This window comes from Chenopodium quinoa, unplaced genomic scaffold (assembly GCF_001683475.1).
Source record: "Chenopodium quinoa cultivar QQ74 unplaced genomic scaffold, ASM168347v1, whole genome shotgun sequence".
NCBI lineage: Eukaryota > Viridiplantae > Streptophyta > Magnoliopsida > Caryophyllales > Amaranthaceae > Chenopodium > Chenopodium quinoa.
This window is the reverse complement of record NW_018744560.1, coordinates 1,254,882-1,399,060: the sequence shown is the minus strand read 5'-3', so window position 1 is coordinate 1,399,060 and position 144,179 is coordinate 1,254,882. Positions and strand designations below refer to the sequence as shown.

At 37.1% G+C, this 144,179-nt stretch overlaps 7 protein-coding genes and 2 pseudogenes across 7 annotated transcripts; 2 read left to right on the top strand and 7 right to left on the bottom strand.

Moving 5' to 3' along the window:
* The first annotated feature begins 29,975 nt into the window (after positions 1 to 29,975).
* LOC110699060 (dehydrin ERD14-like) lies at positions 29,976 to 31,629 on the top strand. The gene is made up of 2 exons (XM_021876554.1): positions 29,976 to 30,432; positions 30,859 to 31,629. The coding sequence occupies exons 1-2, from the start codon at positions 30,208 to 30,210 to the stop codon at positions 31,306 to 31,308; spliced, it is 675 nt and encodes a 224-aa protein (XP_021732246.1). The 5' UTR covers positions 29,976 to 30,207; the 3' UTR covers positions 31,309 to 31,629.
* A 2,791-nt stretch (positions 31,630 to 34,420) lies between these two features.
* On the bottom strand, positions 34,421 to 48,793 carry LOC110699059 (glycerol-3-phosphate dehydrogenase SDP6, mitochondrial-like). The gene is made up of 6 exons (XM_021876553.1): positions 48,154 to 48,793; positions 44,165 to 44,638; positions 42,636 to 42,967; positions 38,357 to 38,517; positions 36,171 to 36,426; positions 34,421 to 35,912 (listed from the first exon to the last, which is right to left on the bottom strand). The coding sequence occupies exons 1-6, from the start codon at positions 48,509 to 48,511 to the stop codon at positions 35,613 to 35,615; spliced, it is 1,881 nt and encodes a 626-aa protein (XP_021732245.1). The 5' UTR covers positions 48,512 to 48,793; the 3' UTR covers positions 34,421 to 35,612.
* A 12,845-nt stretch (positions 48,794 to 61,638) lies between these two features.
* LOC110699058 (alcohol dehydrogenase-like 7) lies at positions 61,639 to 67,272 on the bottom strand. Its single transcript, XM_021876552.1, has 10 exons — positions 67,080 to 67,272; positions 66,766 to 66,902; positions 66,549 to 66,595; positions 63,729 to 64,054; positions 63,272 to 63,354; positions 63,112 to 63,187; positions 62,909 to 62,973; positions 62,640 to 62,735; positions 62,082 to 62,246; positions 61,639 to 61,963 (listed from the first exon to the last, which is right to left on the bottom strand). The coding sequence occupies exons 1-10, from the start codon at positions 67,237 to 67,239 to the stop codon at positions 61,838 to 61,840; spliced, it is 1,281 nt and encodes a 426-aa protein (XP_021732244.1). The 5' UTR covers positions 67,240 to 67,272; the 3' UTR covers positions 61,639 to 61,837.
* Positions 67,273 to 70,921: 3,649 nt separating this feature from the next.
* On the top strand, positions 70,922 to 72,080 carry LOC110699090 (annotated as a pseudogene).
* Positions 72,081 to 73,953: 1,873 nt separating this feature from the next.
* LOC110699089 lies at positions 73,954 to 75,128 on the bottom strand (annotated as a pseudogene).
* Positions 75,129 to 77,317: 2,189 nt separating this feature from the next.
* On the bottom strand, positions 77,318 to 77,761 carry LOC110699088. Its single transcript, XM_021876583.1, has one exon. It carries the CDS (start codon positions 77,759 to 77,761, stop codon positions 77,318 to 77,320), a length of 444 nt encoding a protein of 147 aa, XP_021732275.1.
* A 709-nt stretch (positions 77,762 to 78,470) lies between these two features.
* Positions 78,471 to 82,465, bottom strand: LOC110699087 (alcohol dehydrogenase-like 7; the record flags this gene model as incomplete). Its single annotated transcript, XM_021876582.1, has 9 exons — positions 78,471 to 78,723; positions 78,976 to 79,140; positions 79,365 to 79,460; positions 79,584 to 79,651; positions 79,759 to 79,834; positions 79,967 to 80,049; positions 80,224 to 80,549; positions 80,802 to 80,848; positions 82,319 to 82,465. Coding segments are annotated over 9 exons (1,122 nt in total), but the record flags the coding sequence as incomplete, so codon positions are not given.
* A 19,867-nt stretch (positions 82,466 to 102,332) lies between these two features.
* LOC110699072 lies at positions 102,333 to 103,521 on the bottom strand. Its single transcript, XM_021876565.1, has 2 exons — positions 103,315 to 103,521; positions 102,333 to 102,951 (listed from the first exon to the last, which is right to left on the bottom strand). The coding sequence occupies exons 1-2, from the start codon at positions 103,382 to 103,384 to the stop codon at positions 102,599 to 102,601; spliced, it is 423 nt and encodes a 140-aa protein (XP_021732257.1). The 5' UTR covers positions 103,385 to 103,521; the 3' UTR covers positions 102,333 to 102,598.
* Positions 103,522 to 119,134: 15,613 nt separating this feature from the next.
* LOC110699057 (alcohol dehydrogenase-like 7) lies at positions 119,135 to 124,751 on the bottom strand. Its single transcript, XM_021876551.1, has 10 exons — positions 124,637 to 124,751; positions 124,133 to 124,269; positions 123,970 to 124,016; positions 123,091 to 123,416; positions 122,860 to 122,942; positions 122,637 to 122,712; positions 122,461 to 122,528; positions 122,242 to 122,337; positions 121,842 to 122,009; positions 119,135 to 119,368 (listed from the first exon to the last, which is right to left on the bottom strand). The coding sequence occupies exons 1-10, from the start codon at positions 124,692 to 124,694 to the stop codon at positions 119,255 to 119,257; spliced, it is 1,173 nt and encodes a 390-aa protein (XP_021732243.1). The 5' UTR covers positions 124,695 to 124,751; the 3' UTR covers positions 119,135 to 119,254.
* Between the last annotated feature and the right edge of the window lie 19,428 nt (positions 124,752 to 144,179).

Below are 144,179 nucleotides of genomic sequence, written 5' to 3'. Positions count from 1 at the left end.
TAAGTCCTTAAAGTCGCCGATTACACTACAACAATTCTCGAATCAAGTCTCCTACATAAAGGGACAATAATACTATATTAATTCTCCTTGTATACACAATAAATAGCAAGTTAAATTTACTTTAGAATACTTAAAATAAATATGAAAATTATTTTAAAACTCCTAATTATACTACTATAATAAAATTCCAGCATTTTAAACTAATCAAAAACCCTTTAAAACTTCATCAAAATACACCTTTATACTTAAATTATCCATAGAAACATTAAATTATCTCTTACCCTTTAAACTCAAGGATAAAATTTAAAGCATAAAAACAAACATCGTTAAAAAAAATCAAAAAATGCCCAAAAATCATATTTAGAGGCTGAATTTGGCCACGAGAGGGTGGTATTCACTACCATAGGTAGTGAGTGTTTCTTAAAATGTTGTTTACACATGGGAAACACTACTTTTTTTTATCAAAATCAGATGAGTTCAGAACCTGATCGGGATTAAAACAGGATTAATATTAACGAACGGAAATCTAAAAATTAAAACACGAATTTACGTGTTCAAAATAATCTGGAATTAAGTAAAACTAATCATTAGTTATAATCACCAAAAATTCAAAACATCATTACTATAAAATCCCTAAATCAATTGTTCATAAAAACCCTAAAATCATGATTTTCAATAATTAAAAAACCCTAGGTTATAAAAATTTACAAAATCTGACTATTAGGGGCAACAAAGACAATATCAGACGGTTAGATGTAAATTCCGTTCACCAAGAACGGCCCTCCAAATATTCATTTCCTGAGATTGTCATCACTGAAAAAGATCTAGGAGGGGTAAGAGGGCCGCATGACGACCCTATCGTTATTGAATGTAAAGTGGCCAACCAGAGAGTTGGCCGAATCCTCATAGATACCGGAAGCTCCTCAGATCTCATCAGTAGCAAATGTCTGTCGAAACTAAAATACCAGACTGATTGCATACATCCGGCATCCCACCCTTTAGTAGGGTTTGGAGGAGGAGTCGTCCACCCACTGGGACGAGTGGATTTACCCATCCGCCTGGGCGAAAAAGGGGAAGGACGACACATGGTAGTCCGGTTCCTGGTAGTAGAAGAACTCTCGGCCTACAACATGATTCTGGGACGACCAACCCTGAATAATTCCAAGGCTGTTATAATCCCATCTCTTATGTTGCTCAAGTTTGAGAGGGATAATGGAACAGTCGGGTCCCTAAGGGGAGATCAGAGGATGGCCCGAGAGTGCTATCTCTCAGATGTCAAGCCCACTGTTATGGCCACTATGTCGAGCGGTGGAAAAATAGACCTTGACAATGTCAAGGAGAGTGCGCATGTTCAAGAAGCAGGCGGCAAGAAGAGAAAGGCATCCCAGACAGGGGCCGCAAGAAAAGACAGAAAATAACAATCATTGGCAGAGGAGCGGTCGGATGAATTCCGCCCTCAGCCAGCTGGTGAGCATACGGACCTGATCTTAGATGACTCGCGTCCTGACAGAACAATCAAGGTTGGGACGACTGCTCTAAGGGACCTAGGTGACGACTTTCACAAACTATTGAAAGAATACAAGGACATCTTTGCATTCGAAGTCCATGAAATGCCAGGCATTAGTCCTGATCTGGCGGTACATAAACTGGCCGTGGATCCGAAAAAGAAGCCGGTACGGCAGAAGAAGCGGAACCATGGAGAAGAAAGAAGTCAGGCAGCAGCCGCCGAAGTTAAAAAATTACTTGATGCAGGGTTCATTCGGCAATGTTACTTCCCAGACTGGGTTGCAAATGTGGTGCTTGTTAAAAAGCCGAATGGCATCTGGCGACTGTGTGTAGACTACACAGACTTAAACAACGCGTGCCCCAAAGACAGTTACCCTCTGCCTAAAATTGATAACCTGGTCGACTCAACAGCCGGCCATGCTTTGATGAGCTTTATGGACGCCTACTCTGGTTTCCATCAAATTCCTTTATGGAAGAAAGATCAGGAGAAGACGGCCTTCGTCACTGATCAGGGGTTATACTGTTACACGGTCATGCCGTTTGGTCTTAAGAATGCCCCGGCCACTTTCCAGCGAATGATAAACACTGTGTTCTTTGATCAGATTGGGAGAAATGTCGAGGCATATATTGATGATATGATTGTCAAGTCTAAACTCCAGAAAGATCATCTGTCGGACCTCCGAGAAACTTTCGCCACACTCAGGCGGCACCATGTCATGCTCAATCCCAGGAAATGTTTCTTTGGAGTTGAGTCTGGGAAATTTCTCGGATTCCTTATCAAACAGAGAGGAATAAAGGCGAACCCTGAGAAGGTGCAGGCGGTCATCGACATGCAGTCGCCTCGTACCATCCGAGAGGTTCAGAAGTTAACAGGTTGTCTGGCGGCCTTGGGAAGATTTCTAAGCCGATCAGGCGACAAATGCCTATATTTTTTCCAGGCAATTAAGAAAAAGGCAAGGTTTGAATGGGGTCCGGATGCTGAGGCGGCCTTCCAGAAATTGAAAGTTCACTTGCATTCCTTGCCGAGGCTGGTCAGCCCTTTGCCCAAAGAAGTACTCTACATGTACCTGGCCGTCTCTGATAATGCGTTAAGCGCTGTTCTCCTTGCTGAAAGAGACGGTTGTCAGCTCCTGGTCTACTTTGTCAGTCACGTACTGAAAAATGTCGAGTTGAGGTATCCCTTAGTGGAGAAATTTGGTCTTGCACTCTTCATGGCTGTTAAAAAATTGAAGCCCTACTTTTTGGCACATGCAGTCGTCGTGTATACAGACCAACCTATCAAGCGGCCACTGACCATCATGGAGTCGTCAGGCCGAATGATCAAATGGGCCATAGAAATACAGAGCCTCGAAGTTACCTTCGAGCCTAGAAAAGCAGTGAAGGGGAAAGCCTTTGCTGACTTTATTGTTGAGATGACTCGTCCTCCTGACTCTCAAGTTCCAGACCAAGTCTGGAAGGTATATGTCGATGGAAGCTCTACTTCAAATGGTTGTGGAGCAGGCGTCATATGTCAGTCGCCAGAGGGCGACAGGTACGAGTATGCTCTACGCTTCAGTTTTCAGGCCTCAAACAATGAGGCAGAATATGAAGCTTTACTAGCCGGAATCCGCATGTGCAAGGCGGCAGGGGCAAGAAAAATAGACGCCTGTTCCGATTCACAATTGATAGTGAGTCAGTACAATGGCGAATACGAAGCAACCCATCCGGCCATGATCAAAGTATTTACAGGCGGTCCGACAAGCAGTCAGCTCCCTTGAGGATTTCCATCTGACCCAAGTGCCGAGATCAGAAAACAACCAGGCGGATGCACTTTCAAAATTAGCATCATCCGCCTCCTGTGATACTCCTCGAACTGTTTTTTGGGAAGTAATGGAGAGGAGAAGCATTGAGGAAGACCCTATTGGAATCTTAGACAGAAGCTCAACCTGGATGGATCCAATCAGGGCATATCTGACAAATGGTACCCTGCCGGATGATCATCAACAGGCGGCAGCATTGAAAAAACGAGCAACCAGTTTTGAAATAATAAAGGGAGAACTTCACAAAAGGGGGTACCTTCAACCCTTCTTAAAGTGTGTTACTCCAGAAAAGGGGCGAGAGATACTAGATGATCTTCACTCTGGTTACTGTGCTTCCCATATAGGCGGTAGGACGCTTGCTCAACGGGCAAGGCGGCAGGGCTACTTTTGGCCTACTTTAGAAGCAGATGCGATGGAGATGGTGAAAAAATGTGACAAGTGCCAAAGGTTTGGCAAACTAATTCACCGTCCGGCTACTGACCTCACTACCATTCATAGCCCACTACCGTTTGCTAAGTGGGGCATGGATATTCTGGGTCCATATACGCCTGCTACATGCGGAAGGAGGTACATACTTGTTGCCGTCGACTACTTCACTAAATGGGTAGAGGCGGAGGCTGTAAAGGGAATCAAGACGAAGGATGTAATTTCATTCATTTGGAAAAATGTCATCACTCGGTTCGGGGTTCCCATGTCTATGGTTTTTGATAATGGTCCCCAATTTGAGACGCCTGTTCTCAAAAGCTGGTTGGGTGACCAAGGAATTGCACACTACTTTGCATCTGTCGGCCGTCCACAAGCAAACGGCCAGGTAGAAGCCTTTAATAAAATCATCTCAGACGGTCTCAAGAAAAAGATTGAACGAGCAGGCGGCCTATGGGCGGATGAATTACCACATGTTCTCTGGGCCATTAGGACGACTGAAAAAGGGGCGACTGGAGAAACTCCATTCCTCCTAACTTATGGTGCGGAAGCTGTTCTTCCAATAGAACACTACGAGCCGACTCTTCGAGTAATGTTATATGACGAAGAGGCAAACTGGGAAGCCATGCGTCTGGCATTAGACTCACTTCCTGAAAGGAGGGGCAATACTGTCTTGCGCCATGAAATTTACCGCCTGAGAATGACTAGATCATACAACAAAAAAGTACACAGGCGTCCACTCAAAGTGGGGGACTTTGTACTTAGAAAAATGGAAGCAGTTGGAAGGGCTAATGAGTCTGGCAAACTAACTCCCAACTGGGAAGGACCCTACCAAATCTGTGAAGAGGTCAGGGACGGTACCTACCGTCTGGAAACACCAGACGGCCAACCGTTGCCTCGAACTTGGAATGTAGATAATCTTAAGAAATATTTCTTTTGAATGATATAAATAGTCAAGGGCTACTTAATAAAAGTTTGCATACTTAATATTCAATTTTGTACTAAGAGGGGCACGCCTACTAACAAACAGTCGGCTAATCAACATACTCAGTTTTCATTTTTACTTAAGAGGGGCATGCCTACTGACAAACAGTCGGCTACTCTCCATGTTTAATTTTTATTCTTACTTAAGAGGGGCACGTTGCTTGTTTCACTCAACCGGCTACACTCCCATAATACAGTTCACCAAGAACTATCAAAGGCTCATAGCTAAAATGATCAGACCAGGCGCCAAGCCAACTGATCAAAATATAAAAATTCAATTCGACCTGTCCCAACGTTATAGCAGGTGTCCGACGGCATCCATCCGGATGAAATTCGTCGCAGAGAGCAGCTCCCTTTTTGGGTGGAACATTGTTCTATAAAATCATTACACGGCACCTATACGACTGTCTAACCAAGACAACCACGTGGTCGTTTCCCGGACAAGGATATCTCTCACTTAACTGACTAATCACGTCAAGCAAGTGTTCGCAGTAACCATCCGGGTCAACCGACCGACTGAACTACTTGGGATAAGAACAGTTGGTATTTTATGAGTTAAAAGCCAACAAACATTGGCGAATAAAAGGGAACAACCGGTACCCACCGCTTGATACCTCTACTACTCAGTTACTTGGCGACTAGGTAACAATCATGTTTACTTGGTCACTCCTTAAAAATTTAGTATGAAACTAAAAAGGTGTTCATACAGCACCTGTTCACACTAGATTAAATATGGCGGGGAACAGTCGGCCTAGACGGCCTAAAGTCTCTAGCCTAAAAACATGACAAGTAGGAAACCACTTTCCTACTTGGTTAATTTTACAAATGACAGGACCGCCTGCCTAAAGGGGATCCAGTCTTTAAAATGGTTCGAATACCGATTGGATAAATGGCCGACTGATCGTCTAGCCTGGTTCGAATAGTCGTCCAGGGGCATAGGCGGCGTGACTAACTATCCGTACCTGTCTGCAACTATCGGCCATGTAAAACAATCGGTATAGTGTACACTTGGATATCAGAATATTCAATACTTAAACAAATTTGAAGCAAAACAAAAATATTCATTAAAAGGAAGCCGGTCATTAAAGACCGGCAAAATATTCAGAGCCCCGGCCCCCTGGCCGGGTAAATACAAACAACCGGCACGCACGCCAGGGAAAGAAGACATAAAGCTTATGAAGGGGGCAGATCTTCAATATTAGCAGCTGCCGCCTGGTCAGCACTCTTTTTGCTGGACTCGGCTTCAGCTGCATCCTTCTTCGATGCATTACCCCCAAGCGGCACAAGCGCCACTACCGGCTGCTCCTCCTCCTTCAACGCCTCTTCCTCAGCAGCCGCCAGGATCTCTTGATTATATCTATTAGAACACTGGCGGTACGTTTTTTCCCAGGAGGCAAAGTCGACATTGGGGAAGAGGCGGCCCCAAGTCATGCGCTGGATTTGAGCAGAGTCTTCCATCATCTCCCGGACCAGCTCTTTCTTTTCTTGCTCAGCCTTTTCCGAGAGCTCCTGAGTAAGACTCTTCTCCTGGGTCACCAGGCGTTCCTTTACGCTCGCCAAGGATTTCTCCAAGGTTTCGTATGAGGACATCTTTTGGCGAAGAGGTCTCAGCTCGGTCTTGAGGTTGTTGATGGTCGCCTCCAGCTCGCTATTCCTCTTCTGGGCCGCCTCTAACTGAGCCCGGATAGCGGCGGTAGCCTGCGCCTGATAATAAAGAATATCAATTGTCAGAACTTCATTTTGGGCAATTTGAAACATTGCCTTATCACAGTCAGAGGCGGCCATAGCTTTTGCAGCCTTTACCTCTTTGTTCTTCCGGTGAAGCGGCTTGCGAAGGCCGTTCACTCGGAGCAGGGCCTAAGTAAAAAGGGGAACAGGCGTCAGTTTCCAAACAAAAAAGAAAACAGGCGTCCTGGAATTCAAATACTCAAAAATATGCTAACAGCCGACACCCCTGACCGCCTCCCTTTCAGCTGGAGGTACGGCCTTGATCATAGACTTGGCTACTTCGACCAAGTCAGGCTCCTGAGGGCCGGCTGCATCAAGCATAAACAAACGGATTAGACCTAGTAAAGGAGGGAGCAAGTCTAAAATTTACAAGGACAATTTCATACTTCTAGGTGGCCCAGCTGGAGTTTTAGAAGAAGTGGCCGGCTGTTTCTCAGCCGCCGCATGTTTCCTGGCAGAACCAGGAGAGCTCACAACAGTCGTCCTCCGGGCCTTGGGGTCTGGCTGTTGGGAAGAAGAAGCTCTTGGAGCGCCCGTCTAAAAAAAGAAGAAAAGAGTCAGTATATGCATAAACACAACTCCAAAAGGAGGGTGAAAGGTTCAAAGCCCACCAAGGGTGCCCCTTTTTAGGGGAGTCGGTTGAAGACTGTTGCATGATGGAGGCCCGCAACATGGCCGCCGCAGTCTTGGAGGCGGTAATTTTGCTCATGACGTCCTCTGCAAAAACAAATAGCAAAGTTAATAAAAGTCATAACAAGAAATGCACGGAACAACAGAGTATTCGACAGGCCGGCTACCTCTTGAGCATCGACTGCTGAGGCCACAGGCGGCCAAAAAGTACTCGTCGTAGAGCCATTTGAAGCTCAGGACGCAGTGCAGGGGTACTTGCTCTCGTACCCCTGAAGTAGAGTTCACCTTCGACTCTACTTTGAAGAGTCCTTTATCTAGGATCTCTTTCTTAGCCTTGGGGGGAACAGGCGGCATGCTGCGGCCGCCTGCAAGAAGGGGCGGATTCCTGTTCCACCTGTTGAAGCGCTTGTTCAGCTCTGTGTCTGAACTCTCAATGATAAGGAAGGTGCTCCGCCAGTCCTTCCATTTGTTTGCTTTACCTCTCGTCATGAGGTAGCCCCTGTGGCTCGTCAATTGATACCAGCCGGAACCGCCTGCCTTAGGGGTCCGGCTGAGGTAGTTCATGTGGGCGAAAGCCTCGAAGTTCGGCTCCACCCCGTGCAGTTCGCACCCGGCCACATAGCCGAGTACGTTGACCCAGGAGTTCGGGGCTAACTGCCATAACCCCAACTCATACCCATCCAAGATCCGCTGAACAACCGGATGTAGTGGGAAGCGCAGCCCAGCCTTGATGGCCGCCTCGTAGCAGCAAAAGCAGGCGCCATCATAACTGGTACCAGCCGGCCAGACGACTGTGTCTTCTGGAATCCGGCACGAACACTAAAAAGTCGGGGCCCATTGTGTGGTTTGCGATAAAGCTCCCCACTTTCTCTTGCATGGCCGTGATCCGGCCCCGAGGTACCGTGCAGTAGTAGGGGGTATTTTGCTCTCGGTGAGAGGCGGATGGCTCCGCCCAATCGTCCCCCTTCTCAACTGCGTGAGAAAGCCTCGCCTCTTGTAGGCGACTGTTTTTCTCTTCTGTGTCCAGAGAAGCATGGCCAGAAGAGCTAGACTCGGATTCGTCCTCTGACGAGTCCGAAGAGGACGACTCCTCCCCTCTCCCGGAGGGGCCCGCCTCCTCTCCTTTCAAAGGAGCAGGAGAGAATGTAGAATTGTCAACTGTAAAATAGGAAGGGGTCACTTTGACTCCTCCCTCAGAACTGCCGGCTTTCAAGCCGCTTTGTTTCACTTCCACATCTGGCGCCTGGTCAGATGTTTCACTAATCGGCATCCTGTGGGAGGAGCCGTCTGAGTTTGAGATCCTGGCAGTCTTTTTTGTTCTGGCCATCATGCTCTGCATAGACACAGATACAGTCGGACTTTGTATAAAGGGCAAAGATGGGTCCAGAAAAGGGCAGGCGGCACTCCTAGTCCTAGATTCAGCCGTCCCCGGTGACCGGCTGATCACTAACCTAGGTCGTGTCGTGTGTTTCCGTGGTGCCATTTAAAAAAAGAATAAAGTAAAGAGAAAATTAAGAGTAAGAGAACCGACGGTTACCTGAACGAGTGACGATTGATGAAGTTCTGAAAATCCTTTGCAGTCGGCTTGTCAGAGCAGGTGGTAGGCAGAAAGGGTCCAAAATGTCAGAGCAAGTTCAGGGGTCCGAATGTTCTCTCACAAAGTTTTCAAGTGTGAAAATGACCGAAGTCAACACTCCTTTATATAGGCGAAGTGAGAAGGCGAAGGGTCACTTCCAGAATTCAAAATTTTGGCGGGAGAATCTCTCGGCCTCTCGCCGAGTGACACCTGTAGCAGGTCGTCGCCTGTTACAGGGCGACACCTGTCACAGGTAACACGTGACCAGTCACGTGCCACCTGTGAGGGGCAAATGATTAGGGGATTTTGCTCCCACCAATCGGAATGCGCCACGTGGGCCAATCAGGTCCTGCCAAGTGTCCCCCAGTTGGACCTCTCAGGGCTTGCCACGTGGCACACGCTTATTCGTCCACCCTGGACTTATTATGTCATGACACGTGGCATACTCCATGCCTAATGGAGAAGCCGGTCACCTAGGCCCAACTTCCGAGGGAAGCCCAATCAGCCCAAGGTTAACCTAAACCTAGATTGGCACGTTTCCCGAGGTTATAAATACCTCCCTTAATCCTCATTAAGGGAGATTACGCAGATTATACACATTAAACACTCTCACCTAGAGAGACCCAATCACTTTAATTTCCGCATTAATTACTCCTTAATCAAGTACTAACTTGACCGTCGGAGGCGGATCTCCAATCATCCGGAGCATCCGTTTGTTTTGCAGGTACAGGCGTCCGGTTCCAGTCTCGGAATTGTAACTCTCCCGCAGGACATCAGAAAACCCCGAAACAATTATAATTACACAAATTAATAAAACAAAGGAGAAAGAAAATAAGACTAACTTTTTGTGTGGGAAATTTTTGGGGATTCATGGGGTATTTATAGAGTAGAGAGTGTAGGGTTAAATTTGGGCTTATAAAAATGTGGGTTAAGTTATGGGTTTTGGAATGGGTTATTCCAATAAGAGTATGTAGGAATAATTTACATTGCCCAATAATTAATAAACGTTTGACCCAAAATATATTTTACTTTTATAAAACCTTATATTTAAAATACTTTAATCCTTTAAAATAGTTAATTAAAATACTTGAGCCCTTAACAATACATTTTATTAATACTTAAATACTTTATAAAAATACATAAAAATACGGGGTATTACAGTGAGCATGGGACGGGTACCCGAACCGCTAGTACTAATGGTTCGGGTACTCGATAACCAAAATTCCTAAAAGTGATATCCATAACCCAAACCGATAAGTTCAGGTACCCGAACTTCGGGTACCCGGATTTTCGGATCGGTTATCGGGTACCCAATAAGATTTCCAATAATGATAATTAAACTTAATTATGTTTGTTTTTATGATATAATTTACCACTAATTAACAAAAATATCATATGATTTTGACCAGATTATTAATAATATTACTAATCATTGATATTATAAAGTAATTATAAAGTAAAGTAAGAGTTTAGATTTAAAAAAAATAGTTTTAAGTAGGGAAAAATGCTTATCGGAACGGATCGGGTAACCGTTAATTTTAAAATGATACCCAATAACCATACCCAATAACAAATTATCGGAACGGGTACCCGAACTGTTATGGTTATCGGATCGAGTACCCTAATTTTTGGAACGGTTACGGATCGGTTTTTCGGGTAATTTTGCCCAGTTCTAGGAATTAGAGATGCTATTGTGTTGCTGAAGTGAGTTCAGGGGTTTGCTAACACTCAGGATATTGGTGCTCGTGCAGCTGCTCACATCTTCAACAGGATCGAGCTCGCTATAGCTAGAGGGGTGGGGGTCAGATTGCATCTCATCTCCCCACCAATTTCTTGTAAATTGATTGACTTTGTAGGTTTTTGTTATTTTTATAATAATAATAATAATAATAATTATTATTATTATTATTATTATTATTATTATTATTATTATTATAAATAATTATGAAATATACAATTAAATTTTGTACCGATTGTAAGCACATAGATTAATTCCCTTGAAACTTCAATTTTACCCATATAATTTTTTATACATATGAAATCAATTTATTTTATCACTAGTTTTGTGCCCCGTGTGATGCTCGGATTGTTTATTGAATTTTAGGATAAATTTATAATCTATATGTCAAAATTTAAAATATATCATTGATACAAAATTAGTTAGGAGTTGATGTATTTTCTGACGATTTGCTATCTAGTAAGCATGTAACGACTAATAATAATGTTGGTGAAAACATTCGCTTTAATAAATTAAAAAATAATTAAAAAAAATTAGCAAAAAATAAACTAAATAAAATAAATGTTCAAAGCACGTCGGATTAATCAGAACCCAAAACTTTATGCAAGGGATGAACATTTCTTGACTCATAACCTGAAGTGACCCAATCCGAGATGTTTCATGACCCAACCCTAATTGACAGTTATTCATTCTATTAGATTGTGAAATATATAATTTTAACCGATTAGTATATATTATAAATGGATGTTTTACGCTTTGAACTACTTCCTTCATTCCAAAAAAATATTATGGTATAAAAAATAAATTTATATGATTATTTTTTAGAATTATAATCTAATAATTTTTTTGGATAAAATTATAATTCAATTTGTACATCTGAAATATTGATATTTTATCGATAATAAAACTCTAAACTAACAATTTCATCCTAAAATTCTTTCAAATAAAATTCTAAACAAACTTTTTTATCTTATAAAATCTATTTAAATTTATCCAACGTGGCGCGACACTTGGCGAAAAGTTAGAACGCCAAGTGTCGCAATGTCGTGAGCTGGCTAATAGTTTAGCTTTATATATTAGTTATATGATCACCTTAATTTTTCTGATTATTCATCTTACTTCCCAAATTTAATTTCAAAATATGGATTCTTCCATATACATATTTTCCACAATTATTTTTAATGGGATTAAAAGATTTAATACTTATACATTTTCTATATATTTATACTCTTTCAATTGTTCCTTACATCTCAATTTTTCATTTCACTGTTTTGTATTTGGTTATGTTATTTTATCACATCTAACAACAATATGTGAGTGATGTCTCCATCAATTATAGTTTAAAATCACAAGTAAGTTCTTCAATTTTTTTTTTTAATTTGCTTGTCAATTTTCTATTTTACTATTGTTATGATATTGATGATTATTTCGATTTTTATTCGAATTATGATAAACTTTATTATAAGAATGTTCTGATTTCTTCAGTGCAATTATATGTTTTTTAATTATTTGAACTAAATAAGTATTACTAAATTATACTAATGTCTAATCTCTCTCATTAAAAATTACTTGGACGATATTGTAGGTATTGCTCATTCTACATTATTGAATTGAGTATTGTAATTAAAAATTCATGGCTGATTTTTTAATTTTTGATGGTTTTTGGCTTTAACTAGCGGGATAATGTGATGTAATTCTTTAATTTTTATGTTAGAGAATATTGATGTAGAAACTATTATTATGTACTCATAAAAAATAATTTGCGTTAAACAAAGTGTTGTACTCCCAATAATTTTTTTCATTTTGCACACCCAAATATTTTGGCTAATACATTAATAAATTCATACATTAATCAATTAGAGCCTCATTTTTTTTCGCCCCTAGGCCACTAAAATCTCATAAACGGGCCTGTTTATAGATTTGGTTAGAAGTAATCTATTTCGAAAAGCAATAGCTTTAGCCTTAAAAGGACTATAATAATCTAATTTATTAATAGAATTAGCAATAAGCACCAATACAATGGTCTTGAATAACAACAAAAGAGTAAAAATTTTCTACTTAAAAATACGAGTATTTCTAGTTTTCTAAGTACTCCATAATTGAGAAATAGTTTGTGACAATGTATAAAGCTTAAAAGGCTTTTGCAAGGATCCTTAACAATACAATGATTTCTAAGTTTATCTTTCTTTTTTTTTGAAATAAAATTGATTCATAAATAAGTCATACGACATCTACAAAAAGATTTAGATCTAACAAGTACATAATAATTGAATCAAATAAAAACATTCTGTAAGCAAAGCTATGATCGTTGTTACAAATCGTACATTCTTCATATCCTCTTTCATATCGTTGTTATTTACAGCCTTCTTCGGCGAGGGGATCTATCGATCTGTTGTAGCCGTGCAGAAAATGTCCGTCCGATTCGTTCGATTGTTGTCGAAATATTAATCTCTTTTTCAATCTCACACAAAATTTTACCCATGAAACAACTCTATAGCAATCCATGAAATAAAAATGCAAATCCTCCCTCAAAAGAGAGAAGAAAAACTTGGTCTTTCGAAGGAGCCAAATCATCCTAAAGAGGAAGAAAAACCCTGTCTTTCGAGGGAGAAATATTCCTCTTAGAAGAGGAAGAATTATTATAAACCTAAACCAAGAGAAAAGGCACAAAAGAAACAACGATTGGGGCTTTCCACCGGTAAATCCGATATAAGCCCCTTCAAAATTCAACAATGGAGGCTAGGGTTTTAGAGAGAGAAAGTTTATCTTTAGTTCTTTACCTTTAATATATATAAAAAAAATAATAATAAAATAAAACACTATATATTTTTTTTTTTGACAAAAAAAATAAAGCACCTTAAAAGAGCTTTTGCAATAATCCTTGTTGATCCACTATTTTTTGGCCCACTGCATGTGTTGCTTGGCCCAACTCTTTTGTAAGCTTTGTTTTGGTATTGGGCCACTGCCAAGTGCAGTAAAATTAAAAAAACAGGCAAATTATGAAGTATGGAACATCCAATTTTGAGTTTTTGACCTAACAACAGTTTTAATCAAAATGTATTACAGTACAAAAAAACAAAATCAGTTTTACTACAGTAATAATCAATCATTGCACTTAACAAAATTTATTGTCCAATTTGTTAATCAATATAATTTAGTCGGTTAAGTACTTGTATTAAGGAAAAAAAAACCTAAAAAATTAAATAAAAAGCCAATCGGCTATAGTTTTGTTAAAAACTAGGGTGGTTGACGTATGTATATATCTGAGAAAGTATTTTAGTTTGGTCATACGTTACAATTATAATTATCAGTAAAAATATATGAAAAATTATGTTTATGGTATAAATTGTTAGAATATATGAAAATATATTCTCTGACTTTGTATAAATTAGTTATAGCAAGTGTATATATCCTAGCTTAATCATAGCCTAGATTATAGCTTAACAGTAGCCTAGATTATAGCTAACAGTAGCCGAGTTTATCTCGCATATTTGATGTATTTATACTCACAGCTAATCAAGGCAAATGATCAACGATGATCTTTTCATGGTATCAAGAGGGTTACGATCCTAGTTATCTCTTCTCGACTCATCTCTTTCTTCTTCCTCAAAATTATCTTTCAATCTTCCGCTGCAACATCCCATGGCTGACAATACCAAATATCACCCCACTTTGACTATCACAAACGTGAAGTCGCTTATCCCGATCACTTCGGATGCCAATCATGGCATGTACCACTCTTGGGCCGCTCTCTTTAAAGTGCTATGTAGGGTTCATGACCTTACATCTCACATTCTTCCTCCTGCGAAGCCGACCGAACTTGCTGCCTATTGTAGGGAATATTACAAGCATTACCCCTAGCTTGAACCCCACTGTGACCATACACTTCCAAAGGGAAAGAAGCTAGAGCAAAAGAGTCGCCAACAAGTTTTAGGAACTTGTAAACCGGTCACAGGGTGAAGGTTACACCCCTTAACGATCCAAGAGATCGTCAACTCCAATAGGTCTGGAACCATGACTGATAGTTCGGGGATGAAAGTACAAATCCAACCTAAAAGAGATTGAACCTGCCCTAATAATAGGCCTCTACTTTATTCTGATCATATTCATGTGCGCTTTCTGACTAACATGCAATCAATAGGATTACCCTAAACCTGTTTATCTATGTTGGTTGAATTTAATGCACAAATAAATCTATTATTCACTACTACAAAACTTAAAAAAGAGACCCTTAATTAAAGAGCCGTTACTTTAGCTAATAGGTTTGTTTCATGAAAGAGACCCTTTATTACATATGACGGGTCTCTTACCCTTTTTCAATTAAAAAAAAAAGATAAGAGACCCGTCATTAAACTAACGGATCCCTTACATTTTTTTCACGGGTTCACCTTTTTTCAATTAAAAAAATGAGATAGCTAAGAGACCAGTCATTAAACTAACGGATCCCTTACATTTTTTTCACGGGCTCCCTCACACCTCTATATCTTCTAGTATGTTCTTCTTATACAATGCACATTTATTTTTCCAATACTACTCTTTTCATATTCCTTTTCTAATCTACTCTGCAGGAATTTCATTCTATTTCCTCACAACTTTCTCCATCTAAAATTGTTGCGATCAAATGCTAGAAATTCCCTTATCTAATCTTGTATATGAAAGAAAACAATGCTATGATGACGCCACAACGATGGTGCTACTGCAGTATTATACTTTTTATTGTTGGTATGTTACATTTTAATTTTATTTTGTTAAATTTATTTTGATTTATAAGGTAATTTGAACTGTTAATCTTGAAATTGTTAAAAGTTTTATAAATTTGTTTTTGGACTTGCATGCGTCTTGATTGGGTATATTGTAAGGATTTCTTACAAATATTTGACCACTATAATGAACAACTAGATAATCAACCGGTTTGGCAGATCGAACCAACTTGATTGGGTATTTGTAAGTTTGATTGGGTATTTTGTATGGGATTCTTAAAATTATTTTTTCCTATCTTGTTTTTCTGGGTTGCTTTGAGATTGTGGGTTTGGTTTAGTGGGGGTGGATGATTGATTATTGTGGTCGGGATCTAGTAATATATTTTTTGAGGGGTTAAATTGGTGTGCTAAATTAATTTTGTTTAAATTATTTTTAATTTGAACATTGTATTGATGAACTTTCTATGTACATCACGGGGTTCAAGCAAGGGAGGTGAGTTTTTCTCTAAAAAATTTCCCGATTTTCTTCATTCAATCTTACTCAGTTGATACATTTCCTTTTCTTTAAAAACTTGTTTTTCTAGTGAATTATAATTATGTACTTTGTATAAACCCCTTTTTTTTATAGTGTAGTTGTAATATAAATCTTTTGTTTTTATAATACCAAATTTGAAATTAAGGATTCGTTTGGCATCGCTGTGGTTTTCTGTTTTTTATTTTTTAAGAGTATATTATATATGTCACATAATGAATCAAAAATTATTTAAATTTATTAAAATCATGATAATTTTGAAAACTGACAACAGAAAAGTGGAAACACCTTTTTCTTGTTTCATGTTTTTGGTTTTTAGTTTTCAAAAATCAGGAAACTAAAAACCAAAACTGATGTCAAACAAGCCCTTAAAATCTTTTGTTTTTATAATACCAGATCTGATTCAAGAACATTTCAAATGAAGGAGAGCAAATATGGAGTACTCAAGCCATTCTATTGATTGTAATTATATTTGTAAATATACGATAAGTTTATACATTTGTTTGTTAGAATTTCAAAGAATTGATTTTGTTCATATATAATTTCAATTATGTTAGTACTTGTATTTTATTAATCTCAAAGTTACCATTTTCCGCCATTGAAATGAAGATTATAAATTCAAATTTCAAACTTTAAATAAGACCCAAAAGAATATTAAATTTGATATTTTTTTTTTAAAAAAATAAAATAAAGAGACCCGTTGTAAAACATAAGAGGTCTATTAGATATGACTAAACATACCTAATATTTCTAATAACAGGTCTCTTACCCTTAATAAATTTTAACTTTATACCTCACATAACATACCTCTTATATTTAACAACGGATCTCTTCGCCTTCTAAAACAGACCCCTCTCATGAGGGGGTTTGTTTAGCAAACAAACCCTTGAGATAGAGATCCGTTCAGAGGCGGTCTCTTAAACATATTTGAACGGGTCTCTTCGCCAATTTTTGTAGTAGTGATTGGCGATCATTTGAATTATAATCATGTTAACCCTAAACAAGATTATTAATTATCTTATTAAGCGTGATTACAAGTACCAATTTCCTTTAAACATGCATAAAAGGTGTGATCAAGCAATAACAATAAATATCAAACAACATAATAATCATCATCAAAATAATTATGATCATAATTAAAATAACAATTATAATAATTAAAATAATCATGTTAAAGCATAATAATAGTAAGATCCTAGGCATGATACTAACAAGATTAATAACAAATTATAGCATGTCACTAAACAATAAAAATCAAAGCTTTAACCATAACATGATACTAACATGAATATTATGAAGAGTAGGAAGCATCGCAGGAATATTTGATATTATAACCTTTTTCCTAAACATGATACTAGGAATCATTGTTGTCATTCAAAACATCAAGCATCCTAACAAGATACTAGGAATCATAATAATAACCTAAACATGATTTCTATATCATAATACCAAAGCAAACAATTAAAGAACTTACTTGGATATTTCGTACCTCTTTCTAATAACAAAATACACACGTTAGTAACTTCAAGGAAAATAATAAAATAAACAATTAAATTAAATAATTGAAAGAGAGATTTGGGACCAAACCCTCGGAAATTAAAACCTTTCACGTCTAGTGCGAAGGCAACTTCGAATTTGGCTAGGTGTGTCTAGTGCTAATGTATGAGGAATTGTGTTTGTAAAAGGGTAGTTTAGAAAGAGAGAGAGAATCAACAAATTCTTAATGAGAGTTGATGAGAATTGGTGATTGAAAAAGAGGAGATATGACCTCTATTTATAGAGAAAAAAGAGGGTCGAAGAATAAGAAGAGAATCCGAATTCGAATCGAAATAGAACTCGATGGACAACAGTTTTTGCAGATTTTGTTTTTATCATATCTTTTGATTTAGAAATCCAAATAAGGAATATAATATGTCATTGGAAAGCTCTTGAAGTCTAATTTCCAACCCAATTAGAATCATATTAAAATCTGTTGTAGATAAAAAGATATGGCCGAAATAGTGGGACGGTGTCAGTTTTGGATAGAGTTTTGTATCTCATTCATATTTTTTTCGTTATAACTCGGATTTAATATTATAATATATCATTGGAAAGATAATTTCAAGATCTATCCAACCATATAAAATTTGGATAAATATTATGAGGCACAAAATTAATATCTGACTTTCTTTGAACATCTTTAAATTCGAATAGAATTAAGATTTAAGAAAAAGGAAAGTTTTTACAAAAAGGAAAGTTTTTATTTAACTCAAATTCTTTAATCTTATCTTTTCAAAAAGGATTATTAAGATCTTTTAGAAACTTATGGAAGCTTCTAATTAATCCTAAGTAGTTTAGGAATAGGATTAGACCTTTGGACCCTCCACATGATCATTGGGTCGTAGGTAAAAACCGGTTTTGGCCTAATTTAGTATTTTGGCCATAACTTCATCATTATTCATCGGAATTGGGCTTATAATATATCGTTGGAAAGGTCTTTTCAAGTCCCATCCAACTACACCATTATTGGACCCTTATCATGGACCAAACTAAATTGAAATGCACGTTTTTCAAAAATAAGGTAAGAAAAGAAATATTTTCAAAAACATGAAGAAGAGATATTTTAATAAAAACATCCTCATAACTAGAATTTTCACACTTTCGCTTTGTTCGATAATCAAATGACATGAAAGGTATTCATCACTGGGTTTGGTTTTGGGGAGACACATTTGGGTGTCTACACCTATGAAGCCTCTAAAAAGGCATACTTGGCCTTTTGGAAACGGCTTGATGTCGCTGTCCTTAATTGGATATATGGTTCTATTGCTCCCGATCTTCTCACTACCATCCTACTCAAGGATGACACCGCTCATGGTGCTTGGACTCGCCTCGAGTCTATGTTCCAAGACAATAAAGCATCCCGGGCTTCTCATCTCGAACAAGAACTTGCTGACCTTGATTTCGAGAATTTCACCTCTATTGATGGCTATTGTAATCACATCAAGTCCCTTGCTGATCGTCTCGCGGATGTTGATGCTCCGATTCCCGATACCCGTCTTATTTTAAAAATGGCAGTCGGTCTTCCCAAGGCCTATGCTGGCACGGTGGATTTTGTACAAAATCAAGAACCCTTGCCATCATTTGAGAGCTGTCGATCCCATCTGAAATTAGCTGAGCGAACAATTAAAAACGACTTGCTAAAGAAGGGGGGTCCACCAGCCGATCTCCGACAGCCCTCGTCTCAACCTCCAGCCAGCAAAACTCTGACTCGGCTGGGAATTCTTTCTCGGTCGAACAAGAAGGGCAACAATCCAAAGAAGCCTGCCTCAAAATCTTCTGGTAAGCCTCGAAATGCAGGCCCAACCCAGCACCCTTCAGGCCCAGCTCCTCACCAACCTTGGCAGTACCCACAAGGCCAATTCCCGTGGCCTGCTCCATGGCCTCTGTACTGGGCCAACCCCCCTGCCCATATCCGGCCCAGTCATGGGCTCCTAGGCCAGCGGCTTCTTCAACAGGTTCTAGGCCGGGTGGGCCTGGTATTTTGGGCCATGCTCCACAAGCCTATTCTGCTACGAACAATAGTCAGAATCCAACTCCAAAGCATATCGAACTGCGATGCAAATGCTTGCTAATCTCAACCGTCCGGATAATAATTATTACATGGACACTGGTGCTACATCTCATATGACGGCCGACCAAGGTATTCTCTCTTCCTATGTAAATTCGAGCATTAAAAATCAAAACATTGTTGTTGGTAGTATTCCAATTATTGGTCATGGTAGTACTATTTTACCCTCCCCTTACCCTCCATTTATCCTAAACCATGTCTTGCATGCTCCCAAAATAATAAAAAATTTAATTTCCTTCCAAAAATTCACAAAAGATAATATGGTTTTGTAGACACCCATTTGTGTCTCCCCAAAACCAAACCCGGTGATGAGTACCTTTCACGTCGAATCATAATCGAATGAAGCGAAAGTGTGGAAAGTCTAGTGTTGCGGATAGTTTTAATTTCTTGTCTCTTCTCTCTGTTATTGAAAACTTATTTTAAGAAAACAGCCAATCCAGTTTGGTTGGTCCATGATATGGGTCCAATAGTAGTGTAGTTGGATGGGGCTTGACAAGAGCTTTCCAACGATATATTATAAGTCCAATTCCGATAATATTGAGGAAGTTATGGCCAATTTACTAAACTGGGCCCGGTTTGACCTTTATATGCGGCCCAATGATATAGGGAGGGCCTAATATGATTTATCATTCCTAATGCAATTAGGAATGGTTTTAGTCTTCTAGATTCTTCTAGAAGGTTCTTTTCATTCCTAATTCAATTAGCATTGATAAATTGACTTTTGTTGACTTTTCAGAGTTTTAATTAAAATCAAATAGCATTTTCGAGGAAATATACGGTTTTATCCTCCTGTACGGCAAAACTTATCTGATTTTCGAAAACGCGTAAAAAAACTGGTCTGGCGCCTGACTCCAGGCATTGGCGCCTGGAACTAGGCTTGGCGCCTGGCGCTAGCCATTGGCACCTGGTGCTAGCCATTGGCGCCTGGCGCCAATTAGCTGGTGCTGGCGTCAGCTCTGTTTTGCGTGCGCCAATCTCGTTTTGCGTGCGCCAAATGCTCTGTTTCGATTTTCTATCTTTTTGGCTGATTTTCTCTATAAATAACGTATTAAAAACTCCGTATTCATTCACCTACAATCAGTTTTCATTCGCAATCATTAATTCTCTAATTCTCTCTTAATCATTCACCAACTCTCATCAAGATTTTCTTGATTATTCTCTCTCTCTCTCTCTTTTTCTAAACTAGCCTTTTCTCAAATACAAAATTCTGCATTCACAAGAATTAGATACACCTAGCCATATTCGAAGTTGCCTTCGCCCTAGACGTGAAAGGTTTAATTTCTGAGGGTTTGGTCCCAAATCTCTCTTTCAATTATTTAATTTAATTGTTTTGATTATTATTTTCCTTGAAGTTACTAATGTGTGTATTTTGTTATTAGAAAGAGGTACGAGGCATCAAAGTAAATACTTTAATTGATTTATTGATATTATGATGTAGAAATCATGTATATATTGTTATTATGATATTCCTAGTATCATGTCTAGGGTAGCTTTAATATCAAATATGCTTAATATGATTGTTACGATGCTTCCTACGTTCTTCCTAATATTTATGATTATTAGTATCATGTTAGGGCTAAAGATTTGATTTTTATTGCTTAGTGACATGCTAGGGTTTGTTATTAATCTTGTTAGTATCATGCCTAGGATCTTGCTATTTTATTATGCTTTAATATTAACATGAACATGATTATGATTATAATTATTATGATTTATGATGATTATGATTATTATTATTATTATTTTGATGATGATTATTTTATTTATGATTATTATTGATTATTTATTATGTTGCTTGATATTTATTTTTATTGCTTGATTACACCTTTATTGCATGTTTAAAGGGGATTTGGAACTTGTAATCATGCTTAATAAGATAATTAATAATCTTGTTAGGGTAAATTGTGATTATAATTTCAAGTGATCGCCAATAATAGTTTATTTGTGCATTCAACCAACATAAATAAACAGGTTTAGAGTTAATCCTATTGATTGCATGTTAATTAAAAAGCGCACATGAATACGATCAGAATAAAGTAGAGGCCTATTATTAGGGCAGGTTCAATCTCTTTTAGGTTGGATTTGTACCTTCATCCCCGAACCCTTATTTGGTTCTAGACCTTATGGAGTTGACGATCTCTTGGATCGTTAAGGGGTGTAACCTTCACCTCGTGAATGGTTTACAAGTTCCTAAAACTTGTTGGCGACTCTTTTGCTCTATCTTCTTCCCTTTTGGACGCCACCGTACTTTAGTGTATATCACAGTGGGGTTCAAGCTAGGGGTTTAATGCTTGAAATATTCCCTACAAGTTTCAATTAGTTTTGACCCTTATGGATTTTCTGTGAATGATTTACAGACGGGGGCCCACCTAATGAGATGTGACAGTACCGGTGACCTATATCCTATTTTCCCATCCAGTCAAGCCAACTCTTCAGTCCAGCATTCAAATTTTACTGCTCTCTCTTCCGATCTTTGGCATAATCGTAAAGGACACCCTGGAGATGTTGTTCTTAAATCTTTAAGTAGTAAAAAATTCATTGAATGTAATAAGGCTTGCAATTCTTTTTGTTCTTCGTGTCCATTAGGGAAACACATTAAATTACCTTTCTATGATTCTATGTCGCACACTTCTTTACCTTTTGATATTATTCATAGTGATTTATGGACTTCCTATTACTAGTTCTTCTGGTCATTGTTATTATCTCTTATTTCTTAATGATTACAACAAATTTCTATGGACCTATCCTATTGCAACGAAATCCCAAGTCAAACATCTTTTTCAATCTTTTCATAAGATAGTCCAAACTCAATTTGAATGTAACATTAAGACCTTTCAATGTGATAATGGCACTGAGTATGTTAATGGCACTCTTAAAGAATTTTTTGACAACCATGGCATGCTTTATCGTCTCTCTTGTCCTCACACTTCCCCTCAAAATGGTAAAGCTGAACGACATATTAAAACTATCAATAATATCATACGGACCATTCTTGCTCATGCATCCTTGCCCCTCTCTTTTTGGCATCATGCTTTAGCTATGGCTACTTATCTCCTAAACATTCTCCCAACTAAATTCTTAGGCTATAATTCTCCAACTCAAGTTTTATACCAACGTGATCCAATATATTCGGCATTACGAGTCTTTGGTTGCTTATGTTTCCCTCTCTTTCCTTCCACTACTATTAACAAATTGCAAGAACGGTCCACACCATGTGTCTATCTTGGCCCCGCGCCTAATCATAGAGGTTCGAAGTGCTATAATTTATCAAATGGACAAATCATCATTTGTAGGCATGTGAAAATTATTGAAAACGAGTTTACGTTTTCAAAAGTTCACACACCGAAAATTGATGATTATGATTTTTTGGACTCAACTCCATCAAATCACATTCACCATTTGCGCACCACTCAACTTCATCCCACTATTTCTCCAGCCCACGCATTTAGCTTCTTCTGCTGGGCTCCGCACTCCTCTCACCCATTCTGGGCCTCCTCCTCCGCCCAGCCCAATTCCCTAACCTACTGTCACAAATTTGCAGGCGAGCTCCCCTCACACCGAAGCCTAACACACCCCCCATTTACTCCCTCCACTATTTGACATCCCAATTCTCACCTCCTCACGAGGAGAGGATCCTCTTTCCCCCATGTCTCCCAGTTCCACCGAGTCTGCCACCCCCTCCGGCTCGGGCCCACCAACCCCACCCATATCCACCTCTCATCCAATGACAACACGAGCTAAGGACGGTATTACCAAACCCAATCCCAAGTACTTTTCCAATTTAAACACGATGACTACCACTATCATATCCCCAATACCAAAGGACCCTATTAGTGCTATTCGTGACATTAATTGGAAAAATGCAATGTTAGATGAATATAATGCTCTTATTGATAATCATACATGGGATTTGGTTCCTCGGCCCCCTAATGTGAATGTCATTCGTTCTATGTGGATATTTCGTCATAAACGAAATTCTGATGGTTCTTTTGAAAGGTATAAGGCCCGTCTTGTAGGTGATGGTAAGACTCAGCAACAGGGAATTGATTGTGATGAGACTTTCAGTCCGATTTTAAAACCGGCCACTATCCGTATTGTTCTTACTATTGATATTTCTCACTCTTGGCCGATCCATCAATTGGATGTCAAGAATGCCTTTCTGCATGGTCATCTCAATGAGACAGTTTATATGCATCAGCCCATGGGTTTTCGTGACAAGAGTCGCTCGGATTATGTGTGTCTTTTGCGGAAATCTCTCTATGGTCTAAAATAGGCCCCTAGAGCCTGGTATCAGCGGTTTGCGATTTTGTCACCTCTATTGGATTTGCTAACAGTACATCTGATAACTCTCTGTTTATCTACAGGCAGGGATCTGATACTGCTTATATTCTGTTATATGTTGATGACATCATTCTTATGGCTTCTTCTGATCGTCTACGAACACATTTTATGGATCTTGTGGGATCCAAATTTTCTATGAAGGACTTGGGTCCTTTAAGCTTCTTTCTTGGCATTGCTGTAACTCGTAATGAGAATGGTATGTTCTTATCTCAGAAGCAGTATGCTAATTCTATTATTGACAGGGCTGGCATGTCAAATTGTACTTCTTGTCCTACACCTGTTGACACGAAATCTAAACTTAGTGCTACTCATGTGCTCCATATGGGGATCCCACTAAGTACAGGAGTCTTGCAGGTGCTCTTCAGTATCTGAATTTTACATTTCTTATGCAGTTCAGCAGGTGTGTCTTCACATGCATGATCCGCGCAATGCGCACATGGGAGCACTGAAGCATATTTTACGCTATTTACAGGGCACTTTATCTTACGGTTTGCATTTGTATAAGACTCCTATTAGCAAACTTGTAGCTTATACTGATGCAGATTGGGGGGGATGCCCCGACACCAGGCGATCTACTTCAGGTTATTGTGTGTTTTTTGGGTGACAATTTGATCTCCTGGTCTTCTAAACGGCAACCTACATTATCAAAGTCAAGTGCAGAGGCCGAATATCGCGGGGTTGCCAATGTGGTATCTGATTCTTGCTGGATCAGAATTTTGTTGCTTGAGCTTTATTTCCCTATCAGAAAAGTAATTATTGTTTATTACGACAATGTCAGTGCTATTTACCTCTCCGAAAATCCGGTGCAACATCAACGCACAAAACATATTGAGATGGACATTCATTTTGTTCGTGAAAAGGTAGCTAAGGGTGAGGTACGAGTTCTTCATGTTCCTTCTCGTTATCAGATTGCAGATATTTTTACGAAGGGTCTTCCACGAGTCTTGTTCGATGACTTTCGTGCCAGTCTTAGCATCCGTGATGCTCCCGCTACGACTGCGGGGGAGTGTTAGCATATATGAAAATATATTATTTGACTTTGTATAAATTAGTTATAGCAAGTGTATATATCCTAGCTTAATAATAGCCTAGATTATAGCTTAGCAGTAGCCTAGATTATAGCTAACAGTAGCCGAGTTTATCTCGCATATTTGATGTATTTATACTCACAGCTAATCAAGGCAAATGATCAACGATGATCTTTATCTCATCTTTCATAAATGTCCACATATTATTCTTAAGAATTAAAATAAAGAGACAATTAACATTAATGAGGACAAATAAATATAAATATTTTATAGGATATAATTGTCCAAACTCTATTATATACTAAGGGTCTGTTCTCATTTACTGAACTCAGCTGAACTGAACTCAACTGAACTGAACTTATTAATTAGTGATTTTTAACTTCGGATTAGTGATATTTGATTATTTATTGATTATTTATTATTATACATATGTGCATATACAAATATACATATTGAAATATTTAAGAAAAATATAATAATATTATTATTATTATTTATTGATTATTAATATTATTATTTATTGATTATTATTATTATTATTATTATTTATTGATTATTATTATTATTATTATAATTTTAATAATAATAATAATAATTATTATTATTATTATTATTATTATTATTATTATTATCGTCGTTGTAATAAGAGCTTAAAAGAATGAAATTTGGCTTTATATCATTAGCAATATCATTACACATGAGCTGAACTGAACTTAACTGATCTGAATTGAGCTGAACTGAACTAAACTGAACTGAGTTGAACTGAGCTGAACTGAACTGAACTAAATTTCAACGTATGAGAACATGCCCTAAGAGTTATCTCAAGATTTTTAAAAGATATGGAAAAAATTTCAATTCAATGTAGGAATTTGCAATTCCCTCCTTAACACTTTTTACTGTCAACCAAATAGCTCATCCATTTTCAAATTTCCATGATATTCCACTTCCCCCATTTTCTTTGTGTAACCAAACAACCCTTTATTATTAGAAGGGTTATATATATATATATATATATATATATATATATATATATATATATATATATATATATATATATATATATATATAACCTCCGTTAAATTTTATTTGCAATTTTTAGGGTATTATTTGTGAGATATAAAATATTCCAAAATTACGCGTAATATTTAACGGAGATAACATTATTTTATTTTATTTATTTATGAGCTTGTAGAAAATAATCCATACAAATGTTCAAAGCCATCCTAACTTCCCATCCGGCAACAAAGATGAGTTGCTTGCATTATATTTGTAACTTTATTTACTATGTATTAAAAAAAGGCATTGTCCTTAAGTCTATTGATCTATATCTTGATGACATAAAATACTCATCAAGGGAGTGAGAATGGGATGACTTAAGACTTCACTAATTCAATTTATACAAGTAGATAAAACATAAAACATACCCCGTACCAAGCTAAGTTTGGTCTAGTGATAAGATTGTCATTTTTCAACCTTGAGGTTGGGGGTTTAATTTTCACTAGAGACACTTTGAGGGTGGAATCTCTTATCATTCTCCCTTACTCTCAAAACGTTAGACTAGTAAATAACAGACCAAAAAAACCACGAGAGTTGAGGTACGATATATTGCAAATTAACAACCAATCGAAAGTAAGATGAAGAGAAAGTTGATTAAGATTAGGAAAACCATAGTTATTGTTTAAGGAGATTAAAGAATATGGACCAGCCTAAAACCAAACCGACCATTTGTCATGTTAATTATTACTTTCTTTTTATTTGTCTTTAATTAGGAAAGTAAAGAATTGGGATGAATGTACTTTTTAGTCCAACGTTGACTTTAATACCAAAATAATCCATCAAATTATCCGCTATAAGGATTTTAATTAAGAAAAAAAAAGGCAATTACAGTAAAGTTTATTAACACAATTGTCTCTTGAAAAAAATTCTTATATACATGAATGTACCCGGTTGTAAAATATAAAATATAATTAAAAAAAAAAGATAAAAATTGCATATAAGAAGTTAAAAATAAAAAGAAAAGACAATAAATAAACATTTATTACACCGATTTAGTTGTAAATTGTCGGTAAATTCCCAACTTATAAAAAAGAAAGTATATTAAATGTTTATATGTAGGCCTAAGGGTTGCATATATTAGTGTACTAGGTGAAACCCGTGCACGTGCGATGCACGGTTTGTTTGAATTTTTTAAAATAATATTTTTTTTGTATATATTTAGATAAAATTCCTGATATCAAAAGATGATATTTTATATTTAATTAATTTAAACTGGGAAAATTCATTCGCCAATTTTGCTTACGTGTCATTTAATTTTTTTGATAATAAAAGAAATTAATTATCTCGTATTTAATTGGCTACCACTAAAATTTATTATCTTTATATATATATATATATAGGGGGAGGCTTTCGTGAGAAATTTTCTTATGTGATAATTTTTCTTATGTGAGAACACTCTTTATGTTCTAAATTTTTACTCGTATGTTCTAAATTTTAAATCTGATGTTCTAAACTTTTCCTTAGGTGTTCTAAATTAAATCAAATGTTCAAATTTAGTACTCACATGTTCTAAACCATATATTAGTTAAGTTTAATATCATAAATTTTAAATAACTTGTTCCAAAATTTTAACTTATATGTTCTAAATTTTAAAATGTATGTTATAAGATTTTTAATTATATTGTTCCAAATTTTAAAGTGTATGTTCTATTTTTTTATTCGTATGTTTTAAATTTTTTACTCATACTTTCTATATTCTATATCAGTTTGTTCTAAATTTTTATTCACATGTTCATAATCTTAAACAGATGTTCTAAATTTTACTCATATGTTTAAAATTTCATAAAGTAGATTCTATAAATTTTTAATCACTTGTTCTAATTCTTAAATCAAATGTTCTAAACATATTACTCAGATGTTCTAAAATTTAATTTCAGACACATGTTCTAAATTTTTACTCGTATGTTCTAAATTTTTACTCACATGTTCTAAATTTAAAATCAGTACTCATATAACTTATAAGTATGAATTCTCACATATGAATCTATTCTCACCGGATCCCTCCCCTATATATATATATATATATATATATATATATTAGATTACCCATACTTAAAAATACTGTTTTTTTTTCTAACATTTAAAGGATAATTATTATTTGTTTAATCATCAAATAGGAAAAAATAAACTTAATATAAATAATTAAATATGAATTTGGCAATTTATTTAAAAAAAATTACGAATATATTGCTTAAACAAAATTGTTACTGTAATTAATTAGTTTGAAAAAAATTGTTGAAAAAGAATTGGATGATAAGTTTAAGGGGGCGGGAAACAGCACAGCCGTACCTTATCAATTCTCAAATCTCGAAAACTCTAACGTATTAGTGATGATTTAACACGTGTCAAATATTGATTGGTTGAGGCCCCACCTACACCGACCTTCCCGATTCCGGGTTATATCGTGTAGTAAAATATCTTATTCAGGCCGACATATTAATTGGGTCCCACCAAAATCATACCATCAGACGGAGAACACGTTGCAAAGTTCCTATTGGTTGCCTTACGCCATGCTTTGACACCGTGTAAGAAGGTCTCCTCCAGTTGTAAAAAAAAAAAAAAAAAAAAAAAAAAAAAAAAAAAGTAAGAAGGTCTCCTTTACCACTTAGACCACTCTCAATGGTGAGCAAAAAAAATGTCCACCCACTATCTCTCTACCCACTTTCTCTCTCAACAAATCTGTTTTGCCCATGGGCAAAATTTTTTCACAATTTTCTGTCCCAATGGTGAGCAAAAAAAATGCTTGCCCACTACTCTCTCTCTCTTACTTTTTCAATACCCCACCATTACTTTCTCTCTCCTACACAACACTTCTTTATTTATTAATTTCATTTATATTTTAACAATATTACTCCAAATAAATAAAAACTAGTCTAAATTTGTGTAACTTATTTTTTTTTATTTGTGTCGTTTTTATCGTCAAAATAAAGAATATGGAGGATTTATGGTATTTCTGAAATTATACCAAAATATACCAAAATGCATGTCTATTTATGGAGAATTAAATTTTATGACCGTTGGTGATTTTAATTTTTTTTTTTAATAAATATTTATTTCAGAATTTGCATTACAAAAAATATAACCATTGCAAATTGTGGGGCCCACCAGAGCACTATTCATCCTTTATTTTGCTCATCTCATGGGCAAAATAACAAATGCTCATGGGCATTTTCACTTTTGCTCATCATTGCAAGACTACTTCTACCAAAATGCCCACAAAAATACCCATGATCATTTTATTTTGCCCACCATTGTAAGTGCTCTTAGCAGCGCCTGACTTTACATTATTTATTACTACATCCGTTAACTATTATTTGCAACAAAGGAGTATTATATGTGAGATATAAAATATTCATTTGTTGTAAATAATAGTTAACGGAGGTAGTATTATTATTTTTTTTAATTTAAAAACACTGTAAAATACTGAGGAAGAAAAAAAAACACAACTCGAAAATGTAAATTAGGACGAAGTAGATAAAGTAAAATTAGCTTTGGGAATGAAAAATCTTGATCTTGAGAATTAGTGTCTCCACCCCTCCCCAAATTTGAGTTATTTTTAACGCAATAACAAAAGAGTATTTGGATTATATTGAAATGATCTTGTTAACGAACGTTTTCGGGATGTTTAATAAGCATTTAAAATATTTCTCAAAGTGGTAATGCATGCTAAAATTACGTATCAATCGATGTAATTAATGCTCATTTAACGTAATTTTTTAACTTTTAGTCATCTTATCCAACGTCATAGGACGTTTGTTAACTTTTGCCTTATTAAAATAATTAGGTCTTGTTCTCATCAGATTATTTTCAGTTCAATTCAGCTTTAATAAGTTGAGTTGAGTTCAGTTCAGTTCAGGTCTTTCCTTCTCTCATAAAATATTTAGTTCAGTGTAGTTCAATTCAGTTTTGTTCAGCTCTAATAAGTTCAGTTCAGTGAATGAGAACATGTCCGGCCTTAATAAGAAATGGAAATAATACTTGATTAAAAAAAATCTTGAAAGATTAAAGGGTTTCTACTTGTCTACTTGATCATTTGCAAGCGCATGAAAGTATGGGGACTACTATTTCATGACAGTGAAATATAACACGACAGTACGTAAACATTTTAAAACCCAAGATTAGTGCCGGATCAGCTCAACACGTCGGTTACAAGATTCAGATGTACTCTTTACTTTTTTGTACTACATTATTAATTAATTCTATTATTAATATAATAATTAATCATAAATTAAATAAATAAATAAACAAGCAAACAAACCATAAAGTAAAAAAGAAATAAACTTCGTTGTGTTGAAACCGCGTTGTACGCAAAAAATTAAACGTTATAAAAACCGGTAACACCCCCTTCACACTAAAAAGCAAACCCAAATAAACCACGAGAAGTATCACTTCATTTCTACACTAATACTATCCCTTCCTACTATTTATACCCCCTTCATTCTATCACTTCATATCATATTATTTTATAAACCAAAGTTTTTATATCATATAAACTATATATATATAAGCGTTACATATATTTATTTGGTGCGATCAATTAATCGAGCTAGCTAGCAAATATGGCTGATGAGAGGAATTATGAGGCACCCGTAGAGACCACTGACCGTGGCATGTTTGATTTCATGAAGAAGAAGGAAGGTGAAGGTCACAAGCCGTCCGAGGCCGATACCGTGGCTGTCACCTCCGGTATGGAGAAGGTGCACGTCTCCGAACCCGTTGAGGAGAAGAAACATGGTGGACTTGTTGAAAAGTTCCATCGCTCTGATAGCTCTAGCTCTAGCTCCGTAAGTCCTTTTTAACTATTTTTTTACGGTTTTGATATATACAATCCTTAATAGGTCACGTTAAATTTTTACCTTATTGTACAAATTCTATTTATTGGTTAGCTTTTTGTACATGATGGTTGCTATTTTTTTTTAAGGATTTTAAACTTTTGATATGTGCACCATAATTAAATTATCTTTAAAATTTAAAAATTAAGGGTGTGTTATTTTTATCTTTAAAAAGACCAGTTTTAAAATCATCATGTCTGATTAGGTTCAACAGATTATAATAAGATCAGTTCCTAGTTAAGAAAACATACAAATGATGCTTGTATAATTGTATTATTAGATTAGAACTTTACGACAATTTCATTCAATGAGTGGATCAGTGTTATTAATGTTTTCAGCTTTAGTCTAATAATAAAATTTGATTTGCTTAATTTGCAGTCCGATGAAGAAGGAGATGATGAAGAGAAGAAGAAGAGAAAGAAGGAAAAGAAAGAGAAGAAACAAAGTTTGAAGGAGAAGATGCAGGAAAAGCTAGGAGGACACAAAGAAGAACATGATCACGAAACACACGTGCCAATTGAGAAGGTCCACGTGCAAGATCATGTATACTCTGAGCCATCTTACCCTGCACCTGAACATCACCACCAAGAGGAGGAAAAGAAGGGTGGTTTCCTTGACAAAATCAAGGATAAGCTACCCGGTCAACATAAGGATAAGGCCGAGGAGCACGAGGTCGTTGCTCCGGTCGCAGCGGCCGAGCCGAGTGTCGAGGGTGATAAGGATAAGAAGGGGTTCTTGGACAAGATCAAGGACAAAATCCCTGGCTTCCACTCCAAGAATGGTGCTGAGGAGAAGAAGGATCATGAGGAGAAAAAGGAGGGTTACTAAAGTAATTATGATTATAACTATGCTTAATTTTTAATAAAATTAGGTACTTAGTTTTTGTTTTGATGTTTAAACAAAAAAAAAAGATAAAAAGAAAAAGATAAAAAGTGGATGGTTTGTTGGTATTTTTTTAAGAATGTTTTGTAATGTTGTGAGTATTGTGGGTTTTGAGGTTAAGCGTTTTTCATTTTGATGTATGTGTAAGTACAATTATGTGCTTATGTATATATGGAAGTATCTGTTTGTTTTGGTTTACATGTGTTGTAAAGAAATCCATGATGCAATATTTACCATACATGAATGTTAATGATGTCAATTGTCAAAGGTCCATATAAATGTTTTTAGCATTTGTTGTTTAGTCACCTCTTAAATACTAATTTATGATGGAAAATGATTGTACATATTCCTTTTTGAAAAGAATATTGAAACTTTCAAACAATGTTAAGAAGAAGAAGTTTATCCCTATCACACTTTTCATATTATGTGTTATATCTTACTATTCATATTATGCATGAAGTTACGAGAATTACATTGAGATAAAATTTTAATTTCAAAGCTTAAATTGATTTAGAAGATTGAATTTATTTTTCCTACTTTTAACATTGTTAGCCCTTGTTGATTGATTTGATTGGGCCCATCATTATGCACCCAACTCAATTGTCTAGGCTCAAAGAAGTCTCTTGAAGAAATGTTTCTTTGAACTCATTATATTTTATATCGCTTTCATTTCTAAGTCATAATATGCGCTTCATGATTACGACTCATGGTATTCTCACGTATCAGCCAAATATATTGAGCCAGATTTCATATTGCTATAATGTTTTCGTTAATACTACCGACATCTCCTTTTATGAGTTTAAACGTTAATACTACGGGCTTGTTCTCATTGATTGAACCAAACTGAAATGAACTGAAATGAATATTTTATAAGAGAAGGAAATTAGGAACTGGACTAAACTGAACTGAATATTTTATAAGAGAAGGAAATTAGGAACTGAACTGAACTGAAAATAAACATATGAGAACAGGTTCATACCTCTGTTACATATTATTTGCAACGGTTAGACATTTTTCCTAACTACTTTATGTCAAATCGTTACAAATAATATGAAACGGAGGTAGTATTTATGCAATAATTGGATCAGATTGGTAAATAATAAAATACTCATAGCGACAATTTGATGAAAAAAATAAATCTGGCGACAATATGGTAAAAAAGCTAATTTCATGCGGTATTTTGATAAAAAAATTAATCTCAAGCGACATTTAGGCCAAAATGTCAAATTTATCCAACAAAGTCTTCAAATTTCATTAATTGAATTTGTTATTGTGTTTTTAAAATTAAAATTAATATGTCGTTTTCTTTTATTTTGCTTGTAAATCCCAATGTTAAATTTATTTTCAACACATTTTTTTACAAGAATTCTTAACAAGGGTTAGGAAATTTAAGTGAAAAATAATATTTACGCAACAAATTTTCTTCAAATTGTTAATTCTAAAAAACGGCTTTGGGAAATTAGGTAAGAAACCACGAAAAACGAACTAAATTAAGCATTTGAGGGTAGTTTGTCGGAAACTTTTGTATATTTTAGGTTTATTGTCGCCTGACATGATTTTTTTTTTTTTTTTTTTTTTTATCAAATTGTCACTTGAGGCTTGCTTTTTTTACTAAATTGTCGTCGGAGTTATTTTTTTTACCAAATTGTCGCCAAGGGTCTTTTTTATTTACTAATCTGGTCAATTATTGTTTTGTACGACTTAACTTCAAATCATCCAATTCAAATTAGATTTGGACATTAATATGTCTTTAGTATCAGATAAGTTACTCATCTTGTCTTTTGAAATGATCTTTCTTATCCTTGTGAAGTATACAAATTCAATTTATTGCATAATATGATCGTCCTATTATATCCCTCTCAACGTAAGTGTTTGGGTTCAATTTACTTTAATTGGGCTGGTCCACAAATGATTCAATTACAAAGCCCAAAGTAAGGTTCAACTCTCCTAAGGCAGTCTAAGTCAGTCAAAGGCCTAGTTAACATGGTAAAACTCATTTGACCTCAAGGCCTACTTATTAATCAAGCAAGGTTAAAGTTCTTTACTCTCATCTCTCTACATTCATTCACATTAAGCCAAAAGCAATTAATAATCTTGCAAAGTTTTCTCTCTCTAGAAACACTGTACTAACTTCGGCATAGGAGGGCCTTTCCTCGACACAACCCTCGAGGTCAGTTTATATTTGTTTGCCGTGTAGTCATTACTTGGTCCGAGTCCAGTCTTTTTCACCCCACAGAAAAGGTCTATCCAAAAGACCCATTGTTTATGCCCGAACAGCATAACAAATCCTCTTACAATACATTAGGAAATCGATGGATTATACAGAGTAATCACCATAAATTGTTAATTACAAAAAAAAAGGCAACTACTTGTCACTCTTTCCTATCAATTAAATGTCGTTTTAGAAAATTAATTATAAGTAACCACGTATTATCTATTACATGACCAATCTTGTTTTATCCATTTTGTGGAGAATTCATGTTATGATATACACATGGTGACTTTAATTTGGATCAATATCAATATAACAAAGACAATTATTCAATGATGATTACTTACTAACTCCCTTGTTATTTAGACTTTAGGATAAGTTCCACCTAAGATTTATGACTTGTGTAATTGCTTCTTGGCATTTTGTATGAAGTCATCATCTAGTTTGGATAGTAATTATTCTGAATAGAGCCAACTAAAATTACCCGATTCAAAATTTTAATACAAATCATTTGAAGATCTAGAATTTGAAGAAATATTACCTCCGTTTCTTATTATGTGCAACAAAGAAATATTTTATGTCTCACAAATGATACCCCTTTGTTGCACATAATAAGAAACGGAGACTACCTCCGGTTTTTATTACTTGCAATAAAGGAATATTTTTTATCTAACAAACAATATCCCTTTGATGCGAGTAATAAAAATCGGAGGTAGTATAATAAATTAAAGTAACTTGAAATGATAAAGCCAGATTTGTACATTTTTTTTTGAAAGAATTTGTTTGTTGGCTTGTTTGGTTTATCTGCTTGAAAATGACATTTTTGAATAGATTTTTTTGCATTACTTAATTCCAAAAAAAAAAAAAAAGGTTTTGCATTCCCAAATTACAAACCAAATAGTTACTTTTTGTAATTAATTTGATCATAATATACAAGCTCACCTTAACCAAGCATGCTTATTGAATATGGTGAAAAACTCAAGAAAAGACATTGAGGTTTGTATTTTCAAGCCCTACCAATCCACCATACATGTTTGGATTTAGGTGATTCTCTTAATCTCTTACCTTCCGTTATTACTCTCAAGTATTTACCTATATAGCTGAATTGACTAATTTGTGAGAGGGTACTTTTTAATAAGATCTTTCTTACCAATAAATACGAGTAAACAATCTAGCCTAATTATCCTTCCCCATTAAACAAAAACAATCAATAGTTAAAAAACTTGAGGTTCACCCTCCACCAAGTCTAAGACTGCACAAGTAACTAGTTCCACATTGAGACAATTTCAAAAATCGACAAGCATATCTTCCCACAATTTTTCAAGGCATTATAGAATATAGTTTCCAGAAATAGCACAATTTCCATCTGAGATGATTTTTGGCGCAAAGCTCTACAATCCTACCTGAGTTTCTTTTCGCTGTCTGCTGGTGTCGGGCCACCATGATATTGTATTGACAATTAAAGAACATAATAGCATGAATAAAGACAATTACGAAATTTACATCAGCACAAAGGAAACACTCTAAAATACCTATCCATGTATGCCCCATATACTACGAGTATCAAATTCATCACTAACAGTATAAGCTACGGAGTACATGACTCAAAGATCAAGATGGTTAGTACATCCGCTGCTATCGAACTAGATGACTGGGGTCAAACGCCAGCTTACTATAGCAGCACTCAGACCCCCTGCCCCCCACCCCCCCAAAAAGAAAAAAAAAAACGACATTATTTGGGATGAGAATTGTAATCTCAAGCTACTATCTAATGTCAGAAAAGATGCATTTAACTGCTACAAGTAAAAAATGCATTTACAGTTTTATGTGTGGTTTAGACTTTACAGAATCCGGTAATATAGTATGGGATTATGTTTCATTATTTGTAAAAGGGTCAACTTCTGGCCCTATAGAAGACTTGGAGAAGAACCAATCTTGACCAAAAGATGCAGGGCAATGCCAAGAATTTTGCCAATAGTTGGAAATTCTTGAGTACTTCTATGATCCAAAAAGTAAATCGAAGATAAAAATAGGTATCCTACTCATGTTTACCGTCATGAAACTGAGCATTTTTTGATGATTTGAAGGTCTCCAGGAATTCCTTAGCCTTCTTAAACTCATCATTCTTTCTCGATTTATCCCAATTATGTTCTGCTGCTAGTATTTCAATGACGCGGGGCAGAGCTTGACTAGCTGCATCAGTATCCAGAAAAGCAAGCCGACATCTCCGAGCTATAAAATCAGTCGCAGCCTCACAATACTCGTATCGAGCACAGTAAGCTACTTCTGCTTCAAGAAAAGGGTATCCGTGGGCAAGGCGCTTGCCCAAACCTTCATTCTGATGATAAAAGAAAAGAAATAAGTACCTCACATCGAAACTAACCAATAAATCTAGCTACATTTCTGGATACAAGTTGACAACTGGAAAACTTTGAGGAGACATATAACCAGATAGTACCGATCACGTGTGTTTTTGTAATGAATTCCCAAATAATTATACCAATTTATGAAATCCATTTGATGCTTAGATTCAGGGCAAAAATAAGAAAGAAGAAATCAAGTGAATGACAAAATATAGGGTGATCAAAGCTTTAACCTGAGCTATGGAAGCCACCCGCTCAGCCAATGTACCATATGCTTGCGATAAATGCTTTGCTACAGCAGTGTCCATGACACCAGGAACGACTCTTCCATCAGACGTCTTCTTCATTCGGACATACTGTTGAGCAATAACAGTAAAATTGGAAGGATCCCAACCATGGCCGCCAGTAAGTATCAAGTTGTGAGTCATGCATTCATTGGCTTTAAGATTTCCGGCCTTAATTGCAGCATCAACAGCATCTTCAGCCATGCTAAAACAACCATAACAACAAATTTAAAAAGAGCTAGAGGGTACAAAGCAGCTTATGCTTAAAACCAGACAAGGGTGAGGCCATGTAGAGCCCAATCATACGTGAAGAAGAGAATAATACATTTTATGAAAAAAAAAAAAAATTTAATAAATTCAAATTGATGGATTTAGAAGTATTCTTTCTATAATAATATAAGTAATCCTATCAAAACACGAGTGAGTTATAATAAAGGATAAATTTGATTATTTTTTTAAAATAACATGTTTCATTAACAGAATTGATATGTTTCAAGCCAATTTTGACAAACAACTGACACAAGGAAAAATAAAAAAAGGAAACGAGTCACAGTTACATAAAGGACCAAGCAGGAGGAAGTGATTTTTATCACAGTGTCGTAATGGAGTTTCATAGAGCAGCAAATTCAAATCCGTTCAGAACAGTGACGGTAAGTCGATTTTTTGATTCCATGGCTACAATACTCTTCATTTCACTTATAGTTGAATTCTTGCATAAGTATGGGAACTCGTTTTCAATTCATTTAAAGCCAAAAACATGTAAAGCTTTGATGATGAATTAAGTAATAGAGTTTGATACCAAGGCATATAACATATTTCAGTTTTGTATACAGAGAACATTTGGCAAAGAGACTTAGCAAGCCACATCTTTACCCAAGCATATAACAAAATCTAAATCTATCCATAAGTCCAAGAAAAGGTTACTCCCTCTGTATGACACGGTTTTACTTTTTTATAACTAATCATATTGTTGGTGTGACTCATAACCGATATCTCTATGCACAAAGAAGTACAGGCAGACTCAAACACAGAAAATGAGGCAGTGGTGAAATAGCGAGAGCCTAGAGGAGAACAGGGTTGCGCGCAAGGGTTAAGTGTTGCACGTAGAGTTGCATGCGACTTCAAGGTCTGCGCATTCTCACATGCCCCAATTGATGGTTTTACATCTCCATGGCATTGTTTGTTTAATGTTTCCTAATATTAGGTTTCACCTTTCTATGGCTACTAGGATTATACTTGGGAAGTAATTCAGAGTTACCTTATGTTAAAAAAGGAGCCATTGGGTGATCTAAGCCTTTAAGCCAATAAAGACTCCTTGTATATTCATATTGTTCTCTCCATTACAGTGAAGAAAAGCTCTCAAATCCCCCACCTTGGTGTAGGTCTAGTTGATCAAACCACGTAAATCCTTGTGTGTTATGACTATCTTCTTTACTGCTTTCTCACTTTGATTATATCATTGATTATTGCTCTACACAAATCGAATACAATGCCGCCTATTTCATAACACATATACTTTTGAGCAATGTATGAAAAACCGTTAATATCATGTAAATATCTTTAAAAAATTCTAACTAATAATAATTTCATAAATGCTTAAATATACATTAATGGTCAAACTTAGGGCATGTGTGCCAAGGCAGGAAAAAAAAATATTTTGTAAAGAAATGTTCCCTTAGATTTCTCCACTTCCACTCAACAACACCTCTTAGTAATGAATGATTATGAAAAATTAAGACGTTTTTGAGAAGGAAAAGCATGTTTATGGACAGTATTGTCGTGGGACTTTCTTTAAATATTACATTAAAAAAACATGGTCTGAGGCAAACCAAAAGGTGGCCTAAAGATGTTAAAAGCTGTATCGCAACAATTATGTCATGTTGCTTCTTTTGTGCATCGCATAAAATATAAGTTTTACGGTGATAGGTTATATAAAAGCAGCATCTCGCTAAAAGCATCAGAACACAAATTCCACAGCAGAAGTCAGAGCTCACAAAGCATATGCTTTAACTCAAAATCACAAATATTGTCCATATCAAAGACTTGGAATAAAAATCCACAGCGATACGGATACTTAAGAGTCTTAGATACAAAATGAAAATTGAAGAGCAAAATTTTACCAACAAATAAAGTACCTTCTATATGTGGTCCATTTTCCACCGGTTATGGTAACCAAACCAGGGAAATCTTCACAAACAACATGATCACGAGATATGCTTTCTGTGTTCTTGGCTCTTGGATCAATAGCCAACGGGCGAATGCCACTCCATGCAGAAAGAACATCTGTTCGGCGTACCTATTCCAAACGAACAGAAAAACAGAATAACTAAAACTAATTTTTTTTTGCCATCACCAGCTGGTCCAACTCCAAGAATCTAGAAACTATGACTATCTTAAGAATGATATCAATTTCATGGGCAGGTAGTAGAAACTATAACTATAACATAAAAATGGAAAAAAAACTTCTATTTTAAGATATCAAACAGAATAACTACATATAAGAGTAAATAAGGTGAATCATCATGTGTTTAAACGCAGCTCAACTATCCTATCCACTAACAACAAAGTTTAAAGACTTCAACGATACAGAGGTGGGTAAGGATTAGAACTGGTTATTGGGTAGGGTAGCCCAATGATAATAGGGCAGGGCCAAACATAAAGAGTTTGTAATGGACATGGCCTTTAATGAACATGACCCTTATTGGGTAGGGTCATTATACGGCCAAACTATTTATGCAATTTAATAAATAAAGAAAAAAGATAATGTAAAAAATATTACATACATAGATAATTTCAAATTCATATATACTTAATAATGGCCTTGTCCAATTTAATAGTTTATTGGCCCGCTCATTATCAACCTTTTATTTACCCACGACCCGCATTGGCCCAACTTATTATTGGCCCTATGAAATTAGACCCTCAGTAACCCGCACCCGCCCCACCCAATAACCAATATTGATCCTTATGGAATATCCTTTCAAAAAAAAATGAAGAACAAACCGTAAGAAATCAATCTTACTTTCCATGACTTTGCTGCCAATTTGCATCATCTTAAACATAAGATCAAAATCAACCAAAAGAGTAGCATTCTAAAATTTACACTAACGGTGTGTTTGAATTGAAGGGAATGGAGGGAAAGGAAAGGAAGAGAAATGGAGAGATGGAGTATCTTTCATTTGGATAGCAAATGAGGAAGGGAGGGAATTGGAGGGGAGAGAAATGGAATGATTAAATTGTAGGAAATTGATCCCTCCAACTATGGAGAGATTTGAAAGGAAAACTCACCATTCTTCCCTCCCCTTCCTTTCCCTCCCCTCCTCTTCTCCTCCCCCCCCCCCCCCCTTCTTTTCCATCCCCTTTCTTTATCCAAACAAATTGTAACGCTTTGTTTGGATAGAAGGAGATGGAAGGAAAAAAAAGGAAGAGAAAGGGAGGGGACAAACTCTATTGTTTAGGTAAAGGATTGGGGCAAGGAAGAGAAAGGAGAGGGAGGGTCCATTTTCCCTCTCTCTTTAATAAGCATAATCCCTCTAAAATTGGTAGGATTTGGAGGGAAAAAGGAGCTCACCTTCCCCTCCCTTTTTTTTCCATTCTCTTCTCCTTTCTCTCCGTCCTTATTTGTTATCCAAACAAAGTGTAATGGCTAAAATATAACTATTTGTATAAGTTATGAAATGTTTGGCTAAACACATGGATAAAATGTATGGTACACCTTCATCCAACACAATTTAGATAATTAAGCATACTTGTTAGACATATGAGATATTTCCATATGGTTTTGAGGTAGAACCTCCTTAGTCGTATAAAGTGGACAGTTGTGACGGGCAGGCCCGTTTATCATGGTATCAGAGCCTAGGTTCTATTGGGCCGTTCTTAACTGGGTATTCGTTCCTTCTAGTGTGCTCTAATTCTAAGGACACTCACAAGTGAGGGGGAGTTTTGAAACCCATTGTAGCCCACTTGTGAGTGTCCCACATTGGAGAAAGAGGAGATGTGGTTCTACTTTATAAGGTAGAGGAGTAACTCCTACTATTGCCAATTGGTTTTAGTATGGAAGCTCTTAAGCCTTGTTTGTAGACCAAACTCTCCTCCTCCTTGTTCGGGTTGCCCGACCCATTTTATATTGTTTCGAAATTTAATATGGTATCAGAGCCAGACCCACAATATGAAACCTTAAATGGCTAAAGTTCATTGGCCAAGAGTAGGTTCATGTGAGGGGAAGTGAAGAAGCACTCTAACCCGAAAAATCAAAAGAGACAAAGTTAAAAGGGACCTTACATGTGAGGGGGAGTGTTGAAGAATAAACCTCTCAAGTGTCACCACATGTAAGTGTCCCACATTGGTTGAAAGAAGAGAGAGTTAAACACTTTATAAGGCTAAGGGGCTACTCCTCCTACTGTCATATGGTTTTGGGATGGAACCTCTTTTGATCTTATGAAATGAACTCTCTTTCTCTTGGTTTGTGGGTGCGGCCCAGACTCGCGTTTAACAATACTCCAATTGTACATGATAAATAGTCACACACTCACACTGTCCCAACTCCCAACCTTCCATGTTTAACAAAAAGGCACAATGCTACTAATGGTCCAATTGAAATTGTTAAGGGTCTGTCCTATTTGACTCATTTAGTATGAACTTATTTTATTGGAACTTATTTTGTTTAGAGTAATGGGAACTCAACAAAATGTTACAACTTTTATTTACATCAATAGATGTAAATCTTGTAATTGAATTTTTTTGATAATTGATCGGTTATAACAACAAAAATGCAGCTCTTTGTTACAATTATAAAATTTGGAATTTCAATTTAATTGATCTGAAAACCAATTTCTTAATTATTACATTCTAACAAATCTAATTACCAATTTGATAAAATACCAACTTGATAAAATTTGGAATGTTGTTTATATGTATAAAATATGATAAGATTGATAACTAAATTTTTAATAGATAAATGTACTCCCTCCATTTTTATGTTTGTCCCATTTGATTTTTGCACTGATTTAATGCAATGTTGTAATTAAAAATATCTCAAGCTACATATGATAAATATAATATATACATATATAAAAATTTACTACGTATATATTACAAATCGAGATGTATTTAACAAAATCCCACATGACTTTTTATTTGAATTAGAAAAAAAAAAGTTTAACTTATTAGATTCTATTTTCCATGAAGTCTCTCAAGATTCCAAATGAGACAAACGTTTGGAAACTAAGGTAGTACATAATATTATATAAACATGTTTTGTTAAGATTTATCTTAATTAAATTTTGTCTAAACTTATTTTGTTCGATAAATTAACATAACTTATTTTGTTTGAATTAATCTAACCTTACTTTATTTGAAATAACTCAAATTTATTGCAAGTTGTCTATGATATATCATAAACTCCACTGTTCTTATTCATACAAAATAGTCATATATATATTATTATGCATCATCATTGTTTTCTAATGTTTCCAATGAAATCTTTTAGTCAACATATAATTATTTTCCAATTTTGGATTTCAGTGGGGACTAAAGCAATGACTCAGGTTTGTTATTTTCTGCTAATTAAAAGGCTAATCAAGTGCACTTCAGACCAAAATATCATGCAAAAATAGCATACTATAGATTAATGTTTGTCCTATTTGAAATCTTGATAGATTCCATGAAAGATGAAATCTTAACAATTTAACATTTTTTTATACTTCCAAACATGGTCATGTGAGATCTTGGTATATTCATCTCGATATTTAGCCTTTAAATATGACTATTATATATTTTTTAGTATATAGCTTGAGACATTTAAATTACAATATTGCGTTGCAAACTGTACTAAAAGAAAAAAGAACAAAAACAAAAGGTACATAAAGTTGTACTATTGTACTAGGCCTAAAAAAGGAATGCTATCATATAGGTAAAGTTATCTACATCTAACCTAGTCCCGGTACCCCAAAACCTCACTTTAATAGAATCTTGTCAACGGTAATTGGGATAATCATTGGCACGGCATTGTGTTGCATCACCTAGGTGCGTGCTTCAGACATGCCTACAGTAATGGACAGGAGGACCCCAATTAGTATTTAAAAAAGCGTGCCTGAGGTAGTGAGGTGCAAGGAGTTAAGGGTCATGTGCCTTTAATAATCTAGCATCTAGGCAAAGCGGTTTCAATGAAGCGAAAGGCATACAACAGAGGTGCACCTAACGCGTAGGGAACTCCAAATCACCATGGCGCGCCTAGAGCTTTTTTATACATTTGACCCCAATCAATGTAACAACTCTATTTTCTTACAACACAATTCACTATTGGTGTGTTAACACTTCACGCTGAACATGCAGTGATATGAACGTGCAGTAATCACAAGGCTAAACCTATTAGACTAGCTCTAAAAACATGTGTAAAGATACAATGACGCTAACCTTGATGCAGAGGTAATCAGTGAGAGCATCCAATATGAATTGAATTTCATCCTCATGTGGTTCTGGCAGCATTGTGATGGCAGTATTAGAATCTGTAGTCCCTGCTAATGTCCTTCCCAGCCATGGAAGCATGAATACAACACGTCCATCCTTAGTTTTTGGAACAATTAACCCCATCCCTTCTGGAGAGTAGTAGTCAGGGAGAACAATATGTACTCCGCTGCTAGGAGATATCATTGGTGGCGCAGCCTTATCAGCCAGTTTCCGAACAAAGTCACAAAAAGGCCCAGCAGCATTTACCACAACTTTAGCATATGTATCAAACTCCTCACCTGATTAACTAGCATGTAAGAATAATACCAGAAACAGTTTATATGCATTATTAACAAATTAAATACATATATGCACTACAAAATGAGAATATATAGAACTATTCAGGTTTTTCCATACAAAGTGAAATTCCTTGGAGATGTCATAGCCTCACATGAAGTAAATGTGAATGTCGGAAGGATTAGCTATTGCAGTCTTTAGGGGGTTACATCTAAAGTTCCAAGGCCTAGAGCCCTAGAGTCATATGACTCATATCCTATTTAAATCACTGTCCTTCGTGGTTCCCTACAAACCAAAGATGTCACCCAAAAGGCCAAAACAATGTACCTTAACCCATCAAATCTACCACTTCCTCAATCCTATCCATGAATACAAACAGAACCTCCAACAATTTCCACTTTCTTGTTATTTTATTTTCAATAGCACCTCCCCAGTCCTTGCAGCCTGCTGGAAACCTTACAAGCAGCATACTCCTCTAACCCTTCTTCTACCATTGACAACAACCCTCAAACCTGATCTCCTTTACAAAATGTACATTCTAATGTGTGCAAAGGTGGCACACGCACATAACCTACACAAAAAACAAAAAAACAAAAAAGGGGGGGGGGACATTCTAATGTGCACAGACACAGAACCTATACAAAACAAAAACCAAAAAAAAAAAAAAAAAAAAAAAAAAAAAAGGAGGGGTTATGAAAGTGAAGACAAAAATCACAGGCAAGTGGAGAAAGAGCGAATCACAGCAGTGACCAGTAAAAAGTGTGCTGGGACCATAAAGAAACATTAATTAGTCTTATGCAATTTTTCAAGTAAGATTGTAAGGAGATAGAGATAATTTTTTGATAAGAAAGGACAATTGCATAGGGATTAGTAGCCGCAAATTGATAGAGTACAATCATTTACTAGTAAAAAGAGTTTGTACACTAAACATTAATAACTTTGTTGACTAAAACAATCCAACAAAAAAGTTACATCTCAAAGAATTACTTCTTTTCATGCCCACAGTACCAAATAAAATAGAGAGAAGGAAAAGGCATGAAAGATAAGCTGGTTTTACCAATCTGGACAGAATTCGATCAAAAGATGAAATTCTAAAATCATGAAGAGGATATTATACAACAGTTAAATTTAATCAAAACAGACTTCTGTGCAACTGTAGATAGTTTTGGAAACATGTGAATAGAATCTATCATACATACCAGAGAGATTGTCATGTATTCTTGCACCAATTATCCGCCCATCAGCTTCATCCTTAAGTAATGAAACAACTTCAGCATGATTTAGCACAGAGGCACCAGCTAATGCTGCTGTGCATGCCAAACCAACATTAAGTCGAGAGTCATTCATCTGCCCATCATAATACACTACAGTGCCCTTCAAACTTCTATCATTTCCCATTCTTGTAAGAGTGGGAAAGAGCTCAATAGACTGTTGTGCTGAGTAATATCTTGATAGATGTAGCAATCTTGCCCCTGCAACTAGATCATATAGTTTCAATCCCGCCCAGTAGTATACCACTTCAAACCATCCAAAGCATGGGGTCATGCATGGCAAAGAGTGGCACAGATGTGGAGCATTATCTATCAGCTGTTTGCGTTCCTTAAGTGCATGGAAGACAAGTTTCAGTTGCCCATAATCAACATTGAATACAGCTTTCTCAAGGTAGCGTACACCTAAGAATAGTTTGACACAAGTATGCAATAAGTATAACAATCACTGCTATGCAAAGAAGAAGAGAATATTTTAAACTTAGAAAAATGAACAATATGTACGCCGCCTTTTACCCTTTCTTCTATATTTCCCATCAAAAGAAAAAGTTCAAACTAAGGGCCCACCCAGAAATTCCTTGGTAGCAAGAATTAGATAATTTATTTCTTTGTTAAGAAAAGGTATACATTAACCAACCAAGAAAAATATTGCAGCAAAACAAGAAGCATTTCCTACAGAATAACCCAAAGACATAAAATTTGTTAAATCTACCAAATTACATCCTTAAAAGCCAGCTGCCTGCAGAAATCAGGTCAGTTCCTTAGCTAAGTTAATTATTTAGACAATTTATGCGATTATTAATGAACAAATGTAAGAATTAGAATAATTAGAAGGTTGGATTTAGTATTGATCAGATAAGTCAAGCTAACTACAAGTAACCCCACTTCAAGGGGTGGATTCCTCCCAGTACAATTCTATTACTAAAATCAGCAAGCCTTTCCATACATGCACCTTCACCTATTTATATTTTATAGCATCAGATTCTCCACTTTCTTGGCAATCAGAGCTCACAACTTCTATGAGTAACTTCATCACAAAAGACCTTCCTAGCACAAGGTACATACGATGCATATAAATATAGTCATCAACTAAAGACGCAATGTGGTGTCAACTTGCTTTTCTCTTCTCACACTTGCTTTAGAGCTGACTCAGAATTCTGTTAATTTGACAGCAGATTGTCATTTGGATAATGATTGTTCACCAAGGTGAATTATCTAACAGGTCCACCAATTCAACTTCTGATCCTTAAAAATGCTTTCTTTCATCAAAGGAGAGAAAAGAACTTCAGCAGGGGATGGCTCTAGTATTTGTATTTCTGATAAAATAATTCCCAGCCAAGTGATGGCACAACTCTCAAAAACATTTCACAATGTTTTGAAACCTTAAGAAAGGTTTATATTAACCAGAAATTTAATTGGATACATTAAACCCTTTGGCCTCCTTTATTATAAACAGCTAAGAATTTATTTTGATACCCGTATGATAAAATGGAGTGTGAACTGCAAGGTAGATAAGCTAGCCACAATCAAATGCCAGGAGATTTAATTTTCAGAAACACTTATCAATAAGCTAACCCTTCTAATTGCTGTCAGATGTGATGAATATATATATTTTTAAGACACTTCCTCTCCCTACAAAAACAAATTTTCCTTTCAGTCTTCAAACACCACCAAGATTAATTAAATCAGAAAAAATATTCCACCATAAGACATTCTATGAATACAAATCCAAATTTTCTTAACATAGCACGGACAATTCTGGACCTAAGAAGGTCGTGTAGAGCACATAAATCTCTTGCACAAATTCATGAACTAATTTTTTAATTAAGCCAAAGCTCAGGATCAGCCACTTCTCACTGAAGCAATCTTGTTCAGTTTCATTGGCTGCCACCAAACATAAAAACTTCATAGCACAGGTAAAGTATTGACTGATCCATATCAAGTTGATGCAATACTGAAAGAGCTATACACCGCAAGTGGCGTTTCTAAAAGCTGACAGGCTAGACTCATATAAAAAGGTTACACTTAAAAGCATTGTATATTTGTATAGAGGACTATAGAGCACAGACTTTGAAAATATTGATTTCACCAGCAATAAATATGCCACAAGCAAATGTCTCATTACCTTAGCAGCTTCAAGAGGCTAGCCAAGATTTCAACTAAATTACACATCATAATTCTTCATGGCGATTTGAGACACAAATTGTTTGTAAATACCAAAAGATGAGATTGTGAGAATAACCCAGAGAAATGACATCTTCAGGCTCTCGAGATCTGTGTATCTAATATAAACAAGCCTTGAGGATATTGTAACCAGGCAAGTTGAGGGATTCAAAATTCAGCGTTTTGCAGAGTCCAAAAATTGATCACTTTTTTTAATAACCTTGGGGTGGTTAAAAATATAAATAAAATTAAGTAGCACTCAAACAACATTTGCATAATTTTTTTTTAGTAGAAATAGAAGTAGGTCAGCTATTTCCTTAAACTAAAGTAGAATGTAATACCACTAAAGTTCAGTTGTTCACCAAGGAGCTACTCAAGGAGAGGATAGCAATACAAATATCAGTAAAAGTTTATTGATACCATATTTAACACAATTAAGGCAACTCAATGACAAAAGGAAAGGTATAAGGCTGTAAGCACTTGATCAGGTAATCCTGATGTTCATATAGTAGGCAAAGTAATTTAAGAAAAAGTAATAGACCAAGTTTACCCTAAAAAAATCAGTGTTAATGTCAGTTCATGCTTCCTAGGCAACCTCATATTCATGCATTCCAGCATATTCTAATCTATGTGGCAGAAATTGCAAGGCATGGTATTATATGGGCATGTTGTCCTCTTTCAAGGAGGTCTACTACAGGCTATATCATCTAGTTTCAACAGTATCTAATTGTGGGAACGTCAAGCAACTAGTTTTTAGCCAATTACTCCCTATACATAAATACATAATCAAACATTATAGCAATGCTGGGGAAGAGAGGGAGGGTGTATAACATCATCACACCTTCCAGCTTCAGAGGGGGAAGGGTGTTGGAGATAGCAGAGCAGCCTCAACCAGCCAAAACAATGCGCATATATAGATATTATGTATTTATCTCATTACTGCATCCTTAAAAAAAAGGCTGAAAGATCTTCTACTACAAGCTTTTACCCAAATAATAAATCATTATTCCCATTGATATATAGCAGTCAACAAATAATTAATCGCCTTTACTTCATATCTTGATAAATACCCTCTTCAACTTACCACTGACTAAAGGAAAGAGTATGAATATAGCCTAAGTATTTCGAGGGATCTTTCACTAAGCTCCTGTCATATATGAGCTCATGTCATACATGAGAAATTAGGACAACGCAACAACCATTTCTCCTTCGAGGGAATACAAAACGGAGAGCATTGAATTCTGATCATTTTCCTACCGCCTAATATACTACCACAATCATTCAAAGTACCACGAAAAGGGTCCATAACCATCCAAAGCACAACTACGAAAATGTACCACCATAACCATCCAAAGCTCAACTACGAAAATGTACCACCATAACCATATGAGAAACCACCGCGCCTATCAAAAACATCACATACCCATGTTTTCTACCTGGCCGTATCGAAATCAATTAAAACACCCCGAAAGTTACCACCTATTTCTCCCTGTAACGACAGGGTATTACATTTACAAACACCATTATAAATTGACCACCCGAAAGTGTCGATCACAACCGAAACAACACAACCAGTCAAACCATAATTCAACACACCAACAAAATTGACCAAATTAAAATTCCAATGCAAGTACAGAATACATAAAATCATAGATTACAAAACGCCCAACAAAATTGACCAAATCAAATCAAACACAATAAAATCAAAAAATAAATAAACAATTAAAAGCAAGCAAATAAAAATCAATTAAACAAACCTCCATGAATTAACTTAGTAGACCTAGAAGAAGTTCCAGAAGCGAAATCCTCCATCTCAACAACCCCAACACGAAGACCTCTAGTAGCAGCATCAAGCGCGACACCGCACCCGGTAGCACCACCGCCAATCACGAGCACATCCAACGGTTTTTCGGCGGTGGAACCGGACAACGCCGACATTTGAGCCCGTCGAGGTGGAACGACGGCGTTTGCGTCGGAAACTTTGGCCAGAATTTCGGGTCCCACCGTAGTTCCGCGGTCATTTCTGGAAGAAGAGACTGTAAATGTGATTGTTGCGGCGGAGGATGCGGCGGCGATGGCGGCGATACGGCGGAGACGGAACGCCGTTGAAGCCATTGATGATGGAAATGGAGGAGAGAGAAAGTGTGGTAGGAGAGAGAAAGTGATGGAGGAGAGAGAAAATTGATGTGAAATTTTAGACTTTTTTAAATGGGTTTTTGGGGGATTGATTTGACGATTATGCCCTTGTGATGATGAGAAATTGAGAGTAGGAATGAGGGTGTTTTGGTAATTGTGAAGGTGTAATAATACAGTCAGCACAAAGGAAGGGCGAGTATTATAGTTCAGGTATTAAATATTAAGGCGCAGGTCCACCAGTCATGCTTAAAAATTTGAATAGAAAAGAATTGAATGGGATTAGGCCACGTGTGTAGCTAGTTTCGTAACGCGCCCATCAATTTATTATCCAGGCCGCGGATCATGGATTCATTGAATAAAATAAAATTATTGTAATTAGAGGTGTCAAACCGACTCGCTTCGAAAAAAAATCATTTGTTTTGTATTATAAGGGTTACTTAACCCGTGTTAATGGGGTTACTCGATCAGTATTATAGGGTTACTTAGTCCGTGTTAATGGGGTTACTCGATCAGTATTATAGAGGTTACTTGATCAGTATAATAGGAGTTACTTATAAAGAATATAAAGTATGTACAAGAGAACATGATAGATTGATAGTATATTCAAGAACATGTTTTTTTTTTCATGGTTACTCAAGTTATTGAATTTAACATTTTTTTTTATGTACATACATTAAAGAACATTTTTTATGATATAAAGAACATATAGTTTAAACTCAAAGAACATAATGACCAAATTTAAAAAACATATTTAAATGTGTTCTTTATAAATGTCTATAATTTTCTTTTTTCGCCTATGTTCTTTAGAATATGTATAATGTTCTTTTTAGAAGTACCATGCGCATGGTGCACCCGGGTGTAGCCTCAAAACTTCATAAGTTTATAACTGATCTAATTTGACTCTAAAATTTGAGACTCGAATCAAATTCGATCTGTAATCAACTTAAACTCAATCGAATCCGAATCTGATCCGTTCTGAACTTAATCGAGCACTAACTTGACTCGACCTGAACTCAACCCGAAATCGATTTGACCCAACTTTAACTCAAACCAAGGAACTATATTTTCAAACTTTAACTCATCTGATATTAAAGTGACCTGAATTCTGCATGATTTCAATCCAACCATACATTTAAACAAACTATAATTTTAACCCCACAAATGATTTTAAACCAAACATAATTTAACAAAAAATTTCGAACTAATATCTAATACAAATTGAATAAATTACTCTGTTATATGACAAGCTAAAGTCGTATCACGCCTAATCAAAAGTAATTCCTAATACCACTCAACTAATAATAGATAGGGAAGAAGGGTTGAACCACAGGGAAATAAGTCAATTTATTCCTAATTAATCAATATAATCTAGATTATCAAGTAACCAATTTGTTGTTATAAAAGGGAACTAAACTTCTAAGAGTAAAAGTGGGAAGGCATAAAGATAGAAGGAAAATCAATGAATAAAATATGTAGGGCATAGGTTCACCAATAAATAATATTTCAGGGTAAAACATAACAATTTATCATCAATGCATTGATTAATCAGATCATAAAGGGTATCCGCCTATTGGTATTAAATCTCAGAGTTAATTTAAACAATTTCGCTACGTATTACAATCACAGAGTTAATTTATTGGTATTAAATCTCATCTCTCGAATCTCGACTTAACCATTGATAAATTAGTCCGCCTATTGAAACTAAGTCTAAACATCAATTCTCATCTCTCGAATCTCAGCTCGAATCAATATTGCATAACTCATACAATTAAACCAGGCCTAATCTAATTTCATAGCATTAAATCAATCAATAGGAAATTAATCAAGCATAATTGACAATCAACAATAACAAATTACCCTTCATATTATTTATGGATCCCCATAAACCCTATAAAGGAAACAACTCACACATAATTAAATCTAAACTAATCAAAGCAATTAAAGGAGACATGATGAATAAAAGAAATAAAAAAACTAAAATTAATATAGAAGAAATCGTTACCAAAGTTAACGGAAATAATGAGTTGAATCAAGAACAAAGTATACAATTATAGAGAGAGAAAATAAAGCTGAGTAGAAAGAGAAAGTCTAAGAGAAGAGGTACTAAAACTAATAATACTAAAACGTACTTCTACAAAACTCCTCAATAATCCTAATTAAAACTAAGTAAATCGCCGAACACATCCCCTCAGAAACATGGGCCCGATCGGGCGGTCCGTGTTTCTTCATCTCCTTGTTCTGGGTAGCCGCCCGATCGGGCCCGACTATTGGTTGGACTTGGTTTGGGCTTCACTTCTTAGCCAAATCCGAATTTCCACTTTGGGGCTTGATCACTCGGTGTCCAATGCTCGGTATTTTAAATGTTAAGCCCTTAATCACCGGCTCGATGACTCTAACTGGCCCTAGGCTATGAAAAGTGGTCGTGCTTCTCCAATACTCGTAGTCGCTCCATAAAATCCCGGGAAAATGCCCCAAAAGTGCAATTCCCTACAAAACTCAACCAAAACTACGAAAACACTAGAAAACACTAATTAGTAATAAAAGTGGCTCTAATTAAAGAGCCAAAAACACTACCAATTATGACCAAGGGATGAGGGTAAAATACAAAATAAAATAGACATATCAGTATACAATAGCAAACTAACAATACTTGTAGCCTCGTAAGCTAGATTACTATACAGTTGAAGATTAATAATAACCTTGAAAAGATTTTATTTTTTTTAATTTTTTTTTAATTTTTTAATTTTTTTGTTTATATCACCTGCTGTGGCTATCATCTATTAATAGTTCATCATTTACCATCTGGATCACTTATATGGTAGGTATAATAAGTCTTTGGTAATTCGATTTTAATTAGCTTAAGATAAACATGACACAATAACAGATCAATTAGAAAACTAATATTCCATAATCAATCAATCAATTAATAAACCTATATTAAAGGCTAATCTCAAACGACACGCAGTGCCATTATGTGGTAAAATAATTTCCGCAGAATTTTTCTTTCCAAAATTTCTTTTTATTATAATTGCTTCTAAATCTTACCATAACTTAAATCTACCAATAAATTTTTCTTTTTATATTACAGTACAACAAATCTAAAGTTGGAAAAAATTATTTAATAAATCAATTATTTTGTAAAATTTCTAATCAACAAATAAAGAAAATACATAAACTAATACGGAGAATCAATTTTTTTTTAAAAAAAATTCTTATAAATTAATGTTAGTACTATTACTATATATACTCTGTATTAAAAAATGTGAGACATAATTATGTGTTATGTGTCAATTAATTTCATGGATTAAAGTTTAATTATGGTGAATTAATAAGTTTAATAAAAATCTTAACACTAACCGTGCATGTACGGGATCTATACTAGTTATTAATAACGCGATATGAAAATTAAATTGACACATAAATGACTTAATAATATCGACCCAATAATAAGCTCCATTAATTTGATAAACAATACATCTAATAATAAGGTCCATTAATATCGAATTGTTGGATTCAGCCAAAAGTCAAGTTTTCGGCGTTTAATAAACTTTTATCTTTCCACACATTTTGGTCACAATGCAACTCAATAATCATGTAATAACTCAATAAATACTCTAGCTTAAAATTTACCTTATTTGAATATTGAATTTGGTCAACGACCTAATTGATATCAACCCAACAATAAGGTAATAACTAATAAATACTCAACTTTAAAATTGACCTTATATTGAATTTGGATTGGTCAACCAGGCCAAAATTCAGCCAAACACGAAAAGGATTTGCATTGGAATTGAACCAATACTAAATCGACCTTATTACCTTATTAATCAAATTGAACTTAACTGAACCGGAATCAAATCAACCTAAAGTTATCTGACCCGAAATTAACTTGGCCAAACCTGTTTTTAACTCAATCAAATATAAATTGATTTGAAGTTGACTTGACCCAAAATCGACCCTGACTTGATAGACCTTGACCCAACCCGAATCGAGGCGGGTCAAAAGGGTAACCTTGACCCAAATATACTCGACCTGAACAGACACGGCTCGTCGTGGATTAATCCAAACTCCATTCGGCTATCCGAATTGACACCTCTAATTGTAATACGGGGTAACTAATTATGACATGTTTGGATTGGGGGGTAAAAACTAAGAAAAACACGATTAAATGTATTGTTGTAGGTAATTACACTACTAGAAATGATCCATTTGCCCATGGCCAGAATCCATCGGTAAAATTGTAAAAAACCATCGGTATCTCGTTTATCGATGGTTGCCATCGGTAAAAAACCATCGGATGATAATATGTCGGTAAAATTGAAAATACCGATGGAAAAACCATCGGTAAACTTAATACCGATGGTTTTACCGTTGGCTCTAAAGTATCGGTGCCTTTTTAAATACCGATGGAAAAAGCCATCGGGTTTTTTTTCCGATGGTCGAAGCCATCGGTATATTTCGAATACCGATGGATTTTGGCCATCGGCAATTTTTAAAAAAAAATTAAAACCCCCTGCCTACCCCACCCAACACCACTCAACACCGCCGCTGTAAACCTCTTAGCACCGCCAATCACCACCACAACCCTATTCCACCTACCACCGCCGTCGTAAACCACTCAGCCCCACCAACCACCACCCAAAACACCCTAAAAATCAACAAAAAAAACAATCTACAAAAATCAACACAAAATAACCCACAAAAATCAAGCCGAAATAAACCACAAAAATTAACAAAAAAAATCAAACATTGATGAAAAATAAAGTTAAAAAAAATAAACACACAAAATTTAACAAACATACACCACGAAAATGGTAGAAAATTAAACCCACAAAAATCACACAAACAAACCCACAAAAATCAACCCATAAAAACTAAACATCAATCAATGAAATCCCAAAATAATCCCAAATTAAACAACGAAATCAAAATTAAACCACACACAAACGAAATTAATTCATAAAATTAAACAAAAAATCCACATACCTTTTAAATTTCTTCTTTTTGGGGTTTAAATGGTTAAACTCGACTATGAAAATTCCAGATCTGGAATTTTCTGGAATTTTCATGGTCGAGTTTGACCAAAAAAACCTTAAACTTTGCACAGACCTCGTGATGGCGATGGTGGTAACCTCAAAAAATTGTGAACGTTTGTGGTGGTGGTAGTGGTTTTGATGAGGGAGAAGAGGGGGAGAAAAAGAAATCAAAAGAGAGGAGAAACGTTGAGATGAAAGGAGAAGGGAGGAGGACCGTCAGAGAAGAAAGAGAGAGGAAAAGGTGAAGATAGAAGAGAGAAGGGAGAAGGAGAGGATAGAGAACAAAGAATGAGAGGATAGAGGAGATAGAAGAAGAGAGGCGTGGTTGACGGAGGAAGAAAGAGAAGGGGAATGGGGGGCGCTTGGTTTAAATTAGGGTTTACTCCAATTTTTGTTTTTTTTAAGAAACCACCGATGGCTTTTAGCCATCGGTATTTTTATTTTACCGATGGCTTTTAACCATCGGTAAAATTTTTAATTTTATTTTAAAAAATAAGATTTTACCGATGGATGAAAACCATCGGTAAAAATATACCGATAGTAAGGCCATCGGTATTTTTTAAAATACCGATGGCTTGAAATAACCATCGGTAAATTAAATTTTTACCGATGGATTTTAGTGGCCATCGGTATTTCCCATCGGTAAACACGCGTATTCTTGTAGTGTTATGTGTTTATATAAGTGAAGTAATGTTGAAGCTTAAAGGTTTTGATGATGATGAACTTAAATTAAAGCAAACTCAACTCATAAAGGTTTATAAGCGTTTGAATAGTACAGGTGAAGTTGACTTTGGAGGTGGAAGAATAACTTGGGTTAAGAAGACATGAAGAGACCTTTGAAGAAAAGTCAGACAATATAGAAGAAGAGTTCTCTAACAAGAACTGAGTTCCTTAATAGGAATGTTCCCTAACAGGAACTTGGAGGATGCGAGCTGAAGACAGTAAATTCTGGAAGGAAGTTAGTCTACGAAGTTCCAGTTGAAGACTGGAGAAAGAGTGACAGCAGGAACTTGGTCCTGGTCTGCGTGAAGCCCAAGTAATTCAATATTACAGAAACGCGACACAACAATATTAATTTTAGTTAAGATTTTATCTTCTAGATTTATTGTTAAATATGTTAAGTAGATATGCATGAAACTTATTAGAAGCATGACAAGATAATTGACAAGTTTAATTAAACAGAAAAAGATAAAAGAAAGATTTTAAGAAAAGATTTTCGAGATAATTTATTTCTTAAAATCTGGTTTTGACAAAAGATATTATTCTTTTTGCTATAACTTATCTTATATTATTTTCCAAAAAGATTCTCTTAAAAGATTTACAAAAAACTTTATTTTGTGATTTAGTTAAATTAACTTAATTATCTTTTGAAAAACCCTACTTGCTATATGAGTTAATCTTGTATAAATAGTAGAGATCACATTTTCATAAATTTTTGTGAGTTTTGCGTGAAGAAATCTCTGAGCTTAATTTGTGTAAGTTTGCCAAGCTTTAATCTTGTCATATTAGTTTCGGGTTTCGTGCATTGCTTGCCTAACATATATTAGGTGTTATATTTTCTGTAATTGGTTGGGTTATTGGGTGTGTGTATATGAAATTTATATTGCATATAGGTAAGATAGCTTTGAGTGTAAAAGCTGTGAAATAGTACTGTGAGAGTACAAGAGAATTCAAGTTGGGAACTTGAATTGGGTAGGATAGAGTCCTACTGTGTAGCAGGTTCTATTTGGAACTTGTGAGTAAAGGTCTGTCATATAATAGGTTTGTAACTTGGTGTTTGCCCTATTATAGTGAATTGGTTTTTATCTGGAAATCCCTTAGAAGGGTCGAGGTTTTACTTCCAGCTGGGCTCTGAAAGGTTTCCGCGTAAAATCCTGTGTGCATTGCAAAGTTCCTTTTGTGTTCTGTTTTATATTTTGAAAAGTAGTCACTAGGAACTCACCTACAATTCACCCCCCTTTTGTAGTATTCATTTCAACTAACAAGTAAGGTAATTATGACATGAAAAAAAATAGAGATGAAGAAATTATTACCCTCGTAATGAGAGTAATGGTTGTCCACGCTCCCCAAGTGAAGTGTAACAATATAACTATTACCCCCAAGATGAGGATCATAGTCCCCAATCTTCACTAAAACAATTCATATATACTCGGGTTCACATGCAAACGAGTGTATATAAATTAAAAGGTGTTGTTTCTTCACCTATCATCACACCACTACCATATAAAACTCCTTATAATTACTCCATCACTATCTCTTCCTCCCCTATATTCACTTTCATTTTGATATGTTATTGTAATACTCTCAATCCTTTTTTTTAAGGGGGGAAAAGGAACTTCAATTAATTAAAGAAAGATAGTCCAAATACACATTGATCCAACCAAACAAGCAAAACAACAGTAGCTAAAACTAGAACTAAATGTCTGCTGCCAAGAACGTTGATAAACAGCAAAAAAGGAAGCAACCAAGTCCAATCAATGCAAAAGAAAACAACCAAAACATCATCTGCCAAAATAGCACTAGCACAAGTTAACATCAGAATGTTGACAAACTCAGCTCTATTCTCAAGTTCTGCTGCCTTCGAGGTCTGCCTTATACACTTCCAAAGCACAGTTAGGGGGATCATCATGAATCAACATCATATCATCCATGTCCATAGAAACCTTTGCCAAGTAGTGAGCCACATTATTAGCCTCCCTTTTTACATAGCTAAACTCAAAGGTGCATCCCTTAACTAGAAGTTCCTGCATATCTTTGAGAATAACAGCGAGTTCATGTGTTCCTTGCTTTCCTACATCCTCAATTGTAGCTTTGAGAGTCTTGGCATCTGTTTTCAGCACCACTTCCTTGAACCCTGCATCAATAGCCATTTGCATCCTACCTGTCATGGCTAGTAGCTTAGCTTTTGCAGGATTTCGAGCCTTGGTTTTCCAAGATTTTCCAAAAAACCAAGTTCCATCAGATCCTCTAACCACAGCCCCTTCTGCTGCCCTGTCATCATTCCTCCAAGCGCCATCTGTGTTCACCTTGACAAAGTGACCCAATGGCCTCTCCCATTTTGTCTTCACCTGCTGGCTAGTAGCAGAAGTGACCTGTCCCTAGAAAGTTTTAAAAGTTGCCACTAAATCCACCATATATCTATTAAACATAGTGATAGGGTGTGTCATGACAGCAGATTGGAACACAACAGTGTTTCTCACCCTCCAAATGTGCCAAAGGGCAACAACAAACTATTTTCCAGCTAGTACTTAGATTAAGGTTGTAGTTAATCCATCCCTCCCAGTCAATATTAAAGAAGGTATGAAAGTTAAAACCTCTATCAACATTATTACCTTCAAAAATCCTAGACCATAATACTCTAGAGTTGATGCAGTCTCTAAATAAGTGAAGATGGGTTTCATTATCCAGATTACACCTAGCACATAAAGGATCAAGATTAGGCATTCTTTGAGCAAGCACCACACCAACTGGCAAAAATTGATGACTGATATTCCACATTAGCATTTTATATTTATAAGGGACAGGGAGATGCCAAAAATTTTTCCATTTGATGGAAGGAAAGGAAGGATGAGGGGAGAAATTCGAGCAAAGATTATAGGCACTTTTTATTGAGAACTGACCATTTTTTTCAACTTTCCAGCAAAGAGTATCTTCCACAATAGCAACTTGAGGAAGAGGGATTCTTTCAATTAGCTCACATAAATAACTAGGAATAATGTGTCTTATCCTATCAACGTTCCAAGTGCCATTAGAGATAATGTGACTCACTCTCCAATGAGCAATAGAGTCCGGAATGGGAGAATCAATGAGAAGATATATAGGCTTTTCACCCACCCAATGATGGTACCAAAGACAAATATCCTCCCCATTCCCGATTCTATAAGAAATGCCCTTTAAAAGAAGCTCCTTGCCCTTAAGGATATCTCTCCAAAGGGAAGAATCTCTATAGCTAGTAATACTATTAATAAAAGAGGAATTCTTAAAATATCTAGCCTTAAGTATTCTCACCCAAAGCTTATCTGGTTCATGAATGATGCGCCATCCAAGTTTGGCCATGAAAGCAAGGTTCCAATTTCTAAGTCTTCTAACTCCCAACCATCCCATCCCTTTACGATGGCACACCTTATCCCAACTAGTCCTAAGAAGGTAATGTGACCTATCTACCTTGTTCCAAAGAAATCTTCTACAACACTTTTCCATATCATCAAGAATAGAGCAAGGAATAAGAGTGGATTGCATAGCATAAAGAGGGTAAGAATTGAGAACCGAGTTAATGAGAGTGTTTCTACCGGCCAAATTTGTAATCCCCCGTATTTTTAAATATGTTACAAATGAAATTTAATTTTATTTATAATATTATTTTGTATTTTTCCGTAATTTAATTTAAAAATATTCAAATTATTAATTTGGGTCAAAAATTATTTTGGTACAAATTATTTTATGAACCTTTCATTCTATAATTTATTTCAATACAACTAAAGCTTAGTCCATTTCATTCATTTGGCCCATTAATTTTATGAGGCTCAATCTTTCTATTTACCCTACAACGTTCTCTCCTATAAATACCCCATGAATCCCCAAAAATTTCCCACACAAAAAGGTTAGTCTTATTTTCTTTCTCCTTTGTTTCATTATTTTGCTTAATGTTAATTTAATTGTTTTAGGTTTTGATTTTAGTATAAAGATTATATTTTTAGTATCAAATTATATTTTGATGGCATAAAGATTATAAATTTCAGATTATATTTATGTTATAAATTTTCATATTTTATGAATTATAAACCTAGAGTTTCAATTTATTGAAATTGGGATTTTAGGGTTTTTATGAACAATTGATTTAGGGCTTTTATAGTAATGATGTTTTGAAATTTTGGTGATTATAACTAATGATTAGTTTAACTTAATTCCAGATTATTTTGAACACGTAAATTCGTGTTTTAATTTTCAGATTACCGTTCGTTAATATTAATCCCGTTTTAATCTCGATCAGGTTCTAAACTCATCCGATTTTGACAAAAAAGTAGTGTTTTCCATGTGGAAACAACGTTTTAAGAAAGAATCACTACCTTTGGTCCAGTGTACCACCCTCTCGTGGCCAAATTCAGCCTCTAAATATGATTTTCGGGCAGTTTTTGATTTTAACGAAGTTTTTTTTATACTTAAAATATTATCCTTGAGTTTGATTAATAAAATTAATTATGTTTAAAGTTAATTAAACATAAATATTTGTTTTATTGAAGTTTTAAGTGCTGGAAATAGTTTCTAAGTATTACTTTTGATGTTTTATAAAGAGGGTTTAATTACCCATTAAAAAGAAAGATTATTAGGGGTTTTTAAATAATTTTAAGATTTTTATTAAACTTTAAACTTGCTGTAATTTCACGTATAAGAGTGTATTTTAAGGTTTTTATGATGAAAATTTAAAGAACTATATATAATCCTTTAATTTTAACTAAAGGGAAGGTTTTAAAGTGTTGTTTGATTTGGATTTTGAAGGCTTTAAAATAAGTTAGTATTGCTGTAAATTTGATTGATTGGGTATTGATTGAGATGTTATTGTTTGGTTTAGGAGAGGAGTTTATTGAAGGTGATTTCTAGATAGTAAAGTGGCAGACCAATTCGTTTACTCAAGGTACGTACAAGTTACGAAACCTTGCTTTTAGGTGCATGTTTAAGGACGGATCGAGAACTTAGTATCATGTATAGGGATGATTGGGTTAAATTGTTTGGTTATACATTGTGAATTTCGTATGACGTGCACTATTTTATATTGCAAGAATTATTTGCGCTCTAAGTATGCAAGGTGCGCTTAGAGGCAAAGGTATGTGATTTGTGGAATGATTTATTTATTAATCATTCATGATTATTGAAACAGGATGAGTAACGGAAGAATTCAAGTCTTATAAGACGGGGTTAAGGTTTTGGGGTGCCTTATGCACTCAAGGTGTTTATACACCGAGGTAGTAAAAGGAATAAATAATAAATGTTTCTTGTTACTAATAAATCAAGAATTGAAATTGGAAAGTTTGTTTTACTTGATTGAATTGATATTGGATTGATTGTATTGTTCTGGAGTAATGACAATCAGGGGTTGGGGTACACGGGGTATTAGCCGTGTACTTTTCTCGAGGCCGTCTGATCTACGAGTCTCTTATTTCAAATATTTTTTAAAACTAGGAGTTAGGTGAGATATCATACTAACTACGGTCACGGAGTCGCGCCCGTGGTCATTGGATGTTTATTGATGTTTCTAAAAGAAGGCATGGGGTTTTTCTTTTATTGATGTTCCAAATGGGACATGGGTTGGACAACCTTGTCTATTGCTAAATCCAATGAAGTAAATAAATGAGTTAGTTAATATTAACTAGTGAAGTCTTAATAAATTTGATGGTTGAGTCATGTGTTGAGTCTATAATTTAATGATGCATGATGATTGATTATTAGTAGCATGTTATGGATTTCTTATTTGTTTCACAACTTGTATGTACTCAGCTTTGCTGATTGCGTGCTTTTGTGTGTGTCTTTCTTTGGTCATGACCTTCGCCTTTCAATGACCCTGTGTCGATCCAATTTTTACACTTGTAATATTGGGGAGCAGATTAACCACAGGTTCTTACACACGCAACATTCGCATCAGGGTTGTGGGATTTTGAGTGGAGAGTTGGTTATTATTCGTAGTTTATTTATTTTCATAAGTTTGAATTTTATTAAACTCTGGTTTATTTATTTACTACTTTTGTGGGGTTTTGAATAAGGGCCTTAATGGTTCTAGCTTGTATCATTTAATTTGGTTTTGGTTATTGGTTTTAAAACTTAATTATAACTGAGTTAGTTTTTCCGCTGCTAATTTCTGATATAGCCTTAACGTTTGAACACGTGGGGGTAGCACGCCAGTAATTCTCTTGGATTTTGTTCAGGGTATTTACAGGTTTTAAGAGAGAATTATTGGGGTGTTACAAAATTAATAAGCTTAGCTTGCCACCCCTTAATTCTATCCTTACTTCCTTAGTTTTGTTAAGAAGGTCAATGTAATCCCCTTTCCTTAGTCTATTAGGACTAATGTTAACTCCCAAATACTTCCCAAAAGAGGGAGCCTCTTTAATATTGGACACCTCAAGAATGACCTATTTAAGAGAAAGACTCATTTTGGGAGGAAAGACTTTAGACTTTGTGGGACTAATGTAGAGGCCCGACTTAGCACCAAATTCCTCAAGAGTGCTTTTTATGACCTCTACATTGCCCACCGAAGCCTTAGCAAAAAGAAAAATATCGTCGGCATAGAAAAGGTGAGAGATACTCACATCTTTATCAATTTTGATCGGACTCCATTGGCCAATACCAACTTTGTGCTCAATCGTTAATGATAACCTTTCTAAGCAAAGAACAAAAATATAGGAAGATAAAGGGTCCCCTTGCCTTATTCCCCTTGAAGGAGTAAAACTATCCGTAATTTCCCCATTCCAAAGAACGGCAATATTAGGAGCGGTAATACATCTCAAAATCAACTTAACAAGGCTCTCCGAAAAATTAAATCCCATTAAGGTTTCCCTAATAAAACCCCACTCCAAACTATCATAGCGGCTTTAGAAATATCGAATTTAAAAGCCATAAGATGTTTTTTGCTAGAATTTTTAAAGTAGTGAGCTATTTCTTTAACCACAAGGATGTTTTCTTCAATAGACCTTCCCTCAATGAAACTAGATTGAACCGGATTAACTAGATTGCCCAAAAGAGGTTTTATTCTATTGGCAATAATTTTAGTGATAAGCATATAAATCGTATTACACAGTCCTATGGGTCTAAATTTATTCATCGTGGCTGGATTTTCATTTTTAGGGATGAGAGAAATATAGGACTTATTAATAGACAGAGGAATGCTTCCTTCCAAAAAACAATTGGTTACCAGTTTAATAATAGAATTACTAACAATACTCCAATGTTTTTGGAAGAAAATAGGTTGGATACCATCGGGACCACGGCTTCACAGGCGATGGGGAAAATTTGAAATAAAGTCAAACATTTAGTGCACTAGAAGCAAATTTTGGGTACAAGAAAACAAGATGCACAGTCTCACACTCCTTAAAAATTTTTGACCTTTTTACTTGTAAAGCAGAACAAACACATATTACACAGTCTCATTAGGGAAATTCCACAAGCTCAAGATTGAAGACATAAAACTACTCATCGTTATACATAGAGAAAAAAAGGTTCTACATTTCATTATAGTATTAGGCTCACGATGTAGAAGTTTTATTTGATTTTCTAAAGCTTATGCCTCAATTTTATCCATCCATAACACACATCGAAGACACTTCCCCTCGATGAGCAAGTCGAAGGCCTTGTTGATTTCCTCGAACTTCATCTCATGCGTTACAAAGTCATCCAGTCGCAGTTTCTATTACAATAAGTTAGCAGGAATTAATATGTCAAATTTGTAAGATGATGTAGCAATTTATCTACATTCTGATCATAATAATAGGTAGGAATTGAAAAAAAAAATTTGTGTGCATTACCTTATCCAAGTACCACTTAACTAAAGTGGAAATGTCAGTTTTGGCTTTGATACCTCCAAACAGTGAACCTGTAAGGATTTTGCCGTTGTGTAGCACGTCGTGAGAGCTAAGACTCAATTTTGAGTTAGGCTTATCGACTCCTAGGACCACCGTCTTCCCCCAACCCTGGCACATTCAAGGTAAAAGCGTCAGGCTTCCGTTTATGACATAAACTCACACTTGAAGCATAAGTAAGGGCCAAGTGATCAACGACCAGATCACAACAATTCGAACTGGACTTATTTAAGGCTAAGTGGCATACATGTTGAGACACCTAACATTCAGTAAAATACTTGTAAATAGAAGGTGAGTTCGTTTTTTTTCCTCTCTCTTTGGGCCCTACTTCAATATTATGTCATTTTAATGAAAAAAAAAATTCGTTTAAATTATAGTGTGTTAAGTACTTAACATGTTAGATGTTTAAAGTTTATATTGTTACAATAATTCGGTAAAACCTGCTTACTTGAACCTAAAACCTATTAAAAATTTCCCATTATTAGGTTGAACAGAGAGAAGAACCTGTCTGCAGCAAGCAAAAGCTTCTTCCACTAACGACGACATGCCCACACACTCGAAGCAGAAGTCTGCACCCCCATCTGTCATCTCGTTAATAACCTGTTCAGTATAACAGCATGTCAGAAACCACATTTCACACAGTCTATTTAGGCAAACATCAGAGTAATTAGACTTATAAGAGATAAATGAATTAAGAGTCTAAATGAAGAAAGAACAATCAGAAAATATTTAGACATCAGCTAGCAGGTGAAAAGAAAGGATTGAAACCGTGCCTCACTGACAGATTTAGTTGCATTCTCCTTAGGATTAACAAAATGTGTAAGTCCAAATTTCTTTCCTGCAGTTTATAAAGCATGATGAAAGCGAGACAACATTTATAAGATCATCTCATTAAATCAACATCAGATACAGATAAATAACAGGAATGCAGGATAGATGCGAAACAAATATGTAACACGAAAGAGGGAAAGGTTACCTGTTTCAAATTTAGAAGGATTTACATCTACACCAATGATTTTAGTAGCTCCACAAAGTCTTGCTCCCTCTGCAACCTTCATAAGAACAACAAGACCACAAGATTAAGTCCTGCCTCAACCCTTGGTTTGTCGTAAATTAGAAGCAAATAAGTTACATACCGCTAATCCAATTGCACCTAGACCAAATATAGCAACTGTTGAGCCTTCATCAACTTGTGCCGTTTTCCAAGCAGCACCCACCCCTGCAGGTAAAATTTTCTGTCAGAAGTTTCAAGTTGGACGTGTATGTTTTAGGCTCATAAACCACGCGATTCCAAAGCTCATAAACTCCCTTTACAGTATAATGAATTAAGCTTATAAGGTCTAAGACTCAAAGTCAAGTAATGGTAAAAAAAAAAAAAAAAAACTATGTTACTCAGACTCAAGTACTTATTACCAAGTCGGACTTAGCTATAATATGAAAATATAATGTTTATGGTCCTAATTGAAGTGTCAATTAAGTGCCTATACAAATATCGACATGTATGTCAAGGAATAAATATGGTATACAAAGTACAATGAAGAATTTGAGTAGTAAAATATATAATTAAGGTATAAACACATTGACCAAGATTACCTGTGGAAACTCCACAACTGAGAAGGCAAGCCCTGTTAGGCGGAATTCGTGGATCAACCTTGGTTACATGAGCAATATCCACAACCGTATACTCAGTGAAACTCGAAACATGCAAAGAATGGTACAAGAAGTCTCCCTTAGAATCTGTAAATCTACTAGTTTCATCTCTTGGCATCATAGCTGATAACTTAAATGGCAGCGTCGTACAGAGATTGCTCTTCTTTGATTTACAGTCAGTACAATCTCCACAATTTGCCAAAAATACAGGCATAACAAAATCTCCTTCAGCAAATTCTTCGACACCTTCACCTACACTCTCCACGATCCTATAGTGCCAGTGCCAAAAACAAGTGTTAATAGCCAATTTTCAGACTCAAAATATAGTTATCTTACTAAATTTTCTAGGCATTTTCTGTAAAATGAAACTTCATGGCATTACAACTTCTTAATAGTTACATCAAATCAAACAACCAATTATATTTTGTGGCGTCCCAAAATAATAAGCCATCTTTGAGATTGTAGCTCAGTTAAATTTTCTTACTTCTGTTTTTACTCTAACTAATTCAGTCCTCTCTAAGAATTCCACACATAGAAATTTATTTAAATCAGTTCTATAAAACTTAAGAAACAAGATATCAGCAAGCACAATATAATTATAGGAAGAGAAAATTGTGAAAAAAGGACCTGGTCGAATTTTTGAAAAAGGACCTTTTAAGTGAAAATTTATAATAAAAAATGAACTTTTAAGTGAAAATTTGTGAAAAAGACCTATTCAGTTTTATTTTATTTGAATGGAGTACTTGGGTGATCTTGGATGGTGGTCAACACTGGAGCTTCGGGGTTGACTATCATGTATTAGTCAAGTGTTTTTTTTAAAAAAAAATTAAAAAATTTCTCCAAATTTCCATCATTTCTCGACCTAACCCTTTCATACTATATTCTCACGGAGGACGGGAAAGGGGGATTTTTTTTTTTTGAAAATAAGTCATGTGACTAATATGTAATAGTGAACGCCGGAGCTCCGAGATTGACCACCTCGCAAGGTCACACAAGTACCCTATACAAACAAAATTTAACTTTAAAAGAACCTTTTTTACAAGTTTTTACTTCAAAGGTCCTTTAATAAAAAAGTTCATTTAAAAAGTCTTTTTTCACAATTTTCTCTTATAGGAATTAAGGGACAATGAAACCAAGGGAGTAATACAACATTTTAGGATTCTACCAATAGTAGTAGACAAATACTTGTAGTTAAGACCTAGCTATATGAGTATGTGCATATGATATAATTAATTTTGTTTGACGTAGTAACGTGATACACTTACTCACATGTTAAATAAGACAAGCTATGCCAATTATATTTATGGGTACTCAGTTATTTTAACAAAAAATGATTGGCGCAGACCTGACAATTGGATACTCCCTATATGGTATATCATTCATTCATTACTCTTATTTAACTTAATTTGGAAAATTTTGGGGCATGATTCCCACAACTTTAGCTTGAATATTGCAAACACACCAATTGTGAATTCTTTCCCTACCAACTCCTATCATCTACGTAATGTGAATTTATAATGAAACTTTACAAAAATTCATTGACACATAAATATATCTTGTTTAACTTATTAATTCAAAGATTATCATTATTAAACTTTAATGAAATAAATTGACGTAAACATATCTTGTTTTTTGAATTTAGGAAAATATTATACATAGCCCTTAGGGCTACATATAATCATTAAATTTACACTTGAAAATCGTAAAAAGTTAAGAAATTATCAAAATATAAACACTAATAACACTGATTTACGCGTGTTTTTGTCATGAATTCCTAATTTTATATAATTTCCAAGAGTATATTTAATGCTTATATATAGCCCTTAGGGCTGCATATAACATTACCCATGAATTTATAATACTATAGAGTAACATTAATTTGATAAGAAATTATATATATAAAAAAATGATTTTAGTTTATACATTTTCCTTAGTAGTTGACATGTAGAAATTTTATAAATTATTGATTTAATGAATAATGATTTTCCAACTTTAGATTTGTTGTAATATAAAAAGAAAATTTATTGTTATTAATAGTTAATGAAATATGTGTGTATACTTATGCTTGAAAATGATAATTTAAGTTATGGTAAGATTTAATTTAATAACAACTATAATCAAAAGAAAACTTTGGAAAGTAAATTTAGGCGGAAAATCATTTTACCACAAAATGACATGTGTCATCTGAAATTCGCCTTTAGTATAGGTTTATTCATTGATTGATTGATGATGATTATTGATTGATTGATTTCTTTATGCATGTTATAGATGACTAACTCAACCAAAAGGTTAAGTTGATGGTTGAAGTTAAACACGGATTTATACGGTCTATCATACCCTCTTGGCCTCTTATTGAGAGTGGGCTTGAGAATTTGAGATGTGAAGCAGCTTAGATCTATCTATATCCTAGGTGAAATAAATTAGATGAGATCTGAACTTGGACATTTTACGGCCCTATGAGTAGGTAGTACGGTAGTAGGAAAAATAACTTCGTATAGATCAAACATGTGACTTTACCCTTACTAGCCAAGACCAGTAGATGCAGCCAAACATAAAATTCATGACTTACCACTTCCTTGCATGTTCAGATGTTCTTATTCAAGTGGTTTACAAAATGAACTTTTTCTCCAAACACCCTACTATGTTCTTCCCCACCCATTTATGTCACCATCCAAAAAAACAGGTAAAATAAAAGAAATCTAGTACGGAGTAAAAATTATTGGCAAATAATGAGTGAACAGAAGAAAAAGTTGAGAAAATTACCCAACAGCTTCATGACCTAAAATTCTTGGAAAAAATCCTGGAGGATCCTTCAAAAAAAAAAACATATAATCAACGATCATAATAGATAATTACTCGTGATATTAATATTTTAGTCAACGCTTATTAGTATGCGTCAACCTTTTCATGTACATATATAATTGAAATGTATAACAAAAAGTTTAATACATAAAAAATGGGAGTAGGAAATAATATGTACTTTCAAGCTCCATAAGGTAAGATCACTGTGACAAAGAGAAGTACACAGAATTTTAATGCGAACTTCATTTGATTTTGGTGCTGCAACTGTCACTTCCTCTATCACTAACGGCTTCCCTGCTTCCCTAGCTACCGCAGCTGCACCGTTTCAATCATTCACAACCATAAACGACGAGTTTAATTAATAATAAGATGGTAGAGCGTGGTTGATCAATTAATTTACTATAAACCGAACATTTATGACTTAATTAATTAGTAATAGTGCATATATTATTATTTTGAGAATGATTTTTTGGTATATATGATTTTACATACCTTTGCAAAGAATGGGCTTCCCAATTGATGATGAAGATGGCATGATTGATGTTTTTTTAATTTCCAACCTTTTTTTTGGGGGGGTTAAATGTTTGAGGCTTCGGATTCTGATGTTGATTCTAAGATCTCCTGCTTGGTTTCTTTCAAGGGAGGAGAGCATTTATAGTATGATGGGGCCGTGGGGCCGTCTGAACATGATACAGCTTAGCATAAATTAATACCTTGTCTTATTAATAATGCCTAAATTAAATTATTGCATTCAAGTTTGATTGTGTTAATTATTAAAGAATGAAATAATTAAAATTTTTAAAGTTCAACTTTAATCGTTAATTTTATTGATAAAAATATACTCCGTATTACACTATTTCTTATTGTCTATGATTAATTTGGGAAATAAATACGCAATAGAAATTCAAATTCGTCTGAAATAAGAAAAACATTATATAAGCACAAATTAATTTTATATGGAAATTGGTTAGTCAATTATTCATGGTTAATCTATAAGTAATAAATAAAGTACATAGAGTAGTTATACTTAAAACATAATAAATTCTTTTCTTCTCAATCTTAAACTATTTTAACATTTAATTATGTAATCCATGCTCTAACTACTTTCTTCGGTTGTGTAGGAGTTCTCTTCCTGAGGAAGGTATCAATGCTCTATTTTTCTTTGAAAAAAAAAATTAAAAAAAAAATTACTCTCACGGTGAAAAAAAATATTATAGAGTACTTTTATTTTTGTCCAGCTACAACAATTTCTCATGGTCTCATGGATGAACCCAGCCTAGCCGGTTGACCCTTTGGAAAGGGGAAGTGTGTGTTATGTTTGTGAGATTGTCTATATAAACTCTCTCATTAAACCAAAACTTGATAAAAAGAATGAATTACATAATACGGAGTAAGGGTCTATTCAATTCAGCTTAATTTCACTTTAGTGCATTTCAACTCCAATTAATTGAGTTTAGTTCAGCTCCTAATTTCCTTCTCTCATAAACAATTCATTTCAGCTCTATTCAGTTTAGTTCAGCTCCAATCAGTTCAATTCACTTCAACTCCAATCAGTACACTTCAGTTCAATTTAGCTCAGTTCAGTAATGTAAACAAGCCCTAAGGCTGTTCAATCTTTTACAAAAACTTTTTTAATTAACATTAAATTGAATATATAAACACGATAGTCTGTTTTTAAAATAAATGGACCCTTTAAAATAGGGGTGAGCATGAGAAGGGTATCCATACTGTTAGTATTAACGGTTCGGGTAATCGATAACCAATATCACTAAAAGTGATATCCATAAACCGAACCAATACGATCAAGATATTGGTATCCAAATTGGATGCCGAACCGAACCGATACGATCAAAGTCGGATACCTTGATTATCAAATTGGTTATCGGATACCCAATAAGATATACAATAATGATAATAAACTTAATAATGTAGTTATATATTATGATATCATTTAACACTAATTAACAACACCACCACATGAACTTGACTAAATTATAATAATATTACTAATCACTGATATTATAAAGTGATTATGGAGTAAATTAAGAGTTTGGATTTTAGAAAAATAAATTTAAGTAGGAAAAAAACAAAAAATTGCTTATCCGATCGGATTGGGTAACCATTAATTTTAGAATAATATCCAATAATCACATCCGATAATAAATTATTATAATGGGTACTCAAACCGTTATAATTATCGAATCGGATATCTTAAAACGGTTACTAATATTGGGCTTGTTTAACATCAGTTTTGGTTTTCAGTTTTTTGTTTTTTTGAAAACCAAAAACCAAAAACAGAAAACAAGAAAAAAGTGTTTTCACTTTTCTGTTGTCAGTTTTCAAAATTATCATAATTTTGATAAGTTTATATAATTTTTGATTTATTATGGGACACATATCATATACTTTTAGAAAAAAAAAAAAACCACAGCAATGCCAAACGAATCCTAAGTTTTCAGATTTTCGATTTTTCCCATAGTTTTACTCTACCCTACTCCAAATATCGTGTTCATAGGACAAAACAAACTAGTGGAATAATATAACTTTAGATCACAACTAGTCATGAGCTCATGACTCTCATAGAGTCAACTATTGCTTGTCTCATCGTCACCGACAGGCCTATGCATTACAACGTGTTATACCAAAAGAGTCATTTTATCTTAAGAACTTCAAAAACCCAAACTTTAAAGATTTTATTATAATATTAATAATTGACGAACATAATTGACTAGCACGTTGAAGATGAGAGATAGTAGATACGGAGATACCAAATGCATTAGTTTTCAATTCGGGTCAATATGTTGGGTTTGGGTGGGGGCTTGGGGTTGAGACTAGTCGAATTAGAATCATGTTAAAATTATTATGTCAATTTATATATATAGGGGGAGGCTCTCGTGAGAATAATTCTTATGTGAGAACACTCTTTATGTTCTAAATTTTTACTCGTATGTTCTAAATTTTAAATATGATGTTCTAAACTTTTCCTTAGGTGTTCTAAATTAAATCAAATGTTCTAATTTAGTACTCTCATGTTCTAAACCATAAATTAGTTAAGTTTAATATCATAAATTTTAAATAAATTGTTCCAAAATTTAACTTATATGTTCTAAATTTTAAAATGTGTGTTCTAAGATATTTAATTATATGTTCTAGATTTTAAAGCGTATGTTCTATTTTTTTACTCGTATGTTCTAAATTTTTCACTCACACTTTCTATATTCTATATCAGTTTGTTCTAAATTTTTATTCCCATGTTCATAATCTTAAATCAGATGTTCTAAATTTTACTCATATGTTTAAAATTTCATAAAGCAGTTTTTATAAATTTTGAATCACTTGTTCTAATTCTTAAATCAAATGTTCTAAACATATTACTCACATAGATGTTCTAAATTATTACTCAGATGTTCTAAATTTTAATTTCAGACACATGTTTAAAACTTTTACTGATATGTTCTAAATTTAAAATCAATTCTCATATAAGTATGAATTCTCACATATGAACCTATTCTCACCGAATCTCTCCCCTATATATATATATATATATATATATATATATATATATATATATATATATATATATATATATATATATATATATATATATATATATATATTGTTAGAGGACCAACTTGCATCTTCATTTTCAAGCCCAAAGGGCCTTTCATGTGAGGGAGAGTGATAGAGTATAAAACATACTCTTGGGCCTCAACCATCAGCTTAAGCTTTTGGTTGAGTTGGTCCTCTAACACACACACACAACATACTCCTGGGCCTCAACCATCAACTTAAGCTTTTGGTTTAGTTGATCCTCTAACACACACGCGCGCGCGCACACACACATATTTTACCGGATTTACCCATAATTCAACAATAAAAGTTAATCATACTAAACCCTACTATAGTCTTTGTGATCACCTATTTCATAAGCACTTTATAATAGTATAATTATATATTACGACAAATAACCATGTTTATTTCTTCAAATTATAAAGTATCAAAATTATAGTAAAAATTCCTTCAAAAAAAAATAGTAAAATTATAGTAGTATAGTAGTCACATGACAAGGGGGGTGGGGGCTAAATTTATACTTTTATTATTTAAAAGAAAATCCAGTGAAATCTCCGACATCGGGAATAAATTGTTTATGTCAATTTACCGCACCCAACCCCCAAAGTTTATGTTGTTGTGAGCATGGGGAGACTTTTAGTCCGGTTGTGAAACCGGTTACTATCCGTACTGTTCTTAGCCTTGCTTTGTCTAAAGCTTGGTCGATCCATCAACTTGATGTTAAGAACGCTTTTCTACATGGTGAGCTTCAGGAGACAGTCTATATGCATCAACCACTTGGGTACCGTGATAAAACTCACCTTGATTATGTGTGTTTATTGCGGGGATCTTTATATGGACTTAAGCAGGCACCCCGGGCATGGTATAAGAGGTTTGCAGATTTTGTTGTTTCTATTGGTTTCACCAATAGTAAGAGTGACAATTCCCTATTTATTTATCGCCAGGGGAAAAATGTGGCTTATTTGCTTTTATATGTTGATGACATTATTCTTACTGCTTCTTCTGATACTCTGCGGTGTTCTATTATGTCCCTTCTTAGCTCGGAATTTGCTATGAAGGACTTGGGTCCACTTAATTATTTTCTTGGAATAGCAGTGAAAAGACATAAGGGTGGTTTATTTTTGTCACAACGCAAGTATGCAGAGGAGATTATTGAGCGAGCAGGGATGTCTTCATGTAAGCCTTCAGCTACACCTGTTGAGGTGAAGTCGAAGGACAGCTCTTCCGGCTCTCCCTTTTCCGACCCCACATTGTACCGGAGCCTAGCTGGGGCTCTGCAGTACCTCACTTTTACGAGGCCGGATATCTCATATGCGGTCCAACAGGTATGCTTACACATGCATGATCCAAAGGAAACTCACATGTCTGCTCTGAAGCGGATAATCCGATACATCCAAGGCACTATTGACCATGGTTTGCATCTTTATCCTTCTTCTGTTTCTACCCTTATATCCTATACAGATGCTGATTGGGGTGGGTGTCCCGATACGAGACGATCTACTTCTGGATATTGTGTATATTTGGGTGATAATTTGATTTCCTGGTCATCGAAACGTCAGGCAACTCTGTCTAAGTCTAGTGCAGAGGCAGAGTACAGGGGTGTTGCAAATGTTGTTTCGGAGTCTTGTTGGCTACGAAATTTATTGCTTGAGTTACTTTGTCCTATTAAAAAGGCTACATTGGTTTATTGTGATAATGTGAGCGCTATTTACCTTTCGGGTAATCCGGTACAACATCAACGTACCAAGCACATTGAGATGGACATTTTATTTGTTCGTGAAAAGGTACGTAGCTAGGGGTGAAGTTCGGGTCCTACATGTTCCTTCCCGGCACCAAATTGCGGACATATTCACGAAAGGACTACCACGGGTACTTTTTGAAGATTTCAGAGATAGTCTAAGCGTCCGTCCTCCTCCGCTTTGACTAAGGGGGTGTGTTAAGATAGTTATGTAAATAATTATCTTAGTCAATTGTAAATATTCTTGCCTAGTTTATAGCCTTGTTTATAGCCTTAATTAGTGGATTATGCTTAGCTTGTAAGTTGTATATATACACAGCAATATGGAATGAAATACTCACGGATTAAATTCCTTTATTTATTGCTCTACTTAAAGTTTGTGCTATTAAGCGCATTCAAGCAATAATTTGTACTATTTTAGCCAATTTTGCCTACAAATTAAAGTTTTGAGTCGGATCACTTTTAAGTTGGGTTGAGTTTAATTGGTTTTTTTGAAACACTTGTGATAGCCAGTGGACAAACTATTCTATTTCTATATATCGCACAAAACTACAAATATATTGTTATCTAAATGAAAGACTTGCTGTTTTGATTTAGCGACTGTCGTCTATTCTGTTTGGTCTTATTCATAAGATGCTTTCCAAAACATTTCTATCAGCATGTAACATAATAATGCATATTATTATTTTGATTAGTATTTATAGTTTTGATTGAAAAGATGAATGGTTGACATGTCTCAATCAACTTCAATTTTGGGGGTTAATAACAACAACTCCATTTAATATATGAGTTCCAATGCTTTAATGATATAACAACTCCATTTGCTATCACTTCCAAAGGTTACAGACTTGCATGATCCTTTGATCTGCTACAAGCCAGAAACTCAATGTAATGGACCCATGATTTTCAAATGATAATTTATTTACCCCTAAATAACTATTGTACTCAAACTAAAGCGTAAATTGGCTAAGTGAATATAGTAATCATATAAAGTCATAAATATAAACATAAAAAGTTAACCATATACTCCCTTTGTTTTATAACGATCTTTTCAATTGGAATCTTGACACTATTTATAAGATGAGAGCACATTCTAATAAATTTTAATATACGCAGTATAAAACCTAAACATAACATAGTCATGTTAGGTTTTGTTTAATTCGTCTCAATGAATAGTTTATTAATATTAAAATTGTTATATATTTTACTAATATGTACTCCGTATAAAGATATTTATGATATTGTCAAAGTAATGTGTTGGCAAACGTGCCACAATCAAAGTAATACGTTAGCAAACTTGTATAGTTAACGTGTACAGTCAAACTGGGATGATCATCTTAAAAGGAACATTTTCTTAAATAAATCAGTACTTTACCTAGTCACCTTGTCATTTTTGAAGGAGTTCTGTCTTCAATAAGTGCAATTACTAGATATATCAAGGATCACTATTATGGAGATAATAAGTTCGTTCTTTTGGATCGTCATTATCTGTTGCTAGACTATGATCATTGATCTTTGGGCTAGTCAAATAGTCCAAAGCCCACTAGAATGGATCTTATGATGTCACACAACAAAGGTATTGGGTTAAGCAAGTTAGAGGCCCATTATTTATGGGCCTCATGAACAAGTAACTAATCATGAATTGGATTGGGCTAGCATAGTTAGATTATAGTTAGGATTTGGGCTTTGTCACGGACTCTTATTTAGAGATGAGATCTATAAATAAGGTCCATGCCTAGGGTTGTAAGAGACAACACAATTAACAGTTAATTGTGCATCAAGCAACCAGTATTCCCAAAACTCTCACTCTCTCTCTCTGTCTCACGCCTCTCTCCTTCCCCTTGGACTCACGGCCGGCCACCTCTAGTGGCGCTTGTGGTGGTTCGTGATTGGTTTGTTGCTCGTTCTTGAGAGAATATGTGAATATTTGCTGTGGCCTTTTCATTCATCAAAGATTAGTATATATACAAGATTAGGAGCCTAGGTTAAGCTATGCTAAACTAGGAAAGATATACACTAAATATATGCAAGATAATTACAAAAGATTATTTCCATAATCTAACACACCCCCGCAGTCGAAACGGTAGGACTACGAACGATGAGACTGTCCCGAAAATCATCAAATAAAACCTTAGGCAGACCTTTAATAAAAATGTCTGCAATCTGGTAATGGGATGGAACATGTAGGACACGTACTTCGCCGCGTTAAACCTTCTCACAAACAAAGTGAATGTCCATCTCAATGTGTTTAGTGCGCTGATGTTGTACCGGATTACTAGAGAGATAAATCGCACTAACATTGTCACAATAAACCAGTGTTGCTTTCGGAATAGGAAGAAACATCTCTAGCAATAAATTGCGAATCCAGCAAGATTCAGAAACCACATTTGCAACCCCTCTGTACTCTGCTTCACAACTGGATTTAGACAAAGTGGTTGGCGTTTCGAAGAGCAAGAAATCAGATTATCACCAAGGTACACACAATACCCTAATGTAGAACGACGAGTGTCCGGACACCCGCTCCAATCTGCAGCCGTGTAAGATACAAGAGAAGACACAGAAGATTTATGCAGTTGTAAACCAAAATCTGTCGTACCTCTAATATATCGAAGAATGCGTTTCAATGCATCCATGAGTTCAACACGGGGTGAGTGCATAAATAAGCAAACTTGCTGTACCGCATAAGAGATATCGGGTCGAGTGAAAGTCAAGTACTGCAAAGCGCCACAGAGGCGCCGATAAGAAGTAGGATCGTCATACAGAGCACCCTCCTTAGTGCTCAATTTGCCTTTGGTGTCAACAGGAGTAGGCGAAGGATTGCAATTTGCCATTCCTGCTTTTTCCAAAATTTCCTGCGCATACTTCTTTTGAGATAAAAATAAACCATTTTTACCTCTAGTAACAGCAATACCCAAAAAATAACTCAAAGGACCCAAATCTTTCATTGCAAATTCAGAGCTGAGCCTAGAAATAATATGTCGTCGGAGAGACTTCGATGAAGAAGTAAGCACAATATCATCAACATACAGAAGGAGATAAGCAGTATCATTACCATGGCGATAGATGAACAATGATGTATCAGATTTGCTATTAGCAAAGCCAATAGTAGCCACAAAATCTGCAAAACGTTTGTACCACGCTCGGGGTGCCTGTTTCAGACCATAAAGTGACTTCTCCAACAAACAAACATGATCAGGTTTATCAGGATCTTTGAATCCCATAGGTTGATACATGTAAAATGTCTCATTCAAATGACCATGTAAGAAAGCATTTTCACATCCAATTGATGAATTTGCCAAGACTTAGCTAATGCAATGCTAAGTACCACCCGAATAGTTGCCGGTTTAATAACCGGGCTAAAAGTCTCATCACAATCAATTCCTTCCCTTTGAGTTTTACCATCACCAACAAGACGAGCCTTATGTCTTTGAAAAGACCCATCAGACTTGGTCTTATGCCGAAAAATCCACAATGACCGAATTATGTTCACATTCGGTGGCCGCGGAACCAATTTCCAAGTTCCATTGTCAATAAGAGCATCATATTCTTCCTGCATAGAAATTTTCCAATTATGGTCACGAAGGGTATGAACCGGGTTCTTTGGAATGGGTGATATGGAGGTAGAGGTGTGATGGGATTGATCTCGGTATTTGGGATTGGGTTTGACAATGTCATGTTTACTACGAGTAACCATGGGATGGGATTGAGGAGGAGAGGAGGGAGGAGAGGAGTGAGGGGACTGCCCGTGGTGTTGGGCAGTGGCTGCGGGCGCAGGAAGCAACAAAGGAGAGTGCGAACGATATTATTAATATAGTCTTAATTTTACGTTCGGATTTGCCATTTTGAGGAGAAGAGTATGGAAAAGATAAGCGAAAAACCATCCCATGTTGGTGACCAAATTTAATAAAAGGATCATTTTTAAACTCGGTTCCATTATCACATTGGAAAGCTTTGACCTCCCGTTCAAACTGAGTACGGATATAGGTTCTAATTCGAAGAAAAAAGTTAAAAACTTGAGACTTGGATGCAATTGGAAAAGTCCACAAGAAATTTGTGTAATCATCAAGAAAAAGAACATAGTATTTGTGCCCAAGAGAACTAGATACGGGAGAAGTCCATAAATCACTATGAATAATGTCAAAGGGCATAGTAGTATGAGATTGAGAATTATAAAAAGGCAATTTTATTAATTTTCCCAAAGGGCAAGAGTGACAAACATCAATATGAGCCTTATTACATTTGATCAATTTACTACTACGCAAAGAACCTAAAATTGTATTTCCCGGATGGCCTAAACGGGAATGCCACACACTCAGAGAGACAACTGCAAAAGCTGAGGGAGAGGAATAAGAAAGGACTTGACGATCCGAGAAGAAAGGGTAAAGATCGCCACTGCTATCACATCTCACTATTTTGCTCCCCGTCTGCAAATCCTTCACAGAAAACCCAAAAGGATCAAATTCAATGGAAACATTATTGTCAATATATAGTGAATTTTCGAACATAAATAAGATTTTTGATAAGCTTTGGGACATGAAGGACATTTTTGAGTTGGAGTGTGTTTTGATTAAGAGATTCGTGACCATAACCTTTAATTGGAATTTTGCTACCATCACCAACAATAATAGAATTATTACTGCTTTTATTTAATTGAACATACGAAGACAATTTACCTTGGGAATTTGTCATGTGAGACGTAGCACCCGTGTCCATGTAGTAATTCGGATCGGGAATAGACAATGTATGCATTGCTTGCTCAATATTGGTAGGCGCATAACCCATAGACGAAGGTGGATTGGTCACATAGTAGGCTTGTTGAGGACGAGGCCCGAGAACACCGGGCTAAGGAGACCTTGCGAACCATTGCTGCTGTGCTGGTCCCTGAGATGGGTAGGGACAGGGAGGCACGGCCCAAGACCCTTGGTTCCAGAAGGTCCAAGGAGGGGGGAGCAGCCAGGGATCCTGATGTGGCGTGCCCCACTGCTGCTGCTGCTGGGGCTGACCCGACCAGCGCTGCTGCTAGTTCTGCGGCGGCGGCTGCTGCTGGTTGCTCCGGTTTGCGGCAGCGGGGGCGAAACCACCCTTCCCTTTACCGCCCTTTCCCTTGTTTTTCCGGCCACCTTGACGAGGCTGCCCTCGAGAAGCAGAATTCTGCGAGGAGTCTCCTTGACCCAGCTGACCCTTGGAATTGGCATGAGAAAGATGCGCTTCTTCGTTGGTGTTAAGGGTGATATCGACATCATTACCTTGCTCTTCAAGCTCGAGCATGGATCGGAGAGTATCAAAGGAAGGCAGAGGGTTCATATGGCGAACAGAGGTTTGTAAGGGCTTGTATTCCTATGTTAAACCCTTTAAGAGTTGCAGTGCCATACGATTATCAGAGACTTAATCCCCAACATTTTTCAAGTTGTCTGCGAGAGACTTAAGATGCAGTGCAATATGCCTTGACGCCATCAAAATGCTTTAGCCGAGTGTTTGTAAATTGAGCGTCAAGTTGCAAAGCTCTAGCAGACTTGTTGTTGAGAAAGAATTCCTCCAACCGTTTCCATGCATCCAACGTTGTGTCATCATTATCAATAATTGAATTCATATGGTCAGGGGAGATGGTATTATAAATCCATTGTCGAACGATGTCGTCAAGACGTTGAGTAAAGGCTTGTTCAGCAGGTGTGGGATCAGTTTTCTTGGCTGAAGGATCCACCGGAGGTGGAATTATGTGCTCGATTACCAAATTCGCACGGCAATGAAGTTGGAAAAGAGTTGACCAAGTGTTAAATTGCTTGCCCTCATAATCCAGAATGATGGGGATACAAGACTTGATGTTGTTCACAAGAGTAGCAGGATGAATCTTGCTTGAGTCGACCATGTAGGAGAGAAAATAGAAGTGCGGAAGAAGAGAGAATTAGGGATTTCAGGAAAGAAACCTAGACTTGTGATACCATGAGAGAATATGTGAATATTTGCTGTGGCCTTTTCATTCATCAAAGATTAGTATATATACAAGATTAGGAGCCTAGGTTAAGCTATGCTAAACTAGGAAAGATATACACTAAATATATGCAAGATAATTACAAAAGATTATTTCCATAATCTAACAGTTCTTCTCCTTAGAAGGTCAATTGAAGGGTTCAATTGCAACTAACTAGCATTAGTGGAGGTCTTAATCCGTGCCTGTGGACCAAGTAGAGGAATCACGTTTGAGGTTCTTTGTCTCCCTTGTTCTTGTTCGATCACACGTGGAATCACGCTACAAAAGTATTAATTCTAATTCTTTATGTGTTATGCATGATCTTGGGATTAGGTGCTATATGAATGTGATTCTTGCTTTCCGCAATCATACCTATAAACTCCTACAATTTTTGTAATATAATTAAGAACTGTGTATGTGAAACCTGCATAGTGAAAAATTGTTGATTTATAGGAAGTTACCACTTAACAATTTTTGTTTAACTCTCATGTGATAAAGTCCTATTTTAACCTACTTTTCACTTAGTAAACTCTACAAAAATTAGTTATAATTTTTTGTTTAAAAAGACACTAGTAGTAAATGTTACTTATATAATAGAACGTTAAGAGCTTGAGATTTAAACTCTTACAATTTTGTTTAACATCATTCATACATTATTTGAGTTTGTCATAGATCACAACATACAACAAATTAATGGATAAAGAACTTCTTTTTTTTTTTTTTTTTGAAAAAGGACAAAGAACTTCTTAATCCATCCATATTACACATCGAAGACATTTCCCTTCTATAAGCAATTCAAATGCTTTATTTATCTCGTCAAATTTCATCTCATGTGACACAAATTCATCAAGTCGAACTTCCTGCAAGAAAATAGGGCAAATTATGATTTGTAGAAACATTTATATAGTTATAGTACTACTATAAAACAGAGTACTAAAAATTACATATATCATTATTACCTTATAAAAAAACTCGTAAATTCCTAAGAATTGAAAACATAAAATACTAATTTAATCTTAACAAATTAACAATTTCACGAAAGTATAATGCAAAATACCAAATGCTAACATGCAAATACCAATAATTATTTAATTCAAGTACTAAGAACTTACCTTGTCCAAATAACGTTTTACAAGGATAGGAACATCAGATTTTGCCTTAAGACCTCCATATATTGACCCTTTTATAGATTTACCGCTAAGCAGCACATCCATAGAAAGGAGGCTTAATTGTGCATCTGGCTTGTCCACTCCTAGCACAATCGTTTTTCCCCAACCCTGAAACATATAATCAATTAATACGATTTATACGACATGTATGTAATTTTAATAATCTCTGCTTCAATTCCTCGAAATCACAATGCAAAACACGCGCACACAATTCTCTAAGATTATATATAGGATGATTCGTGCCATATAGCTTGTACATGTACAATATTGCACAAGTATACTTGAACTTGTTATATTAAGGGTAAGAAAGAAGGAAATGGAAGAAGAAAAACCTTTCGGCATGAAGCATAAGCTTCTTGTACCAAAGTTACATTTCCTACACATTCGAAACAATAATCTGCACCTCCATCTGTCATCTCGCATATAATCTGCTCGATAAATGAAAGCAAACCATTAGATCAAGGTTTAAGCAACGGCGAAATGCCAAGAATAACTACTTGTGTATTGCATTCCCAAAGTTGGCTGTGTTAGATAAAGGAAAGAACCAAGACCTGGCTAACAGTCTTATTATCCTCACAATTGTTCGGGTTGATAAAGTCTGTAACTCCAAACTTTTTACCTGAAGCAACATATAAAAGGATTATCAAAATCATACTAACTACACAATTTTATGTCATGGGATGGAAAACCAAGTAGATTGGAGATTGAAATTATACTGTATTATACCAAATTCGAATCTTTCTGGGTTTATATCTACTGCTATTATCTTAGTTGCTCCACAAAGCCTTGCTCCCTCGGCCACCTTGTCACCCAGAAACAGCATACACATGTGTCATTGTTCATAATAATTTACAGAAACGCAAAAAAGTTCTACAAATTAACCAAAGCTACACAAAATCACACAAATTTAGCATAGCATGAAGCAATGTTGTACCCCCAATCCAATAGCTCCAATGCCGAATATAGCAACTGTTGATCCAGGTTTGACATTGGCAGCTCGCCAAGCAGCACCAATCCCTAAAACAAACGACATTAATCAAGCTAAACCAGTTTAGAATGATGATCTGAGTTTTAAAAATGTATCAGTGATAATGTATAATTAATATCATAGTTCACAAATAAATTAGTCTGTTCTTCATAATTTCATATATATAAGAGGCAAAGAATACGGCATAAGAATAAAGATATTACCAGTGGAAACCCCACAGCTTAGAAGACATGCCCTATTGGGAGGAATGGATGGGTCAATCTTAGTGAGATGAGCAACGTTGACAACAGTATACTGGCTAAAGCTTGAAACTGACAAGAAATGAAACAGAGTTTCCCCGTTCAAATCAGTGAATCTGCTGCTATCTTCCCTAGGCATCCACGGGGAGATCTTGAATGGCAGCTTCGAACACAAGTTACTCTCGCTGGACTTGCAGTCATTGCAATCCCCACAATCTGCTATGAAAACTGGTAGCACATAATCACCTTCCACCACTTCATCTACTCCCTCTCCTACACTTTCTACGATCCTACAGCCGATTACTTAGTTAATACATGTCATTTATTAGTAGTCCAATCGATGTTTAGTGCTGGACTAAACCACGCACGCACACACACAATCTCAAATGTTACATGATCTCATGTGTATAAGCATAATAACATAAGCCGGAGATATAAGCATCAAAAGAAGGTTAATCATCAGCAATTGACATAATGACATATAAGTGAGAATTGATCCAAAAAATAAATACTAAGAAAAAGTTATAGTTACAAGTAGTTACCCAACAGCCTCATGGCCAAAGATTCTTGGATAGCATCCAGGAAAATCCTGTTAAAGAAAACATAACAAAATTAGCTTAGATCAAAGTAAGGTAGTCTAGTAGTCACTCAATGGCAGGCCAAATTGGATCTGGATTAGCCACAATATTTTTCATATATCGGTATCCTGGTTAAAAAGAATTGTCCCAACCCTTAAAAATGTCCCTAATAGCTATGGAAATTGCTCAATCTATCACATTATTTCAAATGGTTTCCATTAAAATTTCCATCTCTTATTTTTCCAAAAAAATATATTCCTAACCATACCCTTTCACATATTATTTTATTTTTCTGCCTAAAATAACCCCGAATTGTTTATTCACCACATACCCTGAACATTTTCAAATACACCATACTCCCAAGTTTTACCAAAACAAAAACTTTTGCATGTCCCGCTTTACAATAATTTTATTGTATATCGAACATTTTGCGAAAAGTTATCCTTTTTTCTTATATAGTGACTTTTTTTTTCAAAAGTGACTCTTTTTTTGCACAAAAGTGACCCTTTTTTTCACAAAAATGATTTTTTTTTTCACAGAAGTGACCCTTTATTTTCACAGAAATGACCCTTTATTTTCACAAAAGTGACCCCTTTTTTTCATAAAAGTAATAAAGCTACATATGTAAAACAGAGTATCAAAATCAACAAAAATAAACACAAAATTACCAAAAAAAAAAAAAAAAAAAATATTAGCATTTTGATCGGCTTCACTAACGGGTGTAATTTTACCCAATTTGTGCAGGAAGATGATAAATTGAATAATTTATGCAGCCAAATAATAAACTGAAACAAGAATATGAAATGACGAAAGAAGAGAGAGATGGAAGGTAATAGGGCCCACACGTGCCCAATTTGTTTTGCTCTTTATATTTACAATATGGTTACTGTACATCAAATTTTTGTAAACATTTGTGTTACCAAAAAAACACTATATATACCTTAGTGACATGCATATATTAGCTTAGTTAATTTTAAAGGTTAATTATGCCTCAGAAATCACCCAAACTTCTCCCACACCTGAAACCAAGTATCCTCCCTTCCCTTACCCACCCTAAATGTCCATTCCCCACCCCTAAAACCAATCATTCAAGCATAGTTGTAGAGATCTGGCGTGGTTTCAAGGGTTAGGCTATGGAGAAGAGTGATTGGGCATAATTAACCAAATTTCACTCATCTTGTAGTCATTGCATTTATGGTGCATTATAATTAATACTATAGGCATATATTGTATTTAAAAAAGTCTAGTTTTATATGAGGAATAAACTGAAAATTTAGGAGTACATGGTGAAAAAATCATTATTAAAACGGAATGAATACTAAAATATATAGTAGTATTTTCCATGTTGCAACATATGACTTGTAAAATTCTCACATAAAGTGGACCTATGGTGCAAATAAAAGGAGACAGAGCGAGTTATAAAGCATATTGAATAAATTTTGCAATTACAAACAAAAAATTTTGCTGGGAAGTGTACTTACTTTTAATTTCCAGAAGGTGATGTCGCTATAACAGAGTGAAGTGCAAATGATCTTGATCCGAACTTCATGAGCTTTTGGTGGAGCCACTATCACCTCCTCTATCACTAGTGGTTGTCCTGCTTCTCTAGCAATAGCAGCTGCATCATTTTAATTGTTTAGACACTGACCCATAAGGTATACGCGTTCTAACCATAATAACTAATCACGTTTATATTTATAGTACTCCTTATATGACAACTATATATTCAAACATAACAGTGTATTCTTTTCGTTCAAAAAAAAAAAAAAAAAAAAGAGTATATTCTCTTTTTTTTTTTTTTTTTTTTTTTCATTTTCTTTTTTCGGCTAGGTGAAGGACCCTAAACATGCTTTAACCCTCACGGTTTTTTGGTTGAGTATTTGCAAGAAAGCCATAATGGTAAAAAGATCCTCAACCAAAGCACCCTCACTTGCAAAATTGCAACCCCAAAAGTAAGATGTCGTATCAAGTGAGCCAAGTTGCTTGATGAACAGAGGAAGTATTAGATTAAAGACGATACATAAATTAAGTACCATACCTTTGCAATGAAGAGGCTTGCCTGCGGTGATGCGTTTGGGGGTGTTTACATCTGCCTTATGGTTTTTTTGAAGTTCCATTAATAATTGGGCCATACTGGTGGGAATTAGTTGTCGGAAAATAAAATAAGATAGTGCTATCCAAACTTTTTAAATTTAGGAAGTAGATTTTTAGTAAAACTTTTTTGCAAGTAGTTGTTCATAAATTGATTTGTTAAGTGAGTAGTTCCTAACAATTTTTTCTAAATATTATGACATGACAACATCTCCAACTCAACTAAAATTCATCAAATAAAAAAAAATAGCCTACAATTTGTTTCTAGAGTTGGCAATATCTGACGCGACACGACTGAACGGTCGAAATCGGCACGACATGAACATGAAATTAGTGAGAGAAAACACGAAGTCGACACAACACGACACGTAATTAACCCAAACACGACCTGTTTAGATAAAGTGGTTAAATTATGCATTTATCTTACATTTTACATAGTTTTTGATAAATTTTATGAACAACACGAAATTGACACAAACCAAACACGATATGACACGACTTTTTGCCAGTTCTATTTGTTTCCATCATACAATTTTTTTTTTATTAAAGTGATGTATTAATTTAAAACTCCGTGCATCGCGCTTGGGCTCTGCTATCTAGTACTCTCTTTGTTTTTTTTTTAATTATATTTTTTTTATTTGCATCACTTTCTTTTTTATAGGTGTTTTTTTTAAAAGAGTATTTATTAAAAGTGGATACTGAACTTTGCACTTTGTTGCAGATTGGGTACTGAACTTTGCTTTGTTGTAAGTTGGGTACTAAACTTGGGTACTACCTGAGAATTCACCTGATGCAACCGGTTTCCAAGCATTGAACAACTAAATAATTTTAAAAAAGCAAATGACCTTTAGTTTACAGAAATGTCAGAGCTTTAACAAAGTAGTCGTTACACTTAGAAGCTGCAATGCATAAATATTACAACTTGAACTGAGAAATTTTGAAAGCAAAATTTGTTTCTTGACACCAAAAATTAGATCAGATTCTTCAAAAAAAAAACTAAGCTCCTTCATGAAACTGCAACAAGGTTAAAAAAAAATTAGATTAGGTGTTTAACAGTTTCATAACAGAAAGTATGTCAAGGTTAAGTCATGGCTATGTTCCTTGGACTCCTTTGAGGTGTCATTGTGGATTTCCAGTGTCCAAGAGCAGGGCTTGGACTAAAGACAATCCTGGAAGAAGGTTCATAGCCTGCTCAGACTATGATGTAGAAACTGAAAGGAGGGGCTATAAATTCTTTAGGTGGCTGGATAGGGAATAGCCAACAGATTGGCAAACTCTAGTTGTCCTAGGCTTGATGAAGGATAAAGAGAAGTTAAAAAATGAATTGATTGCAAAGAGAAGGGAACTCACTGAAGCAAACCAGGTCTCTAGGAAAGTGAAGGCTGATTACACTATGTTGAAGATGAAAAAGGCTGCAAAAATGAAAGTTGGGTTTAGTTGTCAAATGTGGGTAGTTGTTCTAGTCCTGCTCACTTGGTTGGTTGTCTATTATTTAAGGCAGTAGTTGTATGTTCAAATTTGTTACCTGAACTAGCTATTTCTTTGCATTCCTCCCTTTCCTTTGTTTTGTTGCTAGATCCTGTAATGAAATGAAATGTTCAGATTATTATCAATGAAATGGAAGCAGAAATTTTATTCCTGAATTTCCTTATGAATATCTGTACCTGAAGTGCTTTAGTTGAAATGGTGTTGTGTTGGTGACTTGACTGACTTTCTTGAGTAGATGGGAATTGTTGACTGCTGAAAGAGTGAACTGTTTGTTCTCCAGCATAATCTGAGTAGTAGGCTCTCTGTACATTATTAGTTTTTGGTGGTCCTTGTCATGATTAGAAGCAAGATTAAGATTTATGGCATGATTTAGAAACCCTTTTTTTTTTTTTTTTTTTTTTTTTTTTTTTACAAAGGACTTACTGTTACAACTCTTTGATATCCATTTGGGTATGTATAAACTCCAACACTCCTCATGTGCATTGGTAGATCATTGGTTAGGAGTTGTTGTTGGTGTTGTTGCCTGTGTTGCTGTGCTGGTTTGTCTGGTGCTACATTTTTTCACCCTTTCTTGTTGTGTCCTGGCACACCACACAAGCTGCAGATAGGGCTGTTAAAAAAAACCTGACCCGATTTCCCGATGACCCGGTAAATACCCGATGGGAAATTTGGGAGAAAAAACTGTTTTTCCGGGACGGGTACCCGACCCGGGAAAATTGCATGTTATCCGGATCGGGACATGGGCCGCATTTTTTAACTCTTGGGTACCCGAATTTCCCAAAAATAAATTAATTTAAAAAAAAAAAAACCCTCTTCAAACTTAAGCCCAGCCCATTAGGGTTCTCAACTTCTCATTTCTCAAAACCTCATATGCCGTTCTTCTCTCTCTCTCTTCCTCTCTTTTGCTCTTCCTCTCTCTGCTTCACGGATCTTCCTTTCTGCTTCACGAATCTTAGTATACTCAATTCAGGGTTATTCAAAGGCGGATTAATTTGGTAGTTTGGTTATCTATACTGAAGTTATTAATCAAATCTCACTTGTTTAAAAGTGATTTTGTTGCGAGAGTTCTCCCTTTCTTCCTCTGCTTCGAAGGGTTTGTGTTGCTGATGTTGGATTGATGGCGGTGGTCTCGACCGAGTTCCGGGTGAGGAGAGTGGATGTCGTCGTTTTCGATTTTCCTTCGTTAGAAATGGGTGTTGGAGGAATTCTGATTTTCCTTTGCTAAGTTGTTCTCTTATTCTTGTAATTGAATTTTATTAAAAGATTATTAATTTACCAAGTATTTGTTTGATTGAGGTTATTTTAATTCATTCTTAGATTTTTAATTGGTGATGTTTATGATTATATTATGCTTGTATGCGTGCTTTTTTTGGTATTTGAGTGTTTGAGCTTTTTGAGAATGAGGGAATGCCGATTAGAGAACGAGAAAATTCGGGTACCCAATGTCCCGACCCGAATAATTTGGGTACCCGACCCGAGATATTCGGGTCGGGACATGGGACAAATACCAACTACCCGAAACTCCGGGTACCCGAAAACCCGGGTACCCGGATTTGAACACCCCTAGTTGCAGGTCATGACAACCCCCATTCTCTTAAGTTTCCCTGTAGCTGTGACTTCTCCTGCTTGGAGTCTTCTTTTTGTTTTAATTTTGGTCTTCCCTGTATTTTCTTAATGGTGGGAGCATGTACAATTCCATCTGAAGTACTCATTCACTAAAGGTTCCGGATGATCCCCTTTGTTCCAAACAGCCACAACCACATGTTTGCTGTGATACCCCAAATTTTAGAAAATATTTTGGAAAGTTCCTAATTTATTTAATTTGGAGCCAAAATGAATTTTAAAATTTTGGCGCCAAATATAAGTATTTAATCATTTGAATAATTAATTATTTTCGGATTTCTAAGTTAATAATATAGGTTTAATTATCTTTTTAAGATCAGTCTATTTTTTATTATACTAACTATTTCAAGAGAAATATCTAATATACATTATGTATTTAACTAATTTTGATATTATCTAAAATATTTATTTATTCAATTATTTTATTATTATTTTCGTTTTTATATTAAAAAATTGTAAAATGTGATTTGATCATGTTTTGAAGAGTGATTGTTATTACTTTAGTTTGTTAATTATTATATTTTAAACTAATCTCTAATTCTCCTCTTCATTATCTCATTTTGTTCTTATCTCTCTTCTCCCAACCATATGTATATCCATTTAAATTTTCTTATCTTTTAACCCAACTATTAATCTAGACTTAATTTGATTCAAGTACCTTAACAACCCCAAAAACTTGTCACATTTTGTAGTAATCATATCACACCTTAAGCTTTATCCTTTATACACCCTCAACACTATAAATAGACCCTTAATTCTTCCCACTTATTCACACCAATTCTCTACTATTCTTCTCCTCTTTTTACACAAATCATCCCGTTTATATTTGAAGCCAATTTTCGAGCACTTCTGGTCAGTTTTTGGTATATTTACGTTTCACAGAGGATTGTTCATCTCGAAAAATACTTGATGTTAGGCTCAAGAATCACCCAATTCGGAGTTATATCAAAGGAGTTATAGCTTCTGCAAGTTCTGCCTATTCTTTCCAACGCAAATCTAATTCTTCTCTTTTCCTTGGTTTCTTATCTTTTCTTATTCAATTATTATTATTATTATTATTATTATTATTATTATTATTATTATTATTATTATTATTATTATTATTATTATGGGGGATTTATAAATAATTATTATGAGTAGTTTTAATTATATAAAATCAGATTTTTGATGATGTTTATGGGAAATTAATTTAAAAGGTTCATGTACATATTGTTTCGGGGTTTTCTGATGTCCTGCGGGAGAGTTACAATTCCGAGACTGGAGCTGGACGCCTGTACCTGCAAAACAAACGGATGCTCCGGATGATTGGAGATCCGCCTCAGACGGTCAAGTTAGTACTTGATTAACGAGTAATTAATGCGGAAATTAAAGTGATTGGGTCTCTCTGGGTGAGAGAGTTTAATGTGTGTAATCTGCCTCTCCTTTTTCCTTAATGAGGATTAAGGGAGGTATTTATAACCTCGGGAAACGTGCCAATCTAGGTTTAGGTTAACCTTGGGCTGATTGGGCTTCCCTCGGAAGTTGGGCCTTGGTGACCAGTTATCCCAGGTGTCATGGGAAGGACACGTGTCGTGTCGTAATTGGTCCATAGTGGACGGATCATTGCTTGACACGTGGCAGGCTCCTATTGGCCCATGTGACGGACACATGGCGGAACCTGATTGGTCCACTTGTCAGATGGTGATTGGTGGGAGCAAAATCCCCTAATCATTTGCCCCTCACAGGGGGCACGTGACTGGTCACGTGTTACCTGTGACAGGTGTCGCACTGTAACAGGTGACGGCCCGCTACAGGTGTCACTCGGCGAGAGGCCAAGAGATTCTCCCGCCAAAATTTTGAATTCTGGAAGTGACCCTTCGCCTTCTCACTTTGCCTATATAAAGGAGTGTTGACTTCGATCATTTTCACACTTGAAAACTTTGTGAGAGAACATTCGGACCCCTGAACTTGCTCTGACATTTTGGACCCTTTCTGCCTACCGCCTGCTCTGACAAGCCGACTGCAAAGGATTTTCAGAACTTCATCAATCGTCACTCGTTCAGGTAACCGTCGGTTCTCTTACTCTTAATTTTCTCTTTACTTTATTCTTTTTTTGAAATGGCACCACGGAAGCACACGACACGGCCTAGGTTAGTGATCAGCCGGTCACCGGGGACGACTGAATCTAGGACTAGGAGTGCCGCCTGCCCTTTTTTGGACTCATCTTTGCCCTTTATACAAAGTCCGACTGTATTTGTGTCTATGCAGAGCATGATGGCCAGAACAAAAAAGACTGCCAGGATCTCAAACTCAGACGGCTCCACCCACAGGGGGCCGATTAGTGAAACATCTGATCAGGCGCCAGATGTGGAAGTGAAACAAAGCGGCTTGAAAGCCGGCAGTTCTGAGGGAGGAGTCAAAGTGACCCCTTCCCATTTTACAGTTGACAATTCTACATTCTCTTCTGCTCCTTTTAAAGGAGAGGAGGCGGGCCCCTCCGGGAGAGGGGAGGAGTCGTCCTCTTCGGACTCGTCAGAGGACGATTCCGAGTCTAGCTCTTCTGGCCATGCTTCTCTGGACACAGAAGAGAAAAACAGTCGCCTACAAGAGGCGAGGCTTTCTCACGCAGTTGAGAAGGGGGACGATTGGGCGGAGCCATCCGCCTCTCACCGAGAGCAAAATACCCCCTACTACTGCACGGTACCTCGGGGCCGGATCACATCCATGCAAGAGAAAGTGGAGAGCTTTATCGCAAACCACACAATGGGCCCCGGCTTTTTAGTGTTCGTGCCGGATCCAGAAGATACAGTTGTCTGGTCGGCTGGTACCAGTTATGATGGCGCCTGCTTTGGCTGCTACGAGGCGGCCATCAAGGTTGGGCTGCGCTTCCCACTACATCCAGCTGTTCAGCGGATCTTGGATGGGTATGAGTTGGGGTTATGGCAGTTAGCCCCGAACTCCTGGGTCAACGTACTCGGCTATGTGGCCGGGTGCGAACTGCACGGGGTGGAGCCGAACTTCGAGGCTTTCGCCCACATGAACTACCTCAGCCGGACCCCTAAGGCAGGCGGTACCGGCTGGTATCAATTGACGAGCCACAGGGGCTACCTCATGACGAGAGGTAAAGCAAACAAATGGAAGGACTGGCGGAGCACCTTCCTTATTATTGAGAGTTCAGACACAGAGCTGAACAAGCGCTTCAACAGGTGGAACAGGAATCCGCCCCTTCTTGCAGGCGGCCGCAGCATGCCGCCTGTTCCCCCCAAGGCTAAAAAAGAGATCCTAGATAAAGGACTCTTCAAAGTAGAGTCAAAGGTGAACTCTACTTCAGGGGTACGAGAGCAAGTACCCCTGCACTGCGTCCCGAGCTTCAAATGGCTCTACGACGAGTACTTTTTGGCCGCCTGTGGCCTCAGCAGTCGGTGCTCAAGAGGTAGCCGGCCTGTCGAATACTCTGTTGTTCCATGCATTTCGTGTTATGACTTTTATTAACTTTACTATTTGTTTTTGCAGCGGACGCCATGAGCAAAATTACTGCCTCCAAGACTGCGGCGGCCATGTTGCGGGCCTCCATCATGCAACAGTCTTCAACCGACTCCCCCAACAAGGGGGCACCCCTGGTGGGCTTCGAACCTTTCACCCTCTTTTTGGAGTTGTGTTTATGCATATACTGAATCTTTTCTTCTTTTTTAGACGGGCGCTCCAAGAGCTTCTTCTTCCCAACAGCCGGACCCCAAGGCCCGGAGGACGACTGTTGCGAGCTCTCCTGGTTCTGCCAGGAAACATGTGGCGGCTGAGAAGCAGCCGGCCACTTCTTCTAAAACTCCAGCTGGGCCACCTAGAAGTATGAAATTATCCTTGTAAATTTTAGACTTGCTCCCTTCTTTACTAGGTCTAATCCGTTTGTTTATGCTTGATGCAGCCGGCCCTCAGGAGCCTGACTTGGTCGAGGTGGCCAAGTCTATGATCAAGGCCGTTCCTCCAGCTGAAAGGGAGGCGGTCAGGGGTGTCGGCACCCTTGACCTAGACGGGATTACAGGCGTCCTTGCTGAGGTATACTTAGCATATTTTTGAGTATTTGAATTCCAGGACGCCTGTTTTCTTTTTTGTTTGGAAACTGACGCCTGTTCCCCTTTTTACTTAGGCCCTGCTCCGAGTGAACGGCCTTCGCAAGCCGCTTGACCGGAAAAACAAAGAGGTAAAGGCTGCAAAAGCTATGGCCGCCTCTGACTGTGATAAGGCAATGTTTCAAATTGCCCAAAATGAAGTTCTGACCATTGATATTCTTTATTATCAGGCGCAGGCTACCGCCGCTATCCGGGCTCAGTTAGAGGCGGCCCAGAAGAGGAATAGCGAGCTGGAGGCGACCATCAACAACCTCAAAGCCGAGCTGAGACCTCTTCGCCAAAAGATGTCCTCATACGAAACCTTGGAGAAATCCTTGGCGAGCGTAAAGGTACGCCTGGTGAACCAGGAGAAGAGTCTTACTCAGGAGCTCTCGGAAAAGGCCGAGCAAGAAAAGAAAGAGCTGGTCCGGGAGATGATGGAAGACTCTGCTCAAATCCAGCGCATAACTTGGGGCCGCCTCTTCCCCAATGCCGACTTTGCCTCATGGGAAAAAACGTACCGCCAGTGTTCTGATAGATATAATCAAGAGATCCTGGCGGCTGCTGAGGAAGAGGCGTTGGAGGAGGAGGAGCAGCCGGTAGTGGCGCTTGTGCCGCTTGGGGGTAATGAATCAAAGAAGGATGCAGCTGAAGCCGAGTCCAGCAAGACGAGTGCTGACCAAGCGGCAGCTGCTAGTATTGAAGATCTGCCCCCTTCTTAAGCTTTATGTCTTCTTTCCACGGCCTGCGTGCCGTTTGTTTGTATTTACCCGGCCAGGGGGCCGGGGCTCTGAATATTTTGCCGGTCTTTAATGACCGGCTTCCTTAATGAATTTCTTTTTTGTTTTGCTTCAAATTTGTTTAAGTGTTGAATATTCTGATATCCAATTGTACACTATACCGACTGTTTTACATGGTCGTGTTGAATATTCTGATATCCAATTGTACACTATACCGACTGTTTTACATGGCCGATAGTTGCAGACAGGTACGGATAGTTAGTCACGTCGCCTATGCCCCTGGACGACTGGTTGTCTGTTTCCAGGCTAGACGATCAGTCGGCCATTTATCCAATCGGTATTCGAACCATCTTAAAGACTGGATCCCCTTTAAGCAGGCTGTTCTGTCCTTTGTAAAATTAACCAAGTAGGAAAGTGGTTTCCTACTTGTCATGTTTTTAGGCTAGAGACTTTAGGCCGTCTGGGCCGACTGTATGGACACCTTTTTAGTTTCAAACTAAAATTTTTAGGTAGTGACCAAGTAAACATGATTGTTACCTAATCGCCAAGTAACTGAGTAGTAGAGGTATCAAGCGGTGGGTACCGGTTGTTCCCCTTTATTCGCCAACGTTTATTGGCTTTTAACTCATAGGTTGTTAACTTAGCAGGAGTAGTGGTTGAGAGCCCCTGTTTGCTTAAAAACAGGCGGACGACTCATACCTTTTAGGCTCCATACCAAGTTTGAGAGAGTGACTATGAGTTAACTTTGGTGTTACTCAGTCGCCGTCACTCCTGCTTGAGTAGTAAAGGTACCAGGCGGCGGAGGCCGGCTGAACCTTTTGATTAGCCAATGTTTGTTGGCTATTAACTCAAGAGGTACCCCCTGCATTTATCCCAAGTAATACAGGCGGTCATCTGACTCAGATGCCAACTGCTACCACTTGTTTGGTTAGTGATAGAGTTATCCTTGTCTCAAAAACGGCTACGTGGTTGCCCTTGGGGACAGTCGTATAGGTGCCGTGTAATTAGTTTATAGAGCAATGTTCCACCCAAGAGGGAACTGCTCTCTGCGACAAATTTCATCCAGAGGGATGCCGCCGGACGCCTGCTATGATGTTGGGACAGGTCGTATTAGTTTTGAAGATTGGATCAGTTGGCTTGGCGCCTGGACTGATCATTCGGCTTGTGGCCTTGGTTAGTTCTTGGTGAACGTAGGTGCTAAGTAAGAGGAGGGTGGCCATGTGCTTTGGAACCAGTCGGCCCTCTTCTATGGAGAGTAGCCGACTATATGTCCAGACGGCATGCCCCTATGAAGATAGAGTAAAATATTCAATGGAGAGTAGCCGACTGTAAAGGTACAGGCGGCATGCCCCTCTGAAGATAGAGTAAAATACTCAATGGAGAGTAGCCGACTGTAAAGGTACAGACGGCATGCCACTCTGAAGATAGAGTAAAATACTCAATGGAGAGTAGCCGACCGTTTGTTAGTAGGCGTGCCCCTCTTAGTACAAAATTGAATATTAAGTATGCAAACTTTTATTAAGTAGCCCTTGACTATTTACATCATTCAAAAGAAATATTTCTTAAGATTATCTACATTCCAAGTTCGAGGCAACGGTTGTCCGTCTGGTGTTCCCAGACGGTAGGTACCGTCCCTGACCTCTTCACAGATTCGGTAGGGTCCTTCCCAGTTGGGAGTTAGTTTGCCAGACTCATTAGCCCTTCCAACTGCTTTCATTTTTCTAAGTACAAAGTCCCCCACTTTGAGTGGACGCCTGTGTACGTTTTTGTTGTATGATCTAGTCATTCTCAGGCGGTAAATTTCATGGCGCAAGACAGCATTGCCCCTCCTTTCAGGAAGTGAGTCTAATGCCAGGCGCATGGCTTTCCAGTTTGCCTCTTCGTCATATAACATTACTCGAAGAGTCGGCTCGTAGTGTTCTATTGGAAGAACAACTTCCGCACCATAAGTTAGGAGGAATGGAGTTTCTCCAGTCGCCCCTTTTTCAGTCGTCCTAATGGCCCAGAGAACATGTGGTAATTCATCCGCCCATAGGCCGCCTGCTCGTTCAACCTTTTTTTGAGACCGTCTGAGATGATTTTATTAAAGGCTTCTACCTGGCCGTTTGCTTGTGGACGGCCGACAGATGCAAAGTAGTGTGCAATTCCTTGGTCACCCAACCAGCTTTTGAGAACAGGCGTCTCAAACTGGGGACCATTATCAAAAACCATAGACATGGGAACCCCAAACCGAGTGATGACATTTTTCCAAATGAATGAAATTACATCCTTCGTCTTGATTCCCTTTACAACCTCCGCCTCTACCCATTTAGTGAAGTAGTCGACGGCAACAAGTATGTACCTCCTTCCGCCTGTAGCAGGCGTATATGGACCCAGAATATCCATGCCCCACTTAGCAAACGGTAGTGGGCTATGAATGGTAGTGAGGTCAGTAGCCGGACGGTGAATTAGCTTGCCAAACCTTTGGCACTTGTCACATTTTTTCACCACCTCCATTGCATCTGCTTCTAAAGTAGGCTAAAAGTAGCCCTGCCGCCTTGCCCGTTGAGCAAGCGTCCTACCGCCTATATGGGAAGCACAGTAACCAGAGTGAAGATCGTCTAGTATCTCTCGTCCCTTTTCTGGAGTAACACACTTTAAGAAGGGTTGAAGGTACCCCCTTTTGTGAAGTTCTCCCTTTATTATTTCAAAACTGGTTTCTCGTTTTTTCAGTGCTGCCGCCTGTTGATGATCATCCGGCAGGGTACCGTTTGTCAGATATGCCCTGATTGGATCCATCCAGGTTGAGCTTCTGTCTAGGATTCCAATAGGGTCTTCCTCGATGCTCCTCTTTTCCCTTACTTCCCAAAAAACAGTTCGAGGAGTATCACAGGAGGCGGATGATGCTAATTTTGACAGTGCATCCGCCTGGTTGTTTTCTGATCTCGGCACTTGGGTCAGATGGAAATCCTCAAGGGAGCCGACTGCTTGTCGGACCGCCTGTAAATACTTGATCATGGCCGGATGGGCTGCTTCGTATTCGCCATTGTACTGACCCACTATCAATTGTGAATCGGAACAGGCGTCTATTTTTCTTGCCCCTGCCGTCTTGCACATGCGGATTCCGGCTAGTAAAGCTTCATATTCTGCCTCATTGTTTGAGGCCTGAAAACTGAAGCATAGAGCATACTCGTACCTGTCGCCCTTTGGCGATTGACATATGACGCCTGCTCCACAACCATTTGAAGTAGAGCTTCCGTCCACATATACCTTCCAGACCTGGTCTGTAACTTGAGAGTCAGGAGGACGAGTCATCTCAACAATAAAGTCAGCAAAGGCTTGCCCTTTCACTGCTTTTCTAGGCTCGAAAGTAACTTCGAGGCTCTGTATTTCTATGGCCCATTTGATCATTCGGCCTGAAGACTCCATGATGGTCAGTGGCCGCTTGATAGGTTGGTCTGTATACACGACGACTGCATGTGCCAAAAAGTAGGGCTTCAATTTTTTAACAACCATGAAGAGTGCAAGACCAAATTTCTCCACTAAGGGATACCTCAACTCGGCATTTTTCAGTACATGACTGACAAAGTAGACCGGGAGCTGACAGCCGTCTCTTTCAGCAAGGAGAACAGCGCTTAACGCATGATCAGAGACGACCAGGTACATGTAGAGTACTTCTTTGGGCAAAGGGCTGACCAGCCTCGGCAAGGAATGCAAGTGAACTTTCAATTTCTGGAAGGCCGCCTCAGCATCCGGCCCCCATTCAAACCTTGCCTTTTTCTTAATTGCCTGGAAAAAGTATAGGCATTTTTCGCCTGATCGGCTTAGAAATCTTCCCAAGGCCGCCAGACAACCTGTTAACTTCTGAACCTCTCGGATGGTACGAGGCGACTGCATGTCGATGACCGCCTGCACCTTCTCAGGGTTCGCCTCTATTCCTCTCTTATTGATAAGGAATCCGAGAAATTTCCCAGACTCAATTCCAAAGACACATTTCTTGGGATTGAGCATGACATGGTGCCGCCTGAGTGTGGCGAAAGTTTCTCGGAGGTCCGACAGATGATCTTTTTGAAGTTTAGACTTGACAATCATATCATCAATATATGCCTCGACATTTCTCCCAATCTGATAAAAAAACACAGTGTTTATCATTCGCTGGAAAGTGGTCGGGGCATTCTTAAGACCAAACGGCATGACCGTTGTAACAGTATAACCCCTGATCAATGACGAAGGTCGTCTTCTCCTGATCTTTCTCCCATAAAGGAATTTGATGGAAACCAGAGTAGGCGTCCATAAAGCTCATCAAAGCATGGCCGGCTATTGAGTCGACCAGGTTCTCAATTTTAGGCAGAGGGTAACTGTCTTTGGGGCACGCCTTGTTTAAGTCCGTGTAGTCTACACACATTCGCCAGGTGCCATTCGGCTTTTTAACAAGCACCACATTTGCAACCCAGTCTGGGAAGTAACATTGCCGAATGAACCCTGCATCAAGTAATTTTTTAACTTCGGCGGCTGCCGCCTGACTTCTTTATTCGCCATGGTTCCGCTTCTTCTGCCGTACCGGCTTCTTTTTCGGATCCACAGCCAGTTTATGTACCGCCAGATCAGGACTAATGCCTGGCATTTCATGGACTTCGAATGCAAAGATGTCCTTGTATTCTTTCAATAGTTTGTGAAAGTCGTCACCCAGGTCCCTTAGAGCAGTCGTCCCAACCTTGATTGTTCTGTCAGGACGCGAGTCATCTAACATCAGGTCCGTATTCTCACCAGCTGGCTGAGGGCGGAATTCATCCGACCGCTCCTCTACCAATGATTGCTATTTTCTGTCTTTTCTTGCGGCCAGTGTCTGGGATGCCTTTCTCTTCTTGCCGCCTGCTTCTTGAACATGCGCACTTTCCTTGACATTGTCAAGGTCTATTTTTCCACCGCTCGACATAGTGGCCATAACAGTGGGCTTGACATCCGAGAGATAGCACTCTCGGGCCATCTTTTGATCTCCCCTTAGGGACCCGACTGTTCCATTATCCCTCTCAAACTTGAGCAACATAAGAGAGGGGATTATAACAGCCTTGGAATTATTCAGGGTTGGTCGTCCCAAGGCCGAGAGTTTTTCTACTACCAGGAACCGGACTACCATGTGTCGTCCTTCCCCTTTTTCACCCAGGCGGATGGGTAAATCCACTCGTCCCATTGGGTGGACGACTCCTCCTCCAAACCCTACTAAAGGGTGGGATGCTGGATGTATGCAATTAGTTTGATATTTTAGTTTCGACAGACATTTGCTACTGATGAGATCTGAGGAGCTTCCGGTATCTATGAGGATTCGGCCAACTCTCTGGTTGGCCACTTTACATTCAATAACGATAGGGTCGTCATGCGGCGCTCTTACCCCTCCTAGATCTTCTTCAGTGATGACAATCTCAGGAAATGAATATTTGGAGGGCCGTTCTTGGTGAACGGAATTTACATCTAACCGTCTGATATTGTCTTTGTTGCCCCTAATAGTGGGGCCGCCTCCTGAGAAGCCGCCTGCAATGGTGTAGACGACTGCATCATCTGTATCGGAACTGTCGGCCTGTTGATTCTTTTTGGCCGACTGCTTTTTCGAGGAAGTGTTCCCCGTAGATTTCTTGACATAAGTGTCAAGATCACCTTGCTCAGCCAGGCGGTCCAGATACCGCATGAGACTGATGCATTCATTGGTGTGATGACCAACATCTTCATGATAATCAAAGAATTTTTCTTGGTTCCGGTTGTTTGCAGAACCCTTCATGGGGACCGGCTTCTCAATTGAGATCCGTCCCTTGATTTCCTTTAGGATAAATTGGCTATCCTTGTTAAACGCATACTTTGGGGAGTATGGTTTGAAATTTTTTTTCTTTTTCTAGGCCAGCTGTTTAGAGGAATCAGCCGCCCAGACCTCTTTTCTCTTCTCGTCTTTGTTTGACGACTGTTTCTGTCGTCCTTCTCTTTTGTCGGACCTTCTCCCGTCTAACTGTTTTACCGTACTACAAAGATCAGTCGCCTGTATATAAGCTTCCGCTTCAATCAAGGCCTCTTGAAGAGTCGCCACCCTCTTTCGGACCAAATCAAATTTGAAGGTCGACCCGTCTTTGAGACCTCTGAAAAAGTCAGTATAGGCTACTTCATCCGGTAACCCTTGAATCTGTATTTTCATCAGGTTAAACCGCCTGATGTAAGAACGAAGCCCCTCCTTCTCGCCCTGCTGAATTGTTCCTAAATCAAGGGTCGTCTTCTTCGCAGGGATGTTCATGGCGAAGTTGGAGGTGAATAAGTAAGCAAGCGTCTTGAAGCTATTTACACAACCAGTCGGCAGGTTGCCGAACCATTGTTGTGCGATTCCTTTGAGAGTCGCTGGGAAACACCTGCACCAAGTGGGATCATCCAACTCTTGAAGGTACATCAGGTTGGTGAATGCATCAGATGGTCTTCTGGGTTAGTAGTGTCGTCATAGGCGCCTACTAATACATTTTTCACTTTGGCCGGCTGAGCGGCTTCAGTAATTTCCTTGGAGAAGGCCGACGGCTGTTCGCCAAGTCTAAGCAACCGTAGCTGCCAGTCCATAGGTTGGACGTTTTTTGCTGCATGTCCACCAAACGGAGGTGGCTGTAAAAAATACTGTTGTTGCGGTACAAATGGTAAGTTTGGTATCGCTTGGTCGCTATGATAGCCGGACTGACGGGAGGTGCCGCCTGACTGACTCTCATGATACGACTGAGTATGCCTCATCGATGTATTTCGCGGACTGTCTTGGAGGTTTGAAGTAGAGGCCGACTCTGACAATTGGTCACTCTTCTTCTACTCTAGCAGTAGCCGAGCGTCTGTGTATGTTTTCCTCGACCCGTCCGCCTGAATATGACGAACAGGTTTCCTATTTCCTGGAGTAGGAAAACGGTATTTTGTGAAATCAAGGGCAGGTGGCTCCCGCTTCCTAGATTTAGGATGAGGGGTCGCCTCTCGCCCTTGAACTGGCTTCCTCTTCTGTGAAGTGGAGGGTTTCTTAGCCGACTGCTCCTTGTCCAAAGCAGGCGGCTTCTTGTTGATCAACTCTTGAATTTCTCCCTTGAAGTCCCTCATGAAGGTCATGAGTTCGTTCCTTGTGATGGGAGCAAACCCATCAGTCGGCTGCTGCCGAACAGGCGGTGCGCCTGCTGGCTCGCTTCTAGCATGAAGATGTTCCCGTTCCCTCCTTTCGGTATGACGGGTACGTCGTGCCCTTAGGGTCCCGTCTGAAGCTGTGTGAGCTTCAACTTCAAATTCATTCTCAGTATCGTGGTCCGACTGAACTAGAGGGTCGTCCAGGGGACGTCTCTCTTCAGGAGTCGGTACAAACGTGGATGCCATCTCAGAAGTACTCTCCCCACAGACGGCGCCAAAATGTTTCAGGGTTTATTCTGATGTCCTGCGGGAGAGTTACAATTCCAAGACTGGAGCCAGACGCCTGTACCTGCAAAACAAACGGATGCTCCGGATGATTGGAGATCCGCCTCCGACGATCAAGTTAGTACTTGATTAACGAGTAATTAATGCGGAAATTAAAGTGATTGGGTCTCTCTAGGTGAGAGAGTTTAATGTGTGTAATCTGCCTCTCCTTTTTCCTTAATGAGGATTAAGGGAGGTATTTATAACCTCGGGAAACGTGCCAATCTAGGTTTAGGTTAACCTTGGGCTTATTGGGCTTCCCTCGGAAGTTGGGCCTTGGTGACCAGTTATCCCAGGTGTCATGGGAAGGACACGTGTCGTGTCGTAATTGGTCCATAGTGGACGGATCATTGCTTGACACGTGGCAGGCTCCTATTGGCCCATGTGACGGACACATGGCGGAACCTGATTGGTCCACTTGTCAGATGGTGATTGGTGGGAAAAATCCCCTAATCACATATAGTTGGGGGGTTTTAATTATTTGTTAACCTTATATTGTTTAAGTTTATATTTAATTGTAGGGTGTGTTCGATCAAGGTTCTTGAGGTTCTTTTTGTGTGGTGTTTCTAGCAAGGATCAAGGTACGTTTAGGTGGCTAGATACCTTTGAAAGTGATTGGTTTGAATAACATGTATTACATGATTTGATTGGTGATTGAATTAAATTGATTTGAATTATGATTTTGAAATAAATTATGTTTGAAGTTGTTTGGGTCCAAGGTATTTATTTTAATAAAATTATTTTGAATGATTGATTTTTAAATCATGTTTTGAATGGTTTGGATTACTTATTGTGTTTAAATAAAGGAATTGATTTTAAAAGGTTGGTTGAATTAAATAAAGGTTTTTCAAGGAAGAATTGTTGATTTTGAAAAGTTATTAATATGATTCTCAAGTATTTATTTACAAGGTTTTATTTTGAAAGCATGTGGAATTAACTAAAAAGGATTTTGAATTTTATTGGAACTATTGGATATTGAAAGGATTTATTGAACCATTGAATTATATTATTAATGCTTTATAAGCATGTTAATAATCCCACTATGCGGATTTGGTTTATTGATAAGGCCTTGGACTTTTTATGACCGGGTCTTTCCTCAAGAATAGCCTTGTAATATAAGGAGACTAGCTTAGGGGGTGTGCACACTTGGGTGGGGAATTGGATTAAAAGGAATTGGTTCTTAATAAAGGAATTGGTTTTATTAACTATTATTTTGAATATTGAATCATTGGAATCGGTTTTGGAATAATGAGTTTGAAATTATTCGATTAATCATTGGAATTGGTTTTAAAAGCTTGTTTGCAAATAAATTGAGTTTGCATTATGTTGCACTTATCGTACTTAGCATATTTTGCTAATCCGTATTTCTTATTTGTTTTGGTTCTCCCTGTTTACCATAATGGTAAGCAGTGTTGACTATTTTCAGGTGGAGTCATGAATGAGCATATGGGAGTCCTGGGATTTGCTTCACCTAGTTTAGGAATGTTGGTTTGCTCTTTATTTTTGAGCACTCATAACAATGTTACTATTTTTATAAGTATTAATAAAAGAAAGTTGAGTTTCCGCTGCAAGTTTTGTTATTGAGTTAAGTATTTTGAGTAGCCTTGCGTAATCACGCGCCGGTAATCCGACCAAGTCTATCTCTACGGTATAATTATACGTATTATATTAGTATTTTCGTAGAGGGAGATTTGGGGGTGTTACATTTGCAGGGAATCCCACTTACTTGCCATGCCCTGCAGCTAAATTTTCTTTCTTGCATATTCACAACAAATCTATCTTGTGTAGCACACCTTCCCTCACACCATAACATCACCCATTATCTCAGTAAGCATTCTATCCCATTGCCCATATCTTATGCTTTTCTAGTTTTTTGTTGAATTCTAGGGCATAACACCATGTCTTTGCTCTTTATCTGGTCCCTCTTTTTATGCAGTCTCTCCATAATCCCTTCCCTAATGTCCTCAAGCATGGTTATAATTGGCTTATGTCTAGAATTTAGGATGAATGCATTGAAGACCTCACTCATGTTGTTGTCAACACTGTCACAACATGAAAGAGGAATGTAAAAAGCCCTGCACCACTTTTGGTAATTTCTTTTCAACAAATCCTCTACTGCATCATCGCTGATGTCCCTCAAAATCTGAAGGTTGGCATTGAAATCAGCCTCTGTATTACTTTTTGCTATTCTCCAGAATTGTTTCCTGTACTCTAAACCTCCCCCAAAGACAGTTCTGAAGTTACAGTAAACATGTATTGCACAAACTCTGGTTTCAGCTTCAGGGAAGACTTCTGCAACTGAGGCCAACAACCCTTTTTGTTGGTCTGACATAAAATTAAACCCTACACCTTCAATAAGGCCCAAATATGAACACAACAACTCGAAAAACCATGTCCATGAGGCTGTTGATTCAACCTCAACTACAGCCCATGCAAGTGGGAACATTTGGTTGTTCCCATCCCTACCCACTACAACAAGGAGGTGGCCCCCAAAAGGGTCTTTTAGAAAACAACCATCTAAAGATATGAATGGTCTGAAGCCAGCTAAGAAACCTTTTTTTAAGGCTTCAAAACAAATATACAATCTTTCAAAGACATTTCCACTCATTTTGAGTTTAACTGTATTAATTTGTTAGTTCTAAGTAATTCAACAACATACCTAGGTATTAGGGCATATTTCTCCTAATACTCACCAATGATAAACTTATGTTCTAACTTTCTTGCCCTGTATGCTATATATCTTCTTACTTTAACCCCTTTTCCAACCACACTGTCTCAATTACGTCATGAACTTTCATGTAAGGGATGACTTTGAATTTAGGCTAGAAATTAGATGCCACCCATGAAGCTCTTACATGTTTGTCCTTTGCCGCTCTTTCACATGTGGGCTCCCATGTGAAAGTTTTCACTAGAAATTTTCTTTTACCTCTATCCCAAGAACCCCAAATCCTCCAACAACAACCTTTTTCTTTATTTTTACAGTGTGCTCCTACTTTGTCATGTGAGTTCCTAGAGAACACTATGTCTCTACCCATATGAATGACATAATCTCTGATTGCCTTCTTAAAGTTCCCACTGTTCTCAAAGGATAGCCCCACAAAGAACTTGGAATCATTTGTCAAAGAGGCATCACCACCCATTGTGCTGCTCACCTTTGTCTTCTTAGATTCTGGTGCAACAAGATATCCAAAATCCTGATCATCATCAGATTCTGCATCAGTAAGCCCCTTTGAGTCACTGGTGTATGTATTAGGGTGCTTCCCCTTTAAATGTTATACCCTTTTAAGCATGTCCAATTCATCATCACAACACTTCTGCTTTATTGTATCTCCCTTCATCCTATTCCTAGCTTCCACACATTCAATATCATCTTCATCTGAACCCTCACTATCATAATCAATAAAGGGTTCCCCTATATTTTCCAGGCCACCGGATAACAAGTCAATAAAAGATCCACCCCACCACCCAAACCAAAGCTGTTGTCAATGTGCACTGACTGACCAATCTCATGTTCAGTGTACACATGAATGGCCTTAAACTCTAAAAGCAAAGATAGAAAAGGGTCACAGCTCTTATTATCAAAACCCAAATATCTAATGCCAATTTTGAAGTCTTTCCTTGGGTCTAAAAAGTGAACTTTAACAATATCAGTGTGACCCAAACTATCAACTATTTCTTTGATGTATTTACCATCAACACACTTTGGAATATCTTCAAATATACTAACTCTACCCCCCATGTAACTCATGTCCTCATTAAGCACCCATTCCCCTCCATCATGCACAATGACACAAGGTTTCAAGTCCATTTCTGTCAACATACAACAACAGTAAATATGGATTATCTTTCTATTTGCATTTTTATGTGTAAGAGTGTATGATTTACATTTTCTGTTTGCATTCTCTGTTTGCATCTTTCTGTTTGCAATTTTATGTGTAAGAGTGTATGATTTACATCTTATGTGCATATTACTTAATTACAATATATGATCAATGGCTCAACATAAACATAAATTGTGGCACAGATAATAAACATCAATCATAACATAATAATAAAAAGCTTCATTCATATTATATATGCATAATACTTAATTACATCCATTGCATTGTTCAAAAGGGTAAGCTTCATCCTACAGCTTACTAAAACTACCTACCAAATATACTTACTGTCAAGGGAGTGACAAGTCCAAAAACCAACCTAGACACCTTGTCACAACAACCTAATTCCCTTGACAGTGGAAAGACCTAACATAAGTACAACTTAAAAAAACTTAAAACATAAACATCAAAAGCTTAAACTAGCAGCATCATCCCTAAAAAAAGCCTAAGTCTGCTGCATCCAGCCCCCTGCGCCCCAATGTCATCTCATCACCATACAATAAGGGGAAACCGTCGAAGTAGACAGTCATATCCTTGTTCAGCCATGTGTGGAGGTCACGACCATTGTTGTACATCAAATCCCTGAGGACCCATTCCTGAATTTGAGCCCTGTGACCATAGAAAGGGTAATGAAAGTGCAGGTGGCGCAGGCGCCACCACATCCTCCACCTCTTGCAGGTCTGCTCGATGCCCATCATGCCAACAAAGTCCACCTTGGGGAAGATGTGAGTGACCAGGTTCTCGTGCTGGCTCATGAGTGGGTGGGCCTCATCAAGTGCGTCCAAACCTAGGTTGGTCAAGAATTCCATTAGAATTGTTCAGGGTTCAAACTACATACTTAAGCACTAATTGATGGGTTAATTAAGATAATATTAACAGCATTATCGATGTTAATTAAACTAATCAACAAAGCACATCAAGCTTTACACCTTTAACCATTTAAAATCCCCAATATAAACATAAAAAAATTAACTTTACAACACCCCACACACAATATCTCACTTTCACCAACAAAAGACAAGCTTCAACTTTTCTAAAAGTAGACAAATTTCGTTTTTTAAGTATAACACACAAAAACGTGTAAAAACAAACAATCAACAGCAACAAACCACAAGCATTTATCAGTAGCAGACAAAAACAGGGAATATACCTTCTCCAAAAGCAAGTCTTTGGGCTTTCCCAGCATATCCCTGAGCTAGTCTGCACTTAGGCCAAGACATTAATGGCGTCCTTCTTCTTCTAAATAAAAGTGTTTTTTTTTTGGAAATTTGTTGTAGTACAAGTTGATGTACACTGCTCCCCTTAAATAGACAGAAGTGGCTTCTTGGAGAAGCTTCTAGGGAATTAATCTCGATCGCTCATTTCTCCCGCGTAATTTACTCCATTTTGGGAGAAGTGTAGCCCCGGGTGTTGTTCCCTAGAAGCCATCATTACATAGCTGCAGCAAAATTAATTTTTTTATAAATTCTTTAGCTTGCTATTAACCTGCTATAATAAGTCACCTACTGGAAAAGTAAGGTCCGACCGGTTTCAGTACCCAACTTGCAACAAAGCTAAGTTGGGTACCTAATTTGCAACAATGGCCAAAGTTCAGTACCCACATTTTATAATTACTCTTTTTTAAAAGTACATCATTTTAATATTTGATAACTTTATACCACTCCGTATATTTTATCATTTCTCTCTCTTATTTTAAACCTCACTCAAATTATTTTATCATTTCTCCATATTTCATGGTCCTCATTTAAATAATAATAGTATCTACCTGTAGGGAATATTTCAAGCGTTAACCCCTAGCTTGAACCCCATTGTGATCATACACTAAAGTACAGTGGTGTCCAAAGGGAAAGAAGATAGAGCAAAAGACTCGACAACAAGTTTTTTTAAGGAACTTGTAAACCGTTCACGAGGTGAAGGTTACACCCCTTAACGATCCAAGAGATCGTCAACTCCATAAGGTCTTGAACCAAATAGGGTTCGGGGATGAAGGTACAAATCCAACATAAAAGAGATTGAACTTGCCCTAATAATAGGCCTCTACTTTATTCTGATCGTATTCAAGGGCGCTTTCTGACTAACATGCAATCAATAGGATTACCCTAAACCTGTTTATCTACGTTGGTTGAATATTAATGCACAAATAAAACTATTATTGGCGATCACTTGAATTATAATCATATTAACCCTAAACAAGATTATTAATATCTTATTAAGCATGATTACAAGTACAAATTCCCTTTAAACATGCATAAAAGGTGTGATCAAGCAATAAAAAAATAAATAATATCAAGCAACATAATAATAAATCATCATAATAACAAATTATAATTTAAAATAATCATGTTAAAGCATAAGAATAGCAAGATCCTAGGCATGATACTAATAAAATTAATAACAAACCCTAGCATGTCACTAAGCAATAAAAATCAAAGCTTTAACCCTAACATGATACTAACAATCATAAATATTAGGAAGAACATAAAAGGCATCATACTTTTAATCATACTTAATATTAAAGTTACCCTAGACATGATACTAGGAATCAAAATAACAATCTAAACATGATTTCTACATCATAACATCAATAAAAACATTAAAGTACTTACTTGGATGCCTCGTACCTCTTTCTAATAACAAAATACACACGTTAGTATCTTCAAGGAAAATAATAAACAAAACAATTAAATTAAATAATTGAAAGAGATATTTGGGACCAAACCCTCATAAATTAAACCTTTCACGTCTAGGGCGAAGACAACTTCGAATATGGCTAGGTGTTTCTAAATCTAATGAATGCGGAATTTTTGTATTTGTGAAAAAGCTAGTTTAGAAAAGAGAGAGAGAGTAATCAAGAGAATCTTGATAAGAGTTGGTGAATGAAAACGGAGTTTTTAGAAGACTATTTATAGAGAAAATCAGCCAAAAAGATAAAAAATCAAAACAGAGTTCTGACGTGTAAAACCAAGTTAGCGCCAGACGCTGACATTAGCGCCAGGCGCTAACGCTAGCGCCAGGCGCCAAGCTTAGCGTCAGGCGCTAATGCTGGCGTTTGGCGCTGACTAAGTTTTTGACGTGTTTTCTTAAAATCAGATAGAAATTGTCGTACAGGAGGATAAAATCGTATTTTCCTCAAAAACGTTCTTTTATTCTGATAAAAACACTAAAAAAAGTCAACAAAAGTCAATTTATCAATGATAATTGAATTAGGAATGAAAAGAACCTTCTAGAAGAATCTAGAAGACTAAAACCATTCCTAATTGCTTTAGGAATGATAAATCTATATTAGGCCCTCCTCTAGATCATTGGGCCGCATATAAGGCTCAAACCAGGCCCAGTTCGGTAATTTGACCATAACTTCCTCAATATTCATCGGAATTGGGCTTATAATATATCGTTGGAAAGCTCTTTTCAAGCCCCATCCAACTACACTACTATTGGACCCATATCATGGACCAACCAAACTGGATTGGCTGTTTTCTTTAAAATAGGTTTTCAAAAACAGAGAGAAGAGAAAAGAAATTAAAACTATCCGCAACACTAGACTTTCCACACTTTCACTTCATTCGATTATGATTCAACGTAAAAGTTATTCATCACCAGGTTTGGTTTTGGGGAGACACAAATGGGTGTCTACAAAAGCCCCCACTTTGACTGAGTTTGGAGAAATGCAAGTTTCGAAAACAAAAGTCAAAGTAGCGATAGGGACGGAGAATGACTCAGAACGTTTTGCGATCCAAAATCATTCTTGTAACGCCGATACCTGCAAACTAGCGTTAGTTAAACAAATAAAAGAGTTAAGAAACACGTATCTTGCAACGTCGAGCACACGTCTCTGAGGGTAACTGATTTGTTGCTGCATTTGTTGTTGTGACAACTTTCCACAATCTAGGGAACGCCATCCTGCTGTTTTAATGTTCACTCGTCTCTGAACAATAGAGATTTTTAATGATATGCCCACGCGTCTCTGGAGCAAAAGAGCTTGATAATAGGATGCCCACGCGTCTCTGAGCAAAAGAGATTGAAAGAAATGTCCACGCGTCTCTGAACAAAAGAGCTTGAAAGAAATGTCCACGCATCTCTAAACAAAAGAGCTTGATGATATGTCCACGCGTCTCTGAACAAAAGAGCTTGAAAGAAATGTCCACGCATCTCTGAACAACAGAGCTTTTGAATAATATGCCCACGCGTCTCTGAGCAAAAGATCTTTGATGATATGTCCACACGTCTCTGAACAAAAGAGCTTGAAAGAAATGTCCACGCGTCTCTGAACAAAAGAGCTTAAAAGAAATGTCCACGTGTCTCTGAACAAAAGATCTTTGATGATATGAATGTTTGTTGTGATAATATTCCGAAGAAAACTTCTGAAGACCAACGCTTGTCGATCTTTAAAGCTCGCTTGAACTTTGCTTCTGCTATGCCAGTACGTCAGCGCTTTTGTTGCTTGTGAACCATTATGTCGGTGCCTCTGCTGTTTATGAACCAGTATGTCGGTGTCTCTGCTGTTTATGAACCAGTATGTCGGTGTATCTGCTGTTTATAAGCCAATATGTCGGTGTCTTGCAATGAGCCAATGTTTAGGCGCTTTAAGCTAAGTGAAACGATCTTTCTTCAGGTCAATCACTTATTACGATAGTAATCAAGCCAACTACTTAATCATGTCAAATTTCTTATAGGGGCTAACTGGCGCACCAAGGAACCCGAAATTGCTGTTCTGAGAGTCTTTGAGCTCCGTCGCTGCTGAAAAGTTGTTGGCGCCACGATTTGGCTCTGTCGCCAGACACTGGAATCTAGCGCCTGGCGCTGAAATCTGTTGCCAAGTGCTAGATGTTGTCGTCTGGCGCTAGAGCAGGGTCTTCCCTATTCTGCTCTTGCTGCCGCTGGGATGCACCTATATTTATCTTTGACTATAGGAGTTTGCTAATCTCTTTAATTATTTTAGGGTTGACCTAAGGTTTAACGTCGCTTGACTCATTGACTTGACATGACTCAAGATATAAACTTGACTCACTATGATTGACTGACTCGAGGTTGACTCGACTCGACTCGACGTGAATCGTGTGTGTGTAGTGTTGACTCATGAAACTCGATATGTACATGACTTGAAATGCAGAAAAACAAAAATTTCCGTCATTTTTGTGGAGGGTACCGACTTTCTCCCGAAAAAGAAAGACGCGAAAAAAGAAAGAAACGAATTTTTTGAAGGTGCATGTTGAATGAGCTTAGTCAAATGTTGTGCAAGGATTAATTCATCCTAGGCTATCTCAATGGTTGACTCAATGATGAAAGTATTTGGGTAACTTAGGCACGGAGGCTAAGCACTTCATACTTCGTGATGCAATGACAATTATGATTGATGAGTGATGTTGATATGACAAGGCATGCTTCAACGTTGTGCTAAGATTCCATGACAAAGGGTTCCTAAGGGAAGGTATATTTGGTCATGTATTTGTGATGTGTGTGAAAGTGATTCTAAAGCTAGGTTGGAAGGGCTAAGTGTGTGGAAAGATATTATTTTGAGAAGAGTCAAAAGATGGTGACTCTTAGGCTAGGTAAGTTAATAATGTAGGGATCAAGCCCCCAAGTTTAGCTCTAAGTAGATAGGGATGAGCATAGGAGATCCCTTGATATGATCATGGTGTGAGTGTAATGAGAATATGAATGCATTTTTATTATGGCCGCACCCCAATGTGAGGTTGCCTACGTATCCATTAGGAATCAGGCCGAACGTAGCTCTAGCCGAACCTCGCACAAGTGTGTGTATACCTCAAAAAGGTCTTTTTAAGGGTTGTAACGTGGTTAGGATAAAGGTTATAGAAGAAAGGGATAAAGGCTCAAGACCCTAGATAAGCCCCTAAGGTGTGTAACTTTGCTTTTGAATCTTTATACTTTTATGCTTGAGGCTTTTAACTCTTTTTTAACTCTCTTTTATCTTTTGCTTTAGCATCTATTTTATTTTTATAAGTGTGGGCAATGTCGATCATGCGGTCTATCACTCACTTGGCATTCATGTTTCTCAGGCACGGTACCAAGCACTCGATAAGAGACGCAATCTGGGACGTGTTCATATCAAAGACATTGGAACACTTGCCCTTTGTACACTTTTATTATTATTATTTTTTATTTTTTGTTTTTTTAGTCTTTTGAAGTCACTCAAGCTTTTTGAAGTTACATAAGTTACACACCATCCCATCCCAAGGTTAGGTAGATGTAGGTTGAAAATTGAAAGGTCTATCGTTAGACGAGGCTCAAAGTGGTTTATCAAAAAAGGATTGCATATTTGAAGGGTGAAAGGTAATATGATGTGGCTACAAGGGGTGCCTTAAATCATTGGTATACCTTGTGCTTAATTCGACATGGATTTTTTTTTAATGCAATGCAATGAAATGATCATATGCAAGAAAATAAATGCTCATTTTATTTAAAAAGTGAAGGGTAAAAATCAGACTCTAAGAAATAAATTCAAGGAGGATGAAGGGTGCCTATGCTAGACTTATTGGGGAAAGGGTTTGAAAAAAAGAAGAAGAAAACATGAAATCTTGGTGAGAAGCTTGCCTTGTGCATTTGTTTCATCATTACCCTCATTTTTTTTATTTGTCACTCACATGACTCAAACTCGATTCAACATGCAAGGATGGAAGAAGGTAGGAAGAATGAAGGTTGTGATATGGAGAAAACATGTAGAGAATGGAAAGATGATGTAGATGGAGATATATGAAAAAATTAGGAATAGAATGTACCCCCAACTCAAATGACGGAAAGAATCGAATCATGCATGAACCTAAGACATGGTCATGGTGTATGTATAAGGTGTGTGCTATATATTGTGAGTGCAAGTGAAATTCTAAGACTCGTGTCATGACCATGTGATTAGACTCGAACAAAGACTAAGTTAAGACTTCACGTATATGCATTAAACTGGACAGGTTGTAGTATTTTAGTCATAACTTTTGATCTGTAACTCTGATTGAGATGAAACTGACTCCAAATTAAAGATAAAACTTGGGGCTACAGATCCATAGTCTGTACGACTCGTAGTTCTTCCTAGAACTCTGGCTATGACCAAAACAAGTTGACGCTTATGCAGTATACGGGAATAAAAATCCGGGTTGACTCAAAGGAACTATGACTCGATTTTAAGTTTATTTATTAGTTCAAATTAATTAATTAATTAATTAATTAAGAAAAGTCTTTTAGTCATTAATTAGTTTGTTTAGTCTTAACACAAGTCAAACAAACGGTTAGGAAAAAACACATAGAGTATGCACAACAAATAATGCACAATTAGTCAAGTAGGCACAACATGATGCAATGAGTTTGCAACTTAACCATGGCTCTAGTTCTCTAAAGTTCGGGATATGGATTATTCAAAGAGGGTCCATGGTTAATTTTCCGGATGCACCGGGTGCGGAAGCCTAACCGTGAAGGGTTGGCGCGAGTGGATGGGACACCGCGAGTTTAGAAAAACTAACTTCCATGGTTTGGTGAATTCAACATTCTCGGATGTACCCTTTGTTGCACAGAGCGTTCAATCAGGTAGATGGAGCATGAATTTCTAGAGGGTTATGTCCATATATAGAACACATATAGGTTTCAGAAAAGTGAGAAAAACTCAATCAGGAAGTAGGATCGAGCAAACAGTGCTAAAAACTGGTTGAAATTAAAACGCATATTTCTGGCTCGGTATTGGAAGAACTTGACGCCAGCAAACAGAGGCCGGTGCCAACGATTTGGCTTTGGCGCCTGATGATAGAAACTGTCGCCTTGCGCCAGAGTCAAATAAGTGGCGCTAGACTCTGTTTGTTGACGCTAGTTCCTACATGCCTCAGCAGCTTTCTGTGCTCGATAAAGTTTTCCAGTTTCATGCAGCATTATTTCAATCCTAGTTGTGAAAGATATTCCTCAAATTTTCTACGTGTAAAAATCCTATGTTTTAACTCATTACGGATGGTCTTTTCAATGAGATCTTTTTTATGCATATGACAATAATGTTAATCAAAATTACGCACATGAAATACTTAGAACTTTTCGAGTCTCATCCACTCATTCTAAATCATTGCCGAAATAAATTTCAGGAATTAAAATAGAAATCCTCCCCAGTGGAGTTTCCAAAAAATGTAGGGAATATTTCAAGCATTATCCCTAGGTTGAACCCCATTGTGATCATACACTAAAGTACGGTGGTGTCCAAAGGGAAAGAAGATAGAGCAAAAGAGTCGCCAACAAGTTTTAGGAACTTGTAAACCGTTCACGAGGTAAAGGTTACACCCCTTAACGATCTAGGAGATCGTTAACTCCAATAGGTCTGGAACCATGACTGGTAGTTCGGGGATGAAGGTACAAATCCAACCTAAAAGATATTGAACCTGCCCTAATAATAGGCCTCTACTTTATTCTAATCGTATTCATGTGCGTTTTCTGACTAACATGCAATCAATAGGATTACCCTAAACCTGTTGATCTATGTTGGTTGAATATTAATGCACAAACAAAACTATTATTGGCGATCACTTGAATTATAATCAAATTAACCCTAAACAAGATTATTAATTATCTTATTAAGTGTGATTACAAGTACAAATTCCCTTTAAACATGCATAAAAGGCGTGATCAAGCAATAACAATAAATATCAAGCAACATAATAATAATCACAAAAATAATCATCATTATAAAATAATCATGTTAAAGCATAATAATAATAACAAGATCCTAGGCATGATACTAACAAGATTAATAACAAACCCTAGCATGTCACTAAACAATAAAGATCAAAGCTTTAGCCCTAACATGGTACTAACATGAAGATTAGGAAAGAAAATAGGAAGCATCGCAAGAATCATAATAAGCATATTTGATATTATAACCTTTTCCCTAAACATGATACTAGGAAGATCAAAACACCCTAACATGACATTAGGAATTATAATAACAACCTAGACATGATTTCTATATCATAATAACAATGCAAACAATTAAAGAACTTACTTGGATGCCTCGTACCTCTTTCTAATAACAAAATACACGTGTTAGTAACTTCAAGGAAAATAATAAACAACAATTAAATTAAATAATTGAAATAGAGATTTGGGACCAAACCCTCAGAAATTAAAATCTTTCACGTCTAGGGCGAAGGTAACTTCGAACTTGGCTAGGTGTGTCTAGTGCTAATGTATGAGGAATTGTGTTGGTAAAAGGCTGGGCTTAGAAAGAGGGAGAGAATCAAGAAATTCTTGATGAGAGTTGATGATAGAGAGAATTGATGATCAAAAACGGAGGTTTAAAGAGGCTATTTATAGAGAACATCAGCCAAACGGATAGCAAAACAAATCAGAGTTTCGACGAGAATAAAAGAAGTTAGCGTCAGGCGCTGAACATTAGCGCCAGGCGCTAAGGCTAGCGCCAGGTGCCAAGCATTAGCGCCAGGCGCTAATGTCTGTCGTCAGGTGCTAATTTTTATCTTCACGCGTTTTCTTAATTTAGATAAAATTTAGACGTACAGAAGGGCAAAATCGTATTTTCCTTGAAAACACTCTTTTATTCTGATTAAAACTCTAAAAAGTCAACCAAAGTCAATTTATCAATCCTAATTGCATTAGGAATGATAAATCCATATTAGGCCCTCCTCTAGATCATTGGGCCGCATATAAGTATTAAACTGGGCCTAGTTTAGTAATTTGGCCATAACTTCCTCATTATTCATCGGAATTGGGCTTATAATATATCGTTGGAAAGCTCTTTTCAAGCCCCATCTAACTACACCATTATTGGACCCTTTCCATGGACCAACCAAACTGGATTGGCTGTTTTCTTAAAATAGGTTTTCAAAAACAGAGAGAAGAGAAAAGAAATTAAAACTATCAGCAACACTAGACTTTCCACACTTTCACTTCATTCGATTATGATTCAACGTGAAAGGTACTCATCACCGGGTCTGGTTTTGGGGAGACACAAATGGGTGTCTACAATTACTAATCTAAAACTCCATGCATTTCCAAGAGATGCAAATAAAAAAATTGGAGAGAGTACTATGTACGCTACTAAGGAAGCATATACTAGAAGATAATAATTGCTATACTATCATTTTCGATGTGTATTTTAGAATATAGTTATTAATTGATATGGGTAGCAAATAATAAGTGACTAATAAAATAAGTGGTTAAGGCCCCGTTAACTTTATCATAAGAAAATAATATTCAGCAAAAATAATTTTATTTCATTAAGAAACTTAGTAACTTTAAGAAGAAATATAACAGAGAATTAGTAAAAAATATTCCAGTTTAGCAAAAATAATTTCATTTCTGCAAAACAAATTCTAATTCAATAAAAATAATTTAACTTTAGCAAAATAGTTTCAGATCAACAAAAAAAAAGTTCAGTAAAGATAAGGTGAAGGGTCTGTTCACATTTACTTAATTTCAGTTAAGTTAAGTTCAGTTTAGCTCCAATCAATTCAGTTCAGCTCTAATCAGTTCAATTCGGTTTAGTTCCTAATTTCCCTCTCTCATAAAATATTCATTCAGCTCACATCAGTTCAGTTCAGCTTTAATCCGTTCAATTCAGTTCAGTTTAGCTCTAACCAGTTCAGTTCAGCTCCAATCAATTTAGTTCAGTTCAGATCCAATCAGTTCAGTTCAGTTCAGCTTAGTTCAGTAAATGTGAACAAGCCCGAAGTGAACTAACAAGACCTTGCAATAAACAAAAATAAACATTTTCCAAGAGAAGGCAAGCAGCAACCGTGGTTAGACTGGTTACATGAGCAATGTCCACAACCGTGTACTCAATAAAGCTCGAGACATGTACAATAATTCTCCCTTAGAATCTGTAAATCAGCTAGTTTCAATTCATCTCTTGGCATCATAGATGATAACTTAAATGGCAGCGTCGTACATAGATTGCTCTTCATTGATTCACAGTCGATACATTCTCCACAATTTGCCAAAAATACAGGAACAACATAATATCTCCTTTAGCAAATTCTTTAACACCCTCACCTATATGCTCGCCAAAAACAAGTGTTACTAGATTTTCTAGGCATTTTCTGTGAAATGAAACTTCTTGGCATTACAACTTTTCACATCAAAACAAACAATGAAACAACCAATTATATCTTTTGGCGTCCCATCAATTTGATAACCCACCTTGATTTTATTGAGGCCTTCCAAAGGGAGGTTAGTGATGTACCATGAAATACGTAACGAGGGGTTTGTCAGTAATTTCTCAACAAATTTGAAATTTTCCACATGTGCAGCCCGTTTTGTTGTGGGTCCTATGAACAGTAGTCCCGTTATATGAAAAATATTTTTTATGTCTTCCACTTCTAACTTTTTGCCCCCTTTCTTTGATTTGCCTGATCTTTTGTTTATTTTTCTCTCTTCGATTTTTCAAGACTTTCTTTCTCTCTCTTTGAAAATTTCTGGGTTATCTTTTATTTAATTTTTTTATAATTGAAGAGAAGGTTCATCTTTTTACTTTCTTTATTTTTTTATGCTGATATTTGATTAAATTAACTAAGGTTAGTACAGATGTTTGAGTAAATTAAGTAAAAAAAAAATTATGCGCGAATTATTACATATGTTGTTGTTGTTTGTGTTGATGTGCTAGAAGATGTTGCTGCTTGGTGTAGCTATTAACTCCTTTTTGTTGTGCCGATCAATTGTGATTTTTTTTTAAAAAAAATATTATAGTGTAACATTGCATGTTATTACTGTAATATATTAATGAAAATTTCAAAGTATATACTTCCTTTGTTCTTTTTTTATTTCACCATAAGGGGTTTCACGCTTGCCAATGCATTACTTTGGCTATTAATATCTTTAATTATACTTTTGTAAAAATTTTAAAAAATTGATATTTGAAAAGTAGATTTCAAGACGAATGTAACTATATTCCACATGACTATGTTTTTCCTAATGGATAAATCACAAAAGATGGTCAAAGAAGATTAAGTGAATAGTGTAAAAGTCTTTATGGTGCAATAAAAGAAAAACGGAGGAAGTATATAACATCAATGGCTGAATCCCATCAATGGCTTCTATTCGCCCACAAAAACGCACCACACACCCTTTTGTGACAATCTTTTTCTACTACCATATGTTTTGTTTGATTCACATTGAAATTTATAACTGGTTGTGTTCATAGCGATGTTCAACCTCCAATTTGATCGAAAAATCAAAATCATTAATTTATGTAATTCGATTATATTGTCAGGTTGTTATGAAAATCTGACGCCCATTAGGATGAGGTGAGAGAAAGCGCATATTAAAAGAGAGGAAGCTTATATAAAGGGAGAGAATTCCATGAAGCACATGAAATAGAGTCGTGATTTTTTTCTTTAAAAAACAGAGCATTTGATCAGAGAAGTAACCTTTGAAGCTTAACACCGGTTACGGTTATTTTCCTCAACATAGCGCTTAATAAATCTTATAGTGCTTAGAAGGTTCAATGGTACTATAAAGACATTGAGTAGTATCCTTTGTAGTATTCACTATTGATCAATACAAACAAAGTTACTTTCACAACCAATCATGATTTAATACTCGTATAAACTTGGTTTCAATAATAATCATTTAATAGTTATCTTGGTTTCAATTTTAATGCTTCATATTTAAATAGCATATCTTGTTCATTTGATATATTTATAACTTATTTTGTTCATTACCTATTTACTTCTTATTTCTAATTTGTTAGGTGAATTTATACGCTTAACTATCTAATTGCTTGTTATTGTTGAAAGAATCAAAACCTTTATAGATTTTTAAACGAATTAATGTTTGGATCATTGCCACATACGTAGTACATAAGACCCTAATGTATCACTAGTAGAAAAAATCAAAAAGGCACCCCCTAATTGCCACAGGTTAAGTCCAAACCGGTGGCAAAAATGGCCTTAAAAATGGGGGCTTAATGAACCAAGACATATGGCACCGGTTCACTTCAAACCGGTGGCAAAAAATAAAGCCCACCGGTTTGACCCGGTGCCATTATTTAAAAAAAAAAACCGGCCCTTAGCTTTATAACCCCCAACCCTAGCAAACTCTAACTCACAGCCGTTTCTCTTTCTCTCTCCTCTCCTTCTCTTTCGTTCTCAATCTCTTTCTCCTCCTGAGATTTCTCTTTCTCGATCTCCTTCTCCCTCATCTCCTTCTCCTTTCTTTCTTTCTTTCGTTTAAAGACCACCAACATGCAACACCAAGACCGTTCGATTTCAATTTCTGGGTTTTTTCTTTATGATTTTGTTTTTTTTTTCGATTTTGATTTTTGTTTTTCGATTTTGATTTTTGTTTTTCGATTTTGATTTTTTTTTTTCGATTTCAATTATTTTTCTGGGCTTTATCTGGGTTTTGTCGATTTCAAGGTTTTTTCGAGTGGGTTTTTTCGATTTCAATTTTTTTCTGGGTTTTGTTCGATTTCAATTTTTTTCTGGGTTTGAATTTTTGGGATTGAATTTTTGGGTTTGAATTTCTTTTTTTCTCTTTCTCAAAGCTTAATTATATTAATCGTTTTTTTTTGTTTTAATCGATTTTTAAGAATTATTTTTATTTTAATCGATTTTAATTCGTTTATTGTATTTCTGGATTTTTAACTGATTTCGATTTTCTGGTTTGTTTTATTTTTTTTATTTTTTAACTTATTTTAATTTGATTTTTTTTAGATTTTTAACTTATTTTATTCGTTTTTTTTTATTTGTATCGATTTTTTTGTTATTTTAATCGATTTAAATTCTTTGTTATTTTAATCGATTTCTGGTTTTTTTTTGTGATTTTAATCGATTTTGTGATTTTCTAATTTTAATTCGATTTTAATTCCTTCTGGGTTTAATTCGATCTCCTTTTTGGTTCAATTCGATTTTAATTTTGGTTTTTTTTTTTCTGAGATCTAAAATGAATTTTTTTTACTGGGTTTTTAACGTAATTTCTTGGTTTTGTTTTTATTTTTGTGGGTTTTTTTTTTATTTTTCCAGCTTTTTGAGTTCTGGGTACATGCATAGTCTGTTTTTTTTGCAGCTTATTTATTTTAGTGGAATTTTTAAAAAATTGATGCAGGTACGTATATTGATTTACATCTTAATTATTCGAAGAATCAAGAGCAGGTTTTTTTTTTTGATGTTGTAAATTTTTTTTGATTTATATTGTAATTATTTTATTTATATTGTAATTTTTTTATTTATATTGTATTTATTTATTTATGTGTTGTAATTGATCTATATTGTATTTTTTTTATTACATATTGTAAAATTTTCGATTAAATTGACTGATATTCGAATTATATATTGATGTTCTATTGTTCTTATTAATTTTAGTTTATTTAATTTTAAAGTGAAATTTTTTTTATGTTTTTGGGCATTTTTGGCACCGGTAACCGGTGCCAAAAACAATGAATAATTTTTTTGGGTCATTTTTGGCACTGGTTAACCGGTGCCAATAACCATTTTTGCCACCGGTTTGAACCGGTGGCTTTTCTTCTAAGTAAATGGCACCCCCCATATTGGCACTGGTTCAAAACCGGTGGCATTGAGGGGTTTTGAACCAGTGCCAATTTCATATTTTCACGTAGTGTATAAATGTTAAACCAATGATTGTGTTTTAGGATTAATATAAATACAATGGTACCCTAATGTATTTCAAATGAACCCTAAGAATTTTTAATCGTAGTACATACGACCCTTTAATGGTATCCATAGAGGGTTCACTGGTATCTATCCTTGTACTCTTAGTGAAACAATACGATTGAACATTATAAAGATGTTTTCTAGTACTACCTTAGAGACCTCCAACGAAACCCTTGTATTATATAGTTGTCCATTTTTTTTAACTCAGTGAAAGCATATGCACGTGAAGCTTTTAAACAATATATGCAAACACATACCCTTGACACCCTGGTAGTAGTACCTTTGGAACCTTTAGCGAAACCCTTTTATTATACAGTTTAACATTATAAAGATGTTTCTAGTACAGTAGTACCCTGAAGACTTTTAACGAAACCCTTGTGGTATACAATTGTACATATTTTTGACTCAGTGAAAGCATATGTATGTGAAGATTTTAAAACATTATATGCAAAAATGAAATAAAAAAAAGGTGATATGTACATTGCCCCCACTGTTGTAAACATATGAATGCTAAGCTAGTTAGATGATCATGGATTATGTATGGTAGTATTTGCGGTTTTATTGAAACAAGATCTTAATTAGTTCTCTTGTACGAAGTATATAATAAGATTAATAACAATCCATATTTAATGTGACTGTATGATGAGATATGTAAGATGACTTGATAGGGTTAGGAGCTCCATGTAAACTTAATTTGAAGCTATCAATGGTACTTGTGTGATGATTGATGATACGCATAACGACACAAGTATATTTTATTATCAAGCATATTCTCAATCATCATCACCATTCATTAACAATAAATTGCTACATATTTCAAGGAAGTTAAAGTTGATTTTATTAATTTTGTAAGTCAAAATGTTATTTTTTGAAACTTTTCAAGTCATTTTAGATAATCTTTTTTAAAAAATGATAAACAAATGAGAGATTTCTAATGCGAAAAAAAATGATAAACAAAAAAGATAAATAAAAAAAGATAAACAAACAACTAGGCAATCTCTAATGAAAAAGCATGAGAAATTTCTTTTAGCAATAACAAATGAAAAAAAAAATACTTTTTTTTTAGTTGACACATTTCTATTATCACGCTTGCGAACGCATGTTTTTAACACTTAATAACTTTAATTATCAATATTATAAAATTATAAAAAGTGGAAAATTAATAAAATATACATATAGACGATTCAAACAAGATCCCACATGAATATGTTTTATTGTATCCATAAACCACAAAAGCGAGTCAAAGCGTGTTGTGAGAATAGTGTAAAAGTCCAACGGTGTCAACTAAAAAAAACATAGCAAGTATAAGACATTTAATTTCTTTTAGCTTAAAATAAAGTTGTCAACATTATAGCTAGGCAATCCCCAATGCAAAAGTATGAGAGATTTCGTTTAGTAACAAATGAAAAAACCATGATATGTCTTCAAAGCTCTACTGACATAATTGGTTTAGCTTTAATCATAGCTAAAAACCAAAATAACATCATACTGCAAAACTGAAGATAAATTATCATATGTAGACGTAGTACTAAATTATCATATACATAGTACTATAAGAGTTAATAAGAAATATTTTTATACATTATTAAGGCTATACCTCCAAAAATAAATACTCATCAAAAAAATGTACTACAAGGGTTTATCATAATTTTAGTGTCAATCTAAGGAAGATAAATGATAGACAAACTCAATTATAAAAATTTAAATAACGTGTTGGCGTCTAAAAACAAAAAGCTTTGAATTTAATCCCTATGAAACAATAAATAATAATGTAGACATGCATTGAACAAAAATAAAGTTGCTTCAATTGAGTGTATACGAGTATATTGAGGAGAGAGGAGAGTAATACAAGGCTAAGAAAGAAATGAGAAAAGATAAAATATTACAATTTTAAGTATTGCCCCACCATTTTCCCAATTGTTTTTTTATTCAGCTGTGGGTCCCATGCCGTTACCAAATTTTACTATACAATTATATTTTCCCTCCAATTCCTCACCCCGCTACATCAAGAGTTGCATTTTATTACAAAAGTTGCCATGTTATGTATTTCTATATACATAACTAACCTCCCTTACTACTTCCTCCTCGATATTGTAGCTAGTTAAATTTTCTTACTTCGTCCCAAAATCAACAGTTTTGGTATGTGAAAAACACATTTAGTTAAAAAGTTGTTGATTTATACAAAATTATCTCTTGGTTAAAATTTTTTGTTTAACTCTGTGATAAATACAACTATTTCCCTCCAATTAATAAGCATAATCCCTTTAAAATTGGAGAGATTTGGAGGGAAAATGGAGTTCACGACCTTCCCTCCCTTCCTCCTATTTCCCACCCCTTCCTTTCCATCATTATTTACTATCCAAATAAAGTGTAAAGGTCTTATTTATTTATTTATTATTTATTATGTGAACATAGAAAATTGTCTAATGTCATTATTACATTATTTGAGTTTGTCATAAATCACAATAGTGGATAAAAAACTTCTTAATCCATCCATATTACACATCGAAGACATTTTCCTTCCATAAGCAATTCAAATGCTTTATTAATCTCATCCAATTTTATCTCATGTGACACAAAGTCATCAAGTCGAATTTCCTGCAAGAAATAAGTAGGGCAAAAAATTAGAATATTAATCTACCTCTGTTACTTTTTAATTGCAATAAATAGGTATTATTTGTGAAATATGAAAAATTTAAAATTTTGCGAACTACTACTGCGAAAGTTCCAACTTTTGCAAACAACTACCTTTATTTTATTTTTATTTTATTTATTTATTTATTTTTTTTTTTTTGCGAACAACCACCACAAACTTTGTATTTGTTTTGTTACCACTACCAGTTAACGAGGGACGTTTGCTTGCCGTATGTGGGGCCTACCTTTCGTCCTTTTCCCTCCAACTATCTCTCCTTTATATTAACGATCTTCTCCCTAATTAGATACTCTTTGTTTCTTTGAATGTTTGTCTTCGAAAAATTTTAGGGCATAGGTGAAATTGCTCACCTAGAGATCAAATTCATGCTATTAGGATTGAAAAAACAGGTAATATTTGGTCATTTTCTTAATCTTATGATTTTTGGTTAATTGTTCATTTATTTGTGTATTGAACGAATTAGGGTGGGCTCCACGTACAGCAAGGAAACGTCAATCGTTAACTGGTAGTGTTAACAAAACAAATACAAAGTTTGTGGTAGTTGTTCGCAAAAAAAAAAGTAGTTGTTCGCAAAAGTTTGGAACTTTTGCGGTAGTTATTCGCAAAATTTCCTAAAAAATTTCTTTGTTGCAAGTAAAAATTAACGGAGATAGTAGTAGAAACACATATAAATATCTTTGTATTAGTCGATGTGTACATATAATTTGTTTCTTGATTAATTCAATAATATTTTACACATATGCTAACACGGATGATCTGCAAGCTTAATTAGTTTAACACTTAAGTGAAAGGAAGGGAGGGGTGAACAAGGAAGGAGGGAGGGAGAAGCTAAGGTAAGGTTACATTTTCTCTCTAAATCATTCCAACATAGGAAGGATTTGGTTTATTAAAGAGCAAGGGAAAATAAATCCTTCCAAATTTCTTCCCTTCCTTTCTATCTAAAAGTATCAAATAAAGAAAGGAGGTATGGCCTGTGTTCGATTTACATTGCTCTTCAGAGTGCCCAACCTGTTTCCAATTCCTAGTGACCCACTAAACTAAGCTTTCCCATCCTTTCCATAATACTCCATTCCAAATCAGAGTAAATGTAGCTTTCAACCTTTTTTCACTAGCTGTGGGAATAGCTTAGCTGCCAACTTCTACACTTCTTCTCAAGAGTGGCAAGGGGGTTTTATCATGAAATCAACAATGGAAGATGCAAATTTTGCAGAGTACTTATCTGTCTTGGTAACAATGGCTTGGGCTAGCTTGAAAAAGTGGGAAGATTTCACCATAATCACTTATTCTAGGACTGTTGTGAATGACATTACTAGCACTCAAAAAAAATGTGATCATTGAAAAACATTTTAACTTGTTTAATGGGAGGCAAATGAAGAATTTTCAGTGTCTCCCACTAGAGGTAGTCCACCACTCCACCAACCCCATCTCATGGCACACAAAGCTGGTCTGGTACCTAAAGAAAGTGACGTGTTTTGGAATAATCTAGCATCAAATCCCTTAAGTGATTGTAATAGTACTAGTATGATGGAGTAGACTTGCAGACTTAATATCTGAACTAACCTTATATGTTAACTTGTAACTCTAATGGGCTCCTTATGCCGCATAACACTTCTTGTATTATGACTTCTAACCTCTTACATGAGGCCTAATTAATCTATTTGAACCTCTTTAACCAAAGCAAAAACTTTTATAGCCCTGGTTCACAGTAATATCATTTTGGACCTATACGTACGTAAATAACGTTATAATGAACATAGTGACCCTAATTTTAACATAGTAGCCTTTATTTAAACTCGTGTGACCTTTAATATTATTGTGAAGCTGAAGTACATATATGTCAATCGACGCATTGTGAAAAATAGTGACTTTTATTATTCATATTGACCAGTATAAAACATATTCATTTTAAAAAAAACTCTTATGATCTTTATACTGTTACGATGATTTATCATTGCGACTTTTTTTTTTATAATTAATATAGCAGCCAAAGTGTCCCTAATAATAGTAGTTCACAATAAATTGATGTGAACTAAGGGTCTGTTTACATTTACTGAACCGACCTGAACTAAACACTGGAGTGATTGGAGTAGTGATTAAGGACCCTACTGAACACCGAGAGTATAGGGGGGGGGGAGCTAAGGGAATCCCCCTACACCCAAACATTTTTGTAGTTAGTGGGGTTTGAACCTGTGACCTCAAAATCATAAGGTGAGTTCTCCCCCAAGTCCACCAAGCTAAGCTTTGCTTGGTTATTGACATAGCTATTGTGCTATTTCTGCTATATGTGGTACAGAGGAGCAAAGATTTCATATATTATTATTACCTTATTATAATTTCACAAAAGTATGAAGCAAATACCAAATGGTAACATGCAAATACCAACAATTGTTTAATTGGAGTTCTACTTTAAAGACTTACCTTGTCCAAATAACGTTTTACAAGGATAGGAACATCAGATTTTGGCTTAAGATCTCCAAATACTGATCCTTTTATAGTTTTACCGCTAAGCAGCACATCCATAGAAAGGAAGCTCAATTGTGCATCTAGCTTATTGTCCAATCCTAGCACAATTGTTTTTCCCCAACCCTGAAACATATAAATATATAATTGATAAGCAATACGATTTAAATATATACAATGTGTGTATTTTCAAACATCTCTTCTTCGATTCCTCGAAATCACAATGCAAAAATCACATTTTGAGTATATATAGAATGATTCGTGCCATAGCTGATCCATGTACAATAATATGAACATACATACTAAGTTGAACTTGTTATGTTAAGGGTAAGAAAGAAGGAAATGGATGAGGAAAGACCTTTCGGCATGAAGCATAAGCTTCTTGTACCAAAGATGCATTTCCTACGCATTCGAAACAATAATCTGCACCTCCATCTGTCATCTCGCATATAATCTGCTCGATAAATGAAAGCCAACCATTAGATCAAGGTTTAAGCAACGGCAAAATGCCAAGAATAACTACTTGTGTATTGCATTCCCAAAGTTGGCTGTGTTAGATAAAGGAAAGAACCAAGACCTGGCTAACAGTCTTATTATCCTCACTAGTGTTCGGGTTGATAAAGTCTGTAACGCCAAACTTTTTACCTGAAACAACATAAAAAAAGGATAATCTAAATCATAATAGCTACAAAATCTATGTCATGGGATGGAAAACAAAGTAGACTTGATCGAGATTAAATTACTGAATTATACCAAATTCGAATTTTTCTGGCTTTATATCTACTGCTATTATCCTCGCTGCTCCACTAAGCCTTGCTCCCTCAGCCACCTTGACGCCCAAAAATAGCATACATGTGCCGTTATTGTTCATTATCAGTAACAGAAATGCAACAAATTAACCAAAGTCGCTACACAAAGCACACAAATTAACCAAAGTCGCTACACAAATCTAGCATAACATGAAGCAATGATGTACCCCTAGTCCAATGGCTCCAATGCCGAATATAGCAACTGTTGATCCTGGTTTGACATTGGCAGCTCGCCAAGCAGCACCAATCCCTAGAACAAACAACATTAATCAAGCTAAACTAGTTTAGAATGATCTTATATATGTAACACAAAACGTAATGTTATACATACATACATACATACATAGGTAATAAGTATATATGAGGCAAAGAATACGGCATAAGAATAGAGATATTACCAGTGGAAACCCCACAGCTTAGAAGACATGCCCTATTGGGAGGAATGGATGGGTCAATCTTAGTGAGATGAGCAACGTCGACAACAGTATATTGGCTAAAGCTTGAAACAAACGCGAAATGAAACAGAGTTTCCCCGTTCAAATCAGTGAATCTGCTGCTATCTTCCCTAGGCATCCACGGAGAGATCTTAACTGGCAGCTTCGAACACAAATTGCTCTCGCTAGACTTGCAATCTTTGCAATCCCCACAATCTGCTATGAGAACTGGTAGCACATAATCGCCTTCCACCACTTCATCTACTTCCTCTCCTACACTTTCTACGATCCTATAGACGAATAGTACGTTAATTAGTCCTTTGTTGCTACATAAACAAATTCACACCATGACAAATGACCAATGTTGCGCCTTCAATTTATCAATGTTTCGATCTGTTTCCATATTTCTTACTCCATTCGTTATTCATTCCTACATTCATTCTTTTACTTTACTTTCTTATACCATACTTCGTATTATGTAATCTGTACATAATAATTAACTACCAAAATGTATGCTGAAAATATCAAAATAAAGCATTTCGTTTTATACTAGTCCAATTGATGCTTAGTGCTGGACTTAAACCATGGATCAATTCTATCTCAAACATTACTCCGTCTGTGTCATTTAACACGAGTATGTGTCAAGGCTCAAATAGTCAAGTGTACAACAATTATTAGCCAAAGATGATAGCATTAAAAAAAAAAAGATTATCCAACGACATATAAGCCAGAATTGATCCAAATTTTATTAAGTTTAATAGAGTAACCAATTATTTACCCAACATTATTTAGCCAGTATTATTAGAAAAAAAATACTGAAAAGTTATTGCTACAATTATTTACCCAACAGCCTCATGGCCAAAGATTCTTGGATAGCATCCAGGAAAATCCTGTAAAAGAAAACACAACAAAATTATCTTAGATCAAATACAAAGGAGGTAGTCCAGACACTATGCAATTAAAATCAAAGATGAAATGTGCAATTAATTTCTGGGATCTTACATACTTTTAATTTCCAGATGGTGATGTCGGTATGACAGAGTGATGAGCAAATGACCTTGATCCGAACTTCATGGGCTTTTGGTGGAGCCACTATCACCTCCTCTATCACCAATGGTTGTCCTGCTTCTCTAGCAATAGCAGCTGCATCATTTTAATTGTTTAGACACTGGCGCATAAGCTGTACACGCTCTAACCATAATAATTAATCACATTTATACTTTATTATAGTACTCCTTATATGACAACTTAATTCAAACATAGGGTGTATCCTTTTTTATTTTATTTTTTCTGTTTACGGCAAGGTGAAGGACCCTAATCATGGTTTTTTTGATCCAGTATTTGCGAGAAAACTAGAAAGGTGAAAAGATCCTCAACCAAAGCACCCTCACTTGTAAAATTCGAACCCTGAAAGTCGAGGTAAGATGCCGTACCATGTGAGCCAAGCGTTGCTTGGTGAACAGACTACAGAGGGAGTATTAGATTAAAGACGATACATTAAATAACATACCTTTGCAATGAAGAGGCTTTCCAGCGGTGATGCCTTTGGAGTGTTTCACATCTGCCATTTGCTATGTTATCAATAATCAACAAATAATTCACACTTAATGCAGTTTGGTGTATATATATATATATATATATATATATATATATATATATATATATATATATATATATATATATATATATATATAGATTGGATCATGTGAAAACAAACTTAAAGTTGAAAACTGAAAACAGATGATCTAGACCATTGAATTTTCATCTGACGGATTAGATTACATTCGCGTTATTTGTAATCTTGACCGTCCATTCTCTCTGCTCTATTTTTATCTTTCTTCAATCTCACGATCTCACTGGTTCTCTATCCTTCTCCCAAAAAATCATCAAATTTCAGAGGAATTTGCTTCAATCTTCATCAATAATTTGCTTCAATCTTCATCAATTTCGTCTTTAGCTTCAAAATTAAACCTGAAAAGTGAGTTTTGCGTTTCAACAATCAATTATGTGAGTTAATCATTTTCGTCGCTGAATATTCATCCCATTGAAGCGAGTTTTGAGCTTTCTCGATCCTCCATTGAAGCGAGTTTGAGCTTTCTTCTCCATTGAAGCGGCTTCTCAGGTAGTATTTCTTAAATTATCGACTATCAATTTCACAATCTAGGGTTTATTTCTAGTTAATTGCTCGAATGTTTTTGTTATGAAATATAAATTGTTGTTTGGATTCGAAATTTGTTGAATAGCATGCGAATTTTGTCGATTCAAGCATTTAATTGTTTTTTAGATTTTATGTGTCATGTATTGTGAGTTTGTGACCCTTGAATTTATGTAAAATTGGGGGATTAGAGCAATCTTGAGCTCTTCATTGTGCCTTTTGCTTGGTCGGTTTGTTGTCAAGGATTCATGGGGGAATTCGAGTAGTTTAGCATCTGTTTCTTGTGATTGTACTGCCTTGCATTTTGATGCAGAGTAAAGATGAGAAATAGGGTTACATTTTTGGGAACTAGCAAGCTGAACTTGGTGAAATTGTATAATTTCTTGGATTATATTTTCTTTATGTTTAGTACTTTTAAGGCTTTATAAAGAGGCTTCCATTGCAAATATTAAACAGATTTCTACATGTGAAGGAGACAGAAAATTGAAGTATGGCGATCATCATGGTTTTCTCGTAATTACACTTATTGACACACCAAGAGCTTATGCTGATCTCAAATCTGAGGAACTTGGTCAGGTGAGTAGACAACTACTAGTTTATTTTAAGTTTATATTGACTAAACCTGTGGTAATGAGGATGAAATGATTTGTCTCTCTGAGCGCAGGGTGAAGCTATAGCTCAAAACATAAGTGTTTCGGGGTTTTCTGATGTCCTGCGGGAGAGCTACAATTCCGAGACTGGAACCGGACGCCTGTACCTGCAAAATAACGGAGACTCCTGAGAGCTCCGCCTCCAACGGTCAAGTTAGTACCTGATTAAGGAGTAATTAATACAGAAATTAAAGTAATAAGGTCTCTCTAGGTGAGAGTATTTAATGTAGGTAATCTGCTTTGCTAGCGAGATCAGCCGGTTATTAGTGTGTTCCGTAATGTATTCGGTCCCTTGATTAATGAGGATTAATCGAGTATTTATAGCCTTGGGAAGCGTGCAACTCTCTAGGTTTAAGGTAAACCTAGGGCCGAACGGGCTTCTAGACTGAAATGGGCCTTGATGGCCGGTTGTCCCATTTGGCATGGGTGGACACGTGGCGTGTCTTAAGTGGTCCGTGGAGGACGCGTGGCGGAACCTGGTTGGTCCACTTGTCAAACGGCGCTTGGTGGATAAAAATCCCCTAATCATTTGCCCCTCACAGGTGGCACGCGACTGGTCACGTGTCGCCTGTGACAGGTGTCGCACGGTGACAGGCGACGGCCCGTTACAGGTGTCACCTTGCAGACGGCCGGGAGACTCTCCCGCCCAAATTTGAATTCGGAGGCGACCCTTCGCCTTCTCATTTTGCCTATAAAAGGAAGTGCTGACTTCGGTCATTTTCACATTTGAGAATTTTTGCGAGAACATTCGGACCCCTGAACTTGCTCTGACATTTTCGGACTTTTTCTGCCTACCGCCTGTTCTGACAAGCCGACTGACCCGAACTTTCAGGACTTCATCAACTGTCATCCGTTCAGGTAACTCAGTTCTCTTACTCTTAATTTTCTTTTTATTTTTTGAAATGGCACCATGGAAGCACACGACACGCCCTAAGTTAGTGATCAGCCGGTCACCGGGGACGGCTGAATCTAGGACTAGGAGTGCCGCCTGCCCTTTTCTGGACCCATCTTTGCCCTTTATACAAAGTCCGACTGAATCTGTGTCTATGCAGAACGTGATGGCCAGAACAAAAAAGACTGCTAGAATATCAAACTCAGACGGCTCCTCCCAAAGGGTACTCCTTAGCGAAACATCTGACCAGGCGCCAGATGTGGAACGAGGCGACTGTCAAGCTGACAGTTCTGAGAGAGGGACCAAGGTGTTCCCTTCTCATCTAACCGTGGACATGTCTAATTTACCTTCTGCTCCTTCTAAGGGAGAGGAGGCGGGCCCCTCTAGGAGAGGGGAGGAGTCGTCCTCTTCGGACTCGTCAGGGGACGAGTCCGATTCCAGCTCTTCTGACCATAGTTCTTCTGACCATAGTTCTTCTGACTCAGAAGAAAAACATAACCGCCTACAAGAGGCGAGAAGTTCCCATGCAGTGGAGAAGGGGGATAATTGGGCAGAGCCGTCCGCCTCTTACAGAGAGGAAAACACCCCCTACTACTGCAGGGTGCCCCGGGGCCGGATCGCAACCATGCGAGACAACGTGGCGAGCTTTATTGCTAACCACAAAATGAGCCCGGAGTATTTACTGTTTGTGCCGGATCCAGAAGATACTGTCGTCTGGCCGGCTGGTACCAGCTATGGTGACGGCTGTTTTGGCTGCTATGTGGCGGCCATCAAAGCTGGTCTGCGCTTCCCATTACATCCGGCTGTTCAGCGGATTTTAGATGGGTATGATCTGGGGTTATGGCAGTTAGCCCCCAACTCTTGGGTAAACGTACTCGGCTATGTGGCCGGGTGCGAACTGAACGGGGTGGAGCCAAGTTTTGAGGCTTTCGCCCACATGAACTATCTCAGCCGGACCCCTAAGTCGGGAGGTACCGGCTGGTATCAACTAACAAGCCACAGGGGTTACCTCATGACGAGAGGTAAGGCAAACAAATGGAAGGATTGGCGGAACACCTTCCTTATTATCGAGAGTTCAGACACGGAGCTGAACAAACGATTTAACAAGTGGAACAGGGATCCGCCTCTTCTTGCAGGCGGCCGCAGCATGCCGCCTGTTCCCCCAAAGGCTAAAAGAGAGATCCTAGACAAAGGACTCTTCAAAGTAGAGACTAGGGTGAACTCTACTTCAGGGGTACGAGAGCAAGTACCCCTACACTGCGTCCCGAGCTTCAAGTGGCTCTATGATGAGTACTTCTTGGCCGCCTGTGGCCTCGGCAGTCGGTGCTCTAGAGGTAGCCGGCCTGACGAATACTCTGTTTTTTCACGCCTTGTTTACTTGGGATTTTTACTAACTTTGCTGTTTATTTCTTTCAGCCGACGCCATGAGTAAAATAACAGCATCTAAGACTGCGGCGGCCATGCTGCGGGTCTCGCTAATGAAGCAGTCGTATGCCGACTCCCCCAGCAAGGAGGCACCCTTGGTAAGCTTTGAAAACTCTTCTCCTTTTAGTTGTATTATGCATATACTAACTCTTTTTGTTTTCAGTCTGGCACTCCAAGGGCTTCTTCCTCGCAACAGCCGGACCCCAAGGCCCGGAGGACGACTGTTGCAAGCTCTCCTGGGTCTTCCAGGAAAACAGTGGCGGCTGAGAAGCAGCCGGCCACTTCTTCAAAAACCCAAGCGGGGCCGCCTAGATGTATGGACCCTTGCTTGTAAAAACTCACTCTTGCTTCCTTCTTGATTAGGTCTAACTTGTTTTTCCTTCTGCTTAATGCAGCCGGCCCCCAGGGACTTGACTTGGTTGAGGTAGCCAAGTCAATGGTTAAAGTAATTCCTCCCTCTGACAGGGAGGCGGTCAAGGGTGCCGGCACCCTTGACCTCGATGGAATTTCGGGGATCCTAGCTGAGGTATACCCTTTTGAAGTTCCAGGACGCCTGTTAACCCTTATGATTGGAAACTGACGCCTGTTTTTCTTTGTACTTAGGCCCTGCTCCGAGTCAACAGCCTTCGCAAGCCGATTGATCGGAAAAACAAAGAGGTAAAGGCCGCAAAGGCTATGGCCGCCTCCAGCTGTGATAAAGCAATGTTTCAAATTGCCCAAAATGAAGTACTGACCATTGATCTTCTTTATTATCAGGCGCAGGCGACCGCCGCTGTTCGGGCTCAGCTAGAGGCGGCCCAAAAGAAGGTTGACGAGCTGGAGGGGACCGTCACCAAACTTAAAGCCGAGCTGAAGCCCCTTCGTCAGAAAATGCACTCTTACGAAGCCATGGAGAAATCTTTGGCTAACGTAAAAGAACGCCTGGTGAACCAGGAGAAGAGTCTTACCCAAGAGCTCTCGGACAAGGCCGAGCAAGAGAAACAAGAGCTCGTCCGGGAGATGGTGGAAGACTCCGCCCAAATCCAACGCATGACCTGGGAACGACTGTTCCCCAGTGCCGACTTTGCCTCATGGGAAAGAACGTACCGCCAGTGTTCGGAAATATATAATCAACAGATCCTGGCGGCTGCTGAAGAAGAGGCGATGGACGTTGCGTTGGAGGAGGAAGAGCCGGTTGTGGCGCTTGTGCCACTTGGGGGTAAGGCATCAAAAGATGATGCAGCTAAGGCCGAGTCCAGCAAGAAGAGTGCTGACCAGGCGGCTGCTGCTGATACTGAACTGCCCCCTTCTTAAGCTTTAAGTATATTTTTTCTTTTCACGGCCTGCGTGCCGTTTGCTTTGTAATTACCCGGCCAGGGGGCCGGGGTTTTGAATATTCTGCTGGTCTTTTATGGCCGGCTCATTTTAATCAAATTTTTTGTTTTTGTTCAAATTTGTCTAAGTATTTGAAATTTGCTCACTAGACAGACTGTTGTGTATGGCCGAACGTTAAGACAGGTACAAATAGTAAGTATGCCGCCTATGCCCCTGGACGACTGGTTGTCTGTTTCCAGGATAGATGATCAGTCGGCCATTTAATCAATCGGTATTCGAACTCTTTATTCAATTTGACCAAGTGAATAGAATTACCAAGTAGCCAAGGAATTTAAGTAGGAAAACAAGCGGCGGGTACCGGTTGTTTCCCTTTATTGCCAATGTTGGCCTCTAATTTGTTATTTGTTAACCTAGCAAGAGTATTGGTTGAGAGCCTTTGTTTATGAAAAACAAGTGGACGACTCGTACCTTTTAGGCTCAGTACTAAGTTTGAGTGACTATTAAGTTAACATAGGAGTTACTTAGTCTTCGTCACAATCTTGATTGAGTAGTAAAGGTATCAGGCGGCGTAGGCCGGCTAGACCCCTTGATTTACCAATGTTTGTTGGCTATTTACTCAATAGGTTATCCAGTAGGAATAGGGGTTCGAGTGCCCTTGTTTGTATAAAACAGGCGGACGACTCAAACTTTTTAGGTTCCATACCAAATTTGAAGGAGTGACTATGAGTTAACTTTGGAGTTACTCAGTCGCCGTCACTTTTGTTTGAGAAGTAGAGGTACCAGGCGGCGTAGACCGGCTAGACCCCTTGATTCGCCAATGTTTGTTGGCTATTAACTCAATAGGTACCCCCTGCATTTATCCCAAGTAATACAGGCGGTCATCTGACTCAGATGTCAACTTCTACCACTGGTTTGGTTAGTGATAGAGTTATCCTTGTCTCAAAAAACGGCTACGTGGTTGCCCTTTGGGACAGTCGTATAGGTGCCGTGTAATTAGTTTATAGAACAATGTTCCACCCAAAAGGGAGCTGCTCTCTGCGACGAATTTCATCCGAATGGATGCCGCCGGACGCCTGCTATAATGTTGGGACAGGTCGGATTAGTTTTTAAAAGTTAGATCAGTTGACTAGGCGCCTGGTCTGATCATTCGGCCAGTGGCCTTGGTATGTTCTTGGTGAACGTATGTGCTAAGTAAAAGAAGGGTAGCCGCCTGTTAGTTACAGGATCGGCCAGACCCTAAACTTTTTAGCTAAGTATTGTGAGTAAAATACTCGAGGGAGAGTAGCCGACTGTAATGGAACAGACGGCATGCCCCTGTAAAGATAAAGAGTGAAACTCAATGGAGAGTAGCCGACTGTAAAGGTACAGACGGCATGCCCCTCGTAATACAAAATTGAATAGTAAGTGCCAACTTTTTTAAGTAGCTCTTTACTTTACATCATTCAAAAGAAATATTTCTTAAGGTTATCTACATTCCAAGTTCGAGGCAACGGTTGTCCGTCTGGTGTTTCCAGACGGTAGGTACCGTCCCTGACTTCCGCATAGATTCGGTAGGGTCCTTCCCAGTTGGGAGTTAGTTTGCCAGACTCGTTAGCCCTACCAACTGCTTCCATTTTTCTAAGTACAAAGTCCCCTACTTTGAGTGGACGCCTGTGCACTTTTTTGTTGTATGATCTAGTCATTCTCAGGCGGTAGATTTCATGGCGCAAAACAGCATTGCCCCTCTTTTCAGGAAGTGAGTCTAATGCCAGGCGCATAGCTTCCCAGTTTGCCTCTTCGTCATATAGCATTACTCGAAGAGTCGGCTCGTAGTGTTCTATTGGAAGAACAGCTTCTGCACCATAAGTTAGGAGGAATGGAGTTTCTCCAGTCGCCCCTTTTTCAGTCGTCCTAATGGCCCAAAGAACATGTGGTAGTTCATCTGCCCATAGGCCGCCTGCTCGTTCAATTTTTTTCTTGAGACCGTCTGAGATGATTTTATTAAAGGCTTCTACCTGGCCGTTTGCTTGTGGACGGCCGACAGATGCAAAGTAATGTCCAATTCCTTGGTCTCCCAACCAGCTTTTGAGAACAGGCGTCTCAAATTGGGGACCATTATCAAAAACCATAGACATGGGAACCCCGAACCGAGTGATGACGTTTTTCCAAATGAATGAAATTACATCTTTCGTCTTGATTCCCTTTACAGCCTCCGCCTCTACCCATTTAGTGAAGTAGTCAACGGCAACAAGTATATACCTTCTGCCGCCTGTAGCAGGCGTATATGGACCCAGAATGTCCATGCCCCACTTAGCAAACGGTAGTGGGCTGTGAATGGTAGTGAGGTCAGTAGCCGGACGGTGAATTAATTTGCCAAACCTTTGGCACTTGTCACATTTTTTCACCATCTCCATTGCATCTGCTTCCAAAGTAGGCCAAAAGTAGCCCTGCCGCCTTGCCCTTTGAGCAAGCATCCTACCACCTATATGGGAAGCACAGAAACCAGAGTGAAGATCATCTAGTATCTCTCGTCCCTTTTCAGGAGTAACACACTTTAAGAAGGGTTGAAGGTGCCCCTCTTGTGCAGTTCCCCCTGTATCATTTCAAAACAGGAGGCTCGTTTTTTCAGTGATGCCGCCTGTTGAGGATCATCCGGCAGTGTACCGTTTGTCAGATATGCCCTGATTGAATCCATCCAGGTTGAGCTTCTGTCTAGAATTCCAATAGGATTTTCCTCGATGCTTCTCTTCTCCATTACTTCCCAAAACACAGTTCGAGGAGTATCGGAGGAGGCGGATGATGCTAATTTCGAGAGTGCATCTGCCTGGTTGTTTTCTGATCTCGGTACTTGGATCAGATGGAAATCCTCAAGGGAGCCGACTGCTTGTCGGACCGCCTGTAAATATTTGATCATGGCCGGATGTGTTGCTTCGTATTCGCCATTGTACTGACTCACTATCAGTTGTGAATCAGAACAGGCGTCTATTTTCCTTGCCCCGGCCGCCTTACACATGCGGATCCCGGCTAGTAAAGCTTCATATTCTGCCTCATTGTTTGAAGCCTGGAAACTGAAGCGTAGAGCATACTCGAACCTGTCGCCCTCTGGAGATTGACATACGACGCCTGCTCCACAACCGTTTGAAGTAGAGCTTCCGTCCACATATACCTTCCAGACTTGGTCTGGAACTTGAGAGTCAGGAGGACGAGTCATCTCTACAATAAAGTCAGCAAAGGCTTGCCCCTTCACTGCTTTTCTAGGCTCGAAAGTAACTTCGAGACTCTGCATTTCTATGGCCCATTTGATCATTCGTCCGGAGGACTCCATGGTGGTAAGGGGCCGTTTGATCGGTTGGTCGGTATACACGACGACTGCATGTGCCAGAAAGTAGGGCTTCAATTTTTTAACAGCCATGAAGAGTGCAAGACCAAATTTCTCCACTAGGGGATACCTCAACTCGGCATTTTTCAGTACGTGACTGACAAAGTAGACCGGAAGTTGACAGCCGTCCCTTTCAGCAAGGAGCACCGCGCTTAACGCATGATCAGAGACGGCCAGGTACATGTAGAGATTTTCTTTGGGCAAAGGGCTGACCAGCCTTGGCAAGGAATGCAAGTGAACCTTTAATTTCTGGAAGGCGGCCTCAGCATCCGGCCCCCATTCAAACCTTGCCTTTTTCTTAATTGCCTGGAAAAAGTATAGGCATTTGTCGCCTGATCGGCTTAGAAATCTTCCCAAGGCCGCCAGACAACCTGTTAACTTCTGAACCTCTCGGACGGTACGAGGCGACTGCATGTCAACGACCGCCTGTACCTTCTCAGGGTTCGCCTCTATTCCTCTCTGGTTGATAAGGAATCCGAGAAATTTCCCAGACTCAACTCCAAATACACATTTCTTGGGATTGAGCATGACATGGTGCCGCCTGAGTGTGGCGAAAGTTTCTCGGAGGTCCGTCAGATGATCTTTCTGAAGTTTAGTCTTAACAATCATATCATCAATGTATGCCTCGACGTTTCTCCCAATCTGATCAAAGAACACTGTGTTTATCATTCGTTGGAATGTAGCCGGGGCATTCTTAAGACCAAACGGCATGACCGTATAACAGTATAATCCCTGATCAGTGACGAAGGCCGTCTTCTCCTGATCTTTCTTCCACAAAGGAATTTGATGAAAACCAGAATAGGCGTCCATAAAACTCATCAAGGCATGGCCGGCTGTTGAGTCGACCAGGTTATCAATTTTGGGCAGAGGGTAACTGTCTTTGGGGCACGCCTTGTTCAAGTCTGTGTAGTCTACACACATTCGCCAGGTGCCATTCGGCTTTTTAACAAGTACCACATTTGCAACCCAATCTGGGAAGTAACATTGCCGAATGAACCCTGCATCAAGTAATTTTTTGACTTCGGCGGCGGCCGCCTGACCTCTTTCTTCACCATGGTTCCGCTTCTTTTGCCGTACCGGCTTCTTTTTCGGATCCACAGCGAGTTTGTGTACTGCCAGATCAGGACTAATGCCTGGCATTTCATGGACTTCAAATGCAAAGATGTCCTTGTATTCTTTCAACAGGTTGTGAAAGTCATCACCAAGGTTTCTCAGAGCAGTCGTCCCAACTTTGACTGTTCGGTCAGGGCGGGAGTCGTCTAATATCAGGTCCGTATGCTCACCAGCCGGCTGAGGGCGGAACTCATCCGGCCGGTCCTCTGCCAATGATTGCTATTTTCTTGCCTTTCTGGCGGACTCTGTCTGGGACGCCTTTCTTTTTCTGTCGCCTGTTTCTTGAACAGGCGCACTTTCCTTGACATTGTCAAGGTCTATTTTTTCTCCACTTGACCCAGTGGCCTTAGCAGTGGGTTTGACATCCGAGAGATAGCACTCTCGGGCCATCCTCTGATCTCCCCTTAGGGAGCCGACTGTTCCATTGTCCCTTTCAAACTTAAGCAGCATAAGTGACGGGATTATAACAGCCTTGGCACTATTCAGGGTTGGGCGACCCAGAATCATGTTGTAGGCAGAGAGTTCCTCTACAACTAGGAATCGGACTACCATGTGTCGTCCTTCCCCTTTTTCGCCCAGGCGGACGGGTAGATCAACTCGTCCCAGTGGGTGGACGACTCCTCCTCCAAACCCTATTAAAGGGTGGGAGGCCGGATGTATGCAGTCCGTCTGATATTTCAGTTTTGACAGACATTTGCTGCTGATGAGATCTGAAGAGCTCCCAGTATCTATGAGGATTCGACCAACTCTCTGGTTGGCCACTTTACATTCAATAACGAGAGGGTCGTCATGCGGCCCCCTTATTCCTCCTAGATCCTCTTCAGTGATGACAATCTCAGGAAATGTATATTTGGACGGTCGTTCTTGGTGAACGGAATTTACATCTAACCGCCTTATATTATCTTTGTTGCCCCTAATAGTGGGGCCGCCTCCTGAGAAGCCGCCTGCAATGGTGTAGACGACTGCATCATCTGTATCGGAACTGTCGGCCTGTTGATTCTTTTTGGCCGACTGCTTTTTTGAGGAAGTATTCCCCGTAGATTTCTTGACATAAGTGTCAAGATCACCTTGATCAGCCAAGCGGTCTAGGTACCGCATGAGACTAATGCAGTCGTTGGTGTGATGACCAATGTCATCATGATAAGCACAGATTTTGTCTTGGTTCCGGTTGCTCGCAGAACCCTTCATGGGGAGCGGTTTCTCAATTGAGAGCCGTCCCTTTATTTCTTTTAGGATAAACTGGTTATCCTTGTTAAACACATACTTTGGGGAGTATGGTTTGAATTCCTTTTTCTTCTTGGCCGGCTGTTTAGAGGAATCAGCCGCCCAGACCCCTTTTCTTTTTTCATCTTTGTTGGACGACTGTTTCTGTCGTCCTTCTCTATTGTCGAACCTCTTCCCGTCCGACTGTTTCATTGTACACAGATCAGTCGCCTGTATATAGGCTTCTGCTTCAATCAAGGCCTCTTGAAGAGTCGCCACCCTTTTTCGAACTAAATCAAATTTGAAGGTAGACCCGTCTTTGAGACCTCTAAAAAAGTCAGTATAAGCTACCTCATCCGGTAACCCTTGAATCTGTATTCTCATCAGGTTGAACCGCCTGATGTAGGAACGAAGCCCCTCCTTTTCACCCTGCTGAATTGTTCCCAAATCAAGGGTCGTTTTCTTCGCAGGGATGTTCATTGCAAAGTTGGAGGCAAATAAGTAAGCAAGCGTCCTGAAACTGTTTACACAACCAGTCGGCAGGTTGCCGAACCATTGCTGTGCAATTCCCTTGAGAGTTGCTGGGAAACACTTGCACCAAGTGGGATCATCCAACCCTTGAAGGTACATCAGGTTGGTGAATGCCATCAGATGGTCTTCCGGGTTAGTAGTGCCATCATAGGCGCCTACTAAAACATTTTTTACTTTGGCCGGCTGAGCGGCTTCAGTAATTTCCTTGGAGAAGGCCGACGGCTGTTCACCAAGTCTAAGCAGCCGTAGCTGCCAGTCCATAGGTTGGACGTTTTTTGCTGCAGGTCCACCAAATGGAGGTGGCTGCATAAAATATTGTTGTTGCGGCACAAATGGCAAATTTGGTACCGCCTGCGCACTATGAAAGCCAGACTGTCGGGAGGTGCCGCCTGACTGACTCTCATGGTACGACAGAGTTGGCCTCATCGAGGCATTTCGCAAACTGTCCTGAAAATTTGAAGTAGAAGCCGACTCTGATAATCGGTCACTCCTCTTCTGCTCTAGCAGGTGCCGAGCATCTGTGAACGTTTGCTTTGACCCGTCCGCCTGAATATGACGAACCGGTTTCCTATTTCCCGTAGGATAACGGAGTTTTGTGAAATCAAGAGCAGACGGCTCCCGCTTCTTAGATTTAGGATGGGGAGTCGCCTCTCGCCCTTGAACTGGCTTCCTCTTCAGTGAAGTGGAAGGTTTTTTGGCCGCCTGCTCTTTGACTGAAGCAGGCGGTTTTTTGTTGATCAACTCTTGGATCTCTCCCTTGAATCCCCTCATGAAGGTCATGAGTTCGTTCCTTGTGATGGGAGCAGACCCATCAGTCGGCTGTTGCCGAGCAAGCGGTGCGCCTGCTGGCTCGCTTCCTGTTTGAAGATACTCCCGTTCCCTTATTTCAGTATGACGGGTACGGCGGGCCCTTAGGGTCCCGTCTGGAGCTGTATGAGTTTCAACTTCAAATTCACTTTCGGTATCTTGGTCCGACTGAACTTGAGGGTCGTCTAGGGGACGCCTCTCTTCTGGGGTCGGTACAGACTTGGATGCCATCTCTGAAGTACTCTCCCCACAGACGGCGCCAAATGTTTCGGGGTTTTCTGATGTCCTGCGGGAGAGCTACAATTCCGAGACTGGAACCGGACGCCTGTACCTGCAAAATAACGGAGACTCCTGAGAGCTCCGCCTCCAACGGTCAAGTTAGTACCTGATTAAGGAGTAATTAATACAGAAATTAAAGTAATAAGGTCTCTCTAGGTGAGAGTATTTAATGTAGGTAATCTGCTTTGCTAGCGAGATCAGCCGATTATTAGTGTGTTCCGTAATGTATTCGGTCCCTTGATTAATGAGGATTAATCGAGTATTTATAGCCTTGGGAAGCGTGCAACTCTCTAGGTTTAAGGTAAACCTAGGGCCGAACGGGCTTCTAGACTGAAATGGGCCTTGATGGCCGGTTGTCCCATTTGGCATGGGTGGACACGTGGCGTGTCTTAAGTGGTCCGTGGAGGACGCGTGGCGGAACCTGGTTGGTCCACTTGTCAAACGGCGCTTGGTGGATAAAAATCCCCTAATCAATAAGGTCTATGTTTGGACTGAGAGTTCCTGTCATCTCAATAGTCACCGGTGAAGGTGGTTTTGGGGGAGCTCTGGCCATCTGTTGCTGCAATAAATTGTTTATGCTTGAGAATCCTGCTTTCTATGTTGCTAGGTTTTCTTCGCATCTATTGTCTATTTTTGGTTTCTTATTATTATTCAAATTCCTTCATCATTTTCCAATACATGCTTACCTTATTATTTCCCTTTTGACATTCATGAAGCATCTATTGTATATGAATTTTTCTCTTGCTAGATAGTTAATAAGCTTTCATGGGATACAGCCTTATTAATTTCAGAAGAATCTATCTTTTTCATGAAAAGGCTGCTGAAAACATGAGGATAACAGCCCAAGAACACCTTCGGCTAAAAATTGATGATGTTATCATTCCTGCAAGCTTTTCTAAATTCTCAAATTTCTGCCTGAAATCAACATGATTTGTTTGGACACTTGGAATGCGTTCATTTGGACTGCATGCTTATTCCACATAATTGGCAGGTGTGATACTTTTGTGTTCTTTGTGTGATATTCTTTCTGATTATTTGTCTCGAACACTCTTCTTTTTTCTTTTTGCTGTTATTCTGAAATGTTGATTTGAAGCAAATTTCTTGTAGAGACATACTTCGTATACCTTAAAAATATTTGGGTCTAAATTATGTGATTTTGCAGATTGGTGAGTGTGTTGCTAACTGGTGGAGGCCCAATTTTGAAACAGTGATGTATCCCTACTGCCCTCCTCACATCACAATGAGTTAATAGCTATGGAGTATATTGTTTTTGTGTGCCGGAAGCCTATTAGCTTAATTGGTCGTGCATTGTGCACTTGCATTGCACATGATGTGGGTTCGAATCCTACATAGGCTTACATGTAGTGATCTTTTTAAAATGTAGTAAAAATGAATATAATTAGCTTATTTTTATTTATAACGACTTCTATAATTACCTGAAGTTTATATATAGTTACCTTATTTTCGTATATAATAACCTTTGTGTAAATGTCATATAGTTACCTTATTTTTATATATAATGACCTCTGTGGAAGTGTCATCAAAATTGATATATATATATATATTGACCTATGTGCAAGTGTTATCAAAATAGATATAGTTACCTTATTTCTATATATAGTGACCTTCGTTATTTTTATATCTAGTGGCCTCTGTATAAATGTGGTCTAATAGATATAGTTACCTTATTTTTATATATAGTGACCTTCATTATTTTTATTTTTATATATAGTGGCCTTTGTGTAAATGTGGTCAAAATTGATATAGTTACCTTATTTTTGTATATAGTGACCTTTATGTAATGTGGTTAAAATTGATATAATTACCCTATTTTTGTATACAGTGACCTCTAAGGAAATATTTTAAAAATTGATATAGTTACCTTATTTCTATATATAGTGACCTCGATGTAAATGTCATCAATTTTTAATATAACTCGATATAATTACCTTATTTTTGTATATAGTGACCTCTGGGTTGTTTCACACCATCAGATTATCTAGTGAACATTCAATGGCTAAGATTGCTTGTTTTTAGTTTTCACCATAAGCACTGTTTTCAGCGGAACCTCCCCGTATATATATATATATATATATATATATATATATATATTCCACCTTCTCATTGTAATACTCTCTCCGTTTCATAATATTAATCTCATATGAAATCAATCCCATAAAATAAGAAAAGAAATATATTTGAAATCTAACATTAAAGTACAACATAATTCATAATTAGTCTATCTTATTTAACTTTTTTGATTTTTTTATTAGGAATGAACAAGTCATAATTGCATAATTTAAGGTAAAGATTTCCTTACTTGGAGTCATGTCCTCATTCCACAACCAATTAATTCAAAAAAAAAATCAAGTTATAAATTAAATATATTCAATATGGGTATATCTTTTTAAAACACCCAAAATAGTATATGAGACTAACATTATGAAACAAAGAGAGTATTCTAAAGTGGAATTTTGGTTGCACAATATTCTAAAGTCTAATGTCACATGCTCAATATTGACTTAGTGACCTATACACACAACGGTACAATATTGACTTAGTGACCTATACACAACGGTACAAGTAGTGCACAAGTAGCCAAAAATGAGAAACTAACTCTCAATACATGCTAGAACTCCAAGGACAGAAATTTCAATAATTAGTTGTTGGGTTGTTGATTGCAAAACTACTTTCATTAACGTGCTGTTTATATTAGCATGTGGGAATGGAAGTTTGAGGAATAAAGAGTGGGAATGGAATTGGAAATTGGTGGTTGGGAATTGGTAAAATATGTTAATTACCTTGTTTGGTACTCCCTCCGTTTTTAAATATTTGCTCCACTTTTTATTTGCAGCCGTTTTTAAATACTGGCTTCACTTTTTATTTGCGGCCGTTTTTAAATATTTGCTTCAATTCCTTATTTGGAAAGCATTTACAATAATTAATTAATTTCTCTCACCTAGTGGACCTAACATATATTCTCTTTCCTCCAATTTTCTCCACTACTTTTGCTTTCTACAATTTTTTATTCTTCCACCAACCCCACTATCTCCATATTTCATTACTTTCTCCAATTTCTCCTAAAACTCCGCGCATGGAGAAATGGAGCAAGTATTTAAAAATGGAGGGAGTAGCAAATAAGAATGTGTAGGAAATAAAAAACAAATTTACTAAAATAGCCTTACTAATATTTCTTTCACACCCCTTTTCATTAATGACAATATTGTCATTTTATCTAGAAGTGATCAATGGGTGGGCCCGACCGGATTCGGGTAAAAAAAAATTTACCCATTTCTCGGGTCAGGTCAAGCTTCAGACCGGAAAAACGTGTGTCCAAACCCGCTCAAAATAGTTGGGCCATGCGGGCTTTTCGGGCCAATTTCGTGCCGGGGCAAAAAAAATCAACTAAAAATACATAAAATTCATTTCCCAAATCTGTCCAAACTTTTTAAAAATTCGAGTCGGGCCGGAAAATTATGTCCAAAACCCGCCCAAAATTGGGCCGAGCTAACGGGCCGGACTCAGTGTGATCAACTCTAATTTTATCTATCTTTTAAATCCCACCCCTTAATACCATCCCCTACTAGGTATTATTTTCATGGGAATTCAAGCCTTTTATTCCCAATCCCATCCCTCCTCACAATCCCATTCCCATCAAGCTAAGATGATGTTTGTTTAGAGGGATAATGTGAGGGGGATAGGACGGATAAAAGAGGAGGGATTTAACATGTCCTTTGTTTGTTTAGAGGGATAGGGATTATGAAGGAGGTTAGGAAAGAAATACAAAAGGAAGTTATTCCTCCAAATTAATAACTAGGGGGGGTGGTATAAGTGATGGGGATCATTTTTACCCTTAATGAAATAAAAAGAAGAAGAAGAGAGTGAAGAAAGTATAGTAAGGGTAATTTTGTATTTTTAATTGTTATTTGTTATTCTAATCTAATCCCAACCCATACCAAACAATGGAATACACTATTTTTATCCTTATCCCATCTATTAATCCACCTTCTTATCCCACTCAATCTCATCCCTCCTACCAAACGCCCCGTGAGTAAACATAGGATTTTATGATAAATGGGATTTAAATTCCTGTTTCCATCTTCTATCCCACTAACCAAACACCCCCAAAGAGATTTAAAACAAACCCCACCCCAACCCCTCGCCCCCACCCCTCATCTTCAAAGATATCTCTTACTTCCTCCGTTTTTTTTTTATATAGTTGCAACAGTTTGACTTTTACACTATTTATGTGGTTTACTTTGACTAGTTTTGATGATTTATAGTAAGCAAAAATATAGTGATGTGGGATTTTGTTAGATTTGTCTCAGCTCGCTTTATTCTGTTTTAATATCAAAAGTATATAATTTTTTCACATTGGTAATTAAAGGTATTAACGATTGAAATCATGCATCAACAAGTGTGAAAAGAAAAGTGTTGCAACTATTAAAAAACAAAGGATATTTTAAGACCAAAAATTCATTTTAAAAAAATAATTAAAAGACTTAAATGCCAATGATGACCTTGCTCTCGGTCGGTGGTGGTTTGTTGGAGGAGAGAATGTTAGATTGATTTAGAGGAAAGAAAAACATGAAATACTAGAGAGGATATGTTCATCCATTCATGTTTAAATGCGGACGTTATCTAGTAAACTATGAGCGTCACTTATTAGTTTTCAGGGAAAAAAAAACAAATCATTTTTTACTTTTATATTATTTATCTAATTTATATTTTACTAGCTTTGGAGATTTACAATTACTAAAAAATATAATCATGTAGAATATTGTTAGATTCATCTCGATTATTTTCATACTCTCTCCATTTTTTAATAATCGCAATAATAAAACCTTGTACAAAGTTATAGGAAATAAATAGGGTAGGGATTATAGGGTGAAATTTATACTCCCTCTGTATTTTAATAAGTATTAGAGTTTTGCCTGTATATAGTTTTAGGCAATTTAATTGACTTAAATAGAATAAGAGGTAAGTGGCTAATTGAAGTAATAACTATTTTTGTCAAAGTAACTATTTTTGTCATATAACTGCAATTGTCAAAGTAACTATTTTTATTTTATAACTATAATTGTCTATTTTTGTCATATAAACTATAAAATTGTCAAAGTAACTATTTTTTCATATAACTATAAAATTGTCAAAGTAAGACCCCGTTTACTTCACCTTATTTTTGTTGAACTTAAATTATTTTTACTGAACTAAAATATTTTTGCTGAACTTAAATTAATTTTACGAAACTGAAATTAATTTTACTGAGATGAAATTATTTTTGCTGAATTTAAATTATTTTTGCTGAACTGAACTTATTTTTCCTGAGCTGAAACTAATTTTATTGAAGTGAAAGTATTTTTACTGAATATTATTTTTTTAAGGTAAAGTGAACAGGGTCTAACTATAATATTTTTAATTGTCATATAAGTATAAAATTGTCAAAGTAACTATTTTTTTGGTAAAAAATGGAGGAAGAACCGTACAAAGACAAAAAATATGAAAGGCAAAAGGAAAGATAGATTCAAATGAACAAAAACTAAAACGAAAAAGAAGGCCCTGTTGACTTCAACTTAATTAAATAATACTCGGTAAAAATAATTTCAATTCAGTAAAATTAATTTCAGTTCAGTAAAAATAATTTTAGTTCAGAAAAAATAATTTTAGTTCAGTAAACTTAAAGAAGAAATATAATAGAAAATTAGTAAAAATAATTTCAGTTCAGTATTATTAATTTTAGTTTGGTAAAAATAATTAGGTTCGCCAAAAATAATTTTAGTTCAGTAAAAATAATTTTAGTTCAGCAAAAATAAGGTGAAGTGAACGGGACCGAAGACTACTGCAAATGTTGGGACTTTCCTTGCAACTGTTACACCACTCAAGTCTTTCAATGAAACGACTAGAAGATCCACCAAGATACTTCAAGTAATCAAGTATAACTAGCCATTGGGAAATACCAACTCCATGGTTAGCAAGTCAATCTACATTCCAATTATCTTTACGTTAACAGTGGTGTAGACACCCAAGTGTGTCTCCCCAAAATCAAACCCAGTGATGAATACCATTCGCGTCATTTGATTATCGAACGAAGTGAAAGTGTGGAAAGTCTAATAATGAGGATGTTTTTATTAAAATATTTCTCTTTCTGTTTTCAAAATATTTCTTTTCTTACCCTATTTTATGAAAAATAGTCAGTCCAATTTGGTTTGGTCCATGATAAGGGTCCAATAATTGTGTAGCTGGATTGGGCTCAAAAAGAGTTTTCTAATGATATATTATAATCCCAATTCCGATGAATTATAAGGAAGTTATGGATTAAATTAAATTAGGCCCAATGATTTCTAATGTGGCCCAATGATCTAAATGAGGGTCTATTAATTATTATTCCTTAAGTGATTAGGATTGATTTTAGTCTTCTAGGAATATCTAGAAGGTTTTCTTTAATTCTAATAAGGATAGGACTGATAATTATATTTTTAAAAAAGATGTTTTATTTAGAAAATCTGATTTTAAAACTACTTGGACGCAAAATTACATGTAACCGGCTTAGAAGGTAATTATGCGTGTAAAAGCGCGTTGACTTTTAAACAAGAGCGAGACGACAGAGTCGTCGCCAAACGCTGAACCCTCTCAGAAATGTGGTGGACGGGGGCGAAGAACAGGGTCCGCTCATCCCATTCCGGAAGGCGACCAAGTGAAGTGGAAGGCGTGACGTCATCCTTTACGGGCTCATGCTCCCGTCTGGTGTTTCGGGACCGTGAACCCGAACCTCGTTGTGTAGCCATGCTACATTGTGCAAAAACATCATAAATTGAGGTTCTATAGTATCTAAAGTTCGCCTAGCCGCATGATACTATGTTCGCAAAAAACAGAGTACGTAGTACTAAAACAGAGCACAAATTCAAATTGAGCATAACGACATTTTTCAAGCAATAACACAATTTCTTGCAACACCATAGTAATTATTGTGACAAATTGGATAAGAATTGCTAGCAAAAACATCAAGAACAAGCCACATTGTTCTTCACGACCTTAAGAGGTCCAACAATGGAAAATTGCTCATTTCTTCACCAAATTGAGTCAAACAAGTCCCAAATTACTCCCAAGGCAATATATAAACATAATCAAGCAATTTCATGGCATAAAACTTGACAAACAAAGCAAATTGAGCATTATAAATTTTGAATTTTCATGAAATTCGTGAATAAAACATGCCAAAAATTCATGAAAACCGGTGTGAGTTTGAAGAAAACTTACATAGATCAGGAAAATAGATGAAAATAGCTTTAATTTGCAACAAATTTGAGCAAATTCGGTTGAGAAACG

Coding starts and splice junctions, on each gene's coding strand:
- LOC110699057 (XM_021876551.1), bottom strand. CDS start 124,694: ATGGCAGATGTGAAACACTCCAAAGGCATCACCGCTGGAAAGCCTCTT. Junction 122,338..122,460: donor ATAATAAGACTGTTAGCCAG/GTCTTGGTTCTT, acceptor TTTATCGAGCAG/ATTATATGCGAGATGACAGA. Junction 119,369..121,841: donor TAAAACGTTATTTGGACAAG/GTAAGTCTTTAA, acceptor TATTTCTTGCAG/GAAATTCGACTTGATGACTT.
- LOC110699088 (XM_021876583.1), bottom strand. CDS start 77,761: ATGGTCGACTCAAGCAAGATTCATCCTGCTACTCTTGTGAACAACATC.
- LOC110699058 (XM_021876552.1), bottom strand. CDS start 67,239: ATGCTCTCCTCCCTTGAAAGAAACCAAGCAGGAGATCTTAGAATCAAC. Junction 66,596..66,765: donor TTACCTTATGGAGCTTGAAA/GTACATATTATT, acceptor TTTTTTTTGAAG/GATCCTCCAGGATTTTTTCC. Junction 62,247..62,639: donor CTTTTGCTTGCTGCAGACAG/GTTCTTCTCTCT, acceptor TGAATGTGCCAG/GGTTGGGGGAAGACGGTGGT.
- LOC110699060 (XM_021876554.1), top strand. CDS start 30,208: ATGGCTGATGAGAGGAATTATGAGGCACCCGTAGAGACCACTGACCGT. Junction 30,433..30,858: donor ATAGCTCTAGCTCTAGCTCC/GTAAGTCCTTTT, acceptor CTTAATTTGCAG/TCCGATGAAGAAGGAGATGA.
- LOC110699059 (XM_021876553.1), bottom strand. CDS start 48,511: ATGGCTTCAACGGCGTTCCGTCTCCGCCGTATCGCCGCCATCGCCGCC. Junction 42,968..44,164: donor AATACATGACAATCTCTCTG/GTATGTATGATA, acceptor CTAGTTAATCAG/GTGAGGAGTTTGATACATAT. Junction 35,913..36,170: donor GGGTGGCTTCCATAGCTCAG/GTTAAAGCTTTG, acceptor TTTTATCATCAG/AATGAAGGTTTGGGCAAGCG.
- LOC110699072 (XM_021876565.1), bottom strand. CDS start 103,384: ATGTCTTGGCCTAAGTGCAGACTAGCTCAGGGATATGCTGGGAAAGCC. Junction 102,952..103,314: donor AAGACTTGCTTTTGGAGAAG/GTATATTCCCTG, acceptor TGACCAACCTAG/GTTTGGACGCACTTGATGAG.